A 144,179-nucleotide genomic window follows, 5' to 3' on the forward strand; every position below is an offset into this window, starting at 1 on the left:
TTCCCACGAAAAATATTACGTCGAAAATTTTGAATTTTCCCACGGAATTTACCGAAGGAAAACTTTCCATCGGAAATTTTTGAAAAATGGATGGATTTTACCCACGGCCAATCATTCCGTCGGAAAGTTGACATTTCTTATGGATTTTATCGATAGAATAGAAATCCGTGGGAAATTAAAATTTCCCAATTTATATCTCGTTCAGTAGATTTTTTCACCCATCTCCATCTTCTCCCCCATTTGTGCCCTTCAAAGCACGTTGTCTTCCTCCCTCACTCCCATCCAAATCCTCTCCCTCCATCGCCGCCACCACCGCCACCGCCTCTACTTCCTCAGCTCACCATCCTCCCCTTCTTTCAACACTCTCGCTCCCTCTCCTCTATCGCAGGTTCGTATCTCTCTCTCACATTCTGGGTTTGTAATTTATTTTTGTTGGACCCAGGAGAAAGTTTGAGGGTTCATATATGAGTGATGCTAGAGATAGGCCATCAAAGTTTTTGATTAGCAAGAATCAGATCATGGGAGGGAAGGATTTTGAGTATGACGAGGCGAGGGAGTGAAAAGTTTGGATTTTTATGCTTTTGATCATGTGATTTTTTGTGGTTAGGCAGTTTTTGAGCATGTTGTAGCTACCTTAATCGTCCTTTCTCATCGCATGAGAAATATTTAGTTGCTTTAATAAGGAAAAAAATTATTGGGAGACATCTGGGTATGTTAAACTATACTATGTATTATTGTGTAAACTAAATTTGTAGGCAACTTATATATGTTAATAGAGAAAGGCAATTATTATAGTTTTCAGTTTCTGATTTCTCTGCACATCCTTGCCAACCTTTGCATCATGACTATAATCACCTTAGAAATGCTCTATGTTTTTACTTTTGTTAATGTTTTTCTTCTAGCAGCAGTACTTGAGAAATAAAAGAGAAATTACGCTATTTCAAACCTCAAGCACCTTAGAACATATTTGTATATGGATTGTTGTCTGTGAGATGTTAAATTCTAGGGAATTGTCCAAGCTAAGAAAAGGGTTGTTTGGACAAAATCCAACCAATGTGCTCCAATAGTAATATATGTGAAGCTAAAAAATAGACTGGAGCTAAATTTGGTGTAAATTGAAAACCTAAGGAAAGACTTTTTTCTTATTATTATTACCGAGTTTGTATTTTTTTCCTCCTTCATTCATCATTCATGTTTGAATTACTGTATGGAATGTAATTTTTTTCATTATTGAAGCAACTGAATATTTCTCATGCGAGTTTATGGCAGAAATCATACAACAAAAGTAAATTTTCATTATTGTATAACCCACGTGCGTGTTGTTGCTGACTTTTCTTTTCTGATTAATTTTTTTTAATAGATTACTTGTTGCACACCATCCTCTATTTAACTGCGGCTGGGTGTGGACCTTGTAAGTTTCTGTGGTTGGCTTTTCTTAAAGGTTAGATGCTTAACTTCATGTGGCTTTCTTTCAACTTGAAGTTGTAGATTCTTTTTTTGCTGGCTCAAACTTTCAACCTCTTTTGTTAGTGAAGTTCATTTTCTGTCAAACTTTGTTGGTTCAACTTAGAAACTGCATTTGTACAATCACCTGTAACAAATTCCAGCTTGAGGGTGGCAAGATCTGTGATATTTTTTTACTTTATCTTAATACCATGTACTTACTGCAACCTTCAAGTCATAAGGGAAAATTATTTACACTTCGAGTCATAGGAAGACATTGCAGCTTCTTAGTTCTTACTTTAGAGCTATGTAAAAGGATAGGTGAATAGGAATTAGGATCGACTTGCAGCAACAAATTAAGAAGCTAATTCAAGGGGGAGTTTAGGTGTGGTTTTATAGGCTTTTGGCTCCAAGGAGAGGGAGGGGACAGAACACACAGAGAGAAGAGAGGGAGACCCTATATTTTCTTCTAGATGCAAGTTGATGAGACAAAGAGTGACTGCTGGTTCTCTCTTTTTCCTCTCCCTATCCGAATTGGTGAGGTTTTTTAGTGTTGCTTCTATATTTGCATCAATGATATAACTATTTAAAAGACATTAACTATGGGTAACCTTCAGGTTGGGTGGTAGTGTATACTAAAGTATGAGTAAGGCAAGACAAGATGTGATCTCTTATTCCTTTTTTAGAATAACAGAACATATTTTCAATAAGGAAGCTTGCTATGAGATTTTAATCTAAGGTCTCATATTGTTAAGATCTATTATCAGAGAAGGTTGTTAGATCTCCACCTAGATATTTAGTTATTTTGTAATATCTATCAAGTTCTTCTAAACTCGATTCCTTGTGGGACTTGCAAAAATGGTTTAAAATTTAGAGATGAGATCTACTGCAAGTTATTAGAATGGAGAAAATCTTGAGAGTGATACAATACCGAGGAATCTATAAAAAAAATAGTTAAGATATCAAAGTAAGATTGATATTCCTTTTTTGGAGAATGTTAATAAATTCCAAAACCTGTAACAACCACAATCTTTTTTATTGGTAGTGTAGTTGCCCTTTGGTTAGCTATTGGAGCAACATTACCTACTGAGACATCCCTAACTTGTGTTTTTTAAACTTATAAATTTGATTCAATTTTAAAATAAAATAAAACAGAATGTCATGTGTACTGTGTAGCCAGGGAGAATTCATTTTGAAAAATCCTAAAGTGTAGATGCATTTTATATAATATAGATAAAATTAATAACTATGCATGTGACAATGGAATCAAGTTGATTGTTATTATTATCAGAATCTACTTACCTTAACAAGTATGCATTTCATCCTTGTAAAAATCTTGGAATGTTACAGCCTCTCATCTTTCTAAACTCTGTTCCTGACTGTAATATAAAAAATTGTATAGGACATGATTTTTTTCAAACCAGCTGATAATTGCATCCAATGGTAGTTTAAGTATGTGTCCAAAAGTTTATGCATACATCTGATCATCAATGATTAACATAATTTGACATATATATATATATATATATATATATATATATATATATAATAGTTCTTTTTTCAACACTTAATAATTATTCAATAGTTTTAATTTTACTAGTTTTGTGAAAACCACCACTTAATTTAGAAATACAGTAATTAACATTTGGATAACTAGTCAATACCATCAAGAAAAATAGTATGTTATGCTCCATCAGTAAAAATTGTATGTTATGCTCCATCAGCAGTAAAAATTGTATGTTATGCTCCATCAATAAAAACTTTTATAGGTCATGTTTGGATAAATTTATCCATAAGTACTTATAGGAAACGAAAATAACAAGACAAAAATAAAATGAGTTTCTCTTTAAGTTAAAATTAGTTTATACATAAGTTAAAAATATTCTTTTAGAGAAACTATATAAAATTTATCCAAACATACCCATATTTATTATTTGCATGACATGTAAAGAACGACTCAAGTAAGAATCCAAAAAAGATGATAAAGCAAAAGAGACAAGAGATTTTAGAGTTTGTCCCATCAGAAAAGCGAAAGGGGATTTCTTGAAGATATAACGAAGAGCCACATCAGTTATTGATTAAGTAAAAGGAAACTACTTAAAACGCTTCTCCCTGCAGCTACACTCATCAGTAATTGATTAACAAAAAGTGTCCACCAATGTTATCAGTGTTTGACAAGCAAGGTCGTTCTTCTGGGAAGGAGTTGATTCACTAGTTAACTGATGATGAGAAAGACTCAGCTCATTTCATGTGTTGATTAATTGTGTCGAAGTTAAATCATACCTTGAGTAAGTTTCACAGTGTATGCCCTTTGATTTTCAATAATTATGGTTGTCAATTGCATTATACTCCAAATATTGACTCATGATACATTAAATTTGAACAATTCATTCTTGCAATCCCAACAAATGACTCCACTCGTAATCTACATGTAGATTTTCCTACTTGGTTCCAGGAAAAAGTATGTATGTTATTGTATATTTTATTTTGCTACTTTATGGTAAATAAAATATAATTGTTCATACTTTTTTATTCATAGGTTATAAATGAGCCTACAAATGTGAGAAACCAACACTTAAAGGATTTATCGTATGGTCCGATGAGTTACACTAAAGAATGGCACACATACTTTGTCAATGGGTACAAATTCCATACCCGAGCATGGACTTCTGGGAACAAAACAATAAATAGTGGGGTTTACGTAAAAGGCCTTATAGAAGGAGTCGCAGATGATTTTTATGGGGTCATTCAACATATATATGAGCTAGAGTATAATACTACAAGCTATCCTAAGGGAGTAGTATTATTTTATTGTCACTCGTTTGATCCAACAAGTAGAGGAACAAGAGTTGATCATAAATATGGCACGGTAGAAATTCGAATGGATAGAAGTTATAATCTATTTGACCCATTCATCGGTGCACATAATGTACGGCAAGTGTATTATGTGCCATATCCAACAACAAAAAGGGACAAGCGTGGTTGGTGTGTTGCAATTAAAATGAAGCCAAGGGGTTACATTGAATTCGATCATGTACAAGATGATGTGCCTTACCAAGTTGACGAAATGTCACATGTCAACGAGGTCATTGAAGTTGAAAGTATTTCTGGATTGCAAGATTTAAGAGGTAGTGTTGAAGAAGTAGACCCTGCTAATATGTTGACAAATGAAGAAGAATCAAATAATTTAAATGAAGAATCAAACAATATTGAACAAGACAATGAAGGGGAATTAGAAGATGAATTTGAAGTTTACAATTCTGAAGAGGATTAGACATTGATGTTTGTTAGTTAGTTATAATGTTTGTTTTCTTCTAATACTTCAAAACTTTGTTGGTGTATTTTATTTTTGTTGTGATATGGAAGTTTTTTAGTTATCTAATTTTCATTTATCCCAATATTCTGTTTGAGTATTTATGTTATAATATTATTTTTGTATATATAGATATGTCATCAAGTGGTTCTGACCCTCCCCGACCCCCATCACATCACTCCAATGGGAAAGGGACCACTGTGAAGAAAAGACGATATGTTGTTAGACTATTATCGCCTCAAGATAGTCTGCCATCATCTACCTCATCCCCGTCTTTTGTGTCTATGCCAGTTAGGCCTCCGATGTTGCACCTACACCATCTCCACCTTCGACTGAAGCTAGACCATCTCCATCTGATGTTAATGCACGTGGACCATCCTCGGTACTTGCATTTACACCATCTCCATGATCGGTTGATGCACGTGGACCGTCCCCGGTACCTACATCCACACCTTCCTCATCCATAGTTGTAGTCAACATGCCTACAGATGAAGATACTACAAATTTGGCAATGGAAGACCCCCCCCCCCCTAATGATCGTCCTACGGTTACGCTATTCAATGAAGCGTAAGTATTACAAAATTTATATAATTATCATTATATATGATACATCATATGATCTTTTTCTATTTTGATTAATTATATTTTATATTTAGGTTCCATCCATCTAAGGTTGCGACAAAGGCTGTCACTTTGTCCATTAGGCAACAATTTGGTCAGCCTTGGCCTACATGGGGAGCGATTCCAAAAGATCATCAGGAACTTTCTTTCCAACGTTTTAAGGTAAATTATTCTTGTGTTAATGAATTAGTTGAAAGGTTGAAATGTATAGTAATACTGATTTTTATTTTATTTTATCTAAAATTGTGAAATTCATAATTTTCTAATTGTGTACCATTTTTTAACTTTGTTATACTTTAGAGAAAATTAATCTGGAGACCTGAGGAAGAGAATGTAATCAAAAAAGATTTTAACTCGAAAGCCTCTCATAGACTTTCTGAGATGTTTAGGGATGCCCGAAATGAAAATAAAAGGCTATATTGGATTGAAGATCATGTTTGGAATGATCTATTATCACATTGGAATGCACCTGAGTATCGTTCCAAGTGTGCACAAGCAAAAAAAAAATTTGGGCATCAGAAAAAGGTGGGTGTATGCACACAGGTGGTTCTATCAGCTTGCAGGATCACGCCATTCGCTTGGTATACACATTAAAATTACAATACATTGTTGTTTATACTTGTTTAATTTACCACTTAATGTTTATTTTATAATGTTTGTCAATAGTCAGAGGAGCTTGGTCGATCTATATATGTAGATGAGGTCTTTCAACAAACTCATTTACAAAAGGATACTGGTCAATTTGTCGATGATAGATCTAGACAAACACATGTGAGACCATTATCTTGCATCTTTTTTTATTCTTTAAAATGTTTATTATATTTATGAAATAATAACTCTTTATGAATTATAGGAAGAAATAATAATTGTTTATGAATTACAGGAAGAATTTGAGGCTAGACTATCTGAAGCTAGGTTTGATGTTGCATCAAGCGTTGGTGAATCACAACTCACTCCTTTAGACCCTCCTGAAGAACAAAGACTTAGGAGTCGATGTTGGGTTGCGGCTGCAGGACCAAAGCGTAAAGGACGCCTTTATGGTACTGGAGACCTTGCTCGTACTTACAAATGTGGAAATGACATCTTCATACAGCATACGCAAGGATCTTCCAGTCGCACTGAAGATGTTGCAGAGATTAACCGACTGAGGGAGGAGCTACATCAATCAAAGGAGGAGATGTGTGTTTTTCAGTCAGTTGTCCTTTAGTTCTTACCTCCTGAAGCGAGGAACATTATTCATCAACAACAACCTCACCAATAGCACCAGCACCAGGACCAACAACAAGACCAGTACCAACACCATGCAGATGACCAGTAGGAACATGATGACTAACAAAGACACTCTCCTGATAACTACTTTGATTACTGACTAAGCAACACAGACAATCAACATTGAAGTCTTGCATTGTTTATCTTTTATATTTGTTTTCAATTTAACTTGATGATTTATTTGTCTATATTTTGGATTTATCAATTTTACTATTTCTTAATTATAATTATGTTTTGGAATTTTGCCAATCATAAATGATAAAATATAAAAACAATTGAAATAAGGCAAAATTGCAAATTTGGTCCCTCAGTTTGTCTCCAATTTCATATTTGGTCCCCCAGTAAATTAATTCACAAATTTTGTCCTCCTATTTTCTAAAATCATGTAATGTTGGTCCCCTAGGCCATAATTAGACGTTGACCGTTAGCAAGTGATGTTGACTGCCACGTGTCATATTCTTATTAGATGATGACTGTCACGTATCATGTTCTGATTGGATGTCAACTCCATGAAAGATGAAATGCATTGTTGCTTTCATTGATCAATCAGAACATGACACGTGACAGTCGTCATCCAATAAGAATGTGACATGTGGCAGTTAACATCACTTGCTAACAATCAACATCCAATTGTGGCCTAGGAATCAACATTGCATGATTTTAGAAAATAGGAGGACAAAATTTGTGAATTAATTTACTGGGGGACCAAATTCGAAATTGGAGACAAAATGGGGGACCAAAAATGTAATTTTTCCTTGAAATAATAAATTATTTATAAAATTAAATTTTCCAATGAAAAAATCCGTAAGAAATAATGCATGGGAAATTTTCGACGAAAAATCAGTCAAAAAAAATCCGTGGCAGAATTCCGATGGACATTTCCCACGGAAAATTTTCGACGAATTACAAAAAATCCGTCAGTTAAAATTTCCTACGACCATTTTTCCGACGGATTTTTATTCGACGGAAATTTACAGTTAGCGACGGAAATTTAACGTTTCCGACGGATTTTGGTCGTCGGAATTTTTTTTTTGTAGTGTTAATTAAATATTTTAATCTCAACCTTTATTATTTTAATCTTGATCCGATGATTATTATTAATTGTTCTCATATTCTCACGTTCTTACATAAAATAGTGTTCTCATAGTATTCACATAAGATAATATTCTCACAAAAGTATTTGAAATTTTAAATATTTTAATGTCAACCTTTATGATATGAAAAGAACACCTGGGTCTTGGTTTAAGATTTAGAATGTGCCTTATTCATTCTATCCTCCATCAGGTTGTGGGTATGAAATTATCAAAAACTAAACAAAGTAGAATATAAATTTTTATGTCTTAGAAGGTAAAATAATATGACAATTAATTACTTTTGATGTGTAGAAGGTTTCCAAGGTTCAGGCGATCCATGTGATACAGGCCATACTAACCACAGTTTAATGATTGATTGTTATCAATTTATGAGATGATGGGGACAAGACATTTTTAATTTATCATTATAATAATTTCCAATGCTGGAAACAATTAAGAACATGTTTCTATTTATGTTTTCCTTATATACATACAATAGGTAACGTAAAAGAAAGGAAATTATAGTAAACAAAACATATTTTCCAAAAGGTTAATTGTTCTGCTATTGCATTTACTAGTAAATTTGGGTTTAAAGACAATGAAAAATAGTGTTGTTAAACCTTATACTTTTATATCACTATAGAAAAAATCCTTGATTTGTAGCAGCTAAAAAGTAATTTGCGGCGGTTAGGAATCGACACAAAATATATTTCTAACGGTTGATGAACCGTTAGAGTAACAACGTTAGAAACAATCTGTGGCGATTTTAGTTAAGTGCTGATAAATTTGACAGAAACTTTGTGGCAAATTTTACCCTCCACAAAGTAAATTTCTGCATTTTTGCTCTTTTTTTATTTTTTGAGGGTTCGCCACATGATATTTTTATTTTTATTTTTGCTCTTTTGGTATTTTTTTTTCCACCATAAAAAAAAATATTTATTTATTTAATGGATAATTTTATTAGAAAGGTATTCCTATTCTCTAATTAGTTTTAATCACCACCAAAAAGGAAGAAAAAGACTACGTTCAACAACACAAGATTTCGATTCAATAAATTTCAGAATCAACTCAACTTAAATCAAGGAATCAGCAGTTAGAAATAGAACCTTATAAACAAAGAAATAAGGTCACTTCAATCTAACTGATTGATCGATACAACACTACACTTTGAATAAGATGATGTCAGGGGAGTTTTCTATTCTAACATGTTCATTGGTGAATCACTTAATGGGCTTGATCACACGTCACAATATTATGTGATCTAGGCTAGTCAATGAATCACTGTTTTGCATCTAAGATCATGCAAATAAATGGCTGTCTACAATAGTGTAATTCAACCTAGTAGAGGGGGTGAATGGAAATGACACTAAGAAATGGGATAAATTGGGGAAGGAGTTTTGTCTAGTTATTTGAGTAAAACTCAAATGAACATTAATAAAAATTGCAAGATAGTAAATAGGAAACAAAAGGACTAAAATGCAATATTGTTACAGAAGCAACTCTCCAGATATATAGGCTTATTTTCCAATACAGAATGTTGGTGTTATTACTTAGAAACAGAAAAAATCAGGAAATTACAAAGACATTATCAGGGTGGGTTTGTAAATATGCAAGTGAAGGTATCTTATGACATCGATAATAGCCACAAAAAAGTGAGGTTCATGAATTCTTCCTACTATCATCAATCAAATTTTACACATTCAGGGTGTCTATCCCACATACCCTTCAAAAGTTTGCGTTACCTGATCAAACTTCATGGAGATAGAAAAAGCAAAAGCTTTCATTTCACTCCACAGTTTTGTTACCTCTTGATAATTCCCTCCAACGGCAGCATACCCGGTTACCAGAAAGTTTGCGCATTTGGCGACTGGCCTAAGCTTCTCATATTCTTTAAAGCTTTTTCTGCATCTTGCATCAGTCTCTTCTTGCAAAAGAAGTGGATTACATTATTCCAGTCATGAACTCCACATTCCACTCTCTGCCATTCCTTCATTTCCTGCAACAGCTTGGTCACCAACCCAGCTTCATCTGTCTCTGCACCACTTTTAGCCATTATTCCAAAGTTTTGTTGAGTGACTTCTGGAATTCTAGCCTCTTTTCTCCCTTTAAATAGTTGCAGTGCTCCCTGTGTGTCTTGCTGGAAAACCTGGATTGGATCATTGACAATGGAACTTTCAAACCAAATGTGGGAGCATGCAACTTGTCTAACCAAACAGAAAGCATATATAATGTGGAAGGAAGAGCTTACCATCCCTTCTAAGATGACAAAATCTACATCATTGGCAAGGTATGCAAGTTCCTGTGACACCCTTGCAAGATCAATAAAGGAGTGGAAAGAGAAAAGTTTGAAATTTAGTTTCTAGAAGTTACCAATTATTGTTTTTCTTTTACTTTTTCTTCTACCAAATAAAGAAAAATACATTGTTATCTATGTTTTTTTATCTCTATTTTCTTTTCTTTCACTTTCATCCCTTTCAATTGAACCATAAGTCTCAAATCACATATTTAGCTGCTTTAGTTATTATATTTATACACTTTTTATAACATTTTCTTTAATATTTTTACGATCTCCTTGCTACCTCAATTTTGTTATTCCACACTTAGCGTTGATTTCAATATGCTGGCAAATTTGTAATAAATTACTTAATCCCAAATACTCAATATGCTTCTCATATAAACCATCAATCACTTCTCTACTATTCTCTTTTCAACCAACCAAAAAGCACCACCACAAACTCATGTTAGATCTTTGCCTAGAAACACCCTTATTAAATTGATATCAAATTAAGCCTCGGTCACGATTCCACATAATTATGTTTGTTGATGTTATTATTCTTTTCATTTCTTTTTAAGCAAATTTGTTTTTGCAACTTTTCATTCAAACAAGTTTTTTTTCTTTATTTAATTTACAGAAAATTCTTCTAAAATAAGTTTTAAGAATAATTTAAAAACATGCGTTAAAAAATAGAAACAAATATAAATTTCAAATAAGCCCATAAACTTCAAGGTAAGTACATGTTAGCAGAGTTCAGTTTATCAATATTATAGTAAGACTACATTTTTATTAGTATTTTTTTATCGATGGAAAATAAATACAAATAACAGAAAAGAAAACTAAGCTATAATAGTGAATGGAGTTCCAACAGCATCCTCCAAGAACACAGTTGAACGGTAGTATTTTCAGAAAGGATAAATCTTCTTTTTTTTACCTGAAAGATGAAAATTTTAAATTTAGTCTTCGAATGTGTAAAAAAAAATACGACAGATTAATTCTGCACATAATTTAATGACAAATTTGTCTTAAATTTTGTAGCTTAATGTCAAATTTGGTTATCCAAAAATATAACTTATTATCAAATTGATCCTTAAACCTTATAACAAATTTAACGATAGAATTAATTTGTCACAATTTTTTATATTCAATGATTAAATTTAAATTTTTCATCTTTCAAAGCAGTCGAATTATTATTGCCTCACACTTTCAAGAACCAAAATGAATATTTACTCTTAAAAAAAAACTTAATATGAATTTTTCTCTTTCTTTTATTTTATATAGGATGTGAGTTGTGGTGTGTGTTTTACACCGTGAGTGACAAATGAATTATGATGGTAATAAAACATTAATAAAAAATGTGTACACAATTATTAATATTAATTAACAATTCAAACGGGTTGATGCTAACCTCAAAAGGCTAATAGGACCCGACCCGACCCTGTAGAATAAAAAGCATTTGGTTTTAGAAAAGTAATATTTGAATGGCAACTGTATTTGGCGGGTGAAGAGAAAAGATCCACCATTTTTCTCTTTGCCCGTTATCCCTCACCATATTCTTTTACTCTTGTTCTTCTTGGAAGCAATTTTAGTAATAATAAAAAAAATGTGGAATCTGGAACATGATTGGTACTCTCCCAAGAGTCTCCTCAGCACTCCCACCCATTACGATTTTCCAGTACATACATTATGATTCTTCATTACTCTATCTTATTTCAATTTTGCATTTTTTTTTGTTTTATCTATTTGTTTATTTGTTACTTTTTGTGAAGGGTGATAGGTTCATTCCGAATAGGAGTTTGATGGATCTTGATCAAGCCCATAGTTTGCTCACAAACAGAACCAGGAAAATTCAGAATAAAGAATTCAATGTATTTTCAGTATTCATTCCTTAATGCTTTCACTCATTTTATGTATCTGTATCTTCTTTTCTTTTCTTCTATTTTTTATGTTCAAGAAACATAACTTTTGAACCTTTTGATTTTGATGGTTCTTTGGATTGAAAAGTTCTTCATTGTTTCTAAAGTTGTCAACTTTATTCTCAAGACTCAAGGAAAGCCATTCTTGTTGAAATTCTTGAACGTGTGTATTTTACTTTTTCTATGGTTGGTTGTTTCTTTTTTACCACTTTTACAAAATAGTACATTTTCGTCTGGCCTCTGGAATATTTGGTGCATCAGATTTTGAATTTTTTTCATTTATTTATATATTTTCATTCTTGAAGTGGTGTTATCAGAGAAGTTATGTGTACTGAGGCTTTAACTTTTGTGTGTGCTTTTCGCTATATTTCGTTAACAGGATCTGTACAGACAGATAGTGGATGAGAAACTAAATTTGGATTCAGAAGGAAATCCATTTAAGATGTTGGTTTTTAGGGGAAGTCCAAAATCAAGCCGAAAATCCATTCTTCATATCGATGAGATGCGAGAGGAAGAAGCAGCGGCATTGCAAAACACTAGCAATCAACATTACTATCGTAGAAGACTGCCTAAGGTTCTGTTCATATCAATGCGTTTTAGTCCAATTTCTTTCATTTTTTATATAATCATTTTATATTCTGCTTTGTAGATACAGCGATCAATTTTATCCATTTGTTAAAACCTGTTGTGATCTGTCTATACAAAATGCAACTTCAATATTTGTCTTTGGTGTGACTTTGTTCAAAGTGTTATCAGTAGCAACCATTTCAACAGCAGGAGAATTTCAAAATGCTTACATTTGCCATTGTTGGCTAAAAGGTTCTTAAGTTGCTCTTAACAAAGGCAGGACAATAGATAGATATATACAATACTATATACTAATTGGAGCCAACAATAGGTAACCAAGTTTAGTAAATATGAGGTTAAATGTGATGTTTTTTTAATTTATCTGATTGAAGAAGAAGAACTGTATTTAATCAAATTAATTAATATTATAATAAAATGACTGCCAGCCTTTGCAAAACTATTAAATTCATCATCACTATATGAACAATTCATGTTTGGATAGGGGTAGAGAAATCATAACAGTTTAATATGTCACAGTATTACGTCATAAATGAAGATGAAGACATTATAGCATTGGGTAAGGAGTTGATGTTAAAGAAGGCTGAATTTTTGGTGCCTTGTGATTCTAGTTTTCTTGTTTTTTGTTTGAGATAACTTAATGTTTCTGATAGACCCTATTAGTATTATCATGTTACAAGTAAATCTTAATATGACTTAGGTTTTATAAACTTGTAATAAGTGATAACAGGAATAATTGCGGATAGTGATAGTATACTACATATATAAAAGGGAGAAAAATGGCTAACTAGTGTATTTTCCTCAAATTAGCTACAATATCCGATATACTTATATTCAAATCCATGATCTCATGCTGTACTCTGATTAACAAAGTGAATAACTACACTTGCAGAAAGAATCAAGGATATTGGATGCACCAAATATTAGAAATGATTTCTACTCAAACATCATGGATTGGGGGAACAACAACATTCTCGCTATTGCTTTGGACTCAGACATGTACCTTTGGAACTCAGAGAATAAGAATGTATTTAAGTTGTTTAAGGCCACTAACAACGATTTTCCTACTAGTGTTTCCTGGTCAGAGGATACCAAATACTTGGCAATAGGATTTATGAACTCAAAACTTCAACTCTGGGATGCAGAAACTTCCAAACCAGTATGCATCTTTCTATTTATCTGGCTTCTCTTACGATCAGCAAGTAGTTCGTTATACACCATAACCAGGTGCACTTAATTCATTGTTTTTAACTTTCAGATAAGGATCCTGCAAGGTCATGGTCATAGGATAGCAACCATTGCATGGAATGGTCAAATTTTAACTTCTGGAAGCCATGACAAATATATAATCAATCATGATGGTAATTACTTGTTCCTTTTAACCCTTTAGATGTATTGAGAGTAAAGAAAGATACTGATGTTGAAATGTAATAGTATAACATCTTGATGTTTCGTGTTCTTGTAAGCAGTTAGAGCGAGAAATAATGTGATTTCTCAGGTAAAAGCACACAAAGCAGAAGTTTGTGGTTTGAAATGGACAAGAAGGAGCAACATGTTGGCAAGTGGTGGAAATGAAAATCATATTTATGTATGGGACTTGGTTAAAATGAGTTCATCCAATTTCTTGCACTGTTTTAAGGACCATTGTGCCGCAGTCAAGGCCCTTGCCTGGTGCCCTTATGATTCAAGTGTACTTGCTTCTGGAGGTGGCACTGAAGATAGTTGTATCAAGTTATGGAATGTAAAAAAGGGATCCAGCATTTGCAGCATAGATACTAATGCTCAGGCAAGATAGATATTTTGTTTCAGTAACTCTCTTATCTGTTACATTAGTTTGTTAAGAACTAAGCATTGTCATTATCCAAAATGAATTAATCAACATTTTCATTATTGCTTAATATTTAGTCCTTTCTTAAGATATGAAATGTTAAAAAGGGAACTTGCATTTGCAGCATAGACACCAAAGCTCAGGCAAGATATATATTTTGTTTCAGTAACTCTCTTATCTGTTACATTAGTTTGTTAAGAATTAATCATTTTCATTATCCAAAATATAATCATTTTCATTATTGCTTAATGTTTAGTCCTTTATTAAGATATGAAATGTAAAAAAGGGAACTTGCATTTGCAGCATAGACACCAAACCTCAGGCAAGATAGTTATTTTCTTTCCTTGTTTCAGTAACTCTCTTATCTGTTACATTAGTTTGTTAAGAATTAAGCATTGTCATTATCCAAAAGAATTCATCACCATTTTCTTAATTGCATAGTCTTTATTATTTAGTCCTTCGGACTGATGCATCATTTTTTTTCCTAGCTGAATGATAAATCCACCTAATTATCTGCAGTAAGTAATCTGGTATTCTATGCAGGTTTGTGGATTAGAATGGAATAGACATCACAAGGAGCTTTTAAGTGGTCATGGATTTAGTACAAGTGCACATCACAACCAACTTTGTATGTGGAAGTATCCATCCTTGACTAAAGTGGGAGGTTTGGACCGTCACGCTTCCAGAGTCCTCCATCTATGCCAGGTATGCTGCAAGTCATAATTTGAAATCTAGCACCAATAATGTATCATGGTCCAATGTGAACTTCTTTAGCTTGTAATGTAAGGCATGCAATTAGCAGCAGCATTTGATGCTAGTGTTTGGATTTTGTTTCTACACAATTAGCAATAGCAATGTAAGGCATGAAATTAGCAATATCAATAACATTATGTTGATGGCTCCTCCAACTTTGGTCAACATATAAACATGGATGAAACAATTTAAACTTTGATCTGGTAATTATTTCTTCAAAATTACACAATTTTTCTTATGTTTTGCAGAGTCCAGATGGGTTAACAGTGGTGTCAGCTGGGGCAGATGAAAGTCTTCGCTTTTGGGATGTGTTTGGGCCACCTGTCAATAATACTTCTGAGATCTCAGACCTTGATAACCTTTTGTCTCTCAAGGTGTCCCCAATAAGATGATGGAAACAAGACAATTTTGTTCACTCATGATTATATTCTTTTGTGTGAATAGTGTAATTTTGACATAGTCACATTGATCTTAATATAGCAGTGGTTATTTAACATTGTATGAGATTTACTAAGAGAAAGAAAAGTACATACTATGTTGGTGAAGAAAGATTTCTGAATTTGTCACTTGACAAAAGAATAGTGAAGTGGTGAAATTGAAACAGTTCACTCCAACTAGCTCACAATATTGTTTGATGGATGAGAGAGGAATATTGTGGTTGAATATCTAGGTAGGTGTTGATTAATTAGGACAAAATTTGACATGAAAATTAGATGTTACAACCTGAAGTCAAACTCTTGTGTGTGTGTAATGGTTGCATGAGGCAATGATTCTTCTTTTTCGACTTTCCAAAATGTTTCAGAGTATAAAAATATTTATATTGATGATATCCATTTTAAACTTTATTTATAAATGCCTCAAACTTACATTGGGCATTATGGGCCAAAAAAAATTCATAAAAAGTTAAATTTATATTTTTTAGTAGTGAAATTAAGTATTTTTAAAATTTATTTAAAAACTTTTTTATTTAAAATTAACTCATTTGAATAATTATGCTTAAAAATAATTTATTAATTGAAAAATATTGAAATCCTTAAAACAAAAATTACTTGAAGAAACGCTAATAGCCTAAAACACTATTTTAAACACAAATTAACAGTTACTATTTTAAACACAAATTAGCAGTTACCTGTGTGTATGCATGGGTCGTTCCGCTTCGTTCCATTAAAATTAAAAAGTAAAATACTCCAAAAAAAATATAAAAATTGTAAGAAAAACTATAAAAAGTCATTTCTATTTTTTTTTGTCAAACATGAACAAAAGGAGTTGGATCATCTCCATTACTAAAATAAAAAATAGACATCCCATTTCTACTCTCTTTCACATAACACATGACACTACAAATGAAAGACTAAGATCCTTCTGTCACCTCCGGGTTGCTATGCGTCCATTTTGATATATAAAAAATAATCGATTTAAAAATGTCGTAAAAAATGAAATTTCAGAAAAAAAAATTTCATACATGTCAAAGTGATGGAAAAGAAAGAATATATTTTATTTATCCACCAAATTTATCAACTTTTTATAAAATGGTGGAAACCCAATTTTATCTCTTTACAAAAGATAAAATTTTTTATGATGAATTGTCTAATTATTAGAGTTATACTAATGAAGAAAAAAGAAACAAATTGAGCAATGAATTTGTAAATAGGACAAAAGTAATAGATAAAGAATTAAGTTCTGTGAATATATTAGAAAATCAAATTCGATTGTCTAGTGATAAAACTAAAACAAAACATGCAGTATGTCCAATCTCATGTATTTCTTTTTTTTTTCTTTCCAGTTTTTATATTTTTTTTTCAAAATTCCCATTTTACCTTTATGTAAATGATGTGTCAAAAATAGAAAATGTCTATTTAAGACTTTTCACCAGCCTCTCTCTCTCTCTCTCTCTCTCTCTCTCTCTCTCTCTCTCTCTCTCTCTCTCTCTCTCTCTCTCTCTCTCTCTCTCTCTCTCTCTCTCTCTCTCTCTCTCTCTCTCTCTCTCTCTCTCTCTCTCTCTCTCTCTCTCTCTCTCTCTCTCTCTCTCTCTCTCTCTCTCTCTCTCTATATATATATATATAACATATAACATGTGTTTGATTTCCACTCCATGTAAAATTCTCTCTTCACCTAGTACATTGCGGGACACGTGATCTTTGGTCTTGTAAAAAAAGATAATGTTGGATTTGGACATTGTTACAAGCCAGCCAATAGGCCTCTTACACCCATGAAGGTTGCTCCTCTGTTTACTGTGCCTTTATTGATAATTCAATTAATAAAATAAGAATTATTTTTGTTTTAAATATTTTTTGAAAAATAAATCTTTTCTATTTTATTAATTGAAAAAATATATTTTAAACACAATCATTCAAAACTCTTACTTTATGGATATACTAGATTTTTTATCCCATGCTGGAATATCTTTATTTAGATTTTTTAATTTAAATATGAAAATAGATATAAACGTCTGTGAAAAAATATGACAATTTTAATTTGATTATTTAATATTTAACTGATGTCAAAATTTTATTTTAATGTATTTACTTTTTTATAATAAAATTGAACAATTAAATAATATTTACTAAAAAAATATTTAAAATATGAAAAATCATAATAAAATCAATATATTAAATATAATATTTAACCTGTATATAAATATACACAGACAATAAAATTGAACTGCATATTTAACTTGTGTTGTTTTCTCACGGTGATTAGCTCACGTGTGAAAACAAGCAACACTCAAATTCAATCCTTGACCAAGACTTAATAATAATTAAGAGATTCTATTATACTATTTTGAGAGTGTGGGGTCGAGTTCTGAGACACATCTATTATTAGTAATTGGTTATTTGGCATAATTACTATTGACTATTGTCATCTTCATCTTTTCTCACTTTCAAACGTTAACTCTTAATAATTATGATATCATTTTAAATTACTCAGTTTCCTGGTTATGAATATTTTTGTTCAATCATTAATTATGAAAATCATGATAATTATAATAAATTAATAATAATTTATAGTAATTATGATATCATTAATAATAATTTTTCAAATCAATCATTAATCTTGAAAATAATTATGATAATAATTGATTCCTATATTCTGTTTATCTCTAAAATTATTATTAATTAAAACTTATTTTTTATTTAATTATAAATTGGAAATATAAAATATAAAATTTTACACATAATTTTTATTTAGTTAATATTTATAAAATAATGTTATTATAGGATTAATAAAATTATAAGATAATCTATACAATATCATGTGAGTAATTTTTTATTTTTACAATTAAACGTTAAAATTTAGTTAAAAAAATATTTTTTAAATATAAAATTATTATTTATTTAACTATATAACAGAAATTTAAAATATAAAAATATAACGTTTTATATAATATATTTAATTAATTAATTATAAATTGGAAATGCAAAATATAAAAGTATAACATTTTCTATAAATAATTTTGGTATCAAAAGACTTTTACAATTAATCATTTATCCTGAAAAATAGCAAGAAAGTTAAAAGTACTTTTAGCCCTAAAAGTACTTTTACTTTTATATATGTAATGATCAAGATTGCAAATAAAGTTATACTAGAGTTTTGCCTGTGCGGACGCCCGGGCTGATACTTCTATTTGAATATCACCAACATGTGTTCATTATCAAATTTGAGGTTTCTTAATTGTTAAATATTAATAATCTATAAAAAAATGTATAAAAAATTAATTTTAATATTCAAACAGATAATACAGGCTGAAAAGGCTGCTAATGTAAAAAGATGTAACATTGTCTGAAAAGACTGCTAATGTAATTACAATTCAAAGTACAATGTCAAACACACATAACATATGAGGTTCCATCTTCAATTAGCGTCTCTGATTCCAAATAATAAGCCTCGACAACTTTAATCAGTAGAGAGGAAAGCACTTCGAAGTGTTAGTGTTGGATCAATGGTCTGCAACAGTAAATGTATACAATAAGTAAATAAAAATCAATCACAAAGTAGACAAAGAAAGATAACTTACATGTACTTCAAGCATATGAAGCTCTTCATTTAATTGTCCCTTGGTTCTGCAAAGGTGAACAACCACCTTCACTAAAGTGCAGGCTTTTTTCGAAAGCCCAAGTGATATTATTTGGAAACAACCAACATTGAATATAACTAAATAATAAATATAGCATAGAAAAATTAAACCCACAAACATAGAATATAACAGAATAATATTTGTAGTGTTGCTAGCAATGTTTAAATAGAAACAAAAGTAAAAAAAAAATTATTCGTTACCCGAGGGTAATTAAGTTACAGACATAATATATCAAAATAAAACAAAGATAAGTAATTAAATAGTTCTTCAAGGGGATTCAGCTTCATCCTCTTCGTCATCCCATTTAACTTGCTTCCTATAGAGGACCTCCCATAAATGTTGGTCAATGTTGTAGAAGAAGATGACCTCATCTCCAGGCTTCAAATGACAGTCACCTAAATAATGGATCCACGCGTCAGCAACACATGATAGGCCATTATTCATGGTGATCATCCATTTGTGATGCCTACCACTACCACGATCTACAATCATATATTTTTTTTATGCAGTTAAATAAATTGAAGCCTCTGGTGGCAGAACCTAGGTTAGAAGGAACACGGTGATTAAAGATAAGAAGTCAACAATAAATAATATAAAGGATTATGATTATATTAACAAAGACCTACCAATTGATAATTGTGTTGTATCATATCTTTAGAGACATCAATGGTAAAAACATGGTGCCTTATGGTTGTGGCTGCCCTTTGGTGTAGAGGTCCCACAACTTCCACACTGAAAGTAGTATTTTTGTCCCTTCCAACAAAAGGCATGAGAACACTTTCGTGAATGTCATGGGTTCTCCTAAGTTCCTTCAGTCCATCGCCAAAAAAGAATCGGTTACCATATTTATGAAGCTTTATAAAGCTTTTGTCTCCTTCGTAGTCGAATAACACATAACTTGGATAATTTGGGGACCATTGTCTATGATAAGCAAAAGGAACCTCAATGACATTCTGCACATTAACATTTGAAGCATATTATTTATTTGATATTAACATAAATAAGCAAATGTTTAGGGGTGAAAGTCGTGACCTGCTCAAGATGGAATGACTCGTCAAATCGGTGCACAATTCTCGGTACATGTAAATTTGATGGGCCCTAGATGAGAAACGTTTATGTAATGAGTAAGTGAACAAAGATGTACCCATTGAAAGGAGAAGATAAATATGCGCAATATCAAACATGTACTATGAACAAAAAGAGCAAGCATAGAAGGATAAAGGATGCATGATGAAGCAAACTTGAGCATATACTTATAAGAAGGTAAACATAAAGGATGGAAAAGTTAAACTTACAGCATCAGACACATTCGATGATGATGTATTCATATTGTTTTGTGTTTGGAGAATTTCTTCGACAAATGGGTGAAGATTTGGTGATACTGAGTGGTTATAGATATATATAATATTGCGTTTTAATTATGGGAGGAGGAGGGTGAACAGTTATCAAGAACAGTTAACAATGTACAAAGTAACCGATAACCTTTTACACTTCCTGTGCTAGTTTATTATGGTTACTGTTGTTGTGTTTTTATTGCGAGATTATTACACTTCTCGTGCTACTTTATCATGACTACTGGTGTATAATTAAATAGTAATAAATAATTACATACAAAGGTTAAATTTTAAAAAATAATAACAGTAACTCTTTATCAAAAACAGTAATTATGTGTATATGGAAAAGATGATGTTTTTTACTTTTCGGTGTATGAATAGACACGTAGTGTTTTGGCATTGGGAAATTGTACCTCAGCAAACATCTAGTAGTGTATTAATTACACGGGAAATTACACGTCAGGACATCTGGTAGTGTACTCTAATAATTATGATGGATGTGACATCCCATTTCAAAGATTGAAATCAGAATATTGACGGTCACTACACAAAGACTATTAATATGATACATGTTGATATCCACAGGATAAAGTGTTAGTAGTCATTAGTACCTGTATAAACACAAATTCCAAAAAATCTACTGACGAGATTTTGTAGGCGTCTATATGTTACCTTGATAAGACAAAAGAAAGAAAAACAAAAAGTCAATATTCAACAAACCTGTACTTGAAATGTCAAACATTATTATTCGTGTAGTTTGTTGGTCTCGGTCAAAATTAAAAACCAATGTCAGTTAGGATATACCAAACTATAAACAAAATTAACTAAACAATAGAATACAAATGGTGCAAATGGTGCAACTTAATTTTTCAAATACAAAAGTTGCAATTTAATTTTTCAAAATGAATACAAATTCAAGCCAGTGGCATCAATCATTATAAAGTGTTGATGAACATAAATAGAACTCATGGAATGACATAGAAAGGTTAGGTAAAATCAAACGAATAAGGGGGAAAACTACAATAGAAACAATCTAATATAATACACAGGATCACAAATCACAACAACAAACCAATTCATAACACTACAGCTATGACAACAACATTAACAAATTCACAAAGGCATACAATAGAATGAAAGAAAGAAGGTACCAGTAAAGGCTATGCAGAGGATGCAAGAACACAGGTTTGGATGACAGTGTTGTCTTGCCTTATGAAGGGTTGCCTCAACATGTTAGATTTCTCCATATATTGCAACATGTTAGATTTCTCCAAATACCCTCCCAAATATAACACACAGGAAAGGTAAAGTCTAAAGAAAAAAGAATCATAGACATGCACCAAAGAATGTATAAATTAATTTTGCAAATACAAAAGGTGCAACTTAATTTTTCAACTACAAAAGGTGGAATTTTATTTTCCAATATTAATACAAATTGAACCCAATGCCATGAATCATTTTAAAGTAGTGTTGAACATTGGGAAACATCTACAGGAAAAAATCATAACCAACATATGCTAAAGATAACAAAGTAACCAAAGATTAGAGCTGACATAGACAACTTAGGTAAAAAACCTGAATGATATTGTTAAGGCTAAGTTAATATATACTTTAAGTTGCGAAGGCCAACATGTTTCAGAGCATAACCCACCAATCAATTAATAATCATAGACATGCACGAAAAAAGTCATTCACAGCAAAGGCAGAACACAAATAAGCAATCTACTCAGCAGTAATGGATACAAAAGGTGCAATTTAATATTTGAAACAACAGAATACACACACAAATAATAAGTAGGTGTTTCAAAATGTACCACTACTACAAAAGCAAACAAATTATTATCTACAAATGACATTGGTAAACACCCATAGAAAAAAATCATAACCAACAAATGCTAAAGACACTAAAGCAACCACATATTAGGGCTGACACTATAAATTGCAAACAAAGACCAAACTCAATTCATGACAATAAAGATTGCAAACAATATTAAAATTTCAACAAACCTGTACTTGAAATGTCAGACACTATTATTCGTGTAGTTTGTTGGTCTCGGTCAAAATTAAAATTCAATGTCAGTTAGGATATATGAAAATATAAACAAAATTAACTAAACAACAGAATACAAATGGTGCAAATGGTTGCAATTTAATTTTTCAAAATGAATACAAATTCAAGCCAGTGGCATCAATCATTATAAAGTGTTGATGAACATAGAAAGCTTAGGTAAAATCAAACGAATAAGGGGAAAAACAACAATGGAAACAACCTAATATAATACACAGGAAAGGTAGAAGCAAAAAATGGAAAAAAAGTGAATCATAGACATGCACGAAAAAAAGTCATTGACAACTAAGGTAGAACACAAATAAGCAATTTACACAACAACATTGGATACAAAAGGTCCAACCAAATATAATACACACGAACTATCACATTGTAGAATCTGAAACAAAACAAAAAAAAAAAAGGATGACAAATCACAAAAACTAACCAATTCATAACACTACAGCTATGACAACAACATTAACAAATTCACAAAGGCATACAATAGAATGAAAGAAAGAAGGTACCGCTAAAGGCTATGCAGAGGATGCAAGAAGACAGGTTTGAATGAAAGGGTTCTCTTGCCTTGTGAAGGGTTGCCTCAACATGTTAGATTTCTCCAAATACCGTCCCAATATTTTAAGGTAACCATCCTGATAAAAGAATCACATGCCAAAGCACAGGAAAAACAAAAGACCGAAATACAAAAGAATGACAATACCCTCACAGCTTTAGAAGAAACATGAATATGCAGTGAAAAACAAAAAACCGAAATAAAAGAATCACATGCCAAAGCACAGGAACCACAAAAAACCGAAATACAAAAGAATCACAATACCCTCACAGCTTTAGAAGAAACATGAACATGCAGTGAAAAACAAAAAATTGAAATAAAAGAACCACATGCCAAAGCATAGGAAAAACAAAAAACCGAAATACAAAAGAATCACAATACCCTCACAGCTTTAGAAGAAACATGAACATGCAGTGAAAAACAATAAATCGAAATTTCAAAATCATATGCCAAAGCACAGGAAAAACAAAAAACCCAAATACAAAAGAATCACAGTACCCTCACACGTTTAGAAGAAACAATGAAGATGTAGTGAAAAACAAAAAAATCGAAATAAAAAATGCATACAAATGAAAAAAGAGGTAAAAAGAAAACGCAGATCTGAACCCAACATGCAAGAAAACCAAGAGAAAGCAACGGCGGAGAAGGCTGAGGAACACAAAAAAAAATTGAAACTTTGAGAGAGAAAACAACAAAATGAACCTATGTTGAGGCAAAAATCGAAGCTTTTTCAGAAAACGAAGCACATGAAAACCACATCAACAGGGATAGAGGCAAAAATCGAAGCTTTTTTTAGAAAAAAAAACGAAAATGGGGGGGAACCACGACAGAGAAAGCACAGGAACACAAAAAAAATTATGCTTTGATAGAGAAAACAAGAAAACGAACCTGTGTACATGGAGTTTGGAGATAAAAATAAAAAATGGCGGGGGAAGCACGTCGGAGAAGGCTCAGGAACACAAAAAAAATTGAAGCTTGGACAGACAAAGCAAGAAAACCAACCTATGTACATAGAGTTTGGAGATAAAAATTAAAGCTTTCTGACATAAAAATCGGAGCTTTAGAAGAAACAATGAACATGCAGTGAAAAAACAAAAAACTGAAATAAAAAAACGCATGCAAATGCAAATAGAGGTAAAAAAAGAAAAAATAGAAGACGGGGAGGGAAAACGAAGCAAGAAAACAAACCTGTATTCACTTTGACAGACAAAGCAAGAAAACGAACCTGTGTACATGGAGTTTGGAGATAAAAATCGAAGCTTTCTGAGATAAAAATCGCAACTTTAGAAGAAATAACAAATATGCATTAAAAAAACAAAAAACCGAAATAGAAAAACGTATGCAAATGCAAATAGAGGTAAAAAAAGAAAACATAGAAGAATCGGATGAGGGAAAACGAACCTGTATCCATGGAGTTTGGAGATAAAAATAAAAAATGGCGGGGGAAGCACGTCGGAGAAGGTTCAGGAACACAACAAAAATTGAAGCTTTGACAGACAAAGCAAGAAAACCAACCGGCCTTCATGGAGTTTGGAAACGAACCACATCGGAGAAGGTTCGGGAACACAACGGGGAGAGAGAACAGGGGAGAGGAATGCGAAAAAGGGACAAAAATAAAAGCGTAAAATTAAAAAACGTGAAAAAAGAGGAGAGAGAAAAACATTTTTTATTCACGGGGCCACTGTAGTAAGATGTGACGTTTTTAGGCGGAAAACAAGGCCACGAACGCTTGACACGTGGCCACTCAAGGTCTTGTTTGTATAATGATAGATGGTATAATGATAGATGATGAATATGGAAAGCTGTGACGAATGGCAAATGTAGTGTTGCATTAATAGTTAACAAATTTAAAAACAATGTATATGGGTGTGTATAAAGAATTTTATAGTTTGGTATACAACAATGGCAATTAAGATGGAACCTACTTAATTAATATTTGAGAGACTACTTATAAGGTTTTTCTTCTTTTTCAGTAATGTCAACAATAAAAATCAAATCTAAATCTCCATGCATATATCTCAACTCCCACTACTATATCGACCCTTATTTTTATTTTCATCTTTATTAGTTTGAGACTCACTTAAGAAAGATGCTCCTTGAAACTTAAAAAGACGAAAGTGATAGTTTATTCTCAAAATTCATTTTTGTTAAATGTCTAGTTTGTCCTTAGAGAATATAAATGACATAACATAGTATGAAGTTTTTCGTAAAAGACTAATTACTTCTACAATAAGAGTCTGTCAACAAATGATCATATCATTTGACTACAAGGAAAGAGGGGCAATGAAATACAATAGGCTTGAGAGATACCGCTATCAATGCCCAACTAAGATTTTCTTTTTCAGACATCAAAATCGAACTGTTTTTTGCAAAACAATCCATAAAATCAGACTTTATGCAATCAATATGAACTTTTTTTTTTTTTTGAATAACCCATCAATATGAACTATGAAGCACTAAATTACAACATTTATCATAGAACAAAATTTGCAGCTTGAAGTGATTAAGCCTCTATACCACACCTAGCTAGTGCAAAGGATACATAATTCTAATTACATCTTATGAATATATTTTTACTCATTCCGCATCCAAGTCGGCGTCACTATCAGAAAATATCTCAGGAGTGGCTTCACTGCTTGTCGGTTTCTCTTCATCTCTACTTTTCCTCTCAGCCTCTCTCTCCCTCTCCTCGATTAGAGCCTTGGCTTGCTCAAGTCTTGAGCTGACTGCATCCCAAGACACAAGCTTATCCATGAACACCGATATATAATCACGGCGCTGATTCTACAAAGATAACAAAACAGTCATAGATATATTTATCTATTGAACAGAACTGTCAAAAATACTAGTCACTATATAATGATCTGAACTACATCTCACCTGAAAGTCAATGAAGTAAGCATGCTGTATAAAAGTGAAACATAATTACAAAGTCAGCGAATTTATTATCAATGAAATGAAATAATAGTTTTAACAGTCTCAAATCCACTATAACACAAAGTAAACTTGATTAGTACCTCCCAGACATCAATGGTAAGGAGTGGCTGCAAGAGATAAAAATGAAATCTCGTCAGACATTTTAACCATGATGCTTCAGCCTTATCCTAGCATTCATGTTTCAAAACATAAAATGAATTATGGATATTATGTAATCCTTACTACTTACATAATAGTAGTTCCAAACAAGGGGGTTCACAGCATTGGGAGTCTTCACCACAACTAGCTTCTTGTCCTCACCAGATTGAAGAGGATTCAGAACATTTCCCACGTCAAGTCTGCTTTCTTTATCTATATATGAAAAAGGAAAAACAAGGGTAAAGGCCACTTGTTAGGTTAGGTATACCAAGAAAAATAAAAAATGAATGCAAGAAAATTAGAGTATGGTCAAAAGGGTATTTACTCACATGCAAGCCATGCCCATCCTGAACCAAATTGTGCTGAAGCAGCAGTCTTAAACTCATCAAGGAATTTTTTTAATGAACCAAAGTCTCTTTCAATCAGCTTTAGAAGCTCCCCAGATGGCCTTCCACCACCACCAGGTTTCATGGACTCCCAGAAGAAGTCATGGTTCCATGCCTGCAATAAGTTGAACAAGATTGCTAAGCATTGGTTTAGAAACCTCAATAAGACTTTATGATTACAAGCATGCATGCCTGCGCTGCATTGTTGAAGGCTGGAAGAATGTCACCCTTATTGTACAAAATAACCATAGTGTCCTCAAGTGAATTCCCATCTAGATCTGTTCCATCAATTTGCCTGTTCAGATTATCTACATAAGTCCTGTGATGCTTCCCCCAATGGTATTCGATTGTCTCCTCACTCATAATTGGCTCCAAAGAATTCTGAGAATTTTCATTATGACAGTATTGATAAAATATATATTATTAGTCCAGCATAAACATAAAATCTCCACAAGTACAAGACAGATAGCAGGTCATTACAAAAACTACATGAAATTTGGTAGCATTGTTTAATCAGTTCGATGTAATTGATATGCTGCACGGAAAGAAATTAAATGGCCAGTTGTAATAAACTGAAATCTGCCCAAGAAATTAAGGTAAACCAGGGAAAGCTTAATTAGCTAGTCATCTGGCTCAAGCAATGGAAATCCAAGTCTTCCTAATCCTGTCATACAGTTCACTGATTCAATGCAATATTAACTTAAAGAAAGAACCAAAGTACATAAGAAGAAATGGCAGCAGCAGCATATGAAAAAAGTTAAAAAAAATGAAAAAAAAAGGAAGAAAAAACACTAATCACTATTGAACAACACCAGTAAACATTCTAGCAGGGAATTATACTGAAAAAATATTAGAGAAAGAAAAGAAATGGAAATAAATAACTAACATATCATAGTGGCAAAAGCAAAACCTCCAATGAGGCATTTAAGTTCGTAATAATTATAAACCTCTGCATAGCTACTCAGACCAAGATGTACGGTACTAGTGTAAAATAAAAAATGGGGAAGCAATTACATTTAACACGGGATCAGAAAAATCCTAGAGGTATAAACATATAAAAATAATATAGATGTATAAAACTCATATTTGCCTGATTTACATTCAAACAATGACACATGTTTGTTGAGTTATAAACTTATAGGGCCTTGTGCACTCCAATAAATCAAACAGATATGCTTGAGTTCTTCAATTGAAGAGTTCTTAATTTTTTCATTCTTGATGAAAGAATACATAACAATAGTATGCTAAAATATAAATTTGAAAATGATAAAGCCAAGCCAAATCTAATTCTATGGCAATTGGCATGTTTCATTGAAGCAGAGGTCCCATTAAAAATTAGAAGGACAATTTGGTAAGAAGAATGGGAGAACCACACCACCAAAGGTAGCCATTATAGTTGGAGAGCCCAAAGCCTTATAAACCCCACACCAAAATCTCATTATCAATATGGACCTCAAATCCTATATCTTGCAATTGGATCCTTACACAATTAATTCTAATAGGTAATAAAAGGAGTAATGGACAAACTTTAGATCTTACCAGTGGATATGGTGGTGGCTTCAACTCGAACTTTGCAGTGATACTTCCAGCTTTCCTTATACATCTACTCTGCAGTATTGAACATATTTTCTTATAATAATAACATGAAAGGGTAGGAGAGGAGTGATTTAAATATGAAATTTTTGAAACAGGACATGCTTTTCTAGCCAGTAAAATAAAGACAAAGGTCCAATATTATCTTACAAATACCATAAACAACAGACATTGTTAGTATCTTATAATCAGAAAATGTAGTAGTAATCCATAAAAAGGTTATATTGACAGTAAGACTTGAGCAGAATTCTGCCATATATTGTTGAATCATGGAAGGTTATTTTTGTTTACCTTCTGAGGTTTATGTTGTACTATTGAGAAATAAACCATCATTCTGAACCATTCATTCAAATATCAATTTTTTAACATCTCTTCCAAAACTCATTTTTCTAATAGGTCAGTTTCCACATTATGAAAGAAACTGGATCAGAATTATAGAGACAGTGCAGAGCTTCAAGATCACCCAATACCCAAAGGTCCTAACTCTTCTCAATTAACAAGATACCCCCTCTCTCGATCCTTCAAGATATGCCTTATTATCCAGCCCCTTAATTACAATAAACTACTGAATCTAACAATTAACTAACCGAGGTTCTCAACTAACATGTACCTATCACATTACTGCCGATTTTGCATCCATAGGTTTGGAAGTTTCCCTTTCAGTTAAAGACTCCTTCTGGTTTCTAGATTTGAAATGTTTTTCTTGCTATACATAATAACTATATGACACAAAAGGATACTAGTCCAACAAGTTCTAACAGATTTGAGTTTCACATGAATAGATGTAAGCAAGTAATTGAAAACCACCTCAGTGGGAAAGATACAAACATCTAGCATCACATATTTCACATTTGCCTATGTCAGGAGACAGAAATGAGTATGTATTTTGAAGAGTGTTTGAAAGCCCTCAAAATTTAAAATACATTCTGGAAGACAACAATTGACCAATGGTAATACCAGTAGGAAAAAAAGATCAATATCCTCTTTCAAATGCACTTCCCACATTATTATATTTAAAATATCATTATCAAACCAATTGGAAATCTTTTAAGCATTTTGTTCATGACTAAAAAGCCCAAAACAATAACAAATATCCTATTCCTAAGCCTTCTCTTGTGCACAGAAATAAAGGGTTCAAGTTTCTACTTATTTGCAAGAGCTCAACCAAAAAGGGCACACTATATGAAAAAGTGTGTTTGTTATTAGATTTTAATTTCAACATGGGTTCTGATTCTTACAAACACACCATTGGTAAAAACAGCAACAGCAAAAGGAACATCAGCACATGACATGATACAATAAAAATCAATTAACTTTAATCTTTTTCTATTTAATAAAGAAAAGGAAAAATTTTCTTAAAATGCTATAGAATTGTGTGTTGGGAGTGGAAATGGGGGTGAGGGTGAGGTATAATAGTTGAAAAGCAAACCTCTTTCTTGGAGAATTTGAAGGTACCAGAAGAGAACCCTGCTAACCAAACCAGAAACCCATGTCAGAGAGAGAGAGAGAGAGAGAGAGAAGTGAAACCATGATGAGGGTAGCAAGGAAGAAAACAGGAAGGTGATAGAGAAGTAGAAGCGGCACTGGAAGGCGATGATAACAAATTCATCTCTTCTGCCTCTGCTTTCCACTCTGCTCTTTCAAAAACTTTTGGCTCTCCTAATGTACTGGGGTGTAACACGTAATGTTTATTTTATCCGTAGAAATGGGTTTTACATGTTACAACTCTCATACATTAGTTTTAGTTGCAGAATTACTTTTGGAACAAAAATTTTACCAAAAAATATCTTTGTTTTTGCGTTAATTTTACTTTTATTAGTTAAATTTGCATTCCAACGTGTTTTGCAACATTTGTAGCCGTAAACCAAACCTGCCCCAAGTACTCTCATGGAATACCTTGTACAATGGTGATTTTGGTTTCTACTTGTCCTCTTACTTCATTTTTATCTTTGTTTCTCATTTCTACTTATCTATCGCATTTTAGGAATAAAAAAGAGAAGAGAAACAATAAAGCTAAAAAAAATAATGAAAAAAATATATTGTTTAGATTGATAGGAAAAAAAAAATAAGTTTTCTTTACTTATTTGGGCAAGTGAAAAGAGAATAAAGAGAAATAAATAAATCATATAATTTTTTATACTTATTTATTATTATTTTTAAAATATTAAAAATATTTATTTTTAAATTAAAACAAAAAAAAGAAAAAGAAAAGATTATTCTCTTCTCATTTCATACCAATTTTTTGGAAAATAAATTTTTAGTTAGCAAAAAATAATTCATTTTCTATTTCTCTAAACAATTGAAAAAAAATGAGATTTTTATCCTATCTTTTTTCTTCTTATTTCTTTCCACTCTATTTCTATTCAAATAAATATGAGATAATTATCTAAGGAAAAGATACATAGAAAAATAAATAAAATAAAATAAGAGATAAAACTAATGCACAAAAATATAGATATCATTCTAATATATATATATATATATATATATATATATATATATATATATATATACTACATTGGACCGAATAGGTGTGGGCCATTTAAAGATTTAATGATCTCAATAAAGATTAAGGAATCCATCTTATCTTAATTTCACCATTATATGATCTCAGATTAACATTCTCCTAATTTAAGATAAGGTTCATGGATCTGTTGACTTATGTATATGTATATAAAGGGTTAGATTTTTGAAGTAATTAGTGCATGCATATAAAGGGGTTCTTGTCGGAATGTTTTTACATGTATTCATTTCCGTCAATCACTCTACTACATCAAAAGCACAGAGATAGACATATTAAGCATACCAGAAGAAAATTACCTTAATATCCTCGTACATTTTTTTAGGAGAATACCCTCATACATGATACTATGGAAAGTAACTATCTTGTTTAATGACTCGTATTTTTTAACTTCTACGACTGATCTCGGATGAGTTAATTGGTATTGGCTTAAAATAATAATTAGTTTAGTGCAAATATTGTTTTGGTCCAATATTTACGTGATTATTCTCTTCACTATGGGGATGATTGTGAAGTCCTGAATATTTTGGCATTGTCATGTTAGATTGTCATTTACTACTTAATTTTAGTTTTTGTTATTTCCCAACCGAATAATATGATTAAATTTTTGAATTAGTTGAATAATGTTTTTCTAGTGCTTTGAATTTATTTATGTAATCTGATCTGATGTTGCTTGCATTTTTTGGACATCAGTAGTAATTTCTTCTTAGAGTTGATTATTTGATAGTTTACATTTGATAAAGAAAATAGAACCGCACAATTAATATTATTTGCTATACTTCATTAATAGATCATTTGTAATTATAAAAAGTAATATAACTTTAAATAGAGCTTAAACTAATAGCAAACTGTGTTACAAAGTAATAATATATTAAAGATTTACAAAATTCATAAATTGTGCCTATAATTCTTTAATTAGAGATTATATTAATAGCAAATTTAATCGTTAATTACAAATGAGTGTAATAATAATTCTTAGAATTACCTTAAAAAAAGCTTAGAATTTGTAAATTTTAAAACACCATAATTATAAAATTATTTCATAAAATTTTAAAAATCTTGTGCTAATAAGAGATATTTAGAATTGGGTAAAATACTATCTATTAATTATTTGTTAAAAAGAAAGTATAATTATAATTCTTAGAATTGGGTCTAAATATATTATAAATATATATATATATATATATATATATATTCAATTACAAAATTCATATTGTGTCTATAATTATTTAAATAGAAATTATATTAATAGAAAATTTAATTACTAATTATAAGTATAAGTTTAACAATAATTTTTAGAATTTGTAAATTTTCGAATTAATAACTAATTATAATGCACATTAAATTTACATTTGAAAATATATATTGTCATTGATTTACAACCGAATCATGTATACATTTAGTTGATAAAATAATTAAATTTATGATTGATTATATATTTAACTATTGTAATTGGTTTACCAGAATCATTTATACAATAAAAGTATCTATTATATCTATTTTTATAAATTTAACGAATCAATTATATATTTTTAAAAGATAATTAAATATATAATTGAATTTCATTTAATATTTTTTAGAGAAAATTGAGACTGTCACGTGACATAAGTATAAATACTTCCACAAGAAATTGTAGGTCTTTTTCACACAAATGAGTCATAAATCAGAATGTTCAATTCTTAGTAGAACCCTCCAAGTTTATGCATGCATGTGAGGTATAAATATGGGTGGTTTAGACTTTTTTTTTTTTTTTGTGGGGGGTGGTTTAGACTTAAGAATATAGTTTTTGGATGCTGAAAGTTGAATACACTAACCAAACAAGAATAGACATGACACATGTACCCAGGCTTGTGGAGTGAACACTAAAAAATGAAAGTAAAGAATAATAGATTTAATCAAATAACACAAATTAGTGGTAATTCAATATTGAAGAAAATCAAGCGGCAAAATGTTTTATGAAGTTCATTAAGGCATTACGCCCAAACCCTTTTCCTTGGGACAAGATCTGATGTCTTTATCTGATCTATCTTTGCAGCAACAATAAAATCATTCATACTTAAACCTCCTGCAAAATTTTGAACCATTTCAAATGAAATGTTAATAAGATGAGAATATATATACACGGGGCACATATAATAAAAACAGTTCTCATCTTAAGAATGTTAGTACAACTCTTGATAATATTTATTTGTCATTTTTCACAACAAATGTTCTCATTCAACTCCTATATATGATGTATATATAATGAATAACTCTTATACACACACATTGGTACTAGAACCTACTATGGCCTAGGTGATGTTTCATTAGGGGATGTTGAAACCCCTCTACCAGGAGCTTGTAACCAATAACTGAAATAAATGCTAAACAAAATAAAATCAAAGAAATTGAGTATATTGATATCTTTATGGGATGCAACTAAAATGAAAATATTCTATGAAATTGAATGTGGAAACACAAGAAGGGTGCAAATTTATTGCTTACCAATGGAAGCTGTCCATAGTTCTGCTCTCACTTGATTTGGTTGCTCCAAGTAGATATTTGGGAAATGGCCCTCAGCCTCTACAACCTTAGAGATCCTGTTAATGAGTTCAACCCCACATTTAAAATCTCTCAATTTCCACAAGCATTGAATTTTAAGTCCATTTTCCTCATTCACAAGTCTCCAACCCACAACCTGCAGAAATGAAGAGAAATTTAAGAAGGTGGAAAAAGTAAAATGGACAATCAGGTAGTTATTCCAAACTTCCTTTTTCTTTAAATAAATATAATAAAAGGACATGTAAATTAGTATTGACCACTGAAAATGCTAATTTTAACTGAAAGCTATCCAGAACAATTATACATCAACTCACTTTCCAAATAAAAAATTGCATGTTCAACCATTGTAAACAACTCGAAAGAAATATCTTGGTAATTTGTGTTTCTAGTAAATAAACATAACCACATGTGCTGCAAAAACAGGATCAGATTTTAAAACTTGAAGAGGCAAAAATTAACATACACTGTGACTATAAAAGCCCAACTAAATACTTTTTCAATATTATCCATAATTTTTTTCAGAACAGAGCACCATAAAATTGGTTGGCTTGTCGATTTTGATCACAAATATTATATTCATCATATATGGAGTAGCATTGCATTCAAACACCGTATTCACAAATTAAGAGCCCGTATTTCTTCATATAACCTTTCACATGCAGTCTGTATAATGTATATATACTCTAATGAATGGCAAAAAATGACTTGTACTTTTTCATGGTATCAAAATCTTTTGATCAATTGGTTAAGTGTTCAATCCTCATCAACTCAAGTTTAGGAGATATGCTTTGTATAAAATTTTAAGCTAACCTTCATTTTAATTTATTATATATATATATATATATATATATATATATATATATGTGTGTGTGTGTGTGTGTGTGTGTGTGTGTGTGTGTGTGTGTGTGTGTGTGTGTGTGTGTGTGTGTTTATATATTTGATCAAATAAAGTTTAGAAGGAAAGGGGGCTACTCCATTACAACTCCAAGTTCATGGTTTCAACAAGGGCTCACAACGGTACTTGTAAATCACTTACTAAAGGGGATTGCTGGCAGCAAGAACTGAACAGAAGCATTATAAGCTATATAAGACAAGTGCTTTGGTCCTTACAAGAAAGAATCACCTGCTGCATATTTATTTATGTATGCACAGTGCTATGAGTAAATCAAAACCTGATTTACACATCATCCCAAAATACACGACATTATACCAGATTTACACTTCTGAGTTTAATATTATCGACTTATATGGATAAGTAGTGTGCCAAGAATAATCCATGTTTGGTTTATCAACGAGTTTTAAGTTGGCTGCCAAAGACCTAACACAACCTTCATAACACAGGCTTGGGACTGTTTCGGTAGCATCCTAGTGGGATAAGACTGGTGTTGTCATTGTACGGATAAGTAGTGTCCGGAACTATCAATTATATAATAATTTTTCTGAAGAAAAATGTTAATAACATACTGTTTAACACATGTTTGCTAACATAAGCATTGATGTTTTTTTTTTCGGGAATCCTTTTCTGCACAAGATCAATCTAGTGGGTTGATGTATCATGGGAGGAGAGCATATCAAATTTTAAATATCAGTGCGGTTAAATGTTCTCTCTGGGGATAACACATTGGGTGCTTCAAATCAGGGTACTCTGAACTCATTTTCTGAATTTTATTTACTCTTTGTTTTATTGTTTGTTATTCGGTGCATGTATTTATTTTCATAAATAATATTATTGTTGCTGTGTTCTAATTATCTCTTTTTTGCCACTATTAAATTTATTTTATTTCTCACAGTACGATGATTGTAAAAAATTAAAAGAAAAAGCAGGTGGTAAACAGGATGAGGCTTCGTACAAATAAATATAAGATAAGATATATTTAACTAAGTTACTCTTATTAAAAAAATTGATTAATTTAGTTAATTATATTAAATTAAATTTTGGTTAATTATAATTTTGGTCATCTAATTTCATTTCTAAGTTTAATTTAGTTCTCCTATTATTAGAAAGATTTAATTACATCCTATAGTTTTTAAAAATAATTCAATTACATCCTTTTATTTTTAAAAGTTTTAATTAGATTTCTTTTTTTTTAAGATGGTTCAATTTTGTGTATTATAAATCAAATTCAATTTTATTTTTCAAAATTTTTGGAGCAAAATAAAAGAAAAAATAGGATTAAATTAAACTAATTTTAGAAAATAGAAGATCTACTCGAATCTTTTTAAAAGTAAGAGATAAAATAGAATATTTTTAAAAATTTAAGGACTTAATTAAACTTTTTAATAATAATAAACTAAATTCAACTTAAAAAATTAAATTAGAGAAATAAAATAAACCTTAAATTTATGCAGGTATGCTACTCTTGCTATGAAGAATATGGGTAAGGAAATGTTGTCTGACCTTTCTAATGAGAGTCTGGGCGTCATCCAGCGAGATGGGGGGCTGCGCAGAAGAAACGGGAGCACACTCCTGCTGCGAGAGACCGAGAGCAGTAATGGTGGGAATAAGAATCTTGTGCTCAGTGTTGCCGTATCCCAGCACTTTGTCCCCGAACGAGCTTTCAAGCTCGGCGGGGAAAGGGTCCCGCGCCCCGAAATCCCCCAGAAACTCGTTAGCGTCGATGGCGCGCGTGACCAGAAGCGAGGGGGACCACGCGCCTCGACCGCGAGTGAAGAGAAACGACGGGACGCGTGGAGGGCACGCCATATGGCGTGCCACAGGAAGTACTAGGTTGAGGTTGAAGTTAAGGTTGCCTGTGATGGCCATTTTTACAAACACACAGTGTGTTGTGGTTGATTGGGTTGGAAAGTTGGAATGGATGAAATGGAACTGGTTTGTGGCTAGCGAGTGGAATGGAACGAAGGGTGTTTGTGTTGTGTTGTGTGGTGTGGTGGTCAACAACAATATATTATTATTATTATTATTATTATTATTATTATTATTATTATGTTATCTAGTGGTGGAGGGAACTCTAGTATAATGCAATTCTTTCTCTGTTTGTTGAATTTCTTGTTGGCTTGAATCAGTGGTTGGGATGAATTTCCATTTCATCCTTTATTATACTTAAAAAAAAAAACACTATTGTATTTCCTCTGCCACAACTATATTTTTCAGTTTTTAAACCTTTGATTAGATGCTGTAAATTAGAAAGGAAAAAATTGGGAACAAATAGAATGTTTTTATTGTTTTTATTTTTGTGCATAGCAAAAAAATGTCTTTTTTTTTGTTTGAATGGGTTGATAAAAGAGAGAAAAAGTAGAAATGTATTAATTCTTTTATAATATTAAAAATGTTTTTTAAAATAAATTAAAAGGGATAAAAACTTTTAATTCTTTTGGGGGATAAATCTATTTTTTATTTATATAAATATTTGTACTGTTACTTTTTTTAATTACCTCAAAAAGAAATATTTGTGACAAAATAAGAATAATTTTATAAAATGTTGTTATTTTTTAATTCTAAAATATACTAAAACAATAAATACACCGTATTTTAAAGATATATTGTTAATGTAAAATATCACGGTAAGATTTACGGGTAAGTACAATTTTATTATCAAATTCAAATTGGGTTAGAGGTTGATTCTAATTGGATCAACAAAGTCTGAATATTTAAAAACTATTTTTTACTTTGGTAAGAATTAAAATATTTCAGAACAGCAATTTGCTTTGTAATAGAGCTTCCCAAATTATTTTTTCATTTTTCTAAAAGTTAAAATATTTTTAGTTTCGCTTTTAAATTTTAATAATTCACTTAACCCTAGCTTAACCACTAAAGAGTCCAATTTAAAAAAAAAAAAAAAAAAAGTGGGTTAGATCGAAACAAAGAAGCCACGCAAGGCAAGGGTTTTCATCTTTTCCACAACAGTCGAACGGCGAACGTTCGCAAGAGACGCAACACAAAGTTGAACGAGGAATAGGCGTGTAGGGAAACCGTTTCATTTTCAAGCGCGTGACTTTCAAATCCAATCTTCCATACCAATGGCCTTCAGCAACGCTCTCAGATCTGCCGCGAAGCTTGTCGCTTCTTCCGAATCCTCCCTCTCTAACTCAGGTCAAATCCCCCCTTTCCTTCATTTTTTTTATCGTGATGTGTAACAATTCGCGAAATTTGATGCAATCTTTTGTCTGTACGATGGTGTTCCTTTTGGTTGTTTTAAGATGAATCTGGTTAAGGATGTAGCAGATTTTGCTTTTTTTATTGGGTGAGGTTTTTCTTACTTTTATTTTTTTAGTTTTTAGGGTGTGCTGGTTTCAGAAACAAAATCAAATTAGTTTGTTGCTGTTTGTACTGTATTGAATGTTATTGTTGGTGCCAAGGTTTTAAATATCGGTCACGGTTGCGTCGCATTTGTTAATATCGCAGCAAATCGCGGACAAATGCGGCCGATACCGTCCCAATTGTCATCGCGTTGCAGTCGCAGACAGTTAAAAAACCTTGATGCTGTGACCCAAATCACGGTCACGGACCGATATTTAAAACCTTGGTTGGTTCTTTTTTTTAATTGGATTCAATTCAATAATTTCAATAAATTTTATATACCTACGCTGGAAATGAAATGCAATCAGTGAGAGACATAAACTGTGTGGTTTGATTAGATGTGTGATTCGTGCTGATTTCAATTTTGGAGATTGTAGAGTTTGGTGTGGGAGAGGTGTTGGGGGTGACTTGAGTTGAGGGATGTTTTCTAGTTGAATGTAGAAAACTGGACCAAAAGGGGGGCAAGGTCTTGGTTTGAGAGTGCCACTTTGTGGGTCACGGGTTGTGTGTTTCTGTAGATTAGAGGAGGTTGAGCTTGGTGAATTTCAAGAGGAAATGTAGTGGGGTTGGGGTTGGGGTTGGTCATGACTCGTGAGCGATGGCGAAGGTAGTTCAAACAAGGGAGCTGGAGAGTTGAGACCATGTAACCTTTAACTTTGGGGAATTTCTTGTGTTTGATTATGTGTCCCTTTTACAGCATGAAAGTGGTATAATTGTTGGGGTAGAAGGAGTCTTATTTCCTGTTGCGTGTTTGCTGATTTTTTGCTCTCCTGAATGTGGGGGTTATAACTGCATAGTTAGTGCATACATCTACCCTTCAATCCGTATAACTGCATAGTTGGTGCATACATCTACCCTTCAATATATAGACCCCTCTAAGTGGGAGCTTCGTGCACTGAATTGCCCTTTTTATAGCTGCAAAATGTAGAATATTGGAAAAGTTCAGCTATGGGTTTAATTTATATATTAGTTGGTGGTAATGTTGATGGTACAGAGGTGTTGGCTTTTGGAAGAGCTTTGTTTTATTAAATGGAGGCATAGTTAAATTAAATCTTTGTTTGTGGAGTTTTCTATGCAAGAAAGAGTGTTGGGAGGGCTTTAATTTGTTTCTTGTGAATTACTTAGTTTTCTTTACGTATCTGAGATTTTAGTATAAATGCTTTTATGTTGTTAAACTCACATTTTTATAATGAGGTTTCAAGTTCCAAATCCAGTATCCACTACCAAATTTATAGGGCATTTAGTTTATTTTATGTTTGAGAGTTGGTATGAGAAGGAATCAAAAGAAAATAAAAGGGAAGAGAAGAGAAGGGGATGGGGAATTAACAGTAACTTTCCTTTGCTGTGTTAAATTGTTTGTGATTACTTTCAATCTTCCAAGTTGATGTTCAAAAAGTATCCATGAAAATGCATAAGGCAGAAGTCTTGGATAATTACATGATAATCCTTCACTTTCTACCCCTTTTCTCTAAGCACTCCCAAACAAGGGCCCTTCTCTATCAAAATATACCCTTAAAATATATCTTGGGTCTTTAATGCCTATCATTTCTTGGTCCAGTTGCTGCCTAAATATTTACTATATTTATAAGGTTGCGATTTGAATTCTGTCTAGAGCTTTCATTTTTTACATGATTGAAAATCTGGCTGTATTTCTCACATTTGTTATAGAAAATTGTTATAAATGTAGAGATAAATTAAGCCTGTCAACCCACCTAGGGTGATAAGACATAGTTATTGTGGACATAGACTAAGCTTGGACTTTGGGCTTAATTAGCAGTATCTGATATTATACAGGAGCAAAATATTGAATAATTAGTTATCATGCCAATGCAGTTAATGCATATAACATTTTAATATTATAGTATTAGTCATTAGGTTATACTATATATCAATAAGGGATTTGTTGTAAGCGCATCTTGCAGCTATAATGGTTTGCTCAACTTCATTCCAGTGCAGTTAATGCAGGTTTTGCGACAGTACTCCTTCTAAACCCCTAGAAATATTTTTAAAAGATTTATGGCATGGAGTAGCTGGCCCCATAAAAGCTATACCAGGGATGGCTGCTATATCAAAATGATATATATATATATATATATATATATATATATATATATATATATATATTCTTCAACCTCAACTATGTAATTTATACTAATCTAAATGCTCAAAATTTTAAAAAATACCCAACTAAAGTAATGGTCTAGATACATAATTACCATCAATCTAAAGCATAATTTGACTAGTCAATAATAATGAGAGGCTGAAGCTGAGGTTGAGTGCTCTGTTGGCTGCACCAAAGAGGAGCCACACCAGAAAATGTATGGCCTGCCAGAGATGGGTGATGCAAAGGGACTGAGCAGTATTGGGTCAATCTTTGAAGTGAAAGGTTGTGAAATGTGAACATGGGTGAAAGGTATGAAATCTAAAAGTCACCGTAAACTTCTGTGGGGTAGTCAAAGTTGAACAAAAGGGCAAAAATGGTGATGAGTTGTCTGCTTTCTCCCAGTGATTCAGACTGTTATTGCCGAATCACAAAATTGGCGTCTTTTAAATTTACATATACTTGGAGACATTTGATTTAGTAAAAATATTATTAATTTTTATATAATCATCAACATTTATTGATATCTGAGTGTGTATGTGTTTGCATATCAATACCCATTTTAGATCCTTGGAAATTCACTGTTTTCATCAGAATTCACCTTCTTACTAGAAAACACTATTATGTTGACAGTGAGCAGAGGTTTTCATTCAACTGGCATGAAGAGGATGGGAGGTGGACATGGCCATGATGAGCCCTATTATCTTCATGCAAAGCACATGTACAACTTGGACAGGATGAAGCACCAGGGGTTGAAAATGTCCCTTGCTGTATTCACTGCTTTCAGCATTGGGGTTGCAGTTCCAGTGTATGCTGTCATTTTCCAGCAAAAGAAGACAGCTTCTAGCTAGGCTCGTCTTTTTACTTCCATTTGCAACAATAAGGTGGATTTGGGGATCCTAGACTAGCCTATGGATTTTGCTGTTCATTATTGCTTTGGACTTTATGTTCAACCTTCTATATGGATTTTCCAAATATATCTGATAATAATCAATTTCTCTGCACGATCAAATACTCGTGCTTGGACACTCTCTTGTTTTGCATTTTTGCAATCGGTTCTCATTTGTAGCTTTCTAAGTTTCTATATTAAGGTAGACCGCGGCTAATATTCGTGAGTGGAATAGGTCTTGCATGGTGGGGAAAATTAATTTGTGCCGTATGATTAAAATAAAGGGTCTATGATGTGAGGGTGCACCATAGTGAAAAAGTAGCATATAACTATTTTTTTCTTGCAAACAAAATTGCAAATAAAAACTTCAAAATACAGTCACTACCTTCTCATCCTAGACACCACCTTCTACCTCAGCAACTACCTTCTATCCCAGCCACCACGCGTCATCCACACATTTTCACATGCGTCATCCACACAGTTTTAAGTCATGACTTTCAATATTTGCTTCAAAATTCAACTCCAAATGGCCCAAATAATATCTTGGCGAAAGGAATCAAATAATATATTCAGATTGCCAATTGCAACATCAAATTTCATCACAGAAATAATTAAATCCCTTGAAACAATCATTAATTTTTAAAAAGGCAGTTTCACTGAAGTGTTGTATTTGTTTTCTTATTTTTCTTTTGAAATAAATTACTTAAATTATACTTTTTTTTGTGTGTGAATAAAGTTGTTGAAGGAAATGATAATTGCAGAGAAATTGTTTGATTTAAGGCTTGTTTATTGTTAATTTACATAGTAATTTTCCTCATCCTTTTATTTATAATAAATGAGAAAAAAATTAATGTATTTTATCATGTTATCATCCAATTTCTAGCCTTTCATTTTTCGTAGAAAATGAGCTTTTGACACCCCCCTAATAGGATGTTTACAAAACAGAACAAGTAATAATACCCAACCGGCAGTAGTCTTAATATTGTAATATTTGTTAAGATAAATTAAGATTTTAGTTCTTCAACTTTTTTAAATTTTGGATTTTAGTTTCTAAATAAAATTTTGACTGATCAAAATATCTAAACTTTTTTCAATATGATTTTAGTTTCCATCATTTATTTATATCGTTAAATGATGGTATGCCAATATTTTTATTATTATTTTATTGTGATTTATGGTAATTTGCTTTGTTGTGGTTAAAAAAGAAACGCCTTTAAATGTTTGTTGAAACTTTTAAAAGATATTAGACTAAATGATTAAGATTGTCCTTTTTTTTTCTTTTTCACTTTCTCCCTCCCTTTACCAATTTGCCTTTTCCAATTCCAACAAACTTCTGATTTGGTGTTGTTGCCAATCTTTCTTCTTCCTCCTAGACCCTTGACTCCAAACTCAACCCCAACCCCTTATGAGACCCCAATTCCGACGACAAAATCAGTTTGCTTATTTTTTTTTTCTTTTTTCTGCAGATCTGATAAAAGTGATTGTGTTTTTTTTTTTTTTTTCTGATTTGAGAAAGGGACCCAACTGTGGTTTCTAGATCATTTTATTGTTACTTTTGTCCAATAATGATACATTAAATTTGTATCTACCAAGTTTTATTTTTCATGTGTATAATTAAGAATTGAATCCTAATTAAGATGATTAAAATAAATGACTTAATTATTTTAGGGGAAAATATGCTTTTAGTTTATGCACTTTGTAAAATTTTTTGTTTTAGTGCATGTACTTCTCCATTAAATATTTTGGTATATGAACTTTAAAAAGATAAGTGTTTTTACTCCCTCATAACAAGCATTATTAACACTATTTAGGTTTAATTACAAATTTTATCACATAACTTTTATCATTTCACAAATTTTACCACTAAAGATTCTTTCACAAGTTTTATCATTAACTTTCAATATTTCACAAATATTGTCACCCAAAATTTTTCATTTCTATGCATTTTATCATCACATTAGTAACAAATAAATTAACATCATTTTACTTTTCTTTAACATTTTTTGTGTCCCATAATGATGGTAAAATGCGTAAAAGTTTAAAAATTTAGTGGCAAAAGAATGAAACTTAAGTAATAAATTTATAATCCTATTTTATATACATAAAATCACAATGTTACATGAAAGACTAAACCACAGAAATCACAAAAAAAAAACTTATGATTGTCTCAGTTATTAGCCAAAATAAATAAGATCATCAATATTATTATACAGGTACTATCTTTTTTTTTCTTTTTTTATAATTAATGGTAATCATTTTTTCTTTTATGATGAAAAACATATTTTTTTAAAAAAAATTATAAATAAAAAATGTAATGTAATATTTATTAATAATAATATTAGGATTTTTAATCGGATTTTTAGAAAATGTTTGTTTCTTATTTTTATCATTTAATTAAATTGTATTATTTTTTTTTACGAAAATTTAAATTGTATAATTTAATTCATATTTAAGGTTCAATAATGTAAATAATATTTCAGAAAAATTAATCATTTAATTCATATTTAAATATATTATTAGTTGCAAAATTTAATCTAAAAAGAAAATAATTTGGAATCTGATACGTTAGGTTGTATTTGCAAATTCTATTTTATAAATCATTTTACTGATGTTTAATATTATACATGAAGATTGTTATTAGGCAATCATATATTTAATATGTCTTCATTAATATTTATGATTAAGCAATATAATTTTATTTACGTTTAGTAATCAGTAAATTATTTAAATATTTTAAGAAAAGCTATATGAAATGTGGTTTCTAATTATCACTAGTGAAGAAACATACGGTATAACGACATTTGCATTTGGATCAGTTCTGAATGCTAATTCAGGTTGCACCCAGTCTACCAAATAGGAAAAAAAAAAGTAGTTTGAATTTTATTATGTCCTATCAAATCCAATATTAAAATTCCAGGTATTTACATTTATAAAATATTATAAATATATCTTTTTAGGTGTTAATTTTGTTGTGAAACTCCAAAACCAACACATGCATTTCTAAAAAAGGTCATCTTAGAAAATATTAACACACACAATTGATAATAAAGACAAATAATCTTTAAAAAATGCATAAAAATTATAAAAACCTTATATACCTGGCGGTAACAATGCGGAAGAATAATAATAATAAAGAGATAAAGAATAAGTAAATCATCTTCTATCATCTTATTTATGAAAGGAAAAAGTTGTAACTCCAAGAAATTAATTTAATCATGATTAATTAAAATTTTAACAGTTATGAAAACATGATTTAAATAATTAAATTTTCTTGTTTATTATTTAATCATTGTTTATAAAAAATTATACTTTTTGTTCCTCATTGTCCATCACAACCGAAAATCCTCATGCTTGTTATCAACAAATTAATGTCAGTCAAGTAAAAGGGTTCAAAAGTATTACTCATCAAAATACGTAACGCAAGAAAGCATAAGGCTTCAATCCTCTATATCTTTGTAAAAAATAATAGGTGATTTTGTAAGGTGCAATGAGAGGGTATGGTTGCAATTAATTAAAAGATAAATAAAGAAAAAAAGAACAGAAACTAAATAAATAATAATAATAATTTAATAATATTTTCAAATCATAATTAAAATAACCACTGCGTGGGGATTTAAGCAAAATCATTATTTCAATATTAGTTCCAATCTTTTCTTTGGAAATAACTTTGGTGGAAAAGTTACTTTAATAAAGGTGCTCATGGAGTTCAACATATTTCAAAAAATTATTATAAAAAATACTTGCAGAAGATACGCGAGTAAAATTTTGTATAATTTTTTTATTCAAAAGATGATCTTGCATTTCTCGTTATATCGTAACATATTCCAAATTGATTAGATAAAAAAAGTATAATAACACCGATTACATGAATTGATTTTTTATTTGTAATGATAACTTTGGAGACACATTTATTTTTACTTTCATATTTTGGTGAAGGATCCAACACAATTTTTTTTAAACCCATTCATTTACCTCATTATGATCCAAAAGCAAAATTTTTAATTATTTAATGTAAAATAACGTTTAATATTTATTAAGATTAATTTGTTAATTTTATTCTATTTGTTTATTTTCTGAATTTGTATAATCTTTAACATTAATTTGTGGTGTTAAATTGACACAGAAATAACATGAGATTGAAACCTACGGTTTATAAAATAATGTTATTGAATTATTTTTATGTTTATTTTCTTTTATGAGATGCTTGGAATATGTAAAAAATAATTGAAGAATTACATATCTATTTTAACAATTTAAATACATTTTGCAACTAAATTATTATTTTACTAACAGTAACACATGCTATATTACTTCTATTAATTTGAATAAGTACAGATATACCAATATAGGAGTTAATTTTATTGTAAAACTTTTAAATCAATCAGTGAATTTTTGTCTGAAGAAAATGTCATCCTAGAAATATTAGAGCACACAGTTGATGGTAAATACAAAGAAATTCTAAAAATAAATATTATAAAATCTACATATCAGGTTAATAAGGCGTCATCCTAATCGATATTCAATCTATTTGTATTGTCTTCCTTCAAATGATTTACAACACACAATCCATTGCTTAGTGAGTGTCGCCTCTCCGCTCGCCCTTTCCCAAAAAAACCACTAAAAAAAAACTTGATAATTTGATCTTACCATTACCATTCTATCACAGGGTTCAAAACCAGGTAAATAAAAAAAAAATTGTTGAATGGCAACGGATTAAAAAAGAAACGTAAAGCTTAATTTTTTTTATTGCCGATAAACGTTTTTTTAATTTTTAGCCAGCACACGTTAATTAGCAGTTGCCATTAATTGCAAATTAATTTTTTAGATTCCAGCCCACACACAATTCGCAATTGCCATTGCTATATTCCAAATGAATATAACGTCCACACCTTCTGGCTTTTCATCCATCACATTTTTTTTAACATCATTAATGAAAAATTATTTTTTCAAGACTATCCCACGTTAATTTTCAAAGGAATATACATGTTTTGCCTTTTCATCCCCCGCACACATTTTTTAAAAAACAGCGTAAAATTATTTTTTTTTCAAAACTATCTCCACTCTTTTCATTTTATATATAAAAAGATTAATGTAGCAAGTATAATCTTTTATTAACCTAATGGAAAAAAAGTTAATAAATAGATAAATTTGTCACACTTTTTCATTTTTGGGAAATAAAATTTGAATTTTTATTTTTTGAGATAAACTTATCAACACCTTACACTTTAAAAGTAAAAATGACTATTTACCTTAATTTTAATTGATTCACTCCCCCTATGCCAAATTTTATTTCAATTTTCAATTTAGTGCTTTTAGTAAAGACAATGTTGTGAATAATGAAGACATTAATTTTAAAGAAATTATATTTTAGAACATTTGTTAACTGATGACTAATGCAAAACTTGGGTCTAGTAGTTGCTAAAATAGTTAATTCAATTATATAATTTTAAAAAATGTAATTACCATTGTCCCAAAAAAAATATATGGCCATAACTAAAATATTTATTGGTAATAATAATGTTAATTAATCCAAGTCATAATATACGTACATACAAACATATTATGTAATCTAAATTAAATCATTTAATTATTATAACAGTTAATTGTGAATTAATAACTAATAAAATATTTTAACAGTTAATTTAATAAAAAGATTGGATTTAATCTAAAATAAATTATAAGAGTTATAATATACGTTATATTATAACAGGGAATTTAATCTAAATTAAATTATAAAATCAAATTATTTAATAAATATTAAGGATATACATTATATTATAATCTAAAATCAAACAAATTATATACATTATATTATAATCTAAATCAGATTATTTAATTATTATAACAATGAATTTAATAATTTTTTGATTTTATAATTTAATTTAGATTAAATTCACTGTTATAATATACGTTATTACAAACACATTATATAATTTTTTTAACAAAAATGCACAAAATATTATACGTAAATTAATACCAACACAGGATTGCGAGCTTATTGCAATTATTTAAGCAATCAACATAATTTATAATGAAATCAATTTAAATGGAAGAATAATTATTTTTTAATGCAGATTTTGATGCACGTCGCAGGTGTAGTTTTTATAACCGGTCCTTTGTTGTGAATATAATTATTTTTAATGCTGATTGAGAATAATTATTTGACAGAATAATTATTTAAATTTAAACAGTTTAATGTAGTTAATGTTAATATAATAATTGAAATGATAATTAATTTTTGTATTAGTGACATATATTTAAATAATATATATGATTCGTAATTCAACGTAATGTATATGAAGCATAATACAACAACATGAACCATGTTTAGTCGACACTTGTTGTCTAAATCGTGAGAGTTGCTCTTTGATCGCACCCATGGTCATTTATTGGTCACATTCTTCATATGTAATTATTATTTCTGAAACAGTTATTGAAAGTTTGAAACTTGGTCTTTCAAGATTTTCAGTACATATGATAAAATATATAATGTCAGTTTGTGTACTGAATTTATGTTCAGATTACATCATTGTTTGTCAATCCCACAATGTAGTGTTTGTAGGAGAAGGAATGAGACAGTATGGATCTTACAGATAAATTCAGAGGTGTTCTATTGTGCAGATTTTTTTGTTTTTCAGGATTGGGCCAGTGCCAAGGAGGTATGGGGAGAATATAGAGAGGAAATGGAGGGAACACATACAGTTGATAGATGGAAGCCTCCTTTATTGGGCAATCTTAAGTAAATCGTCAATGCTAGTTTTCACACGAATCTGAACCTGAACTAACAGGAGCTGATCTGTGTATCCGAGATCACCAAGACAAAGTTGTTGCTATAACAAGATAAAGAACAATGTATTTGATAAATGTGAGTTAGGCCATCTTACAATTGTAGGAGGGTCTTAGTTGATAATCCATCTTTATGCCATTGGATCTGATAGGAAACAAGTCAATGGTACTCTCATGAGCTAAATAGGCTGACATCATATTTTTCATGTCTCCATGTAGCAGTAAAAAAAAAAAAAGCTTTTCCGTACATCTTGATATGTTTTTTGTGTACCAAAAATACATCTTGATATATCAATTACGACCTCCTGTTTCTTAGCTTGAGATCTGAATTTCAAGAGGATTCATGATGCTCATTTGGAGCTAACACGCTGAAATTGTGCAGGAGCATATATACCAATAAAATGACAAATAAGAAGAGTACTAAACATTTTTTCGTTACATTAGGATTTCCTCCATGACCTATGTAAACCAAGGTATCACTAGATTTCCTAGCATTATCACAGCGATTGGTTACAACAATGCTCGAGGCCAATCAGTTCCCACCCGTTTGCATATAATCAACGTCACTAAAAAATTGTCGATGAAGGCCAATAACATTGAGTTCAGCCCTGTATTGAAAACGATCACCAACTCCAATTCGTAACACATGTCCAACGCACTTTTGAGTGTTCTCCCATTGATGGTTTCTATTCATCACCATTGCTGCTTCTGTTAGAACTCTTGTTTTTCTTATCATCATCTCAGCTAGGTCTTCTTTATAGTGATACATTAGTTTGCAAAATAAGTGTTGGTTAATTTGAAAATCGAGATGATACTGGATAAATCTGAAGTCGTGTATAACACTTTCAGATTGAATCAAATTTCGGGGTTCAACCAAAATTGTTCAATCGGATAAAATTAGAAGATTATAATTCAAGAATTTTGTTTTGGTCTTGTATGTTTTGTCACCCGTTATGCTTTCTGAACCAGAATGATTATTTATGATCAAAGAAAAGGTGGTTTTTGGCGGTTGATGGAAGTTATTTCTTTTTAAAAATTGTCGTTGATGGAAGTTTTAGTAACTTCCATGTAACTTCCAATCGTTGATGGAAGTTTTAGTAACTTCCATATAACTTCCAAAATTTGCCTAAACCGAACATCTCGTTATTACATTAAAACAAGCGTGCACTCTTATTTTAACATAATAAAGAGATCAATTACACTAAAATGTCCAACAAACCTCCCCCATTTTAGTGTAATTACCAATCAAATCACCAAAGTCATAACATACCACAAACTACTACATAGATGAAATATCGTGACGATTGAATTTCATCTTAGCAAATTACACGTTTCAAATATTCGAATATCAGGGTGTCACTAAGGATTGAACCCTTTCTATTCATAATGAATACATGAAGATAATATGCACAATAGTTTATAACATTACTCTTGCTCGACACTAGTTTACTAGCCTGTGTCCCTATCCTTCATAAGCATATCAAAGCCAAGTCCCAGCTTCTTGAAGCGGCTAAACTTCATGCTTATATAGGTAGTTCTTTTCTTTCTTGTACCTGCAAATGCAATTTTTCAAAAGAACCATTGAGGAGTTATACTCCAACCTCCTTAACTTACAGAACTGAACACATACCTTTTGGGATACTTTCGATGATGTGTTCCAATCTCTACATGTTAAGCTTTCCACATTGAATTCAGCACCTAATGTCATATTAGATGGGAATTGGGTATCTTAACATAAGAGATTTCAGATGGACTTTAATCCTAATCCCATAGCCGACCTTTTCACGAGATCTCTACTTAACCCTTTGGTTAAATGATCGGCCAAATTATGCTGAGTTCTCACAAACTCCACTGATATCACACCATGCATGATTAACTCCCGAACCATGTTGTGTCTAACACCCAAGTGTCTAGACTTCCCATTATACACTTGACTATATGCCTTAGCCAAAGTTGCCTGACTATCACACCTGATAGACATGGGAGGTATAGGTTTGGGCCACAATGAAATCTCATAGATCAGATTTCTTAGCCACTCAGCTTCTTTACCAGCTGCTGCTAAAGCTACAAATTCATATTCCATTGTTGAATTTGTAATGCAGGTCTGTTTCTTGGATGCCCAAGAGATAGCACCTCCTCCAAGGAGGAATACCCAACCACTTGTGGATGAATAATCCTCCATATTGGTTATCCAACTTGCATCAGAGTAACCTTCAATAACCGAAGGAAATCCAGTATATGTCAAACCATAGTCAATGGTTCCCTTTAAGTACTTGAATACTCTATTCATAGCTTGCCAATGATGAGAACTAGGATTACTTGTAAACCTACTGAGTTTAGCAACAACATAAGCTATATCAGGCCTAGTACTAATCATTGCATACATGAGTGATCCTATCGCCCTTGAGTATTCAAGTTGAGACACTGCTACACCTTTATTAGGTAATAGCTTCAGGTTAGGATCAATGGGAGTACTTATCGGAGAACAATCTTTAAAATTAAATTTCTCCAATATCTTCTCAATATAATGTGATTGAGAGATGGAAATACCATTGTTTCCACGTTTGATCTTTATTCCTAAGATCACATCCGCCTCCCCCATATCTTTCATATCAAACTTAGAAGACAAAAATGCCTTAGTTTCATCAACTTGATCTTGGTCGGTACCAAAGATCAACATGTCGTCTACATACAGACAAATGATAACTCCTTTGCCATGAGTATCAAACTTGCTGTATAGACATTTATCTGCTTGGTTTATAACAAAACCACTAGACAACACAACCTCATCAAATTTTTGATGCCATTGCTTAGGCGCTTGTTTCAAGCCATAAAGAGATTTCATCAGTTTACACACCTTATTTTCATTTCCTGGCATAACAAACCCTTCAGGTTGTTTCATGTATATCTCTTCATCCAATTCACCATTTAAGAATGCAGTTTTCACATCCATTTGGTGAATCATCAGATTGTGGATAGCAACAAGTGCTAACAACAGTCTAATAGTGGATATCCTAGCAACAGGAGCATATGTATCGAAAAAATCAATACCCTCCTTTTGCCTAAAGCCTTGGATAACCAATCTGGCTTTGTACTTGTCAACAGTACCATCCACTTTCATCTTTCTCCTAAAGATCATCTTACATCCTAATGGCTTACATCCAGGAGGTAAGTCAACCAATTTCCAAGTATTATTTTGCATGATGGAATCCATCTCACTTTGGATTGCTTCTTTCCAGAATACAGCATCCCTTGAAGCCATTGCTTCACTAAAAGTCTTTGGGTCTTCCTCAACATTAAGGCAATATTGATATTGAAATTTAATATCATTCCTTGACCCTTCAACCAAATAGAGTTGAAAGTCATCACCAAATGACTTAGCCTTTCTTACTCTCGTACTCTTTCTAGTTTCAGTACTAGTTGAAGGTATATCCTCAATATTAACTGAGACTTTCGACATGGAATTCATGTCCTTTGGCCTAGGTATAGATGTAAACCTTTGTTCATCAAAGATAGCATCCCGTGACTCTATAACCGAGTTCACAGCAACAGAATCATTAGATTCTAGCACATAGAATCTATATGCTTTAGAATGTTCAGCATATCCAATAAATATGCAATCTATACCTCTTTCACCTATGGTTTTCCTTTTAGGTTCTGTAAGCCTGACTACAGCCCTACATCCCCAAATTTTGAGATAACTCAAATTTGGTGTCTTTTTGTGCCAAAGTTCATATGGGGTAACCTTATTCCTTTTGTTAGGAATTCGGTTCAACAAGTAACAGGCTGTCAACATAGCCTCACCCCAAAATCCTTCACTTAAACCCGAATAGGATAACATGGAATTCACCATTTCTTTCAAGGTTCTATTCTTCCTTTCGGCTACACCATTCTGTTGTGGTGTATAGGGAGCTGTAGTTTGATGTATTATTCCAGTAGATTGAAAATAAACCGGATCATAATACTTACCTCCCCTATCCGTACGAAGAGTTTTGATTAGCCCATTTTGATGAAGTTCTACCTCTTTCTTATAAATTTTAAATTTATCAAGAGCTTCATCTTTTGTATTTAATAAATATACATAACAATACCTTGATGCATCATCAATAAAAGTAACAAGATATTTTTTATGACCTAATGATGGAGTAGCATGCAAATCACACAAATCACTATGAATAAGGTCTAAGACTTTAGTCTCACTTTTAACATCCTTAAAAGGTTTCCTAGTGATCTTGGTCAACATGCAAGTTTTGCATTTTTCAATGTTCATATCAAAAGGAGGAATCATACTTGTTTTTGACATATCTTTTAATCTTTTGTAATGAACATGTCCTAATCTAGCATGCCAAATTTCTGATTTTGTCATATTAGTTATAGAACTACATGAGGCCATACAAACAGATTCATGAACAAAAGGAACATCAATGTTTAATTTAAACATTCCATTACAACGATAACCAAATCCAACAAACGAACCATGTCTTGACAAGATGTACTTGTCACTTTCAAGTACTTGCTTGAAACCACAATTATTTAAAACCATACCAGACAATAAGTTCTTACGAATACCAGGTACAAATAAGACATTATCCAAATACAAACTTTTTCCGGAAGTAAAAACTAAATTCACACAACCTAATCCTAGGATTGGTTCAGTTGCAACATTGCCCATCTTCACAATAGAGCCATCATCGATTGGTCTAAATTCCTTGAACCAACGACGATCTTTGCACACATGGCTTGTTGCTCCCGAATCAAACCACCAAGCAACGTCATCATCCTGCACATAGAATGCATCAGATATTAGTGATACATAATTTGAATTCGTATTCGAATTAAAATTATTCACTACAATCTGACCTTGTTGCTTTTCAGGATCATTAGACCCACTTGGACCAGCCTTGTTCTTTCCTTTGAACACCCGGCAATCCCTCTTTAAATGACTAGTTTTCCCACACTTCCAACATGACAATTTTGTCTGTTTGTTTGGACCTTTGTTCTTATTTCCTTGAAATTTTCGTTTGTTACCTTTAGCATTGTAATTTTGCTTAACTGTTCCACTTTCATCTACCATATTAACGGAAGAGGAACCTGCTACGTTTTTATCATTGACTTTGTCAATTTCCTGAGCCCTCAGCGACTCCTCAATCATGAAATGACTACCGAGTTGAACCAGAGTCAACTCTTCCTTCTTATGTTTCAAGGTATGCTTGAAGTCTTTCCAAGAAGAAGGCAGTTTCTCAATTATAGATGAAACTGCAATGGATTCATCCATTTTCAAATCATGTTGAGTAAACTGACCCAAAATCCGCAGCAGTTCATTATATTGTTCCATAACAGGCCTCGAATCAATCATTTTGTAATTAAAGAAATTACTAACTAAGAATTTGTTACTTGAGGCATCTTCTGCCATATACTTGGATTCAAGAGAGTCCCATAATTCCTTAGCAGACTCAACATTTTGATAAATATCAAAGAGAGAGTCAGACATACCGTTCAGAATGTGTCCACGACAAATGTAATCGTCGTTCTCCCATTTCAAACGCTTCCTTGTTTGATCCAGAGTTTCGTCTTCCATATACATCGGCATCGGTGTACTCAGCACATACACCACATTCAATGTTGTCAAGAGAAAGTGCATCTTCTTCTGCCATCTTCTGAAATCCTGCCCTTCAAACTTGTCCAACTTCGCAAACTTGTTTGTCATCTTCGAACTATCGTTCGTCATCTTGAAAGATTTGATTCAATCTTTTGTTGGTTAATTTGAAAATCGAGATGATACTGGATAAATCTAAAGTCGTGTATAACACTTTCAGATTGAATCAAATTTCGGGGTTCAACCAAAATTGTTCAATCGGATAAAATCAGAAGATTATAATTCAAGAGTTTTGTTTTGGTCTTGTATGTTTTGTCATCCGTTATGCTTTCTGAACCAGAATGATTATTTATGATCAAAGAAAAGGTGGTTTTTGGCGGTTGATGGAAGTTATTTCTTTTAAAAAATTGTCGTTGATGGAAGTTTTAATAACTTCCATGTAACTTCCAACCGTTGATGGAAGTTTTAGTAACTTTCATGTAACTTCCAAAATTTGCCTAAATCGAACATCTCGTTATTACATTAAAGCAAGCATACACTCTTATTTTAACATAATAAAGAGATCAATTACACTAAAATGTCCAACAATAAGTTCCTATATGTCACCAATGTTTGTTTCACCTTCTTGTGTTTCAAAAAAGTTGCTTCCATTTCGTGTTAGACGAAGGGGACGAACTAAAATGCTCGTCATCACTGCAAATAATGGATGATGGGACAGGGGACCATTCTTCATGAAGCATCCATTCCTAAACACCCAATTTACACAAAAATTAGGAGTATGTATCAGCCATATCCATCAATGGTACCACCACTAATGAAACAATAAGAGTTTACAACGTGGAAAGCAAGAGGGGGGCTTTTTTTTACCAAGGGCATTTTTGCGTGCCATTTTCTAATTGGGGATGACTTTCAAAAAAATTATAACTACTTTTAAGTTAAAAGTTCTAACACAATTTTCAATTTTTAATTTTAAAAAATTATAAAAAATATTTAAATGTTAAATAAATAATTTTAATTTTATTTATTAATAATTTTTATTTAATTTAATGTATATCTTTTATGATTATATTTTACATGTTATTAATTTATTTTAATGTTTTATAATTTAAAATATATTATATATTTTTTATATTATTTTATTTAAATATTTTTATTTATTTAAAATTTAAATAATCTATTAATAAAAATAAATAATAAAATTTAGTATCTCCTTTTAATTTTATTATATATTTTTATTAATAGATTATCTAAATTTTAAATAAATAAAAACATTTAAATAAAATAATATTAAAAATATATAATATATTTTAAATAATAAAAAATTAAAATAAATTAATAACATACAAAATATACACCATATTCAGTAAAAAATATTAATAAGTAAACTTTTAATAATTTTTTTTTACAATTTTAAATAATTTTGACATTTAAATAATTTTTTTACAATTTTAAAAAATTAGAAAAATATAAACTTTTATATTTTTCAAAAAAGAAAAAACTTAAAGAATTAAAAAAAAAAGATTTTAAAAATTTAAAATCATAAAATAAAAAAAATTATTTACGATTTAAAGTCATAAAAAATTAAAAATAGTAACAAGTATTACTACTTGTAATTCGTGTTAGAAGCTAAGAGATATTATTCCTAAAGAAGAGTACAAAATGTAGAAACTAAGGGTCTAAATAATTGGGGGGAAAAACTGCACAATAGTAACAATAACACGAAGAAGCTAAGTAGTATAACAAAAATAAGAACAAGAACAAAAATGTTGAAGTCATGAAAAACGAAAAATTTCATACGGGCAAGCCTTTGTGGGGACTGGAAGAGATGTTACTCAGAAAGTGACAAAAAAGTGTCAAAAAAGAAGAAGAATAGAGAAACTTGCATGCCTGGTAAGCTTTCAAGCGATGAAGAACTCTTCGGAAGATGACAAGTAAGGAACTTTGAAAAGAGAGGGAAAAAACAAAAACACTTCACAAAAAAAATTATTAATATGGTTATTAAATCTGTAAGGCTAAAAGTAAAAGCTAGTAGCCTGCAACAGTTGAACCTACTACTCAGTAGTCCCATCACACGTGCCCCTACTCTTTTTTGTTGAGGTGGAAAAAAAAAATAAATATCGGAAAAAGTAAAATGTAAATAATAATAGAAGAAAAATAAATAAAGATTAAAATATTTTTTTTCTCCAATAAAAATATTTGAAATTTATTTCTTTAAAATTTTCAGTATATTTTTTGCATTCACAAGATTTAAATGCAGTATATTTTTTGCTCGTATTAAGGTTTAAATAGTCAAATGTACGTATATGATTTCTTACGTATGTTATATACATAAACAATATAAAAATCATTACATTTTATATATGTTATATGCATAATTGATTTAAAAAAATGTTACATTTACATCAGTTATATCAGTTATATGTATAATATATATAACCCATGTAAAAAGTCATCATAGATTCGAATTTATCCAAACTTATATCTAGCAAAAAAAATAATATATTTTAATTTTGTAAGAACGGGAAATGTATTGAAAATTTTGTAGGAACGAATTTCAAATATTTTTATATTTATGAGAACAAAAAATATATGTTAGGCATAAATAAAATATATAAATAATTTACACGCATTAATATAGTGAGGGTGAAAAATTGGTGAAAAGATTATTGAGTTATGTGGATGATGAAATTAAAGGTGAAAGTCATGAAAACATAACATCGAGAAAGTATAAAAAGAATATGTTAGTCTTAACACATAAGACAAACATTAATTTAATTTTAAAAACAAAGAAAAAAGTATAAGGAAAGAAATATATTTGAAATTTTTTTTATTTCAAAAGAATATGAGAAATATATTGATAGACACATCTTAAAGAATACGAGAAAAGAGTATGAGTGATGAAAGAAAAAAAAAGATTTGGTAACCAATAAAAAAAAATCTAGTAAAATCTCAAGGATTTAGATGAGATTGTTTAATAAATATTAGATACGTAAAAGTTTGATAAAATCCATTAGAGTCCAAAAAAAATAATTTATTGAAATTTATATATTTTTTAATATCTTAATTAAATATCATCAGATTTTTTTATAAATTATAAAAAATCTTAATTAAATATCATCAGATTTTGTTATCTTCCTTAAAAAAATCTTAAAAGTTTTAATTTAATACCATAAGATTTTTTTATAAATTTTTTTCATAAAAAAATCTTTTAAAATTCGTGTCCAATACACCACTTAGTGTGAATTGGTATATCCATTAAAATGCATCGACGGATGATGGAAATAAGAATTTTGAACATTTTTTTATATTTATGATTAATCTTGAGCAAAGTTTCATATATTTTTGGTTCTATAAAGTTTAAATTACAAGCTTTTGTCGTCCGGATTAAGCTATCATTTCGTATTGTGGGGCTACAATGTTATTGAATCATATATCAGCAATAAATATAATTGGCTTGCGCTTCAAACAGGTTGTTGAGGATTAGAGTATTACTACTTCAAATGGTGTTGCGGTGTCATCATTCAAGAGGCGTGTCCTTTATCTCTTTCCTATGACATTTAAGTTCGCATAATAGTTCTGACTACTTAGTTTGTCCATGTCATCTATCATCTATCATGATACAAACAAGGCCCTGACAATGCCTACGTGGCATTGTCAGGGCTTACGTGTCGCACTGTGAGCCTTCCTCATTCCCGCCCAAAAAGGTCTTATCACACTGCATTTATTGTTTCTGTCGTTTTGTGTGTACGGTGCACTGGCCTCCCTTATTTTTTCGTTTCCACCAACACTACACTTATTCGAGTTGGCCTTGGCTTTGCAGTGTTCATGCCTTTGCATTTTTCCGATTTCCATTTCCATTGTGACCTCTGAATTCTCTCCCATTTGGATTTCCTCTCCATAGTTTTCATTTTTCATTGTCTTTCTTCCTCATTTTTGTTTTTTGTTTACGGCTTGGCTCGGCCTGTACGATGGTATTTCAAACCAAAAGGTCCGACCTTTTTGTATTTTATCATGAGTTTCTGGTTTTGTGTACGGAGCTTTTCGATTTTTCAAGCCAAAAGGTTCGACCTTTTTGTATTTTATCATGAGTTTGTTGTTTTGTATACGAAGCTAATGGATTTTTCTTGGGTGGTTGGTTGTTATATAGCAGCACAAAAAGAAAGCAAAAGCTTCTACCTTTTTGTTCATAAACGTTGTTTGATTTTCGTTTTCGGCTTGGTTCGGCATGTATGATGGTATTTCAAGCCAAAAGGTTCGATTTTTTTTCACCACATTATCATGAGTTTGTTGTGTTGTATACGAAAATTTTCGATTTTCTTGGGTGGTTTGTTGTTATGTACCATTTTGCTCGGGCTTTGTTGGGTTTTGATGTTGCATATGCGTTATTTACTACCTTTTGTGGTTTTTTGATTCATCGCAACAAGAAAGCTTCAACCTTTGTTCATTTTTTATGATTAGTACAAAAGGTTCGACCTTTTTTTGTTCGGTTTTGATGTTGCATGTGCATCATTTACTACCTTTTTGTGGTTTTTTGTTTCATCGCAACAAGAAAGCTTCAACCTTTGTTCATTTTTTATGATTAGTACAAAAGGTTCGACCTTTTTTTGTTCGGTTTTGATGTTGCATGTGCATCATTTACTACCTTTCTGTGGTTTTTTGTTTCATCGCAACAAGAAAGCTTCAACCTTTGTTCATGTTGGTCGAGAATGACAAAGAAGCCGACAAAGATGATTACTGAAGAACGACAGTGAACGGTATGTTTTCGTTTACCCAGCTTTTCTATCTTTCTCTTTGGATTGTTGTCATGATCAATTTTTGTGGGCTTTTGTTGTGTTTTGATCTTGCGTGGTTTGCAATGTTTTTTTTCTGAATGAGTTGCGTTTAAAAAAAATGTACATAACTTCTTTTTGATTTCCCTGATGTCCATTGGTTTCATGTGTTTCATTTGGTTATATATGTTTATATATTTATATGTTTATATATTTATATATCATCATCTATCATCTTCATCTATCATGATACAAACAAGGCCCTCACAATTCTATCGTGGTTCGAGCTTTTTGTTCACAAACGTTGTTTGTTGTTCATTTTGCATCTGCATCATTTACTACTTTTTTGTGGTTTTATCAGTTATCTGAACAACAAATGGATTTTTAGGGTTGTTCATTTTTTTTTCCTTTACTAGCCAACCATGTTTTCTTTGTTCAGATCTGTGTCAAAGAAACCATTTTTTGTTATGGTATTTGTCTTTCTGCAAGCCAAGAAGAAATGTCTTTTCACTTGCCATTAATTGTTTTCGTCATTTTCTGCGTACCCCTTCAGTTACCAATGCACGCTTTCTAATTTTTCACTCTTTTCGATGTTTCACGCTTTCCATTGCTACACGCCTTTCCAGTTTTCCATTTTCCATTCCGTTGTGCCTTTTGGATTGTGGGGTTTTGAATTGTCTCCTGTTTCGATTTGCTCTCACGCTTTTATTAAGCCTGGAATTCGTTTTTTGGTGGGTTAATTTTCTCTGTCACCCATTGTTGCCGCTGTATGTGCATTTGCATCATGAACAACCTTCTTAGCAACTCATTACATACACGTTTTTATTTGGTTGCATGATGGTCGAGAACAACAAAAAAGGCAAAAACAATAAGTGAAGCACAATAAAGGTCGTTAACACTGTCCCACAAACCTAACTACAGGTTTGTTTTTTAATTCTCTTTTAATTGCTTAAATGTTCATGTTTGTTCTGCAAAGATGTCCTAGAAAGAAGGCCTTCACCATGCTTTGTTGATGTCCGTTCTGCAAGTTTCCCAACATGTTTTGTTCATTTTATTGTTATATGGTGACCACATTATTGTTTTCTTCATGTTTTAGCAAATTGTTACCTTTTTTTCATGTTTTGATGTATTTCAAGTCAAACGGTTTCAATTGTATTCCATCTTGTTTTTCTAATGTATTGCAAGACACGAGCTTACATTTTGAAAGACCTTCGATCTCCATGTTTGCAATGTTTGCGTTTTGAGCGACTTGCGAGGAAAACCTTCATAACTTTATTTTCATTTCCATGTTGGCGATTGTGCAGATCTGTTTGACTGGATACATCACACAACCTTAGACCTTAGCATATTTTATTCTTATTTTATCTTTTGGTACACCATGTATATCATGTACTTACTTTTTTTGGTCTTCTGATTTGCCGCTCACATAGGCTTACATTTTTATTGTCAATCCTGTGTTGTAGATGAATTTGGTTAAATTATTATTTGAAGTCTCAGTTATATTTTTGTTTAAATTTTGTTGTCTATATTAGTGTTCATGTCAGTTCTTCATCATAATGCCACGTGTGCATCAATTCGAACTCATATCTTGCAAAGAAATCCCCATTTGGAGACTGTCATAATTCTAATTTCATTTTCTGATGTATATCGGTGTATGCATTTTTGTTAGGGTATATGAGTTTTCGTTAATTTACATTTTCATGTTGCATCTGCATCATGAACAACCTTCTTAGCAACTCATTACATACATGTTTTATATTTGGTTGCATGATGGTCGAGAACAACAAAGAAGGCAAAAACGATAAGTGAAGCACAATAAAGGTCGTTAACGCTGTCCCACAAACCTAACTACAGGTTTGTTTTTTAATTCTCTTTTAATTGCTTAAATGTTCATGTTTGTTCTTCACAGATGTCCTAGAAAGAAGGCCTTCACCATGCTTTGTTGATGTCCGTTCTGCAAGTTTCCCAACATGTTTTGTTCATTTTATTGTTATATGGTGTCCACATTATTGTTTTCTTCATGTTTTAGCAAATTGTTACCTTTTTTCATGTTTTGATGTATTTCAACTCAAACGGTTTCAATTGTATTCCATCTTGGTTTTCTGATGTATTGCAAGACACAAGCTTACATTTTTAAAGACCTTCGAACTCCATGTTTGCAATGTTTGCGTTCTGAGCGACTTGCGAGGCAAACCTTCATAACTTTATTTTCATTTCCATGTTGGCGATTGTACAGATCTGTTTGACTGGATACATCACACAACCTTAGACCTTAGCATATTTTATTCTTATTTTATCTTTTGGTACACCATGTATATCACGTATTTACTTTTTTTGGTCTTCTGCTTTGCCGCTCACATAGGCTTACATTTTTATTGTCAATCCTGTGTTGTAGATGGATTTGGTTAAATTATTATTTGAAGTCTCAGTTATATTTTTGCTTAAATTTTGTTGTCCATCTTAGTGTTCATGTCAGTTCTTCATCATAATTCACGTGTGCATCAATTTGTACTCATATCTTGCAAAGAAATCCCCATTTGGAGTCTGTCATAATTCACTTCTGAATGACTTGCTAAGAGGGTCAACTTTGTTATTTTTATTATTATTACTTTGTCATTTCTTATACCCATATTTCTTGCGTTTTGATTTTCAATTTTGCTCCTATACCTGACGACTTTGCTATCACTTTTTTTTGTAATTACTATTAAATTCATTTTCATTTTATTGTATTATCATTCAATTTCGTCACAACATTTATGTGTTTTATTTTCGATAACAGTCATTAAGTATTATTTTAATAACGAATTTGAATTTTGAATTTTTGAATATGGAAGGTCATACTTTGATGTGGTTGCAGGTTGCGAAGTAGGACAGTCACATCCAATTTAAAGCTTCATATCAATGTGACTTAGTTTTCAAGGTAGCGTGTAAAATCTTCAATATCCCCACAATAGATCCTATTGGAATTCGTGTTGTACACGTCTAATCATATTTCACATGGCAGAAAGGTAATAATTGTTTTCACCATTAAAGCCTCCCAATTAATTAATATATTAATATATTAATATTTTCACCATTACCAAAGCTAATAATTATTTTCACCATTATAAAGGAAAACCAGTACGAGAATTGTTAAAGCCTCACAATTAATTAATATTTTTTAGTATTTTCACCGTTATCAAAGCTAATAATTGTTTTTACCATTATGAAGGAAAACCAGTACGGGAATTGTTAAAGCCTCCCAATTAATTAATATTTATTAGTATTTTCACCGTTATCAATGCTAATAATTGTTTTTACCATTATGAAGGAAAACCAGTACGGGAATTGTTAAAGCCTCCTAATTATTAATTAGGATTTTCAAAATTAAAAAACGGGTACGAGAATTGTAAAAGACTCCCGAATTAAAAGCGGTTCCCAAATTAAAGTTCATTCAATACAAAATACAAAAACTCAGGCATATCAAATCATAACCAATAATTCTCCTCATTTGTTCTCCTCATTTCTTTTCTCATTTCTCCAACAACATCACTCAACCCTTAACAATATGAGTACCCAATCATCATTCTTCTCTGATGCGGTAAGTTCTTTAACATTTTATTCCTTCTTCTTTTCTTTCTTATTTATGTTTAACTTCTTTTCTTTCTTTTAACATTCCAATCATCAATCTTTATGTATATTTATGTATTACTTCATTATACGTTGTTTGCATTTTGGAATCGATTTTTGTCCTTTCGTATATGTTGCTTTCCTATTTTGTTTTGAAACTAATTACATTCAATGTTGTGCTATAGGGCCCATCAAATATGATGGCAAGAACACGATTTACAGCAGCATTTCGTGTTCAGAAGGTCAACATTAACAAACCCAACCACTTTTCCTTTTCTCTTATTCCAAATAAAAAAATTTGTGATTGCCTAATGTTTTCATGTTTCCGTGTAGAACATCATTGAAGTTCCATTGAGTTACCATAGTCAATGGAGGCCATATTACCCAACTTATGTTTTATTTGACTACAATGGAACCAAGTATTTTATTAGGGTGCGAAAATGTGGCACTCGATGCTTTTTTGCTGATGGGCTGAAAGAGTTTAGAAGAACACACGACATTAATGACAGTGTCATTATCTGATTTTTTGCAGCCTCTAAAGATACTTCTTTGGAAGTCGACATCATGAGACCTATCCTTAGACAGACATGTCGAAGGTCGGTTGTTACAACCAGAAGGCACATCTTTACCGCTGATGTCACCCAAGACATGATCGAACATACCAACCCTTTGGTAGGAGTTTGTTACCCACTCAATGATGTTTTTATTTTTTGGTTCCCATCTTCTCTTACTTCAAATAACATTTTCAAATTACATTCACTGTTGATCACTTTGAATGGTTGTATAATCACTGTTTTGGTTTCAATGTAGGTTCTTCCAGCAGCAGCTTTAAATTTTTTGTTTGGATAAAAAAAAATTGTTCCTGTTCAGCGTCCAAATGGCACACGAAACCAATGGCAGATCACCGTGCACAATGGTCTGCCATCTGTTGCAGATCCATGGTTTCAATACCTCTGTGAAAATAATTTAATGGCAAGAGATGAAGTCATGTTCTTCTTTAGGTTTGATAAACATGTCTGGGAGGTCATATTTAGGAAACAAGTTATGTGGGATGAAGACCTCCCGGTTTGAATCACCATGCCTAAAGTTCATGACTTTTTTTTTGTTTTAATTTTATTTTATATATATTTTCATTAATGTTGTTAATCCAATACCTTAGGGTATTAAACAATTTCTTTAATTTTCTGCTTCACAATTAATCACTATCAATTTATTATGTTCAATGTATATATTATTATCTTTGTTTTTTCTTAAGTAATTATCTTTGTTTTTTCTTCAGTAATTATCTTTGTTTTTTCATTTATGTTGTCAATAGAATTATAATTATGTTTGTTGCTCATTCTGACTGGAACTATCACGTTATTTTTACCGATGTATCATGAGGTTTGAATATCGGTGTATGTGTTTTTGTTATGGTATCTGAGTTCTTGCAGCCCAACAAGACAAAAGGTTGGACCTTTCTTCATTTTATCATTAGCTTATCTTTTTCTATACCTTGCTTTTCGATGGTTGGTGGGTTAATTTTATCTGTTACCCATTTTTGCCACTGTATGTGCATCCTTTATAAATTCCATTTTCCAGTTTGAATGATAAATTTAGTTTTCTGAATCAAAAATTTAGTAATGATCGCCAAAATTAGAGTATGAGCCCGTGCATCGGCACGGGCTTCTCGCTAGTTACTCTTACGTGCAAACTTGTGAATTGAAGCTAGTGAACTATTTCATTAATGATTACTTTTGTGTATGTTATTTCCAGTAATGTCTATAGGTTGAGAATCTGGCTATTTTATTTTGGTGATTAGTGTATACTAATTTTTAGTTTATTTCTTTTTCAAATTCTTTTTTCTATTCATTTGAGCATATATATATATATATATATATATATATATATATATATATATATATATATATATATATATATATATATATATATTTGCGCGCGCAACAATTATAGAGTTGGCAGAAACTGTCCCAACTTATGCAGGAACTCTTGTGAGCTCACTAGCAGGTGGTTTGGTTGTGTACTTTTATTTATTGTTTCCATTAAAAATTTGATACTTACCCTTCTGTCAATGTCAATGCAGATTGAATGTTATAGCCAGGAACTTATATAACTTGCTACCATTTTAGAGAAAGTACTTTTGATACAGCTTGATGACATTGTTTTATTCATGTATCTAACTCTTTGTAATGATGTTGGTTTGATTGTTGTTATAAAAATGTTAATTGGAAGTTATTCTAAATGATTAATACTACTGGAAAAAAACATATTCAATGACGATTTTTTAACACATTTAATAACGATTTTAAATCGTCTTTGAAGTTAATGTCGTGAAAAGTCAAAGTCAAGACTTGTTATGATGATTCTTAAAAAATTGTTTTAAAAAAATTATAATTTTAAGACGGCATGCAAACAAATAATCATCTTTCTAAGACAGTCGTCTTAGAATATCTTTTTTTAAAAAAATTAAAAATTGAGAATTTTAAAATAATTTTTCCAAAAATCGTCGTAAGATGTAGACATCTTAAGACGATTTTCAAAAAAAATTCTTAGAATATATTTTTTTATAAATAAAAAAATTGATGATTTTAAAACATTTGTAGTGTAATGTACCTATTCACCATTCAGTTATGAAGTAACATAACTTTTGGATCCACTTTTGCAGGAAAAGGTGAAGGAAATAAAGAATTAGAAGAATGAAAATTAATAACACATATCATTAGACACTTCTTATTCTAATTTTAACATTTACATTCATTTTAGTATTCAATAAGACACTATCAAAAGAAAAAATGATCTGAAGTTACTTTTTTTTGGCTAAATGATTGACATCCCAATGAATATATTCATACCAACAAAAGAAAGAAAAACATATCTCCCGGAGGCCATTCCCAAACTCCAAGCATGTTGCAAACTAAATAATGGGAGTGTTAAACTGCACAAAGATGGGGATAATACAACAACAATGACATAATTACAAAATGTTGGATTTCAAAGTATTAACAAAGAATGAATAACCGGTCCTATTATTTAGGTGAAACAAGTGAAATTAAAAATAAATAAATTGATCATTCAACTTCATCTAATTTGAACATTTAACCTGCTGATTTAAAATTCATTGAGAAAGTACTAACTAGACTTAAATTTAAATTCATGTTTTGGCATTTGTCTATACTAAGCTAGGAGAAAAAAGTGTTAACACTGACCTTGCAAGTACCGTTTATGGCTATGTAAGGATAATGTATTAGAATTTTTTAATTTTTAATTAATTAATATGGGTTACATATTATATTATAACATTTATGAGTTATTTACATTTAGATGAGTTCAATATAAAGTGATCTAATTCAATGAGCCCATTAGACTACCAACAGAAAATTGATATGAGCTTAATGAGTGGAAACCAGTTTGGCCCATTAGGGGATAATGAGAACCCTAATAGGTTAAAACCTAAGGCATGATTATGGTCCCCAAGATACTAAATCAAGGAACAGTTTCTCATTTCCCCATCTGAAGGGAAAACGAAGGTCCCATAAGGAAAAAAGTGATTTGGTTGAGGAAGGTCATTAAACCAATTGTTCGTGACCGTGTGAGATTCCGCTGCGTGTTGATCAAACTCTATGGATCCAAATATTCCTTAAAACCTCTTAATAATATGACGTAATGTGTTTTGGTGCTCATTTGATATTTCATAAGGTTTATTAAAAATTCCAACAAGTGGTATCAGAACCACCATTACAGTTAGATTATTGGGATTTAAAGTTTTTTGTTATGTTACTATATCTGAATCATTTTAGTTATATGAACCCTAATTTTATTTTGCGGACAAACTATTTCGATCAATAAAATTGTAAAATCAGTAAATTTCTGTGTTATGGTCGTAAAGTTTTTCCTTTTTTTCTAATGAATAAAAGGCCTTTGCATTTGATTTAGGGGTTTGTACACATTTTTTGTTAGCGTCGTGTGTGCTCACTTATTATTTTATTTGGGATAAAGGTTCTATGTATCCAGGTTGGTTTTCTTGAACAATATATATTTCGTGAGCAAGAAAGTTTTTTTTTTGTTTTATACATATAAGGTTTTCGAAAACTCTTTACGTTGAATACAAAGTTGGTATTTTGTACGTGTCCGACGTTGGTATTTCGTTTTATACATATAAGGTTTTTGAAAACTCTTCTACGTATCTGGCGTTGGTATTTTGTACGTGGCACAATTTCATATATATATATATATATATATATATATATATATATATATATATTGTTTGTATGAATCAGTAATAAGACAATGATCTTTTGTCTTATATGAATAATTTATTTATTTTTCAACTGTTTTTCTTTCATGAATTGGTGATAGACTGATAGTTTATGATACCCTTGTGGTTAGTATTGATGTGCTATTATTTTCTCTTATTTCTTAACCCATTTTGCACCATTTTAATTACTGATTAGTCTTAATTGTCAAATGAATTAGACAATTCTATTATTTAGGCTCATTCAACTATTTTTATGTTTTTGATATAATTTTAGGAATTAATGAAACATTGAGCTTAATCCGGATTTTGGTTGTGGACTTAAAGAGGGAAAATAAAGCAACGTTTACGATAGTTAATTTCTAATTAGGAAATTGCAATTTTATTTTATGTTGTTCAATGTTTATTTCATTTTGGGTCAGAATAATGTAATAGGACCTAGTGACTTTGAGTGACCCTTATAAATAGTAGCCTTGGGATTCGTGTAAAGGAGGCTATTATTCAGAGCATAGAGTTTTAGGGTTTTACGTTTTGAGCTTTATGTTACTGTTCACGTGAATGCATTTTTTCCATTTTTCTGCCTTCAATTGCAATTTCGTTTTTGTTCCTTTTTATGCTTTTAGCTTCATTTACGTTTCTGCTTTTAGTTTCATTTACGTTTTCTGCTTTTGTTGAAATTATGGAAGGCTAAATTTCTGATGTTGTTTCCTTCTGATGATGAAGCTAAACTCTCTTCGAGGTTCTGTTTATAATGTAGCTTCCTGACAGTTTTCCCTTCACCAATTAACCCACATTCGTTACTGTTAATCTATGCACGCTTCGTGTTCGATTAATTGCTTCTGTGCTTAACTTACGTTCGTGCTTAATGAACGAAGGGTTAATTGGTGTATGTGTTGCTTAATCACATATTGATAACCCTAAATTGATTTTCACTTAGTAAATTAAAATAGGGTTGGATTAAGTGGTTAACTGTTAGAGACGAATTCTTCATAACCTAGGACAAGAGAATGGCTTCTGAATCAGAGGAAACAACACGTTTTTAATATTATTAATTTCGTATTCCAGTTCGCTTGTTCTTTAATTCACAAAACAAACAACCCCCCAATTGTTACCGTTATTACGAAGCATATTATGAACATTTGGTTAGTCATTGCTCGTTGGGAAACGACCTAGGATCACTTCCTAGTTACTTTCTAATGTTTATTTGATTCGGGTACGGCCTCGATCAAGTATAAATTTGTGATAGTACCGTGGTATGTTTGTTTCGGATGCGTAATTAGTTTACCATGATGTTGCTTTCACATATTTATTGTTATCATAATTGGGTGCAAATTTAACCATTACGGATCCTTTCCATTTATTTGTGTGTCCTGTAATTTTAATTAAATTGATTGAACCATTATGTTGCTAAAGCAACCTCTATTGTTTAAATTGATTTAATCAAATTGCATGGATGTTAGTATGAAATTATTTATGCGAATTGTGCTCGGCCCAAAGGAAGACACAATTTGGCCAATTAATAACATACCAGCGATGGTAAATATGTGACAATTATAAAGTTTTTTTTTTCATGAGAATAATAGTCGGTCCAAAGAAAGGCTATTATTTGTCAGAACTAATTGTCAATATTTGATCATTGCGTTGAGAGTACCAATTACAAATTAATTTATCTGTCCAAAGACTAGAATTAATGTTGTATTGGGTATCTTATAATGGATCTGTTATGGGAAATATTTGTATGTCTTGTTATATATACTTTATATGACTTGCTTGATTATTTGTGAACATGTTATTAATTTTTGTTCTCTGTTTAGTTAATATTGCCAGTGCTGCAAATGTTACTGCCTAAGTGAATTTTATCCCAATGCTGAATGGGACAAAATTTAAGGTCTGGAAGGAAGCTGTAGAAATTGTTCTTGGCTATATGGATTTGGACTTTGCACTGAGAACGGAACGATCCATTTCTACTCCGTAAACCTCTAATGAGGTAAAAAATTGAGAAGTAGAATCGGTCCAACCGAATGTACCTTATGATCATGAAGCGTTCTATTCCAGAGGCATTTCAGGGCTCTATTTCTGAGGGTCAAAGTGCAAAGAAATTCGTTGAGAAAATTGAACAGTATTTTGCCAAAAATGAAAAAGTGGAGACGAGTAACCTTTTGGCTAAACTCATCTCCATGAAGTATAAAGGCAAGGGAAACATAAGGGAGTACATTATGGAGATGTCCAATCTCGCATCAAAACTCAAATCACTTAAGTTAGAGCTTGGTGAAGACCTGCTCGAGCACTTGGTTTTGATCCCGCTTCCTGCACACTTTGGGCAATTAAAAGTGAGCTATAATACTCAGAAGGACAAATGGTCCCTCAATGAGCTTATATCTCACTGTGTGCAAGAGGAGGAGAGTCTGTAGAGAGATAGGACAGAAAGTGCTCACTTGACTTTGACCTCTCAGAATAAGAAAAGGAAGAAGACTAAGGGTGTTGCGGAAGGAACTTCTCAGCAAAAGAAACAAAAGAAGGATGAGGAATTTACATGTTACTTCTGTAAGAAGTTGGGACACATGAAGAAAGAGTGTCCCAAGTATGCCACATGGCGTATGAAGAAAGGTAAATTTCTTACTCTAGTTTGTTCTGAAGTTAATTTGGCTTTTGTACCTAAAGATACTTGGTGGGTATATTCTAGTGCTACTACTCACATAAGTATGACTATGCAGGGTTGCCTGTGGAGCCGACCGCTAAGTGATGATGAAAGGTTCATCTTTGTGGGTGATGGCAAGAAGGTTGCAATGGAAGCCATTGGAACTTTTAGATTACAGTTAAAAACTGGATTTTAGTTGGATTTATTTGAAACTTTTGTTGTACCATCTTTTAGACGGAATTTGATTTCTATTTATAGTTTAGACAAATTTGGATTTTGTTGTTCATTTGGAAATAATAAAGTTAGTCTCTACCAAAATTCAAATATGGTTGGTTCTGGTTCTTTAATTGATAATCTTTACATGCTTGATGTTGTTAGTTTCTATAATGAAATACTACAAATATGTTCACGTGGTACAAAATGAAAGTTGAATGAGAATTCAATCACCTTATGGCATAAGCGTTTAGGCCATATCTCTAAACAGAGAATTCAGAGACTTGTGTTGGATGAAATTCTTGACCATTTGGATTTATCGAACTTTGAGGTCTGTGTTGAATGCATAAAGGGAAAACGAACAAACATAAGGAAATTAGGTGCCGAAAGAGCTAAATACGTCTTAGAACTAGTGCATATAGACATTTGTGGTCCTTTTCCTACAACTTCTTGGAATGGACAACAATATTTCATTACGTTCATAGATGACTACTGATGTGCCATCATTTTCTTCTATATTCTAAACCCTTTTTGCACCATTTTAATTATTGATTGGTCTTAATTGTCAATTAATTAGGCAGTTTTATTATTTGGGCTCATTTAGCTAATTTGATGTTTTTAATCTAATTTCAGGAATTAATGAAACATTGGGCTTAATCCGGATTTTAGTTGTGGACTTGAAGTGGGCAAATAAAGCAGCGCTTACCTTAGTTAATTTCTAATTAGGAAATTTCGCAGTTTTATTTTATGTTGTTCAGTGTTTATTTTGTTTTGGGCCAGAGTATTGTAATAGGGCCCAGTGACTTTGAGTGACTCTTTTTAAATAGCTGCATTGGGATTCGTGCAAGGCATTCTGTTATGCTATTTTCATTATTCAGAGCTTTGGTTTTAGGTTTTCACGTTTTTCTGTTCCCTTGTTACAATTTTCGTTCTTAATGCAAATTTCCGTTTTCTGCTTCTAATTACGAGTTCATTCGTGCTTCTTCTTCTACTTTCATTTACGTTTCTGTTTCATGTTTCATTTGCGTTTTCTGTTTGAATCCATGGAAGGCTAGATTTTCTGGTGTTGTTTCCTTTTGAGGACGAAGCCCAACTCTCTTTGAGGTTTCGCTTGTAATGTGGTTTCCTGGCAGTTTTCCCTTCACCAGTTATCCCAATTTCGTGAATATTAATCAGTGCACGCTTCGTGTTCGATTAATTGCCTCTGAGCCTAACTTGCGTTCATGCTTAATGGACGAAGGGCTAACTGGTGTATGTGGTGCCTAATCACGTATTGAAAACCCTAAGTTGATTTTCGCTTAGTAAATTGAAATAGGGTTGGATTAAGTGGTTGACTGTTAGGGACGAATTCTGCATAACCCAGGATAAGAGAGTGACTTCTGAATCAGAGGAAACAACCCATTTTTAATATTAGTAGTTTCGTATTCCAGTTTACTTGTTCTGCTCTTTAATTACCAAACAACCAAACCCCCCCCCAATCGTTACTGTTACTGCAAGTATATTATGAACATTTGGTTTGTCACTGCTCGTTGGGAAACGACCTAGGATCACTTCCTAGTTACTGCATTTTCATGTTTATTTGATTCGGGTATGGCCTCGATCAATGTGCCATCATTTTCTTCTATTTTCTAAACCCTTTTTGCACCATTTTAATTATTGATTGGTCTTAATTGTCAATTAATTAGGCAGTTTTATTATTTGGGCTCATTTAGCTAATTTGATGTTTTTAATCTAATTTCAGGAATTAATGAAACATTGGGCTTAATCCGGATTTTAGTTGTGGACTTGAAGTGGGCAAATAAAGCAGCGCTTACCTTAGTTAATTTCTAATTAGGAAATTTTGCATTTTTATTTTATGTTGTTCAGTGTTTATTTCGTTTTGGGCCAGAGTATTGTAATAGGGCCCAGTGACTTTGAGTGACTCTTTTTAAATAGCTGCCTTGGGATTCGTGCAAGGCATTCTGTTATGCTATTTTCATTATTCAGAGCTTTGGTTTTAGGTTTTCACGTTTTTCTGTTCCCTTGTTACAATTTTCGTTCTTAATGCAAATTTCTGTTTTCTGCTTCTAATTACGAGTTCATTCGTGCTTCTACTTCTACTTTCATTTACGTTTCTGTTTCATGTTTCATTTGCATTTTCTGTTTGAATCCATGGAAGGCTAGATTTTCTGGTGTTGTTTCCTTTTGAGGACGAAGCCCAACTCTCTTTGAGGTTTCGCTTGTAATGTGGTTTCCTGACAGTTTTCCCTTCACCAGTTATCCCAATTTCGTGAATATTAATCAGTGCACGCTTCGTGTTCGATTAATTGCCTCTGAGCCTAACTTGCATTCATGCTTAATGGACGAAGGGCTAACTGGTGTATGTGGTGCCTAATCACGTATTGAAAACCCTAAGTTGATTTTCGCTTAGTAAATTGAAATAGGGTTGAATTAAGTGGTTGACTGTTAGGGATGAATTCTCCATAACCCAGGATAATAGAATGGCTTCTGAATCAGAGGAAACAACCTGTTTTTAATATTAGTAGTTTCGTATTCCAGTTTACTTGTTCTGCTCTTTAATTACCAAACAACCAAACCCCCCCCAATCGTTACTGTTACTGCAAGTATATTATGAACATTTGGTTTTTCACTGCTCGTTGGGAAACGACCTAGGATCACTTCCTAGTTACTGCATTTTCATGTTTATTTGATTCGGGTATGGCCTCGATCAACTACTCTAGATACGGTTACCTATATTTGATAGATGAGAAGTCCCAATCCCTAGATGTTTTTAAGACTTTCAAGGCTGAGGTTGAACTTTAACTTGGAAAGAAAATTAAGGCTGTCAAATCTGACCGTGGTGGTGAGTACTATGGTAGATATGATGGATCAGGAGAACAACGTCCAAGAACTTTTGTACTTTTCCTCAAAGAGTGTGGAATTGTTCCGCAATACATTATGCCGGACAAACCTAGCATGAATGGTGTAGCAGGACGAAGAACCCAAACTCTTAAGGATATGGTGAGAAGTATGATTAGTCATTCTTCTTTGCCAGAGTCACTTTGGGGAGAAGCCTTAAAGACCACAGTTTACATCCTTAATAGGGTGCCAAGTAAAGCAGTTAATAAAAACCCTTATGAACTTTGGACTGGTAAAAGGCCAAGCATTAAACATTTGCACATTTGGGGTTGTCCGGTTGAGGCACGACCTTATAGGCCACATGAAAGCAAGCTGGACTTAAGAACAATTAGTTGTTATTTTGTTGGCTATGCTGAACGCTCTCGGGGCTATAAATTTTACAATCCCACCTTAAGATCCTTTTTCGAGATGGGAAATGTGAGATTTCTTGAGGAAGTTGAGTTTGGGAAGGAAGAGAACATAAGGAATGTTGTTTTTGAGAAAGAACCTGTTATTTACAGTGATCATGTCCTTGTACCTATTATTGTTCAAGACACAACTCCAGTAATAGAAGACAATGTTCAAACTATTGACATTGTTTCAGAACAAGACAACAATGAGGTTCTCCCTCAAATACCTTTAGAGAAACCTCAACAACCTCAAGAAGTGCCATTAAGGAGATCCATTAGAGAGAGGAGAAGTGCAATCTCAAATGATTATATTATATTTCTCCAAGAACATGAGGATGACGTTGGTTTAACAGAGGATGATCCAATCAACTTCTGTCAAGCTATGCATAGTTCTAACTCTAAAAAATGGATTGATGCCATGAAGGATGAGATGAAGTCTATGAGAGACAATGAAGTTTGGGATCTATTTGAATTTCCTGAAGGTGTGAAACCTATTGGTTATAAATGGATATTTAAAATCAAGAAGGATTCAAAGGGTAATATCGAGAGATATAAGGCTCGTCTAGTTGTTGAAGGCTTTACTCAGAAGGAAGACATTGACTATAAAGAAACCTTTTCTCTAGTATTTTCAAAGGATTCTTTTAGAACTATAATGGCACTGGTAGCTCATTTTAACTTAGAGCTACATCAGATGGATGTCAAGACTGTGTTTCTAAATGGTGACATTGAAGAAATGATTTATATGGTGCAACCAGAAAACTTTGTGTTAGGTGACTCAAAGTCCATGGTATGCAAACTAAAGAAATCCATCTATGGTCTCAAACAGGATTTCCGTCAATAAAATTACAAATTTCATCAAGTCATTACCTCATATGGTTTCGAGGCAAATGTAGTTGATGATTGTGTATATCATAAGTTCAGTGGTAGTAAATACATATTCTCGGTATTATATGTCGATGATATACTGCTTGCTAGCAGAGATATAGGCTTCTTACAGGAGACCAAGAAATTTCTAACGAAAAATTTTGAAATGAAAGATCTTGGGGAAGCTTCTTTTGTGTTAGGTATTAAGATACTACGAGATCGCTCTCAAGGTATCCTAAGGTTTTCACAAGAGAGCTATATCGATAAAGTACTTGATAGATTCGACATGAAAGATAGTAAACCAGAAGATACCCCAATAGCTAAAGGAGACAAATTCACTCTCAAACAATTCCCCAATAATGACCTCGAAAGAACTGAGATGCAGAAGATTCCCTATGCGTCAGCAGTAGGAAGTCTGATGTATGCTTAAGTTTGTACTCGTTCCGACATAGCATTTGTCGTAGGAGTTCTGGGCAGATACTTGAGTAATCCTGGATTGCAACATTGGAAGGCAGTGAAACGCGTAATGTGTTACTCATACTCTGATTTTGGGGCAGTAATACGCATAATGCGTTACCTGAAGAGAACAAAAGGCTACATGCTCACTGATCATAAGTCTGACAATTTGTAGATCAACGAGTACTCAGACTCTGATTTTGCTGGATGTCAAGACAATAAACGCTCCACTTCTGGATACATATATATGTTGGCTGGAGGAGCTATCTCTTGGAAGTTTTCTAAATAGACTCTTATAGCTTCTTCAACCATGGCTGCAGAGTTTATTGCTTATTTTGAGGCATCTAATCACGGGATACGGCTGCAAAACTTTGTCACTAGTTTGCGTGTGGTCGATGATATTGAAAGACCATTGAAAATTTATTGTGACAATAACTCTGCAGTTCTTTACTCCAACAACAATAGGAGTACAACCAAGTCAAAATTCATTGACATCAAGTTTCTGGTTGTAAAGGAAAGAGTTCAAAATAGGCAGATTTCCATAGAACATATAGGGACTGATTCCATGCTAGCTAACCCACTTACTAAAGGTTTGGTATCTAGAGTTTTTCATGAGCACATTGCTCATATGGGTGTAGTTCCTAACAGTACCTTAGTTTAGTAGGAGTCCCATTTATGTTTTATATCTTATGTTTTCCAGATATTTGTATTGTTTGAATTTTCTGCAGAAATAAAGTTGATGTATATTATTCTATTACGAGCTTATTTTGTGTGGAATATTTGTATTGCACTTCGGATTGATCTCTATAAAGAATAAAGTTTGGACTAGTTGGAAATAAACATGATTAAGATCACATTGTATGTAATTTTCATGTCGCTTATCCATATTTGATCTATGTCATTGAGTATGAGTAATAGTGGTGATCATTGTGGCTTAGTCACGCTGAATTGTGATGAAAACTGCAATGGTTTCCTGTTGCTATACAAGATGGACTAGATTGTATAAAAGGAGTCTAAAAGTAAATAACATATGGTTGCGCACCTAAAGAATTTTGTGATATAAATGTCTAAGGTTAATATGAAGCCCAAGTAGGAGATTGTTAGGAATTTTATAATTCCTAATTAATTAATATGGGCTACATATTATATTGTAACATTTATATTAGTTATTTACATTTAGATGGGTTCAATATAAAGTGATCTAATTCAATGAACCCATTAGATTGCCAATAGAAAATTGAGATGAGCTTAATGAGCGGAAACCAGTTTGACCCATTAGGGGATAATGAGAATCCTAATAGGTTAAAATCTAAGGCATGGTTATGGTCCCCAAGACACCTAATCAAGAAACAATTTCTCCTCTCCCCATCTGAAGAGAAAACGAAGGTCCCATAAGGAAGAAGGTGATTTGGTTGAGGAAGGTTATTAAACCAATTGTTCGTAACCGCTGTGAGATTCCGCTACGTGTTGATCAAACTCTATGGATCCAGGTATTCCTTAAAACCTCTTGATAATCTCACGTAATGTGTTTTGATGCTCATTTGATATTTCATAAGGTTTATTAAAAATTCCAACATAATGAACTTCTGTGTCAATGCTACCATTGTCTATAACGCAACCAAATGCATTGAAGTAAAAGCCTCCAGCACAACCATTGCCAGCGGGGTCACAATTCACGACTTATTGTATAGATAGGGAAACAAGATTCCTAGTAACTATTTTGTTTATTCCTTCAATGGCCCCGGTGACACTAATATTTAATAGAATTATATTGTTAATGTCATAATGTTAATTATGGCAATCACTACTAGAAAAATGGCTTTTTACGACGGTTGTTAAGTGCTTTTAACGACGGTTGTAAACCGTCATTTTATATAACGTTGTTGAATCGAAAGTACTTTTTACAACGGTTATTATAATAACCTTCTTTGAAAGGTAAAAAAACTCAAAGACGATTATTATCGAAAAACCGTCTTTGAATGGTATGTCTGCTTGGACATTCAAAGACGGTTATTACCGAAAAACCTCCTTTGAATGGTATGTCTGCTTGGACATTCAAAGATGGTTATTACCAAAAAACCGCCTTTGAATGTAATGTCTGCTTGGACATTCAAAGACGGTCATTACATAATAACCTTCTTTGAATGTTGTGTATACTTTGACATTCAAAGACCGTTATTATCTAATAACCGTCTTTGAATGCTGCATCTGCTTGGACATTCAAAGACGGTTATTACATAATAACCGTCTTTGAATGTTGTGTATACTTTGACATTCAAAGACGGTTTTTATTTAATAACCGTCTTTGAATGCTGCATCTGCTTGGACATTCAAAGATGGTCATTAGATAATAACCGTCTTTGAATGCTGCGTCTGCATCGACATTCAAAGACGGTCATTATATAATAACCGTCTTTGAATGTTGTGTGAGACAACATTCAAAGACGGTCGCTAGATAATAACCGTCTTTAAATTCTTTGTCTGCTTCAACATTCAAAGACGATTGTTATGTAATAACCGACTTTGAATGCAGTGTCTTCAATGATATAATTGCGATTTTTAGATAATTCGGTATATGAATTCCCCACGGAATCACTCCATGACTTGGAAAACAATAAAATAAATGACACCTAACTAACACTATTAAAGCCATGGCACGAAATTGAAGTCAATTTTGGGGGAAATTGATTTAATATGTTCTTGAATGATATAATTTAATTTTGATGTCAACTAAAGAATAAAAAATCATAAGTCATCCAAACTAAATAAATAATTTAGATCATCAATGATTAATAAACTTAGGAAAGAATCCCAAACAAATACATGAAACAATGCTTACAATTAGTCATAACGACCAAACAACAATGTTTCCAAATGAAAAACAAGGTGATAAATAGCACTCAAAACAGAGCCATTGTTGGGAGCAATTAATTTATCTTGCACTGCAGAACAATAATTAATTAAACACCAACTCAATCATTGGAAACCAAGAATCATGAGTGTTAAACATGCAAACCAAAAACCAACACGATCAAATGGTGAACAAATCTCCATAAGCACTTATGCGGGAAATAAATAAGAAGAAAAACCGAGTTTATGCACAAGTTAAAAATCAGCTTCTGGAGAAACTAAAATGAGAAAAGTTTTACAAATTCACTTATGCATATTCTTCTTATGATAACACATGATCATATGATTCATACCCCAAAAGAGCAAGAAAGGAAACAAAAAAAAGTATATATTAAGTCGTAAAATTATAATTTAGGAAAACGTACAATAATGGCATTTAGAATTATGTAAGTTACTAGTCAAATTCAAATCTTATAAAATGTAACCAAACATAACTGAAGAAAATACAAGATTGAAAATGTCTTCCGCCCTCAGAGACTGCTTTTAATTTTTTATCGAAAAGAAGTTTTTTTTAGGACAAAGTATCTTTTTTATACTGTCTTTAAATTATACTAGATCCGGATAAGAAAAACTTAATTGAATATTTCTAAGGAGATATGATTTGTCAAGTTATTGGTATTCAATATAATCATGTGCATTCATATTCCTAATAAATGTAGCAAAGACCAAGAAACATGCCAAAACTTTGCATCCTCACCACAACAGCCAATAGGACAGCAACAAAAGTAAAATACCTCCCGCAGCTGACTCTCAGTCATGTTGAAGTGAAGATTCCCCACATACAATTTTCGGTCCACAGCTCCATAGGGGCTAGTTACACCGGCTGTTCCACCAGAAGCATTAGATTGAACAAGGTTCTTTTCAGCTTCAGAAGGTTTCACTATTACAAGTTGTCCAAGAAGAAGTTGGCAACATAAGTCAATAAATTTCCAATGGAGAAAAAATAGTTCAATAGGCAAGTCATCACAGTTCCAATGGCAAAAGTATATCAAATTTAAAAGCAACTGACCTTGCCAGCTTTTGAAAAAAACTCATACACATCTGTCTCTGTTGCTTTTAGCGGCATCTGAGATCATCACCGAACAAATAGCCAATCATCAGAACAAGACACCAAATATCCAAATATGTAGAACTTATGAATTCATATAATTTAAAACAAACAAAAATAGGAACTTCCAATAAACCTGGTAGGCAAAAACAGTTCTCTGGTCCCTTTCTGGGTCTGCCTCAGGTTCTGCAACCTCTTTTTTATCCCTAAATCTCCTGCAACTCAAATTAAAATAAAGTTATTAAAAAAATAATAAAAGAAGTTCATATTAATTAATTTTGATGATCAAAAGGTATAATTTATAGCATAATTCCAAATATACACCATTAACATTTGCAAATTATAATTTGATCACCCTAGCATGCTATGAAAAAAAATGGTATAAATATGCAGCAAACATTGACTGATAGGATCAAGTTGAGTCATAGCTACAGGTATAAATTTGCAGCAAACATTGAACACAAATCAGTACCATAGAATTTGGAAGACAAAGTTTACCTAAGAGCCAACTTAGGCACCTTTTTGTATGTATTAGGAAGTTATGGCAGGAAACATGGGGTGGGGTGTGATAGAAGAGGAGGGATGGAGGAAGGGACCTTGGACTTCTGAGGAGGACAAATTGCTCATTCTGTATGTCAAGTTCCATGGTGAGGGCAGATGGAACTCTGTTGCTAGGCTTGCAAGTCCCTACCAAACTTTATACACTATATATGTCTTGCTCCTTAATTCCTAACATAGTTTACACCTAAGTCTAATATCAATTGACTTTCACAATACAAGTGACACAACAATTAAATTGCTTCCAACTTCAACTCAGTAAATTGACTACCTGTCATACCCTAATTTCGTCCGGGGACCTTTGCTTGATGACATGCGACCATTCTTTGGTCCTTGTGAGGTGCTTGGCACGCATCATTAGGCAATTTATGAAATTCCAGGACATGCCGAAAAACCAAAAAAATATTGATGCACAATTCGTAAGTTTCCGTGACACACCGGAAATCAAACGGAAGCATCGTTGCATAATTAAGTGAGGTTCCGTAACATTCCGTAAGTCAAAAAGGGGATGATTATGTAATCCGCAAGGTTCCGTAACATTACGGAAAGAAAACAAGTATCGTTACGAAATTCGTAAGTTTCCGTAACTTTACGAAAAAAGAATCACCAAAAAAAACAGCAGAGGGGGGTGTACTTAGTAAAAATGGGGGTGCAAATAGCACCCAGGCCCACTTGGGCCCTCTAGAATATTCCTCCAGAAGGCTGTTGCTTCTGGAGGAAGCAACCTGGCTCACCTGGGCGAGCTGAGCTCGCCTGGGCGAGCTGGGCGGCAACCACCTCCCCTATTTTGCTATAAATAGGGGAGGAAGTGAAGAAGAAAAGGGTTCAGCCCCTTTGGCACTTCTCTCTCTTTCGAATTTGCTTGGAAAAATTGTTTCCGTGAAGAAAATCTAAGCCGAGGCGCTTCCGAAACGTTTCCGTAACGTTTTCCGTGAAGAATTTCGCGAAGGTTTCAACCGTTCTTCGACGTTCTTCATTCGTTCTTCATCGTTCTTCGATCTTCAACGGGTAAGTACCTCGAACCAAGCTTTTCGATTCATTCTATGTACCCGTAGTGGTCCACATTGTGTTTCGTGCATTTTTATTCTCGTTTTGTTTACTTTTTATACCCCCTGTTGACGTGCTTAAGCCATTTTACTTAAGTCATTTCTCGTTTAACTTAAAAATAAAATAAACTTCCACCGAACGTTTGAATTGTATTATCCGTTAACTTCGGTTAAAATAAATTCCGACCGTTCAGTCGTGCCGTAACCACGTTGGAAATCAAAAAGAGGTAAAAAATAATATAATAATCAAAAAGACATCTTTTAGTAAAATAAAGCGGAAAATCAATCGGACGTTTTCTCTTTGGGATTTCTCATTCTTAATCGAATTGATTAATAACTAAAGTGAAACTAAGGCTAAAATCAACTCGCTTAGTCAAGCTCGTCCATAAAAATAGGTTTTTGAAGTTTGTCATTTCAATTTCTCACTAAGTAAAATGGATCATTTTTAAGGTCCAACGCCTTAAAATGATCACCACTTGAGTAAAAAAGAATCACTTGATAAAAAAGAACTACGTAGGTCTGATTTTCTCATCCCAAATTGAGGAATACGTAGGAGCAAAGGGAAACACCCTTGTCGACCACAAAAAGAGAAAATATAAAAAGGGTATAAAGGATATAGAGACATAAAAAGGGAACATAAAAAATCAAAGTCATGTTTGCACATTCGATTAAAGGCTGCCGTCCCTTGGGGCGGACGTGTGGGGTGCTAATACCTTCCCCGTGCGTAAATACAACTCCCGAACCTTTCACTTAAAAGTTCGTAGATCGCGTCTTTTCCGGTTTTTCCGACGTTTTCCTCAAATAAACGTTGGTGGCGACTCCGCGCGTATTCCTTTCGTGGAACACGCATCCCGCGAGTCACGCGTCGCCCTCCCGCCGAAGGGTAGGTTGCGACAGTTGGCGACTCCACTGGGGACTATTTTTAGAGAGTTAGGCCATTTAATATTGTGCAAATTTTGCCATGACTTACTCCTTTGTTGGCTTCCCCTTATTATGTTCTTGTATATATAACTCTTTGATGCTTTTAGTGCATTTTTTTTGTATGCATGAGGTAAATATTTATTCATTTGATGCACATAAACACTAACACTATTTGCACACACGGTGAGTTGAAAAAGGGCCCTATACCCGGGTTCGTGGGAACATAAGGAGTGGAGGTGAATCCGTGATCATGCTAGGTCTCCGACTTGCTTGATTACAGTGAACCCTCGTCTAGAGTTTTTCTCTTTGAAAACATATTGTTGCTAGTAGTCCCTACTGCTGCAGTATGTTCTTCGAAGGGGATGATACCTCTAGAAACCATCAAGAGAGATATGACTACCTTGGGGGTTATCACTAAAAGCCTAGTTAGCTCTCTCCCTTATAGGTCCCTTAAATAGGGGCACGGAGCAAACACGCTGCGTGCCATTTTTCACACTGCCATGCATAAGTGTCATATACCCTTTTACTTATATTCAGTGAGTATTGTCATACTATGTACATTCCCGTGTTGCGCCTTTCGCATATGCATCGCACATGGGTTCTGTCTTGATCCCCTCTGTAAACAAACCAACGAAGGGTCCGTGTCACCATTTTAAATACATACGTTGGGGCACTTTGCTACCCCTAGACGTTGTATCTAAGAAGGAGACAGTTTCTCGGGCTCCCGTATTCGTAAATTGCATCTGTGTCATATGCATTTCTTCATGCATTCATCCATTCCACCCATGATAGATGTCAGAGTTTTGATTCGCACTAGATTTTATTTCACTTTAGTAAAACATGGGATCAAGTCAAAAGCCTTCGCTTAAAAAGAGGTTCTATCAAGTCAAAATCAAGAGCTTAGAGGTCACTAGTTTAGGAGAGTTGGGGCAATTAATGGGTCAACTTCAACGGTAAGCCTTCCGCAAAGCCTATGGTAAGATTTGGGACCTAACTAGGGTAGAAGTCTCCATGGAACCGATTGCATCCCTTTCCCAGTATTATGACTAGCCCCTAAGGTGCTTCACATTTGAGGACTTCCAGCTAGTGCCGACTGTGAAAGAGTTGGAAGAAATCCTGGGATGCCAACTGGGAGGAAGGAAGCCATATCTTTTCTTAGGGTTCTATCCCTCCACGACAAGAGTTGCCAAGGTAGTGAAAATCTCAGCACAAGAGTTGGAACGTCTAAAGCAAAACAGAAATGGAGTAGTCGGAGTACCAAGGAAGTGTTTGGAGGAAAGGGCAAAGGCCTTGGAAAATCAAGGAGAATGGGCTTTCTTTTATTGACATCTTGGCGTTTTTTATCTTTGGAGTTGTCCTCTTTCCGAATATGGAAGGGTTAGTGGACCTAGCAGCGATTGACGCTTTCCTCGCCTTTCATCATGGCAAGGAAAGCCCGGTCGTCGCCATTTTGGCCATGTATGACACGTTCGACCGGGGATGTGAAAAGAGCAGCGCAAGAATTGTTTGTTGTGCACTGGCTCTCTATGTGTGGCTGGTTTCACACCTTTTTTCTCCAAGAAGGTAGGCCCGTCTATCCGCTACAAGGTCACCGCTCGTGCGTCGAAAAGGGAAAGGGTAATTGATTCATTGCACCAAGAGGCAACAATGTGGACGGACTGATTTGCTCTTACTTTGAACAGGAGTCAAGAACTTCCCCGATTGCTAGCCAAGGCCAAAGCAGTGGCGGACACCTACTCCGCCCCCGAGGAGATCCACGGACTTCTCAGCTATTGTCAGCATATGATAGACTTAATGGACCATATGATTAGAAACCGCTAGGAAGTTTGTATTGTCGCTCAGATCTTGACTAGTTATAACTTTTTGAAAAAAATGAGTTTATCCCACGTTTTTACTCCAAAAATCAGTGTGAATCAAGTCACTCCCACATTTTATCTCTAGCATGCATTGTATGTTGGTCTCGTCCTTTGTCACGGGAAGCCGGAAGGTCCATATCACCTTCTTAATTGTACATATGGGGCACTGCGCCCCCAAATGCGCGAGTAAGAAGAGATAATTTTCCGGGCTCTCGTGTCCGTAAAATGCATTCATATCATGCACCGCATAAACATCTCTTCAGCATCATAATGAACATATCGTTCCTGCATTTGTCCGTTATCACATTCCCATTTTGCATGAGTCATTGCATCATCATATGCGTTCAACATACTTTTTGTTTGCTCATACATGATCCTTGTATTTTCCTCTACAAAACAAAAACAAAAAAAAGGGAAGTACGAAAATTCACGCTGCATTCTTAGTTGCATATATTCGGTACCATGAGCCAACCATGTTGGGATCATAAACCCATTTCACTTAAAAACAAAATGATTGAACATGGTACCTGATGCATGTTTAACTAAGAAAGGGTGTTTCTTCGGGCATCTCAATCTCATAATTACATTTTCCATGCATAGCATGCATATTCTCGAGTCTTTCATCCCTATGAAACGTTGTTGAAGTATTGGCGATCAAAATTGCCATTCCCTGGGATACGGGGTTGAACCAAGCTCATGCTTTTACAAAAAGGTTCATCAAGTCAAGTTGAAATATGGAAGTAACCGTCTTGCAAAATTGGGGCAAAAGATGAATCGAGTCACATCACTGCTTCGTCTACTGCCAAACATATTTAGGATTGTTGATGTCCTTGTTACTTCCAGTTTCACCTTGACAAAGATGTCATGGACCATGTTGAAAATCTAAATTGATTCAACCCCATATCCTGCGTAAAAATTCGCAATACTTCAACTGTACATCATTCGCATACATCCATGCTTTTCATTGGTTGCATTGCTCATTGCATTCTTTCCTTGAAAAATAAAATAAAATAAAATAAAATGAACTTAATCATTGTTATCAAAAAAAAAAAAAAAAACATGCTTTACGGCGTCCTCACCGAACTTGTGCTAGAGCTAGAGTAATGGGTGAAGTAGAGGAGATACAAGAGAAGATGAAGGCCGACATGGAGGCCATGAAAGAGCAAATGGCCACAATGATGGAGGCCATGATGAGCATGAAGAAGATAATGGAAGCCAATGCGGTTATAGTTGCCGCTACTAGCGCTGTCGCTAAGGTGAACCCGATGCTCCCATCTGGCCTCAAGCAAATGAATCATCCAACCTCAAATATGGTAGGCAAAGATTTGGGAAGTACGGATGACCCCATGATGTGCAAATTCAAAACAAGCACGCCTTCCCGCCATATGGTTTGCCTCCCAAACTATACACCACCCAATGTGGTGTACATTCCCAATGAGGATGTCAATAACTCCACTCCCATACTCATTAAGAGCCAACAACCTCAATCTGATCATGCACATGTCTCTCGACCCATGGAGGAGACACATGAAATTCCCCACCACGATCTAGCCAACTTCGAGCCTTGCCTCGGATATGCTGCTGAAGGGCAAGCAGTTGGTGGTATACCCCTGCAAAACACTTTGGAGGGCCCTCAATATCATCCACAACCACAACCCTCACGTTCCACAGCGGTTAAAAACCCTCATGACTATGGCAGGAATGGGAAAGTTGGATCATCTAGAGGAAAGGCTCAGGGCCATTGAAGGAGGTGAAGATTATGCCTTTGCTAACCTAAAAGAGTTGTTCCTAGTACCCAATATCATCACCCTTCCCAAGTTCAAGGTGCTGGACTTTGACAAGTACAAGGGGACTACTTGTCCCAAGAACCATCTAAAGATGTATTGTCAGAAGATGGGGGAATACGCAAAAGATGAGGAATTGCTAATACATTCCTTCCAAGAAAGTCTTACTGGGGTAGCTGTTACCTGGTACACTAACTTGGAATCTTCCCGAGTCCATTCTTGGAAGGACCTAATGGTTGCCTTTGTTAGGCAGTATCAGTACAATTTTGATATGGTTCCGGATAGGATGCAACTACAGAACATTTGCAAAAAGGGGGACGGATCTTTCAAAGAACATGCCCAAATGGTGGAGGGATCTGGCGGCCCAGGTGGTACCCCCAATGATGGAAAGGGAGACGATGATCGTGATGGTAGACACATTATCGATACTCTACTATGAAAAGACGGTGGGCTACGCACCTTCAAAGCTTTGAGAATTTGGTCTTTGCCAGTGAAAGGATCAATGTGGGTCTGAAAAAAGGCAAATTTAGTCATCCTGCTTGGACGAATGAGAAAACTGGGGCAAATAAAGAGGGTGAGGATGAGGGAGAAACCCATGCTGTGACTGCCATTCCTATACGGCCAAGTTTCCCACCAAACCCAACAATGTCATTACTCAGTCAATAACAAACCACCTCCTTACCCACCACCCAGTTATCCACAAAGGCCATCCCTAAATCAACCACAAAGCCTGTCTACCGCACTTCCAATGACGAAGACCACCTTTAGCACAAACCAAAAAAACACCAACAAAAAGGAATTTTGTAGCAAAAAGCCTGTAGGGTTCACCCCAAATTCCGTTGTCATATGCTAAACTTGATCCCATATCCACTCAATAATTCAATGGTAGCCATAACCCCAACCAAGGTTCCTCAACCTCCATTTTTCTGAGGATACGACTCGAACGCAACGTGTGCTTATCGTGGAGGAGCCCTGGGACATTCCATTGAGCATTGTATGACCCCGAAGCATAAAGTGTGAAGTCTAATTGATACGGGCTGGCTGAAATTTGAGGAGAATAGCTTGTTGAATCATAACATTGACAAGCAACACCATACATGGGGCAATTTTGGAAGCTGTTGTTATGACTCATCAGGATTTTCAAGTTTATGCCATTATTATAAACCACAGTTACAATGCTAAATGATATGGATAAAATGGACATCCTTGTCTCTCTCATCCTCTCAAAAACACATCTTTGCTTATTCAACTTCCACCGGAATGTGAGTGTAAGCCATTGGTCTGTTTGCTCAAGCAACCTGCGCTCCTGAGTGTTGACTTCCAAGACCGTTCAATCAGAGATTACTCATCTTGCACATTGGTGGGGGTGTCGTAAAACGACGAGTAAAGTAAAAAAAAAAAAGAAGAAAAAAGAGGGGGCATTTGATTGACTGTGTTTTCAAGTAAAAATATAGACGTTCATGTGACTTCATTTTATCATTCCGAAAAGTTTGTCTTCTTGGAGAAGCGAGTTGTCAAGAATAGGATGTTGGACAAATTGCCTCAGTTATCTTAAGAAAGGGGGGGTTGAATTAAGATGCAAAGACTATTCCCCAATTGAACTATCACACTTTCTTTTTGGATTAACAATGCACCCTTAAACATGAATTACTCAAAAGACAATTCAAAATAAACTTCTTTAAAGCAAAAGATAAATAGCAATAAATAAAAGAAGTTTAAAGGAAGAGAGGAATGCAAACTTGATTTATACTGGTTCGGCCACTTCCCGCACCTACGTCCAGTCCTCAAGCAACCCACTTGAGATTTTCCACTCTCTTTGTAAAACTCCTTTTACAAAGTCTGAACCACACAGGGACAACCCTTCCCTTGTGTTCAGGAATCCTCTACAACAAGAGACCCACGATCTCTTAATCCCTTTTCAGAAATAAGAAGAAGAAATCTCTCTTAAAAGAGATAGATTGTACAATGAAGATCAATCAAAATTCCTTATTGAATATGCCAGTGGTTGACCAAGGAATCTTTTTGAGAGGATAAAACTTTTGGGCAATGAAAACTCTCTTTAAATTCGTGTTTCCAAGTCACCTTTGATGGCCATTCATAAACCATTTGAATAGATGTGACTCTTGGAAATTATTTTCTGAAAATCTCCTCTGGTAATCGATTACAAGACTTGTGTAATCGATCACAGGCTTTAAAATTTGAATAAACTGCTGGTAATCAATTACCATCCATGTGTAATCGATTACACATTATAAATTTTGAATTCAATTTCTAGTGACTATTATAAACATTTTCAGCTGCTGGTAATTGATTACCAGAGAGTAAATCTCAATTTAAAATGATTTAGATAGAATTCTTTGGCCAAACCTTTTGCTTTTTCAATTTGGAAACTTCTTCCTAAGATTCTAGAAATCAACTTGATCATATATCTTGATTTTCTTGGATTCTTGGATTCTTGTCTTGAATAAAACTTGGAAGCACTTGATCCTTTGGCATCATCAAAGCATCTTGCTTCTACATAGGAGTCATTTGACTTAATCCATCAAAAAATCCTTCAACTATTTCTCGTCCTTGGAAAAATTCTTTTTGCAAGAATCAACTGCTTCTTTCATTCTTCCTCACTACGAGGCTATGAAAACAAGACAACGATGGTTACCTGATAGCCCTACACTGGGGCAATGAAAGGCACCATGCATAAACCTCAAGCGAACCTAAGGGCAGAGTAGAAGTTCTCACCCAATAGGTTCCCTCCTACAAGGTCATGACGAAAGACAACGATTGGTACCTCAAAGCCTTACACTGGGGCAATGAGGGGCATCGTGCATGAGCCTCAAGTGAACCTAGGGGCAGATTAGAAGTTTTCACCCAATAGGTTCCCTCCTACAAGGTCATGATGAAAGACAACGAATTGTACCTCAAAGCCTTACATTGGGGCAATGAGGGGCACCGTGCATAAGCCTCAAGTGAACATAGGGGCCGATCAAAAGTTCTCACCCATCGATGTTTTTAACAAAAAAAAAGGGGGGACAAACCCTAGGATTTCAATGGATTGATCAAACATCAAACGACTCCATTGCCGTCACTCCAAAATGGTCAAGTGACTAAATCAAACAGAACACACACTCTGAGGGAGTTCCCGGAGAGATTTGCAAAAAAAGATAGGATGAGGTTGCATGAATTATCACCTCTTTCAAAAGGACAGTCAATCTGTGTTTTCCAAAAAAAATTAAATCAAAATCAAACTCACAAAATAGGGAAAGAATGTCATGAACATTGTACAACTTTCCATTACATTGCATTGTTTCAAATGAAGTCCGCATTTACCAAATTTCACGACAAAGGTTGCATGCATCTGCATCCCTAAAAATCATGTTAACTGCATAGATTTCCTACATCTAATGTCCAAATCTTGTGGATTTGGGATGACCGGCCCTCTCGATGAGTCGATCTCTTGCTTTCTCATAAGGGTGGACCTTGGGTACTAGTTACCCTCACCGTTGAGAGGACTACATGTCCTCGCCTTGAGAGGACTACGCGTCCTCACCATCAGAGGGCTGCACGCCCTCGCCATCAGAGGACTACGCGTCCTCGCCTTGAGAGGGCTACACGCCCTCATCTTGGGTACTAGTTACCCTCACCGTTGAGAGGACTACACGTCCTCACCATCAGAGGGCTACACGCCCTCACCTCTAGAGGACTACATGTCCTCGCCTTGAGAGGGCTACACGCCCTCACCTTGGGTACTAGTTACCCTCACCGTTGAGAGGACTACACGTCCTCGCCTTGAGAGGACTACACGTCCTCACCATCAGAAGGCTGCACGCCCTCACCTCTAGAGGACTACATGTCCTCGCCTTGAGAGGGCTACACGCCCTCACCTTGGGTACTAGTTACCCTCACCGTTGAGAGGACTACACGTCCTCGCTTGAGAGGACTACACGTCCTCACCATCAGAGGGTTGCACGCCCTCACCTCCAGAGGACTACATGTCCTCGCCTTGAGAGGGCTACACGTCCTCACCTTGGGTACTAGTTACCCTCACCGTCAGAGGGCTACACGCCCTCACCTTGAAAGGACTACACGTCCTCGCCAGCAGAGGGCTGCATGCCCTCTCCTCCAGAGGACTACACCTCCTCGCCTTGAGAGGGCTGCACGCCCTCACCTTTAGAGGGCTACGTGTCCTCATTTTCAGTGTGCTCGACATCCACACCTTAAAAGAATTTAAGGTCCTCTGCCCTTAAATGCTTAACCGAGACTTGCACTTCCGGTTAAGGGGCCAGTAGTTTCCTTTTAAACGGTTCCTGGGCCACCCCCTGATATTGGAGGAGGGCCAACTGTGCGAGCACAACCAGAGAGGGAGGCTATCACACAGCCACTATGCATACCGGGGCAAGATTTCACCCGTGCCGCTGCAAAGAGACGAGTGCGGATCATGCGCACCAACATGACCACTCTTACACAGATATAGATGACATTGCTACTTAGCAACATTCTGCCCAGCGACCGCAATGCCAATCTCCCCCTGCAAAAGTATCAGTTGGTCTGTGTCGTCCCAACATGGGTAAGTATGCATATAGTTCAACTGATTTCTGATACCATCTATTGTTTGCAGGGATCGCACCCAAGAGACACCCAGTGGACCCGGAAAAGTCCAACAGGGCCCTGGGGTTTCCAGCTCTGGTTACGGGCCTCTATCAGTCCTACAGGGTGCTCGTACCCCCCCGACAAGGTCACATCATCATAGGTAAGTATGCACATCGCTCAATTGATTTCTGATTTCATCTATTGTTTGCAGGGATCGCGCCTGCAAGACACCCAGTGGACCCGAAGAAGTCCAACAGGGTCTTGGAGTAGTCAAGCTCTAATTACGGGTCTCTGTCAGTTCTACAGAGTACCTGTCACCTCCAGCAAGGGCATCAGGCCCCCTACTAATCGAGCTTTCATCAAGAAGTACTGCGTCTCCAGGCAGGCGCAGGGCGAAACACCACAGCAGCCTGGGGATGGCCGGCAGCGGGCAACAGACGCACCGCCATCACCTCTAGAGTTCACCTCAGCTCATCCACAAAAAGGTTAGAGCGTTGCTTACGACCCATGGCCGACCAATAAGCGACCAAGTCCAAAGCCAAAGGTAAGCAAAGTACTAGGTCAGTGACCGACAAGTCATAAGGCGTCCAGCTAAAGACGTTAAAGAAGCGCTACTAGGAGGCAACCTAGTACCTTTTGAATCTATGCTTGTTATTTGATCACTTTTCATAGTAGGACGCACCTAGTTGCTCATGATCCTGGGAATTTAAATAAAACAAGCACAAGCTCGGAAGGTAGTCATACCTTACAAAACATATATATGTATGTTTAGGTAGTGAAAATACCTTAGATATGCATGTATGTAAACAAAAAAACACTTCACAAAATATATATATGTATGTTTAGGTAGAAAAATACCTTAGATATGCATGTATGTAAACAAAAAACACTTCACAAAATATATATATGTATGTTTAGGTAGAAAGATACCTTAGATATGCATGTATGTAAACAAAAAATACTTCACAAAATATATATGTATGTTTAGGTAGAAAGATACCTTGGATATGCATGTATATAGCAAAAATACCTTACAAAACATATATATGTATGTTTAGGTAGCAAGATACCTTGGATATGCATGTATATAGCAAAATACCTCATGAAAAAAAAAGAGAAGAAAAAAAAGCAAACAAGAAAAAGAAATAAACAAATAAAAAAAAAGAAGAAAAAAAAGAGAGAAAAAAGAAAAATAAGTTGTCTAGCTGAAAAACCAACATGCTTTTGAAAAGAGATGACTTCCAACTTTTCTTTAAAGAAAATTCGCTGATCATAGCTAGTTTTTGAAAAAATGTGTGTACACCTGAAGGGTGAATGCTGTGAAAATTTTCCGGACGCCCAAAATGGACTCGGATGAATGCACAAATGGATAAAAGAACATATTTTGGAAACATTGGGTTGATTTAAAATAGAGGAAATGAATCCTGAGCCCTAGCATCACATGACCATAAAAATTTGACACTTGAGTGTCCGCATAGGTGCATGCACGACCAGTTTTGCATAAAGTTTCCAAATCATCATTTTTGCATTTTGTGTCATGGAAATAATGTGGGGCATCCCTTTTTATCCTTGAACCAAACCAAACCCTGACATGTATCATGTCTAGCCATTCTACAAGCCTTGAGCCAAAATCCTGACTCACCATAAACCTTACCCTCGGAAGCAAAAAAAAAAAAAAGGGAAGGAAAGGAAATTCCCAATCAAAGAATGGGAGAAAGAAAAAAGAGAAGAAGAAAGGGAAGAAAGTTCCCGATCAAAAAAAAAATAATATGCAGAAAGGTCTTTGGACCGGACAATATCTGAACAATACAGAATTGTCACCAAATGAATAAAAAGAAGGAAAGGAAACCACGACCTAAAATGGTCTTCTCCCTTTGATTACCAACCAAAATCCCGTGCGCTAGCGACCTTTTTTTCGCCCCGCACTAAACAAAAAAAAACAGAAAAAGAAAAAGCCAGAAAAATCAAAAGCCAAAAACACACAAAAGCCAAAAAAAAACCACCAAAAGAACCCATTCCCAAGGGAAGCCCTATTGATCCATGATCACGCATGTAACTTTTGATTTGATAGGAAATAATTTGCAAAGTCAAGTCATGACATATCTATGGTCCGGAATTAGGATGAAAGACTTACCTGTGTGAGATTGATACACTTTGAGTGATTTCTTCTATTTTTGTTGAACCCGGTGTTTCCTCTAAATGGTCATTTAGAAACGAAATGCTAACATCCAAAATCTCATTTATGGTTATGGGGAATTTCATCAGCAGACTCTCCTTCCCCGGTAGACGCATTGTTTTTCACTCAAAAAAAAGCATATGCTGCTCTAAATCAGTTGGAATATTTGTCTCTTTGCTAAAGCATGTTTGCATTTTAGTGGAGAAAATACCGAGACTTTTTCAAGTCTCACAAGTTATCCAGAACTACGTAGGTCTGAGTTCCTCATTGGAGGATACGTAGGAGCAAGAGCCTCGCTTTTGTCGACCACACCGCCTTTTGTTGCCATGACCAAAGAGCTGGTAGCCCGCGGAGACACCTTACGGTTATCCGCACCTCGTCTTTCAGTGACCCCAAGTGTGATTGACGAGCAGAGGCCAATATGGTCATCTGCGCCCTTTCCGGAGATGTCAGCATTTTCCGATGGAGACTTTTCAAGTCTCACAAGTTATCCAGAACTACGTAGGTCTGAGTTCCTCATTGGAGGATACGTAGGAGCAAGAGCCTTGCTTTTGTCGGCCGCCCCATAATCTTTGTCATACTGACCCTGCGGTCATGTGACATGCACCCTTATATCATCCAGAGGCGGCGGGCCCGATGATACGCGGAGATACCTTACGGTTATCCGCACCCTTTTTGTCATCCAGAGGCGGCGGGCCCGATGACAAGCAGAGACCAAGTTTGGTCATTCTGCACCCTTGTATCATCCAGAGGCGGCGGGCCCGATGATACGCGGAGATACCTTACGGTTATCCGCACCCTTTTGTCATCCAGAGGCGGCGGGCCCGATGACAAGCAGAGACCAAGTTTGGTCATTCTGCACCCTTGTATCATCCAGAGGCGGCAGGCCCGATGATACGCGGAGATACCTTACGGTTATTCGCACCCTTTTGTCATCCAGAGGCGGCGGGCCCGATGACAAGCAGAGACCAAGTTTGGTCATTCTGCACCCTTGTATCATCCAGAGGCGGCGGGCCCGATGATACGCGGAGATACCTTACGGTTATCCGCACCCTTTTGTCATCCAGAGGCGGCGGGCCCGATGACAAGCAGAGACCAAGTTTGGTCATTCTGCACCCTTGTATCATCCAGAGGCGGCGGGCCCGATGATACGCGGAGATACCTTACGGTTATCCGCACCCTTTTGTCATCCAGAGGCGGCGGGCCCGATGACAAGCAGAGACCAAGTTTGGTCATTCTGCACCCTTGTATCATCCAGAGGCGGTGGGCCCGATGATACGCGGAGATACCTTACGGTTATCCGCACCCTTTTGTCATCCAGAGGCGGCGGGCCCGATGACAAGCAGAGACCAAGTTTGGTCATTCTGCACCCTTGTATCATCCAGAGGCGGCGGGCCCGATGATACGCGGAGATACCTTACGGTTATCCGCACCCTTTTGTCATCCAGAGGCGGCGGGCCCGATGACAAGCAGAGACCAAGTTTGGTCATTCTGCACCCTTGTATCATCCAGAGGCGGCGGGCCCGATGATACGCGGAGATACCTTACGGTTATCCGCACCCTTTTGTCATCCAGAGGCGGCGGGCCCGATGACAAGCAGAGACCAAGTTTGGTCATTCTGCACCCTTGTATCATCCAGAGGCGGCGGGCCCGATGATACGCGGAGATACCTTACGGTTATTCGCACCCTTTTGTCATCCAGAGGCGGCGGGTCCGATGACAAGCAGAGACCAAGTTTGGTCATTCTGCACCCTTGTATCATCCAGAGGCGGCGGGCCCGATGATACGCGGAGATACCTTACGGTTATCCGCACCCTTTTGTCATCCAGAGGCGGCGGGCCCGATGACAAGCAGAGACCAAGTTTGGTCATTCTGCACCCTTGTATCATCCAGAGGCGGCGGGCCCGATGATACGCGGAGATACCTTACGGTTATTCGCACCCTTTTTGTCATCCAGAGGCGGCGGGCCCGATGACAAGCAGAGACCAAGTTTGGTCATTCTGCACCCTTGTATCATCCAGAGGCGGCGGGCCCGATGATACGCGGAAATACCTGAGTGGTTATCCGTATAAACATTCTTTTGCTATCTGTAAGACAGAACGCTTGATAGCATGCAGAGACTGACATAGTCTTCTGCACCTTTTGTTCCTCCGGGAACAACAAGTCATTTACATGCGGAAATTTCATGGTCACCCGCGACTCTCGTCAACCGAGAGGAGCGAAATTAGTGTCATACACTGATTTTCGTCCGGGGACCTTTGCTTGATGACATGCGACCATTCTTTGGTCCTTGTGAGGTGCTTGGCATCCATCATTAGGCAATTTGTGAAATTCTAGGAACGACAAGTCATGGTCACCCGCGACTCTCGTCAACCGAGAGGAGCGAAATTAGTGTCATACATTGATTTTCGTCCGGGGACCTTTGCTTGATGACATGCGACCATTCTTTGGTCCTTGTGAGGTGCTTGGCATCCATCATTAGGCAATTTGTGAAATTCTAGGAACGACAAGTCATGGTCACCCGCGACTCTCGTCAACCGAGAGGAGCGAAATTAGTGTCATACACTGATTTTCGTCCGGGGACCTTTGCTTGATGACATGCGACCATTCTTTGGTCCTTGTGAGGTGCTTGGCATCCATCATTAGGCAATTTGTGATATTCTGGGAACAACAAGTCATTTGCATGTGGAGATTTTATGGTCACCCACGACTCTCGTCAAATCGAGAGGAACGAAATTAGTGTCTTATCTTTACTTTCCTTTTATCTCCAATAAAAGACAAGTAAAGAGGGGCAACTGTCATACCCTAATTTCGTCCGGGGACCTTTGCTTGATGACATGCGACCATTCTTTGGTCCTTGTGAGGTGCTTGGCACGCATCATTAGGCAATTTATGAAATTCCAGGACATGCCGAAAAACCAAAAAAATATTGATGCACAATTCGTAAGTTTCCGTGACACACCGGAAATCAAACGGAAGCATCGTTGCATAATTAAGTGAGGTTCCGTAACATTCCGTAAGTCAAAAAGGGGATGATTATGTAATCCGCAAGGTTCCGTAACATTACGGAAAGAAAACAAGTATCGTTACGAAATTCGTAAGTTTCCGTAACTTTACGAAAAAAGAATCACAAAAAAAAACAGCAGAGGGGGGTGTACTTAGTAAAAATGGGGGTGCAAATAGAACCCAGGCCCACTTGGGCCCTCTAGAATATTCCTCCAGAAGGCTGTTGCTTCTGGAGGAAGCAACCTGGCTCGCCTGGGTGAGCTGAGCTCGCCTGGGCGAGCTGGGCGGCAACCACCTCCCCTATTTTGCTATAAATAGGGGAGGAAGTGAAGAAGAAAAGGGTTCAGCCCCTTTGGCACTTCTCTCTCTTTCGAATTTGCTTGGAAAAATTGTTTCCGTGAAGAAAATCTAAGCCGAGGCGCTTCCGAAACGTTTCCGTAACGTTTTCCGTGAAGAATTTCGCGAAGGTTTCAACCGTTCTTCGACGTTCTTCATTCGTTCTTCATCGTTCTTCGATCTTCAACGGGTAAGTACCTCGAACCAAGCTTTTCGATTCATTCTATGTACCCGTAGTGGTCCACATTGTGTTTCGTGCATTTTTATTCTCGTTTTGTTTACTTTTTATACCCCCTGTTGACGTGCTTAAGCCATTTTACTTAAGTCATTTCTCGTTTAACTTAAAAATAAAATAAACTTCCACCGAACGTTTGAATTGTATTATCCGTTAACTTCGGTTAAAATAAATTCCGACCGTTCGGTCGTGCCGTAACCACGTTGGAAATCGAAAAGAGGTAAAAAATAATATAATAATCAAAAAGACATCTTTTAGTAAAATAAAGCGGAAAATCAATCGGACGTTTTCTCTTTGGGATTTCTCATTCTTAATCGAATTGATTAATAACTAAAGTGAAACTAAGGCTAAAATCAACTCGCTTAGTCAAGCTCGTCCATAAAAATAGGTTTTTGAAGTTGTCATTTCAACTTCTCACTAAGTAAAATGGATCATTTTTAAGGTCCAACGCCTTAAAATGATCACCACTTGAGTAAAAAAGAATCACTTGATAAAAAAGAACTACGTAGGTCTGATTTTCTCATCCCAAATTGAGGAATACGTAGGAGCAAAGGGAAACACCCTTGTCGACCACAAAAAGAGAAAATATAAAAAGGGTATAAAGGATATAGAGACATAAAAAGGGAACATAAAAAATCAAAGTCATGTTTGCACATTCGATTAAAGGCTGCCGTCCCTTGGGGCGGACGTGTGGGGTGCTAATACCTTCCCCGTGCGTAAATACAACTCCCGAACCTTTCACTTAAAAGTTCGTAGATCGCGTCTTTTCCGGTTTTTCCGACGTTTTCCTCAAATAAACGTTGGTGGCGACTCCGCGCGTATTCCTTTCGTGGAACACGCATCCCGCGAGTCACGCGTCGCCCTCCCGCCGAAGGGTAGGTTGCGACACTACCCTTTACCATAAGTTTTTCTTTTTGCCTTTTGGGATCATGTTTTTTATTATTCTTAACTCTTGACTCTTGAGTATCATTCTTCATAATTGTTTTTATCATCTTTTTTTTTGTCCAAATGATTGATCATTTATTATTCTCTTAACAGGACTAAAAGAAATGGGAAGAGCTGCAGATTGAGATGGGTGAATTACCTGAGGCCAGACCACAAGAAGGGTCAAATAACACCACAAGAAGAAAGCATAATTCTAGAGTTGCATGCTAGGTGGGGAAACAGGTAAAAAAAAAATGAATTCCAAATCTCTTTGAACTTGAATGTTTTTATAATAAATCTGCGAAGCTAAATCAAAATTAATCACTTCAGGTGGTCAACAATTGCAAGAAGCTTGCCAGGAAGAACTGACAATGAGATAAAGAATTATTGGAGGACTCACTTCAAGAAAAAGATAAGGGCTCACTTCAGCTAAAGATATGAAGAAGACTCCAGAAAACAAGTGGACTATGATGTAGTTATTTCTGGTAATAAGTAGACAACTGTCATTGCCTTGTGTACCCCTATAAACTGTCTACATTATATAGAATCATGATATAGAGTTTGGGACATCTAATCTCCCCTGCCAATTAATCCAATCCTATGATTAGGAAACATGACAAAATTAATTAAAATCTATTCATCTAACCTACTCTAAATTGAGATGCAAAATTTTACTATAAAGGGCTAAATTTCAGGTATCTTCACAATTCATCCATAAAAATTGAGTATTTCTGTCCACTTGAACAAAATTTCAGAACATTCATCGATCCATAAAAGATTTGATTAAAGGTCTATGCCAGCACAGAACAAACTGAAGAGGTTGTGGAACTCTGAAATTCTGGAAATGAATTGCTTAGAAAGAATCAATTATGAAAGGAAATAAGGAATGTAAATATTGTAGAGGGTGCTGTAGTGGAATGTGTTAAATTTATTCTTATTTTTTTCCTGTTTTTTCCCATTTCATAATAGCAAGTTAATTTATTAACAGCAACAGTGAAGCCTAATCCAAAAAATCTACATGAAGGCAAACCATACAGAATTTACAGACACAACAAAGAACATATATTAAAGGCATATGATTCAAATGAAAAGGAAAATATGACCCAATATCATGAATTGCTGAAGAGAAACATCTCAAAATAAGGGGAAAATACAAGACAAGACTGGCCACATTTGTACTCATTCCCTTGATAAGAAGTATATATGAATCAGTTTCATAACTTATAATGCTTTCCCATAGATAATATATGTATGTATTGTCAGCATCCCGACCCAAAAATATGATATGGATTAGTTCTATCAGTGTACGAAAACACAAATTTGCAGACAACAATGAGATAATATGCCAAGGAGAGAAATTTGTTTTACTTAAAACAATCGAGAATGTATCATTAAATTAATTAATAAATTTTAACATTAGCTCTCCAAAGATATTAAGACAAATATATCATCATCTACCTAAAATATAATAACCATTCAATAGCTTTCTGAAATATCATCCAACAACAGCATCTAGTCATTCACAAAATATGCCAATATTGATGCTGACATGGTATTCACTTGGATTTTATATGGAGTACACATATGAACTAAAGAAACTAAAAACAATGCCTACTGTTAACTCTGTAGAAACACTAAGTGATTGAAACTAGGGAGAGCCATAACAAGGAAGGAGCATGAAATTTTTCCAATTACTGTAGCATACAAAATAACAACTACAAAAAGCCTTTTCCCATTGACATAGGTGTTCGGATCAGCTTCATGGACTAGACAACATTATTGAGTTCTGTCAAACGCATCTCTAACAAGGGACTATATATGATTTGAAAATAAGTGTGCAGTGAGGTAATAGCTCCTAGATATAGCTCACAAATCTAGGTAGAAAGATAAGGGCTTAAAATTAACCCTTGGTGTTGGTATACTCCTATGGATATAAGGAAATCCTCTGTGACCTTAGCATGTGCAATCAGGATTCATTAAATTCCTCTATGGTAGAAGTTGTACATTAGCTGAGGTTGCTAATGAGCAAAAATCATTTTGTAAAACCATATTCTCTACACTAATCACCATTAACTAGGCTGCTTGAAATCTATATGAAATGCTCCATCTGACCTTGTCTAGAGCCATGCAATGCATTAAAATATCTGAAATCCATGCCTTTATTCTCATATTTGCTTTATTTGTTTGTAGTTCTATTAATTGTACCATCCTGCTTTATTTTTCCTATACTTGATCTTCTCACTTGCAAACAACTAAACTAACTTAACTTGAACTAAAGGCAAGCTATCCCTACAAAAAGAAAATATCAACTCTTAGTGTAACTTTTCTAATGTTCTGAAACATTAGCGCCAAGATGATTTCAGGTAAGCAGATTCTACTGTCCATCGAAAAAAGGAGGTTGGAATCAATGGGTTGTTTGCAAGATTCCTCCTAAAATAAACCAAGGCAGAGTTTATCCTTCTTCAATGTTCTGTTCTGGGTCATGAAACATTGTCTTTAATTTATCCATGGTATATTAATTTTTTATGATAGCATTAAGCATGCTAGGAGACAAAACAGTTGAACCATAAAGGAAATGGTACAATAATGTTATCATTTTAGGTTATTCTTAATGAAAACATGCCAAATCTTCGAGTGACTAGTACAATGCACAATGTATCTGAATGATATGGTGGTTTAAACACAAAATAACAAAATTTATCCAGATTACAAAAGCATTAAATTGTTCATGTAAAACAGAACTGGTTGCAGAACATACACATATATTCCAATCTTACAACATTTATTTAATATACAAACTTCATTTGCTATGCTAAAATTAGCAAATATGTTTTGGGAATTACCTTAGTATGAGCTGGTCCCATTCCTTAAACCCAGCATTGATCAAATTATCAACAGTAACACTCCTGTGCCTTTCACTCCGTCCTGTCAGTAGAATAACCTTGAATCCCAGATTCAAAACATCTTCATAGAGCTTTAAATTGGGTTCAATGGCTGGAGCTACACCCTTCTCCACCCAATTGTTAAACTTCTCGTGGTCAAAGACCTCAAGCCTACAAGCAAATGCAAACAAAGGTTCATGTTAGGAAGAAAGAAAAATAAGTCAAGTTAGCATGATAGATACAGAAGAATACTGTCTAAAGTCATTCATTCCTAGAGGAATATTCACAGGAAGGAATAAGAAAACATCAAAACCTGATTAACCCCTCCAAATGGTCACACTACAGAACTTTTGGCCTAAAAGCTATTTCGGTGTAAAAGTAAACTCCAATTCAAGCTCCAACATTATCCAAACAAAACTAGGGGAAATTAAGCATGAATTTGGGGTTATTTAACTCTTTTTTTTAACCAAAGAGTACAAAACAAAGTTCTTAAATCCCACAAAAGCATAAAATTCCCAACTCCAAATAGGATTACAGTATCTTCAATCTCTCTTGATTGTTAAACAATAATTTATAACACTTCTTATGTCCTTTCCGAATTACCCTATTTTTCAGCTTTCAGATGAAAGCAAACTAAATTTCAGCCAAAAAACTATCTTTACAACACCATTACAACACCATTAAAAGAAATTACATGGAACCTGCGACCTTTCTTCAACAGTACACGGACCAGTTAACCTAAAACAGGGTTAAATAAGCTTAACCTAACAAAGTTAGTAACTGACTAACCAATCTCTGTCTTCACGAAACTTCGAGCGGAGAAGTTGGAGGGATGAAGTCGAAGAGGTGAAGGAGCTTCAATGGAAGAAGGGGTAGGAACTTCAATGGAAGAACAAGTGAAGGAGCTTCAATGGAAGAAGGGGTAGGGCTTCAATGTCAAAGAAAGCGAGGGTTCAAACGAAGGAGCAAGCAGAAAGCGAAAATTAGTAGGGTTCATGCAAGCAGAAAGCGAAAATCAGTAGGGTTCAAACACAAAGGTCTAAGGTTCAAAGCAGACAACGAAGGAGCAAGCACAAAGGTCTAGGGTTCAAAGCAGCGCAATCTCGAAAGCTAGCCAAAAGGTACACACCCGTGAGGTCTAGGAGCAATTTCCCTTTTTTGTTTTTACAATTATGACGGTTTTTTTCTAAAAACCGGCATAAATTTTATAAAACATAACATTCTAAGGCGGTTTTCAATAACCGCCTTAGAAAGTGCGTCGTAAAATGAAATTTGTTACACAATAATTACAAAAATGTCACCGCACCACTTTCTAAAGCGGTTCCTCAAATAATCGTCGTAAACCACGTGTCTTAAAAAGCCATTTTTCTTGTAGTGAATGTAGATGTGTTAATTTTAATTTTTATTATAAATAAATGTTAATTGTTAATAATTGTTAGCAGAGACAAATTTGAGGAAGAACAAGGAAGGATCTTGTCCTCCCTAAGGATCCTTTATATACATGTGAAAAAAGATAAAAAAATAATAGAAGAAAATGAATTAAAAAAATAAGTTGTTGCATTTATGTTTGTTCAATATTTTTTTGATAGTAAGTGGATTTGAACCCATTATTTTCTTTTCTTTCTTTATTACTAAGTTAATCTTATAAGTCTTACCTAACTTGAATGTGAAATAGACAAATAGAGTATTATGTGAATATTTTTTATAAAATATTAATTATCAAGGCAATGGATGTAGAAAATAGATTAATTAAAAAAATGACGATAATTATTGTCAATTGGGCTTAGAGCGCTTTATGCATTAAGCCCACCTTTAAATATTTTTATTTTTTATTTTAGTCCTTTAAATATTTTTTATTTTTTATTTCAATCCCTTTAAATAACATTTTGTAGTTGTAATTGTAATTTATAGGCACTTTTTCTTTTGTTGTTTGCATCGTCATCACAACATTGATTGTTATTATTAGTGACCATCTTCGCATGTTTGAATGTCTTTCATAAACTTTTGATGCTCTTTTTTGTTACAATTATTTTTATAACTTGTTTTATTGGACTATTGTTTTATATACAATTAATGTTCATCATGAGTGAACCTTAGATTCCCCTCTGAGATTTAACACAATTATTCTTTCGGACAGTTTGGATTAATCATTGTATTAAATTTTGAATTGTCTGTTTGGACCATTCAGGAATAGTCATTTTTTTTATAGTAAATTCATACGTATATGTTAACTTTCTTTTCTTAAATTTGATGAAATTTCGGTATAGTGCATTTCAATTTGTTCTCTGAGTGCATATTGATTGTGGTGGAATTCATGTCATTGCTTTCATGTTGTCTACTTGGAGATCAATGTGAAATGCTGTCCAAATTTCGTCAAATTTAAGAAAAGGAAATTAACCTTTAACTATGAATGTATTACAAAAAAATATCTTCTTGAATGAGATAGGACCACACTTTTAATGAAAAAAGTGAGGTTTTCATACATGAAATAACTTTGTGAGTATCATGGAATTATTAATTAGATGGATTGAACTTGAATGAATGCAAGTTGCATGAGCCCTGTGTATGAGGAAGATGTCGAACAGTTCTTAGAATTTGTTTCCGAAAAAAGTCGACCAGATGAGAATAAAAAATATTCTTGTCTCATACAACATGTGTTATATCACTCGTGTATTCACCTGTGCAACACATGTCTGCCTTGAATTTTTATCTTTACAATAATAATTTTTAGGTGAAAAAACTACTTTGTTTTTTAAATTTATTTATTTTTATTATAATTCGATTCTTTACTAATCTTTTTTTTTAATATTTTTTTGTTTACATTTATATCAATTGTGATAGTTTTTGTTAACGGTGAAAGTTTTGTACTGTCACTAAAATTGATAACTAGACAAAAAGGGTAAAATTGAAATCACAATTTGCTTTCATTAAAAGTAAGTAAATTCAAATAGCTTACATGAAGAATAAAAACTCAAAATGTGGAACATGAGCCCAGAAGGCCGAGAACAATAAAAAAAAAAGTTGCTCCCTCAACCAGTAGTAAAATGCAACAAATGAGGGCCTTAATTATTTTGATTTAATAAATAAGTAATAAGTTTTTATAAGTTAATAAAAGCAACATGTTTTTATCACTAAGCTCTCATTTGTAAGAGCTTATAAACAACTTATTTAAATATATTGTATTATAAGTACTCATATAAGAGTATTTGAGAAAGTTTATATTATTTTATAGCTAATCCATAAGATGTAACAAGTTTATTTTCATAAGTTATTCAATATAGTTTATCATAAGTATCTTGTACCGAGAAGCACGGGTTCGAATGCAAGTGAAAGTGAGGATTGGATGTCGAAAATAGAGAGAGTGAGAGTAAGGATTTGAGCGAGAGTGAAGCATCACGAAAAGAGAGAGTCAGAGTGAGTGCAAGAAGGGGAAAAACAGATTATAAATAGGATAAACACAACGTCATTTTTTTATGAAAATTCATTAATATCAGTTTTTAAAACAATCGATGTTAACAATTGTCACATTAACATTGGTTTTTCAAAAAATCAAAGTTAAAAAACTCACGTTAACATCAATTTTTTGAAAAATTGATGTTAACAAACTCACGTTATTTACGATTATACCACCATGTTTTTGTTAACATCGATTTTATTGAAAATTGATGTTACTGTAACGATATTAAAACCATTCTTTCTAGTAGTGGTTGGGGTTACTGATTTTCGAGATTCAAAACTTTTTTTGTTTTGAATCTTTTGTTGAGATTTAAGGTTAGTTACATTTTTTATGTCTGTTTGTTAGTTCTAGGTCCAAGAAGTGACTCCAATGAACTAATTATTTTTTTTTTCAGATTCTTGCAATTTTTTGTGGCTTTTAGCCACCTGAAGTTGTTAATCTTGTCAAAACACTTTATCAAACAAATTTCTAATGTTTTAAAACCGTAAGAAAATGTAATCAAAGTAAGATAATAATAAAAGTATTGACACATCATCACTTAACTATTGAACTGAACGAAAGGACTAAAATGTTAGATGAAAAAAAAGTTAAAGAACCAATCAAGGTCAACAAAAAGTACAGGGACCAATATTATAAATGTCCAAAAGTTGGAGGTCCAAAAACATAATTAACCCTTATTATTATTATTATTACTAAGAATAAAAGTTGCATGTGAAACATCAATGTTTAGTACACTTATTTTTTTGTTATGATGCTTTGGAGACTTTGGTGGAGGCAGAATAGCAAAATTTAGGAAGGCATTAACCGTAATCATGTTGCTGTTAGCCAAAGAGCCATGAACAATATTCAAGATTGGGAGAGAGCTCGTGTTAGGCGACTTCCTGTTGCTCATCATCCTTGTTTGGGTTCCTGGCAGAAACCGTGTGTAGGTATGCTGAAATGCAACATTGATGCTGTTGTTTTTAGTTTGCAGAAGCATTTTGGGATTGGTTTGTGTTATGAAAGATGGAGGTTTTTTTGTGATAGCCAAGATTGTTCTTTTTGATGGTTCTATACCAGTAGTAGAAACTGAAGCATTGGCTCTTTACCATGCTAATAAGCTGGAAGGCTGGCCTAGGTTTTGATAAAATTATTTTTGAATTGGATTGCAAATCAGTAGTAGATGGCATGAAAGGGACTTATTCAGTGCGGTCTCAACTTGGTGCAATCTTTCACTCTTGCAAATACAAACTTTTCAGCACTTTGAGATAAGTCATGTTAGGAGATTAGCCAATTTCGTTGCTCACTCTTTGGCTCAAGCAGCAAAATCTTATGCTAGCTCTATAGTCTTTGATTACATACCTTCTGGCATCCATGACACTGTTATTAATGAAATGAGGTGATTTTCTTGTGTAAAAAAAAAGTACACATATTTTGTCCTCTACATATAAAAGGATTTACCCTTGTGCGTCTAACAAAAGCAAAAGCATCCATGAGGAAGATTATGGATCGGTATTAATGAGTTGAGTTTTTTTTTTTAATTTTTTTTATAAAGAATGATTTGAGCTTTTATTTTACCTAAATAGACAATGAAAAATTTCAAAAAAAAAATCTATAAGTTGAATCATGAATCATACTTTCTTAATAAATGTAAATTAGTTAGCTATATTATTGTATAATTAGGGACGGAAGAAGAAATTTAAATCAGCCTTTTGTATTGTCACTTATAAAATACACCATCAACCAAGAATCAAGCATGGAATTAGATGTTCTCATGTTACATTGGTTTCTAATTTCGGAGCTCCCACAGAGCACTAGCCAACTACACTAGTAATAGAGGACTGAACTAAACTGTAATATTTAGTATCTTAAGCACTACGCAATTGAAAGTTAAAAATTCTAAAGCCCACATATCAATCTTTACTATGAGGTTGGGTCTACTAATCAAGCTCACAAGTTATTTAATGAAACCCGGGAAAGAATCATATATGTTTGGATTGTTGAATTGCAAAATTAAACAGAGAACAAATTAACTTCAAAACCAAATCAAATTCAAAAAAATTATCAACCAAAGGATCCAATTCTTGTAGTAAATTATCATACTCCATGATAGAAATACGAATCCATGAACATTCATACCAATACAAATTCATAAGATGATATCCAACATGTATTCGCGATAACAGAAAACACAATCACATTCCTAAATTTACACGAACTCAGACACAAATATATATTGACTTAAGCAATCAATCGACCGCCCAAAAACTGAATTGGATTAATCAATCATATTCCTAGTCCTAATTAAATTCCAAAAACCTAATCATAATCATGAATTAAATTCCAGAAATAAAATAGAAATGGAAGAGCACACAAATCCAGAGATTAAGAAAAAAGAACTTCAATTCTAGCACAATCCTTGGCATTCTTGAATTGATTTTGAAATTCACCCTCCATGGATGGCTCCATTGAAGACTCGAGCAAGACCACCAAGAACAGAAAAGGGAAAGAATAAAGAAGAAATAAGAAGAGAGAGTAGAGACAAAGCTTTTAAAATAAAAAAATAGAAAAATTGTAAAGTTTATCAAACAAGTGTACCCAAAACTAGTTAATTACAAAACCCAACACCTAAATTTGTGGGCAACCCTAAAAAACTCTAAGGCCACCAAATTAAGTCTCTAGAAAGCTATTAAAACTATATTTGGGCCCTTAATATAGAGTTAGGCCCAAAAAATTACTAAAAAGTTCTGAAATCGAAAAATGTTAAGTGCAGGGAGAACAACTTGAAGCTCGATTTTGAGCCCCAAAACACCAACATTGGCTTGAGCTTGTGAGAGACAAAAATGTAGAGTTGTCTCAGATTTCTAACAAGTTCTAGATCACCCAAATCCAAGCTTGGTAGCAAAAGTTATGACCTGCCAAGAAAATACTGTTAATATGAGTAAAAATGTGAAAATTAACATATCTTAACACTTTAGCTCAATTAGTCTCACTATCACAACTTAACCATGAGGTAAAAAAAAAATGTAAATTATGTCTAAAAATGAATCACTAATTAATGCCTAACGATGCTCTATCAAAGGGTCATAATTTTATAATGTCATTTCTCAGCATCCTTAAGATGCGGTGAGATTTGGATGGGACGGGACAAAGAGCACTTGATATTTATATTTCACTTATATCAAGAAAACCAAATATTAAAAAATAAGTTTTCTAACTATTAGAATATACCTATAAATTGTGGAACTATCAGATTCTATCTAATGGATATTGAGCATGTAGCTAAATAAATCAAGACAAAGGAATTGAACCACTACTAACCAGTAGGATCGGCATAGTGGTAGGAGGTTTGGAGTAATATACATTGTATACCAAAAAAATTGAACCACCACTGTCAAACCTCATCTTTGCAGGCAATCTCATGTATCATTTAATTTAAAAAATAAAACAAGTATTATAAACATGGATGGGGAGAGTAAAAAATAGGCAAAACAAGGTTTTTCACATTCCACGCATTCTGCATATCACTTTCATTTGTCATAATGCAAGATGAAGAAGAATATAATGTTGAAATGGATTGAAGAATAGTGCATACCATGATTTTTCTTGTCTGTTACTGTTGATCATCTTCACTAGCTTCCCCAAGGTCATTGTACGTCCCTTGTTTGCCGACAAACACTAGGGAGTGACAGTAGACTCTCTCTGTAAATAGAAGATTGTAGATTTGTAGTGTAAAACCCTTGACTCCTACCATATATGAGTTTCTCAAGCAGCTCTCCTTTGTCATTAAATTTCTCTAATTTTCCACAGTAATTTGATCCAAAGATTCCTCCATCTTTGGTGATGCATATCGGAGAAAAGAAATCCTGAGGTTTGCCATAAGTAGGGATAACAACAGACTTGGTCCAAGATGATTGCACTTTATATATTTTCATCACCCATATCTCAATCATTCCACAACCTCGGACCGAGTAACACACGCTGAGACATCCATCCATTACGCTCAAACTATAAGCTTCATATTTTTTCATAGTTAAATGATCAAGGAGAGGAATCTCTAATAAACTCCTTTGTATTAGATCAAATGCAATAATCACAGGAACCTTTCTATCCTTATAACAAACCATCCAATGAAGAGCCCCATTCAAGAGTGATCCGACTCTCAAGTCATCATAATAGAAATTCTTATATGAAACATGAATCTCCGCAAATAGAACCCAATTACCCGTTTTAAATGAAAAAATCGCAATTTCAAGTTTGCAGTCATCATCTTCAGACTCTTCATTTTTAGACTCACATAAATCAATAAGAATTAGTAAGTAGTCATCTACTGATGTGTCATACCCAAAACCACAAAGAAGATAGGTTAATTCATTTGCAAAGTTTAGGAATCGTTTGTGAAAACCTGTGGATGGATTCCATAGAATGAGATCATTGTTTCTCTTATAGTATAAAACTATGAACCCTTTGCATGATCCCAAAATCTCATGGTTATCAATGCAAGCAGAATGATAGTTATGTTCGCCAAGTTGCAAGGGACGTGGGGGTGATGAAGGGGGGAGAAGCAAATGCACCGCACTGAAATAATTTTTAAGCGGTGCCTCTATATCAATAGATTCAACATAAAAACGATAAGTTCTGAGAAGGAGTCGATGGGAGGGTGCAGCGGCTAGGTCATGATGGGAAATAGCAAATTGGGGATCAGAAATCAAAGAAAGCCAGGACTTACACACACACTTGAAACGCAAAACAGATCTGACGGGCAATCTGAGAAGAATTTCTCTTATCAACTCCAAAGGGAGAGTCTTAGTGAGATTCGGCATGTTGCTGCTTCCCCGCTCTTTGGCTTTTGCTAACACCCAAACAGGTAGAAAACTCAACATCTTAGAAGTGTTGCGTCAGTCTTAAATTGTGATTTGCGAAATCTTTTTATTCTAACCTCTTCTCGTTGTCAATAGTATTAATAGAACTGTCCAACAACCTTTTACCTTTTGCAAATACGTAAACAAAAACAACTTTTTTCTATCACTTTCCAACTAGATTTGGTGCAACTTTTTTTTTTTTTTTTTTTTTTTTTAAGAAAACATAAAATTAATCAACATTTTTTTGTTACTTCTCTCCATTGCTCTCTCACTTTCTATTTTTTATATTTTAAAAATCCCTGAAACTCCAGGGTCTCATTCTAGTTTAACTAAAGATGGAAAGTAAGAAGAAAAAAGAGAGATAATTTTTAAATTTTGGACGGAGGCTAGGGGATCTAATAGGATAGGTGATTTATGTCGACTAAAAGGAAAAAATCATTTTTAATATTTGAGAAATGAGTTTGGCTCTTCTAAAATAAGAAAAATGTACTTCAAATATAAAGTGTAATAATACCATTAATTAGAAAATCAATAATTAAAATTATAATAAATTCAAGTTGCATTAAATATGTATTTGATTTATCATATTTTTTATTGTTAATTTTGTTTTTTAATCAACAATTGTAAGTATATTTTATTCTCTAAAGTGCATACGTTGCTTTTATAGGACTCAAATTCAGGAGAAATTATTTATATAGTTTTTCTATTTTCTTTTACTTTAGATACCATTTAGAAGGAAGGGTATTATTTTAGAGATAAAATTAATATATTTTTTTCCAATTTAATGTTACAATTCTGTAAGAACTTGAAAGATCACATTTGTACGTTTTTTTAATTTATATTTAAATGAAAAACTTGAAATTTTCAATTTAACTTATTAGAAAATATCAAACTTAAGTTTAATTTATTTCTCATTCATTATTTTTCATCTAAAAGAAATTTACATCACTTTTTAAGTTTATTAATTAAATATTTAATAAAAAATTTATATTTACGACAAGGATAACTAGTCTTTCTTTAATATGCCTAAAATTGTGGTTACTAAATTGATTAATATACATAGAAATTTCTTGTGAGTTGGAGGGGAGGGACATAGGTGAGTAGCAAGGGTTAATTGGGATAAGATTTGTCGACCAAAGAAATATGGTGGGCTTGGGATAAAACATTTGAGCTTATTTAATGAGGCACTCCTTGGTAAATGTAGGTGGGGTCTTTTACACGAGAAAGATGCTTTGTGGAGGAGGATATTAAGTTCTAGATATGATGGGGCGGAGAGGGTTAGTAAAAGAAGAAAGGTGCAACAATGTTTCGCTGTGGTGGATCTCTAGAGGCTCAAAATACCATTGAACACACATATGGTATGGAGACTCTTCCAAGATAAGATGCCAACAAAGGTCAATTTGTGTAAAAGAAATATTTTACTGTCAGAGGAGGAACTATTGGTCCATTTTGTAAGCAGAGGAGACTTTGGATCATGGTTTTTTAGGTGTGGACTCCCTAAGGGCATTTGATAGAAGACTCCAAGAAGATTGGACTAGAGATACAAGAGAAGATCCTAGGGTTTTGATAACTGCTAAATAATTGTATTGTTAATAATGGAAAATAAAGTAAAATTATCTTTAAAAATAATTATTTAGTAGCTATTTGGTCTAAATGGTTAAGAATTGATATTTTTTTCTAAATATTGGATGCAGATATAACAACTGAAGGGACTAAGAGCAAAAAAAAGTATAGCAATTACGAAGAAAAAATAAAGAATACAACATTCAGGCCCAGCCCAGCAGCACGCTTAGCGAGCGGCACGCGCTAAGCGCGAGATGGAGCACGTACGCTAAGCGTGCAGAGCGCGAGAAGAGCACGCGCGCTAAACGAGGGACGCTCGCTAAGCGAGCTTACGAAGGCTCAGTCCACTTCAACAGCTATAAATAGAGAGTCCAACCAAAGGAAAAGGACACACCGAATCTCAGAGCATTCTCACTAATACCCAAAGCCTGAAAACTCTTCCTTAGGGAATTCTGTTCTCTCTTTCACCATTTTCTCTATTCCCTTCTTCCATCCCTTCTCTTCCATCCCTTTAGATCCAATTTTTCTTCCAAAATATTGATTAAAAAAACACAAAAATCTAAGTGTAAATCACTTAATCCATGTTGTTTTAGAATCATATTTAGTCATAATAATTGTCACATTATGTTATAAGTTTGTGTTGAATTTTTATTTTGTTGATTGAATTCTAGATACATTTGTTCATATATTATTGTCATTCTTAGCCTATATTTTGAATTTTGAGTCTAATTCATGCATGTTATTTAGTTCATAACATGTTCTAAATCAATTCCTAGAAGTAGTCTTGTTGTTGAACTTTTTTTTTTTGTTTTCTAAGTTTCTTGCATGATGCCTATGAAGAAGTTGAGTTGTGGTGATGAGTTGTGGATGAATTTGTGACTCAAAATAAGTCTTAAGCTCTCTTGAATTGTGTTATTCAAGATAATTGAGCATAAGCAAACACAAATTGTAAGTATTCAAGCCATAAGCAACATAAACATTACTCTTGATTTCTAGGTTGAAATCGCTGGTGCTGACAACTTGAACATACGAGCTTGTAAAAATTACTTGGAATTGGTCACTACAAATTTTGAGCTGAAATTTTTACTGAATTTTCTAGACATCTGGAATAAAATTAGAAAAAAATAACCAAGTGATTTGGATAAATGAAAAAAATAAGAAAAATCATACACATTGGCAAGAAAATCAGTGTCCAGAAAAAAAAAAGTGAAAGGAAAGTGTGCGTATTGTTTGAATAAAAATTTGTTCTATAATTGGTGCCTATTTTATACCAATCTTAGTTATGAAATTTAAATTGAAAAAGAGTGTGAAAACAAGTGCCAAAACTAGAGGTTTCTTGAGTTTTTTTTTTTTTTTTATAGTTTTTCTACTCTACTCTAGAGTCATTCTAGGTTTCTCTGAGTCCTAGCTTGCTTTTGTGTGTTTTTCATTGCTTTAATTGTTGAATAATCCTTTAAAATTTGTATTGTTAAAACTCTATTGGTTTAGCTTTCATTTCATATTTTTTGGGTCTTTGGTTATTGCTTGTCTCTTTGTTTCCTTATTTGTGAGTTGCCATATAGGGAATTGGAAAGGAGGATTGGTGTCATCCCTTGAAGAATTTGAGTCAAGAAGCAAGGGGCCAATGTTCGATCACGACAAGTGCATCGGATCGCGCAAGTAGTATAAAATGGTAAGAACCGAGTATCGAACTCTCGGGGAACTTGTGTTACTTAGTAAAGCTATATTCAGTGAATAGGTATCTAGTATGAAAAGAAATATGTTGACTATGAATAGGTATGTAGACTAACTATTAAAAGGAAAATCACGTGAGTAATGATGCGTAAAGACAAGTAGACAACACGTTGGTCTTCCTAATAGGTGTCTGATGTTAAAAGGATATTCTCTACTTAACAATGCTCATGTGTTCTATGGTGTCTCCTGAAATGCTAAACCCCAATTCCTCATGATAGTCTAGCCTAATCCTGATCAAACATCATCCTTAGATTCCTCTTGTTGGACTAAACTCGACCAAAACCGCATTAAGACAAACATACAAACAACTAGGTTATCGTACCCCGATCTCTCGTGATAATACGATAAACTAGCCCCGTCCAATCAAGTTCTAAGAATCAGACCAGTTTCTACTGTTGAATGATTCTAACAACACATGCATCTATGTGATCAAGGAAAAAGCATGGTAGAATGAAGTTCTGATAGCACACAAAACATCATTAAATAAATATACAGGTATTTACATCAAGTACTTACAAGGAAGAACCAACAAAGGATTTAACTCTCTATAACTAGGAAGCTTCCTTTACAACAAAGAGAAAATAAAAATGAAGGATTGAAGAAATACAAGCGGTGAGGATGTCTCCTCCACCTCTAGAACCTCACAATCACTCACAAACTCATCTCATGCTCTCAGGACGACTTCTTCTTCAAGCTCGGTTCTCTGCAGGTCTTTGCACAGCAAAATCTCAAAACTCTTTGGAACTTGGACCTTTCTCTCTCTAGAAATATCTAGACATGCAGAAGCTTCAAGAAAAGGCGAAACTCCTCTCCAAAATATGATTTTAGGCTTAAATAGGGGGCTTTGTTTGTGCTTGCGCGCTTAGCGCAACTCTAAACCGCTTAGCGCGCATTAGTGAATTTCGGCCTAGCATGTGTTTTTCTCGCTCAGCGAATGGAATGAAGCGGTACGCTTAGCGGGATGACCCTTCGCTCAGCGAACATGCATAGCTCATCCTTCTTCCAGATTCTTCCTCGCGCTCAGCCGAGGAGTGTTGCGCTTAGCGGATGGCTTGCTAAGCCAGAAGATTGGCTTAGCGAGAGGGTGAAAATCAGCATTTCACAAACTTGCCTAATTAACTTGAAATTGAGAGAAAATGATTATTAAACACACAAAATGGGAGTACTAAGTATTTATTACCTATCTTTAACAAAATGTAATTACAACACTACAAAATAACCATAAATTGGAGAAGTTTGATACAATTTACACTGATTTTATATACAAAAGTTAGTCGTATTCATCAACTAACAACCAACCACCTTAAGAGCTATTGGACTAAGAAGCACTCCAAATTGAGTGAATCACCAAAGAGAGAATAACCACCAAAATTGAGGACCGTTTTGTAATTGGCAATTTACTTACCTTCATTGCTTTCAAGTTTTGTAACAAAAAGGCCCTTCATTGGAAGTGTGTTGGGAGCCTCCAATTGGTTACCAAAATTCCATTTGTGTGTAACAATTTTAGGAAATTTTCCCTTAGGATAGTGAGTGTTTTGTTGGGGACCTTAAATGTGATCATCCAAACACTCCTAGGATCCGCCTAGTTTACATTTGTTGCACTTTAATTTCTTGCTTACTTTCATAGCCTATTCTCTTTACTAGTCACGCCTAGTTTATCTTGTAATTACATAATACTTTCTTCTTGCTTATCACACTTATCTTGAGTTCTTTTGAACCCTAGCTTTTACCTTTTACAAACCCTCAACAAGAAAGAACCACAACTTAGGAACCAACATGAGTCATCATTCATCTAGTGTTAATGGTGAGGGTACTAGTCATAAGGATCCTCTATCAAGAATCTTAGATGAGTTAAGTTCCCTCAAGTTATGGAAAGAAAAACTAGAAAGAAAAGAAAAAGGAAAAGAGAGGGTAGAAATAGATCAAGATGAGAGAGAACAAATAAGAGAGGAAGAAAGAAGAAAAATGATGAAAGAGTTAAGAAAAGAAAAATATGCCTCCTATAGTAGTCATGACTCTTCCAAGAGCCTAAGTGAAGAACTTAGTGACTATTATGGAGGAAGGCATAGGTCACATCCTAGACCTCACTCCTATAGGAGTGAAAAGGAAAGAAAGCCTTAAGAGGCTAACATTAACCTCCCATACTTCCACGGAAAGGATAATGTAGAGGCTTATTTAGATTGGGAAATGAAGGTTGAGAAACTCTTTGTTTGCCATCATACAAGTGAGGAAAAGAAGGTTCCTTTGACTGCCCTTAGCTTCCAAGGGTATGCCCTCTATTGGTGGACTTCCCTAGCTAGGGAAAGAAGGATTCATAGGGATCCTCCAGTAGAGTATTGGAATGACTTGAAAAGTGCCCTTAGGAAGAGGCACATCCCCTCCTACTATGAAAGGGAATTTATGGACAAGCTCCAAAGGCTTAGACAAGGGAGTATGAATGTTGAAGAGTATAGGCAACAAATGGAGCTACTCCTTTTGAGAGCTGGGCTTAGGGAGGAGGAAAGAACAAGCATTGCTAGGTTCCTTAGTGGACTTAATATGGAAGTGAGGGACAAGGTTAAGTTGCTTCCTTATAGGGACTTAAATGACCTAGTCCAAATTTGCAAAAGGGTAGAGCAACAACTTAAAAGGAAACCAACTTCAAAATCTTATGGCTCTCATTCTTATCCAAAGAAAGACCAAGTTCAAGGCATCTTAGGGGCTGCACCTTCTAAGACCAAAATTGATAAGGGAAAGGCAATAGATAAGCAACCCCCTAAGGCTAGTATGCAAGAGAAGAGTAGCTCTATAAAGTGCTTTAAATGTCTTGGAAGAAGACACATTGCTTCTCAATGCCCCACCAAGAAAACCATGATTATGAGGGGCCGAGACATTTATAGTAGCCAAGATAGGGTTACTACTTCACCTTCCTCTAGTTAAAGTGAAGAAACAAAAGGGGAAGAATCTAGTGAAGAAATATACCCCCAAGAAAAAGGGACCTTCTAATGGTCAGAAGGCTTCTAGGAGGTCAATCTTGTGACTTGACCCAATCTTAAAGAGAGAATATTTTTCACACAAGGTGTAAATTTTTTTATAACACATGCTTTCTCATTGTAGATAGTGGTTCATGTTGCAATTGTTGCAGCACAAGATTAGTCTCTAAGTTGAGCCTTGCTATCACTTCCCATCCAAAACCTTACAAACTTCAATGGCTCAATGAGCAAGGGGAGATGATAGTCAATCAACAAGTGAAAGTGCCCTTTTCCATTGAAACATATAAGGATGAAATGATTTGTGATGTAGTTCCTATGGAGGCAGGACACCTTCCCTTAGGTAGGCCATGGCAATATGATAGGAAAATAATCTATAATGGCCTAACTAATGAGATAACCCTCACCCACCTTGGAACAAAGTTTGTGTTGCATCCTTAAACACCTTCACAAGTGGCCAAAGATCAACTAACTATGAAAAATAAGAGGGATGAGGAAGAAAAACTAGAAAAACAAAAGAAAAAGAAGGATAGTAAGGCCTTGTCTTCAAATGCCAAGGGGAAGGAAAAAGGGGAAAAGGATTCCTCCAAGAAGATTGTTAAGAAGGAAATTCATTTTGCAACAAAAGGTGATATCAAAAGAGCACTCCTTATTAAACAATCCTTTTACCTTCTCCTATCAAGGGAAACCTCCCTTAGCACTGCCACAATTCCTACATTTGAGACCTTACCCCCAAAGATCCAAGAACTCTTACTTGAATTTGGTGATATATTTCCCAAAGAGATACCCCTTGGGCTAACTCCTCTTAGGGGAATAGAACACCAAATAGACTTAGTCCCAGGAGCTAGCCTTCCTAATAGGCCAGCCTATAGGACTAACCCTCAGGAGACTAAGGAGATAGAGTCTCAGGTTAAAGAATTGTTAGAGAAGGGTTGGCTCCAAGAGAGCCTAAGCCTTTGTGTTGTGCTAGTGTTGTTGGTGCCCAAAAAGGATGATAAGTGGAGAATGTGTACAGATTGCAGGACCATCAACAACATTACCGTAAAGTATAGGCACCCCATTCCTAGACTTGATGATTTGCTTAATGAGTTGCATGGTGCCAACATCTTTTCAAAAATTGATCTTAAAAATGGTTATCACCAAATCAGGATGAAAGAGGGCGATGAGTGGAAAATTGCTTTCAAGACCAAGTTTGGTTTGTATGAATGGCTAGCGATGCCTTTTGGGCACACTAATGCACCAAACACCTTTATGAGACTTATGCATCACGTCTTAAGGGATTTCATAGGTAGATTTGTAGTTTTTTATTTTGATGATATTTTAATGTACAATAGGAGCCTAAATGATCACTTAGGACATCTCAGACAAGTTCTTTCAGTCCTTAGGAAAAACACCCTCTATGAAAATATAGAGAAATGTACCTTTTGTGTAGATAATATAGTTTTCTTAGGGTTTGTAGTTGGTAGAAATGGGGTCCACTTAATCAAGGCCATCCAAGAATGGCCCACCCCAAATAGTGTGGGAGATATTAGGAGCTTCCATGGGTTAGCAAGCTTCTATAGAAGGTTCGTTACTAATTTCTCTAAAATTGCCTCATCTCTCAATGAGCTAGTGAAGAAGAATGTGGCATTTACTTGGGGTGAAAGATAAGAGCAAGCCTTTGCTTTGCTCAAAGAAAAGCCCACCAAGGAACTTGTTCTAGCTCTTCCCGACTTTTCTAAAACTTTTGAAATGTGATGCCTCTGGAGTGGGAGTTGCAGTTGTATTGTTACAAGGTGGGCACGCTATTGCTTATTTTAGTGCAAAACTTCATGGTGCCACCCTCAACTACCCCACCTATGATAAAAAGCTTTATGTCTTAATAAGATACCTCAAAACTTGGGATCATTACCTTGTTTCCAAGGAATTTTTCATTCATAGTGATCATAAATCACTTAAGTACATTAGAAGGCAAAGCAAGTTAAACAAAAGGCATGCAAAATGGGTAGAGTACCTAGAGCAATTTCCACATGTTATCAAATACAAAAAGGGAAAAACAAGTGTGGAAGTTGATGCCCTTTCTAGGAGGCACACATTGTTTTGCTCCCTAAGAGCTCAAATTTTACGATTTGGTAACATTAGGGACTTGTATGCTTTAGATGAACATTTCTCTCCTATTTATGAAAGTTATGGGCAAAAGGCACAAGATGGATTCTATTTGGCTGACGGGAATTTGTTCAAAGAGGGAAAGCTTTGCATACCCCATGGATCCATCAGGAAATTACTTGTGAAAGAGAGCCATGAGGGTGGGCTCATGGGCCACTTTGGGATAGACAAGACCCTTGTCTTACTCAAAGAAAAGTTCTATTGGCCCCATATGAAGAAAGATGTTCATAAGCATTGCACTAGGTGTGTGGCTTGTTTACAAGCCAAGTCTATGGTGATGCCTCATGGGCTATACACACCCTTACCCATCTCATCTGCACCTTGGGTAGACATTAGTATGGACTTTGTCCTTGGGCTTCCCAGAACCTAGAGAGGTGTAGACTCTATCTTTGTGGTGGTGGATAGGTTTAGCAAGATGGCACACTTTATACCATGCCACAAGGTGGATGATGCTTCCCACATCTCAAAACTCTTTTTTAGGAAAGTTATGAGACTCCATGGTTTACCTAGGACTATTGTGTCAGATAAAGATGCTAAGTTTCTTAGCCACTTCTGGAAAACCTTATGGGCTAAGCTATGAACTAAGCTTCTTTTCTCTACCACTTGTCATCCACAAACTGATGGGCAAACAGAGGTAGTGAATAGGTCTTTATCCACCCTTTTAAGGGCTCTTCTGAAAGGCAACCATAAGTCTTGGGATGAGTATCTTCCTCATGTAGAATTTTCCTACAACAGAGGAGTTCATAGAACCACCAAACAATCCCCTTTTGAAGTTGTCTATGGGTTCAATCCCTTAACACCCTTAGACCTTATTCCCCTCCCACTTTACACTTCTTTTATACATAAAGAAGGGGAATCTAGGTCAGAGTTTGTAAAGAAGTTGCATGAAAGGGTTAAGAACCAAATAGAGAACCAAACAAAGGTTTATTCAACTAAATGCAATAGAGGAAGAAAGGAGCTAGTTCTTAATTAGGGGGAAGGGGTTTGGATCCATCTTAGGAAGGATAGATTCCCTACTAAAAGGAAATCCAAGCTTAGCCCTAGAAGGGATGGACCTTTTCAGGTCTCGGAGAGGATCAATAACAATGCTTATAGGTTGAACTTCCCAGAAGAGTATGGAGTCAACACCACTTTTAACATTTCTGATTTAATTCCTTTTGTAGGTGTCATACCCTAATTTTATATGGGGACTATTGTTCATTGATCTTTTGATCCTTGCTAGTTGACTTACGGTGTCGAACGCTAGTTATAGTGCGAAACAAATGATCATTAAGTGTTTTGATCAAGAATGCAAAAAATACCAAAAAATGGGGCAAAAGGGTCTTTTCCTTGGTTTTCCTGGACCCTAGCTCACCTAGGCTAGCCTCTGTCTCGCCTGGGCCACCAAATAGCTTCATGATAAAGAAACCAGTTCGCCTGGGCAAGCTTTTTGCTTCAACACTAAGTTTTAGCTCGCTTGGGTGAGCTGCAACTACCCCAAAGTGACCCTTTGCCTATAAATGGGCGTCCTAAGGGGGGGTTTTAAGGGGTTCTAAAATTCAACATTGAGAGAAATTAAGAGAAATAAGGGAGAAGAAGAAGAAAGAAGATGAAACAAAGTCGAGGCGCTGCCGAATCACCACTGTGTTCAATCTTTACATCATTCTTTGTTCGGTGTTCTTCGTGCGACCATCGGTTAGTTTTGTTTTTAAGATTTGAATGTGATTTATGCACCCTTAGGGTTCCCCTTTATTTTTGTGTGCATATTCATCTCCTCCTTCTATCATCAGTAATCTCTTTTCTTTTGTAAATTTTTATCTTAACCGATCATTAGCGTCGTAAAGTTGTCTTTTAGAGGAATTGAAAGTTAAAAAATAAAACCAAGATAAAATAAATGCATAACTGAATTTCTCTCCGCCAAAGTCACTTGAGATCGTTCAAGGTCCAACGCCGTAACGCCCCCTTTTTGTTCTTGTTAATTAAAAATAATCTTTCAAAAGCATAAAAACAATTTGACACACAAACTTTTTCACTTTAAAGAACTACATAGGGCTAAATTCCTCACCGCACTTGAGGATACGTAGGAGCAAGGGCATCCCCTCATCGACCCCAAAAAAAAAAAAGATATAAAAAAGGGAAAGATAAATAACTTTTGAAGTCATGTTGCACACTTGATTTGAGGCCGCATCCCTTGTGACGGGCGCGTGGGGTGCTAATACCTTTCTTATGCGTAAACAACTCCTAAACCCTTCTTTTCAAAATTCGCAGACCTCTTTTTGGTTTTTCTAATGTTTTTCTTGAATAAACGTTGGTGGCGACTCTGCTCATTTTCTCCCTTTGAGACGAACGCTTTGGCTTATCTATTTTGCCTTCGCCGTCCCGTCGTAGGGTAGGTTGCAATAGATGGTGACTCCACTAGAGACTGTTAGAGAGTTAAGCCATTCGACCAGTGTGGAATGTTTTATTGTGACTTCTTCTTTATTTATGTTCCCTCTTCTCTTTCATCTTTTGTTTTGTCCATATTTATGTATAAAATTTGCTATGTTATTGTGTTTGATGTGTGTTTGTCTATCTATTACATTCATAGTTAGAAATATTTTTGTTCTATGCACACATGGCACCTACACCTTTGCACACACATTGAGATATTAGGCCCTATACTCGAGTCTATGTGAGCCATAAGGAGTGGAGGTCGATCTATGGTCATGTTGGGTCTCCGACTCGCTTGATAACAGTGAAGCCTTATCTAGAGTTTTCTTCTATTAGTGATGCATTGTCGCTGATAGTCCCTATTGCCACAATGTATTACCTAAGAGGATGATATCTCTAGAAGCCAGTAAAGTTTCATGAAACCACCCTTGGGAGTTGTCACTAGAAAGAGACTTTTGGGTCCTTTCCATTAGGTTCCTAAATTAGGGGGGCACATAGAAAACTCACTCTGGCTTGTTCCTTGATCGCATCATGCATGATGGAAGCTTGCTTGTGGGGCTTCTATGGAGGCTGGATCTTTGAGCTTCAATGAGGTCCTTTAATTGTGATTTTCCACCATGGAGATGTAGCGGAAGACAAAGGAGAAGAGGTGAGAGGAGGCGCCATCCACTAGGGAATAAGCCATGGAAGAAGGAGCTTCACCACCAAGATGAGCCTTGGATAAGAAGCTTGGAAGGATGCTTCAATGGAGGAAAAGAAAGAGGGAGAGAAAGAGAGAGGGGGGAGCACGAAATTGAAGGAATAAAAGAGGTAGAGAAGTGGAACTTTGAAGTATGTCTCACAAGACTCTCATTCATCAAAGTTACAATAAGTGTTACACATGCTTCTATTTATAGACTAGGTAGCTTCCTTGAGAAGCTTTCTTGAGAAAAATTCCTTGAGAAGCTTCTTTGAGGAAACTTCCTTGAGAAGCTAGAGCTTAGCTACACACACCCCTCTAATAACTGAGCTCACCTCCTTGAGAAGATTCCTAAAGAAGCTAGAGCTTAGCTACACACACCCCCTATAATAGCTAAGCTCACCCCCATGCCAAAATACATGAAAATATAAAAAGTCCCTATTACAAAGACTACTCAAAATACCCTGAAATACAAGGCTAAAACCCTATAATACTAGAATGACCAAAATACAAGGCCCAAAAGAAGGAAAAACCAATTCTAACATTTACAAAGAAAAGTGAATCCAACCTTGACCCATGGGCTCAAAAATCTACCCTAAGGTTAATGAGAACCCTAGGGCCTTCTTTAGTAGCTCTAGCCCAATCCTCTTTGAGTCTTTTATTCAATACCCTTGGGGGGTAGGATTGCATCATCTCCTCCACCTTGGAAAGGATTTGAGCTCAAATCCCGAGGTTCTACATACTCTGGGCTCCTTCCCTCGACACCTATAAAAAGAATAAAAACATATGTATTAGTGGTGTTGGGTATGTTAGAGTAGGGTAAGGTTTGAAAACCCGTTTTATGGAGATCTTCCCATGAGGGAACATGGTTCTTCACCAACTCAATGAGTGGTGCTACAAGTATAGAAAAATATGGGACAAACCTTTTGTAAAAGTTTGTTAAGTCATGGTAGCCTCAGATTTCCCTTATACTTGGTGGAGTAGGCCATTCAGGAATGGCCTTTATTCTCTTAGGGTCTGTGGGAACCCCTTGATCACTATTTGAAAAATTAAGAAAAGTAACGCAATAAAACATACTTTTTTTTTGTATTTTCATATTGATTATTCCTACCAAAAAGTATGACAAACCTAAGGTGTCCCATATGAGTACCTAAGTTTGTATTGAAACTAAAAATAAGAACAAACCTACCTAATGGGTCCCTATGTACACACACCATGAAGATGTTAGTTGTACGAGTGATTTTACAAAAGAGGGTTGCACCACTCAAAACATTCATCATACCACCTATATTAGGGACTTGGGGCCTAATAATACCTATTTTGGGCACCAACAAAGCACAACGATTTAAGCTCTTGCGAACCAAACCCTCATCCAACAACTTCTTTACTTGAGGAATAAACTCAAGCCCAAGAGGTGTGGCAATGCTAGCAAGTGCCTTTTTACAAAAGAGAAAATGTGGAGGTTTTCTAAGAGGGAGAGTTTCTTTAATGTTTGTCTTTATTGTAAAATGAGTTTCCTTCTTAGCTAACCTCTTGGAGGAGACACTTACCTCTTTACACTTCTCTTTAACCACTAATGGTTGTCCATCTTCTTGGGGGTAGATTTCTTCACTAGATTCTTCCCCTTTTGCTTCTTCACTTTCACTAGAGGAAGGTGAAGTAGTAGCCTTATCTTGGCTACTATAAATGTCTTGGCCCCTCATAATCATGGTTTTTGTGGTGGGGCATTGAGAAGTAATGTGTCCTCTTCCAAGACATTTAAAGCACTTTATAGAGCTAGTTTTCTCTTGCATACTAGCCTTAGGGGCTTGCTTTTCTATTGCCTTCCCCTTATCATCTTTGGGCTTAGAAGGTGTCACCCCTAAGATGCCTTGACCTTGGTCTTTCTTTGGATAAGAGTGAGAGCCATAAGATTTTGAAGTAGACTTCTTTTTAAGTTGTTGCTCTACCCTTATTTCCCAATCTAAGTTAGCCTCTTCATTGTCCTTCCCATGGAAGTATGAGAGGTTAATGTTAGCCTCTTGAGGCTTTCTTTCCTTTTCTCTTCTATGGGAGTGAGGTCTAAGATGTGACCTATGCCTTCCTTCGTAATAGTCACGAAGTTCTTCACTTAGGCTCTTGCAAGAGTTATGACTACTATAGGAGGCATGTTTTTCTCTTTTCATTTCTTTCATTATTTTTCTTCTTTCTTCCTCTCTTATTTTCTTTCTTTCATCTTGACTTATTTCTTCCACTCTTTTTTTTCCTTTTTCTTTTCTCTCTTGTTTTTCTTTCCATAACTTGAGGGAACTCAACTCATCTAAGATTCTAGATAAAGGGTCTTTATGACTAGTACCCTCGCCATTAACACTAGATGAATGATGACTCATGTTGGTTCCTAAGTTGTGGTTCTTTCTTGTTGGAGGTTTGAAAACAAAAGGTAAAATAAACTATGGTTGAAACTAGCCAAAATAAACACTAAAAGAGGTGTGAAAGATAAGGTAAACAACTAATTGGTAAAAGGAAAGCTATCTAGGCGGTTTGGCAAGAAATGTAAACTAGGCGAATCCTAAGAGTGTTTGGATGACCACATTCAAGGTTCCCAACAAAACACTCACTATCCTAAGGAAAAATTGCCTAAAATTATTACACACAAATGGAAGTTTGGTAATCTATTGGAGGCTCCCAACACACTTCCAATGAAAGACCTTTTTGTTACAAAACTTGAAAGCAATGAAGGTAAGTAAATTGCAAATTACAAAATTACAAAATGGTCCTCAATTTTGGTGGTTGTTCTCTCTTTGGTGATTCACTCAATTTGGAATTCTTCTTAGTCCAATAGCTCTTAAGGTGGTTGGCCCTTTTTTCTTGACTCAAATTCTTCAAGGGATGGCACCAATCCTCCTTCCAATTCCCTATATGGCAACCCACAAACAAGGAAACAAAGAGACAAGCAATAACCAAAGACCAAAAAAAATGAAATGAAATCTAAACCAATGGAGTTTTAACAAGACAATTTTTCAAGGATTATTCAACAATTAAAGCAATGAAAAGGACATAGAAGCAAGCTAGGACTCAAAGAGAAACTTAGAATGACTCTAGAGTAGAGTAAAAAAACTGAAAAAAAAGACTCAAAAAACCACTAGCTTTGGCACTTGTCTTCACACTAATTTTCAATTGAAATTTTGGAACTAAGATTGGTATAACATAGGCACCAATTATAGACTAAATTTTGAGCCAAAAGAACAAGCACACTTCCCTTTCACTTTTTTTTTTCCTGGATACTGATTTTCCTGCCAACTTGTGTGATTTTTCGTATTTTTTCCTTTTATCCAAATCACTTTTTTCTTTTTTTCTAACTTTTTTCTAGATGTCTAGAAAATTCAGTAAAATTTCAGCTCAAAATTCGAAGTAACCAATTCTCAGTAATTTTTACAAGTTTGTATGTCCAAGTTGCTAGCACCAGCGGTTTTTTTTTTTAAGCATGGTATATTGATTGCCTTGGGCTTACTTTCAACCTTCCTATGTATGTTGAACTCACTAGGATTGTTTACCACAGTTTTAGGAGTTCAATATTCACCTAGGATCAACATTTCAGCCAGCAATTCAATCACCAAAACTCAAATTCACAATAGACACAATCATAAGGAAACCTAAAAGTTCAAGAAAAGGTTCACAATCAAAGACTCTCTAAGAATTTTGCATGAACATGTTAAGGACTAATTAACATGAAAGATTTGACTCAAATCAAATAATAGGCTAAAAGAATTTCATACACTCATGAGCAAATGAGTTAGACAAAGAAACAAGAAAATAAAATTCAGCACAACATAAGAAATCTTATGTGACAAGTTTCATGACTAGACATGACTTCTATGACAAAACTACAATAGGTGAACAAGTCACTCTAGATTTTTGAGGTTTTCTTCTACTTTAATATTTTTGTAAGAATTTTATGGTTTAGGTTTCAGCCAAAAAAAATAACAAACCAAAACTCAAAGGAACCTAAACTCAACACAATTCATGGTTCAAGAACAAGAACAAGAAATTTGAACCATAGAAAATAAAATCTAACTTATATAGCAAGTTTAATCAGTGAAAACTCTAAAGAATCATGTTAACAACATTTAGCACAAGACATTTGAGGAGATACATGGAAAAAAATGAAGAAAAACAATGGAAGAGAAGGTAAAGCAAAAAATTAATGGAGGTTTAAGGAGCACCTACTTGAAGCTCTTGTGCTCTGATTACCACTTGATGGAAGCTTGCTTGTGGGGCTTCTATGGAGGCTGGATCTTTGAGCTTCAATGAGGTCCTTTAATGGTGATTTTCCACCATGGAGATGCAGCGGAAGACAAAGGAGAAGAGGTGAGAGGAGGCACCATCCACTAGGGAATAAGCCATGGAAGAAGGAGCTTCACCACCAAGATGAGCCTTGGATAAGAAGCTTGGAAGGATGCTTCAATGGAGGAAAAGAAAGAGGGAGAGAAAGAGAGAGGGGGGAGCACGAAATTGAAGGAATAAAAGAGGTAGAGAAGTGGAACTTTGAAGTATGTCTCACAAGACTCTCATTCATCAAAGTTACAATAAGTGTTACACATGCTTCTATTAATAGACTAGGTAGCTTCCTTGAGAAGCTTTCTTGAGAAAACTTCCTTGAGAAGCTTCTTTGAGAAAACTTCCTTGAGAAGTTAGAGCTTAGCTACACACACCCCTCTAATAACTAAGCTCACCTCCTTGAGAAGATTCCTAAAGAAGCTAGAGCTTAACTACACACACCCCCTATAATAGCTAAGCTCACCCCCATGCCAAAATACATGAAAATATAAAAAAAGTCCCTATTACAAAGACTACTCAAAATGCCCTGAAATACAAGGCTAAAACCCTATACTACTAGAATGGCCAAAATACAAGGCCTAAAAGAAGGAAAAACCAATTCTAGCATTTACAAAGAAGAGTGAATCCAACCTTGACCCATGGGCTAAAAAATCTACCCTAAGGTTAATGAGAACCCTAGGGCCTTCTTTAGTAGCGCTAGCCCAATCCTCTTTGAGTCTTCTATCCAATACCCTTCGGGGGTAGGATTGCATCAATGCATCTCTTCATGGCATCGTAATGGACATATCATTCCTGCATTTATCGTTTATCATATTCATGCATTGCAGTTGCATGAGTCATTGCATTATCATACATCTTCATTTAGCATGCTTTTGTTCTGCCAACCGCATACATTCTATTTCCATCGTTCGCATGTTATGTTCACTCATGCCTGATCCTTGCATTTTCCTCTGCAAAAAAAAAAAAGAAAACAAAAACAAAGAGAAAGAACACAAAGAAAGTCACAATGAAGAATGAAGTTTACACCACATTCTTAGTTACATGTGTTGGGTACCATGATGATAGCTATAAACAAACCATGTTGGGATTGTACACTCATTCCTCTTAAAAGTGATTGAAAATCATGTGAGCATGGTACCTAATGCATTGTTAACAAGGAAATGATGGTTCTTCGAGGGTCTCATGTCGATCTCATAATTACATTTGTCATGCATAGCATAAGTATGCCCTAGTCATTCATCTCTATGATATGTTGGCGAAGTATTGACAATCAAAATTTCTATTCCTTGGATTATGGGATCGAACCAAGCACATGCTTTTAAGAAAAGGGTTTCATCAAGTCAAGGTCAAGTAGGGAAGTAACCAGCTTGCAAAAGTTAGGGCAGAAGATGGATAGAGTTTACATAGCTTCTTTGGCTACTGCCAACACATGATTGAGCTAAAATAATTTACAAAAAAACTAGGGACTGTTGATATCCATGTTTTATTTCCAGTTGCACTTTGACTCCGACAAGATGTAATGAACAATGTTGTTTTAATGAAAATCTGAATATATTCGACCCTATGTTCTACTGAATGTCCTGTGTAAAATTTGCAATACTTCAACAATGTATCATTCACATACATCCATGCTTATTTTTCTTTTCAAATTGGTTGCATTGCTCATTGCATTCTTTCCTTGAAATTAGAATTGTAATCATTATAATCAAAAGGAAAGAAGGCACTTTATGGTGCCCTTACCAAATGCATGCTAAAGATAGAGTGATGAGTGAAATAGAGGAGGTACAAGAACAAATGAAGGCCTACATGAAGGTCATGAAAGAGAAAATAACCACAATGATGGAAGCCATGATGAGTATGAGAAAAATAATGGAGGTCAACATGGCTACAGTCGTTGCTGCAAGTACCGCTAGTGAGGTGGGCCCGACTCACCCATTTGGCATCAATCAAGCAATTCATCCTGTAGAAGCAAGCTTCATGATGAATCAAGATTGATTCAAGGAGTTTTGATGATAACAAAGATAATGACAAAAAGCTCAAAAGTCAAGATCACTTCATGATAACAAAGATGATGACATTCAAGAATGAGTTCAAGATTGAGTTCAAGATTGAGTCAAGAACACTTCAAGGATCAAGAGGAAATTTGATTTCAAGAATCAAGAATCAAGATTCAAGATTCAAGATTCAAGATTCAAGATTCAAGATTCACGAATAATCAAGATCAAGATTCAAGACTCAAAGATTCAAGAATCAAGAGAAGACTTAATCAAGATAAGAATTAAAAAAGTTTTTCAAAACATTGAGTAGCACAAGAAGTTTTCACAAAATCATTACCAAAGAGTTTTACTCTCTGGTAATCGATTACCAGATTATAGTAATCGATTACCAGTGGTTTTAAAACATTAAGATTTTCAAAATTCAAAATGAAGAGTCACATCTGTTGATGTGTAATCGATTACACCTTTATGGTAATCGATTACTAGTGACTGTTTTCAAAAAATTCATTTCCAAAAGTCACATTTCTTCAAGTGACTTGTTTCTGAAGATTCTTTCAAAAGTCATATCTTTTTTAAGTGATTAGTTTTAAAGGAATTGCCAAGAGTTACAAGTTTTGACTTGAGTCATCAAGAAACTATAAATATGTGACCTTGGCATGAAACATTTATTCATCTCAATCATCTCTTTCAAATCAATCTTTCAATATTTTATTTCATCTCTTTCAACAGATTTTTTCTGATTCATCTTCTCTTCATCTTTCTAAAAGTTTTTTGTTCAAAAATTTCTCTTTCAAGAAAAGTTCTTTGTTCAAAAACTTGTGCCATTCATCTTTTTCATTATCTTCTCCCTTTGCCAAAAAGAATTCGCCAAGGACTAACCACCTGAATTCTTTTTGTGTCTCTCTTCTCCCTTTTCCAAAAGAACGAAGGACTAACCGCCTGAATTCTTTTGTGTCTCTCTTCTCCATTTGCCAACATGAATTCGACAAGGACTAACCGCTTGAATTCTTTTTGTGTCTCTCTTCTCCCTTTTCCAAAAGAACGAAGGACTAACCGCCTGAATTCTTTTGTATCTCCCTTCTCCCTTGTCAAAGAATTCAAAACAACACAGTCTGAGAATTCTTTTGATTCTTCCCTTTCCCATAAACAAAAGATTTCAAAGGACTAACCGCCTGAGAATTCTTTTGTTTCCCCCTTGACAAAGTTTCAAAGGACTAACCGCCTGAGAACTTTGTCTTAACACATTGGAGGGTACATCCTTTGTGGTACAAGTAGAGGGTACATCTACTTGGGTTGTTGACTGAGAACAAGAGAGAGTACATCTCTTGTGGATCAGTTCTAGTGGAGGGTACATCCACTAGGTTGTTTAAAGAGAACAAGGGAGGATACATCCCTTGTGGATCTTTGCTTGTAAAAGGATTTTTACAAGGTTGAAAAGAAATCTCAAGGACCGCAGGTCGCTTGGGGACTGGATGTAGGCACGGGTTGTTGCCGAACCAGTATAAAACTCTTGTGTGTTTGTCTCCTTCTTCCCTACTCTTTTAATTTCCGTTGTGCACTTTAATTCCCGCTTTTACTTTTGGTTAAGTTTCTTTTCTATTATTTATTTTCTTAACAACATAGTAAAAGCCTAAGAAGGGTAATTTTTAATTAGTAAAGGTCTAGTAATAATTAATTCAACCCCCCCCTTCTTAATTATTTCGAGGCCACTTGATCCAACACATCCAGTCCTGGATATGGTAGGTCAGGGAGGTGAAGAATTGGGAAGTACGGGCAGCCCCCATTTTGTGTAGGTCCAGAGTAAGCTTTCCTTCCCACCATATGGCTTGCTTCCCAACTATACACCACCCAATGTTGCACACACTCCTGATGAGAATGTCGACAACTTCGTACCCATACCCATTGAGAGCCAACAACCCTAATCTAATCATGTACATGTCTCTCAACCCATGGAGGAGACACATGAAGCACCCCGAGACCACAATCTAGCTGACTTTGAGCCTCACCTCAGATATGCTGCTAAAGGGCAGGCGTGTTGCAGCGTACCCTTGCCAAACACTTTGGGGGGGCCTCAATATCGCCCAAAACCATAACCCTTGCATTTTGCGGTGGGAAAAGTCCCTCCTGCTGTGCTGGAAAGGGAGAAATTTGATCATATAGAGGAAAGGCTAATGGTCATTGAAGGAGGTAGAAATTATGCCTTTGCTGACATGACAGAGTTGTGCCTAGTGCCCGACATGGTCATTCCTCCAAAGTTCAAGGTGCCGGATTTTGATAAGTACAAGGGGACTACTTGCCCCAAGAATCACCTGAAGATGTACTATAGGAAAATGGGGGAATACACAAAAGATGAAAAATTGTTGATGCATTTCATCCAGGAAAGTCTTACTGGGGCAACCATCACCTAGTATACTAATTTGGAACCTTCCCGGGTCCATTCCTAGAAGGACCTAATGGTTGCCTTCATTAGGCAATATCGGTACAATTCTGATATGGCTTCGGAAAGAATGCAACTACAAAACATGTGTAAGAAAGAGCAAGAATCTTTCAAAGAATATGCCCAAAGGTGGAGGGATTTGGTAGCTCAAGTAGCGCCCCCAATGATGGAGAGGGAGATGATAACAATGATAGTAGACACGTTACCAGTGTTTTACAATGAGAAGATGGTGGGTTACATGCCTTCAAGCTTTGGCAATTTAGTTTTTGTCGACGAAAGGATTGAAGTGGGTCTGAGAAGAGGCAAATTTGATTATCTTGCTTTGATGAATAGGAAGCTTGGGGCAATTGGAGGGAATAAGAAGGAGGGAGGAACCCATGCTATGACTGCCATTCCTACATGGCCAAATTTCCCACCAGCTCAACAATATCAATACTTAGCCAATATCAACCTTTCTTATTACCCACCACCCTATCAGCCAAGAACACCTAATCATCCATAAAGGCCACCCCTAAATCAGCCACAAAACCCGTCTGCTGCACATTTGATACCAAACACCACCCTTAACACGAACCAAAACACCAACCAGGGAAGGAGTTTTCCAGAAAAGAAGCCTGTAGAATTCACCCCAATTCTGGTGTTGTATGCTAACTTACTCCCATATCTACTAAATAATGCAATGGTAGTCATAATCCCAGCAAAGGTTCCTCAACCTCCATTTTCCCGAGGATACAACTCGAATGCGACATGTGCTTATCATGGAGGAGTTCCAGGGCATTCCATTGGGCATTGTATGACCCTGAAACATAAGGTGCAAAGTCTAATTGATGCGGGCTGGCTAAAATTCGAGGATGACAATCGCTTGTGAATTCTGACATTGTCAAGCGCCATTATGCATGAGGCAATTTGGAGGTTGTTTTTAGATGTCTCCAATGACTCATTAGGATTTCCAAGTTTATGCCATTACTATAAACAACAGTCACAATGCTAATAATATGAATAAATTTGATGTCCTTGCCTCTCATTCTCTCATAATTACATCTTTGCATATTTATTTAACATTCACTAGACTGTGAATGTACGTCGTTGGTTTGTTTTCTCAAGTGACTTACGCTCTTGAGTTGATCTCTAAGTCTGTTCAATCAGAAATCGCTCGTTCTACACGTTTGGTGGGGGTGCCGTAAATGACGAGTAAAGTAAAAAAAACATTTGATTGACTGTGTTTCAAATCAAAAATAAGAAGTACAAACATTCATGTGACCTCATTTTATCGTTCTTAAAAGTTGTCTTTTTGAGAAAAGTGAGTTATTAAGAACATGAATCATTTGACTTAATCTATCAATTGAAAATCCTTTAAATATTTTTCATCCTTGAAAGTTTATTTTCGATAACCTACACAGTTTCTTTCATTTTTCCTTGCTACAAGGTCATGACAAAAGACAACAATAAATACCTTAGAGCCCTACACTGGGGCAATGAAAGGCACCATGCACGAGCCTCAAGCGAACCTAGGGGCAGATCAGAAGTTCCCACCTGGTAGGTTGAAAACCCGAAAGGGCGGCCTAAGAAAATATTAGGATTAATAAAAAATAAAAAGAAGAAAGAATCAGGAGCGTATTTATTAGGGGTTTGGTCCCAAAATCCAAACTACAAAAGTATCTAGTCAAGATTTGAAATGACACATGGTCGTGTTTCAACATCCCAAACACTAATTTATCCCTTGCTATGCCCTCCGAGCCAAAGCATATTTGTTTTCTAAAAACAACACAAAAAAGAGAAAAAAAATAACAACAAAAACAAAATAGGAACCTTGAGTAGGAACCACCGCTAAACCGACGAGAAGAGCAATGCAAACAACACATGCATGAAGTTGGGTGACAATGAAAGGAAGAAGAAAATAAAATCCGCCAAAGGAGAGTGAAGAAAAAAGAAAGACAAAAGATCTCCTGATTTTACAAGGAAGGCATAAAAGTGCAATAAGGATTAATGTATAAGACAAAAGGAGTAGAGCCAGACCCAAGAGTTGAAAGGAACAAAAGTACAAGAAGGGATCTCAAGGTTCTTACTCAATATAGCCCTTAAACACTCTTTGAGCCTCTCTAATCCTTTCTTTCATAGCCCTCTTACCCCTGACCACGTTACAAGCCCAATAAAGCCCATGTGGATCAAGGAATGACTGATTTTGCTTTTAAGTTGGGATTCTAGAATGAAACCCGCACACACTTGTGATAGTTGAATATATATATATATATATATATATATATATATATATATATATATATATATATATATATATATATATATGAAAGAAAATCCTTGAGGTTTCACACTTGTACATTTGAGAAGAAAAATCATTCGACCAGGAGCTCGTGGAAAATGCCCAAAGACAATTGTGATAGTAGGGTACATTTGATGTTAGTCGCCCATGCAAACTCCTTAGGATTCCTTTTGAATCCAAGGGTGGCCTTTGTTGTATAAATTCTTTCGAGATCAGCCCATGTCATCAAGTTTCAGCGGGATCGACAAACCCTTGGCATCACTCTACGATCTTAAATCGGGAAAGTTTCACTTGGTCACATACCAAAGTGTGACAATACATTGCCATCCATCAATGAGGCGCACGATCGATCCCAAAGCCTTATGTTTTATTGTTGTGCAGAATAATCAAAGTTTTTAAAAAGAAAGGGGAAACCCTAGGATCAATATTTTGGTTGATTGATTAAATGTCAAATGGCTCCATTGTCGTCACTCCAAAATTGTCAAGTGACTAAATCAAACAAAACATACACTCTGAGGGAGTCCCCGAAGAGATTTGCAAAAAGATAGCATTAGGTCTTATGAATTATCACGTCTTTCAGAAAGAGACAGTCAATTTGCGTTTTCCACAAAAAGAAAAAAAAATCAAATCAAAATCACAAAAATAGGAAAGAATGTCATGAGCATTACACAATTTTCATGATTCAAAACCTTTTGCATTACTAGCATTTCAAGATGAAGGTTGCATGCATTTGCATCCCTAAAATCATGTTCATATTAGGCTATAAGTGGGTAGATTTCTCTTTGTATACCAATTTCCCAAATCTAATGTCCTATCTTTTAATTTTAGGATGAGAGGCACTCTCAAAGAGTCAATCTCTTACTTTCTCATAAGGTTGAGCCCTTTGGTACTAGTTTCATAGGACTCAACATCCTTTGCTTTATGATTTCATGGGACTCAAAGTCCTCGCCTTTATCTTTCATAGGACTCAAAGTACTCGCCTTTATCTTTCATAGGACTCAAAGTCCTCACCTTTATGCTTTCATTGGATTCAAAGTCCTCTGTCTTTGTGCTTTCATAGGACTCAAAGTCCTTTGTCATTTACATTTCAAAGAATTCAATGTCTTCAGCCATTTACGCTTTCAAAAGACTACAATGTCTTCATTTACATTTCAAAGACTTCAATGTCTTCAGTCATTTATGCTTTCAAAAGACTACAATATCTTCATTTACATTTCAAAGATTTCAATGTCTTCAGTCATTTACGCTTTCAAAAGACTACAATGTCTTCATTTACATTTCAAAGACTTCAATTTCTTCAGTCATTTATGCTTTCAAAGACTACAATGTCTTCATTTATGTTTCAAAGACTTCAATGTCTTCAGTCATTTACGCTTTCAAAAGACTACAATGTCTTCATTTACATTTCAAAGACTTCAATGTCTTCAGTCATTTATGCTTTCAAAAGACTACTGTGTCTTCATTTACATTTCAAAGACTTCAATGTCTTCAGTCATTTACGCTTTCAAAGACTACAATGTCTTCATTTACATTTACAAGACTTCAATGTCTTCTGTCTTTTACATTTTACAAGACTTCAATGTCTTTTGTCTTTTACACTTTATAAGACTTCAAAGTCTTCTGTCTTTTATAGGACTCAATGTCCTTGTCTTTGGCTTCTTAGGACTCAACGTCCTCTGTTTCTATGCTTTGAAAAAAAAAATAAAAAAACCTCAAAAGTCTTCTACTCTATAGGACTTCAATGTCCTCCATTTTGCCTTTTATAAGACTTCAATTTCCTCTTGTTTTTTCGGTTTCACTTCCTTGGTTTTCACCAGTTGCCCTATCGAATAGAAAAGTCGCTCAAATGAAATTAGTTCCTTATCTTTACTTCCCTTTTATTTCCAATAAAAGATAAGTAAAGAGGGGCAACTGTCATACCCTAATTTCATCTGGAGACTATCGTTCATTGATCTTTTGATCCTTGCTAGTTGACTTACGGTGTTGAATGCCAGTTACAGTGCGAAACAGATGATCTTTCAATGTGTTGATCAAGAATGCGAAAAATACCAAAAAAAGGGGGCAAAAGGGTCTTTTCCTTGGTTTCCTGGACCCTAGCCTGCCCAGGCTAGCCTCTGGCTCACTTGGGCCACCAAATAGCTTCATGGTGAAGAAACCAGCTCGCCTGGGTGAGCTCATTGCTTCAGCACTAAGTTTCAGCTCGCCTAGGCGAGCTACTGTTGGACAAGTGGCCTCAGATATCTTAAGAAGGGGGGGGGGGTTGAATTAAGATATTACAACTTATTTGCCCAATTAAAAATTCTATCTCACTTTCTATTCAAGTTATAAATTCCCTTAATAATGACTTTCTTAAATATTGATTCAAATAGAACAATTTGAATATGAATATAAAACAATAATAAATAAAGGAGTTTAAGGGAAGAGAAAATGCAAACTCAGATTTATACTGGTTCGGCCACACCCTTGTGCCTACGTCCAGTCCCCAAGCAACCCGCTTGAGAGTTCCACTATCTTGTAAATTCCTTTTACAAGTTCTAAACACACAAGGACAACCCTTCCTTTGTGTTTAGAATTCTTTCACAACAAGAGACCCTCGATCTCTTAATCCCTTTTCAGAATGAAGAAGAAGAAAAGAAGAAATCTCTCTTGAAAGAGATAGATTGAACAATTTGAGCACTCAAATAATTCCTTATTGAATCACAAGTAATTTGGCCAAGGAATTTGTAAGAGGATAAAACGATTTTGCTTTATAAGAGGATAAGACCTTTTTGTTCTAAAAAACTCTCTTTAAAATCGTGTCTCAAGTCACATATATATAGGCCTATGATAGCCATTCAAGAACCACACAAAAAGATGTGACTGTTGAGAATGTTTTCTGAAAAACTCCTCTGGTAATCGATTACAATATGTGTGTAATCGATTACACGCTTTAAAATTTGAATTAAAATGTTCAGAAACTACTGGTAATCGATTACCATATATGTGTAAGCGATTACATAGTGCAAATTTTGAATTCAAATTTTAATAGCTGTTGTAAATCAGTTTTGGCCACTGGTAATCGATTACATCCTCTGGTAATCGATTACCAGAGAGTAAATTTGTTGAAAAAGACTTTTTAACTTAAAATTCTTGGCCAAACCTTTTGCTACTTCAATTGGAACTCCCTTCCTATTTAATATACCCTTTTCTAAGACTCTATAGACTGTCTTGATCATTTATCTTATATATCTTTCATTGCTTTGTCTTGAATAAATCTTTGAGACACGTGATCTTTTGGCATCATCAAAACATCGGCGCGGCTTGATTCTTTGTCTACAGCTACAACTACCCCAAAGTGACCCTTTGCCTATAAATAGGCGTCCTAAGGGGGTTTTAAGGGGTTCCAACATTCAACATTGAGAGAAATAAAGGAGAAGAAGAAAAAATAAGAGGAAATGAAGTCGAGGTGCTGCCGAATCGCGACTATGTTCAATCTCAACATTGTTCTTTGTTCGTTGTTCTTTGTGCGACTGTCGGTTAGTGTTGTTTTTAAGATTTGAATGTGATCTATGCACCCTTAGGGGTCCCTTTTTTTGTTTTGTGCATATTCATCTCCTCCTTCTATCATTAGTAATCTTTTTTCATTTGTGAAGTTTAATCTTAACCGATCATTAGCGTCGTAAAGTTGTCTTTTAGAGGAATTGAAAGTTAAAAAATAAAACCAAGATAAAATCAACGCATAACTGAATTTCTCTCTGCCAAAGTCACTTGAGATCGTTCAAGATCCAACACCTTAATAGCCCTTTTTGTTCTTGTTAATTAAAAAGAATCTTTCAAAAGCATAAAAGCAATTTGACACACAAAGTTTCTCACTTTAAAGAACTAGGTAGGTATGAATTCCTCATTGCACTTGAGGATACGTAGGAGCAAGGGCATCCCCTCATCGACCCTAAAAAATAAAAAAGATATAAAAAAGGGAAAAATAAATAACTTTTGAAGTCACGTTGCACACTTGATTTGAGGCCATCGTCCCTTGTGACGGGCGCCTGAGGTGCTAATACCTTCCCTATGCGTAAACAACTCTCGAACCCTTCTTTTTAAAATTTGCAAACCTCTTTTTTTTTTTCCGTTTTCCTCGAATAAAAATTGGTGGCGACTCTATTCGTTTTCTCCCTTGGAGATGGACACTTTGGCTTATCTATTTTGCCTTTGTCGTCCCGTCGTAGGGTAGGTTGTGACAACAAGTGGAGCTAATATTGAGGAGGAGGAAGCAATAGATTTGAAGTCAAATCCTCTTCAAGTGGGAGGGGATGATGCAATCCTCCCTAGGAAGGGACCAGTCACCAGAGCCATGAGCAAGAGGCTCCAAGAAGATTAGGCTAGAGCTACTGAAGAAGGCCCTAGGGTTCTCATGAACCTCAAGGTAGATTTTTTAGCTCATGGGCCAAGGTTGGGTCCAGTTATCTTTGTACATATTAGATTAGGATTTCATTATTTTTGGTCCTTGTATTTAGGGATCCATAATGTAGGTAGGGTACCCTAAAGATGTAAGATTTTTTAGCCCTTGTATTTTAGGGAACCTAGACTAGTTTTGTATTAGGGGTAGTTTTGTATTTTTACATGAATTAAGTGAATATTTGATGTGTATGTTGGGAAATAAATTTAATTGAATTGGGAGAAGCCCAATGCAATTAAATTTTAGAGGGGGAGGTGAGCATTTGCTTGCTACACCCTATTGCCACATCATATAGTTACACTTTGTGCATGTCCTTCATGTTTTACATGCTTCATGACACCTAAGCACACTTAGTGGAGAATTTTGAACTTGATCTTGGATTAGTGGGCTGAACCATAGCTAAAATTCACTAATCATCCATAAATTCAATTTCAAATTCAAGTGAAATTTGAATAGAAATTCAAAATTCCCTCCAATTTTGTGTGACACTTAGGCTATAAATAGAGGCCATGTGTATGCATTTTTTCAACTTTGATCATTTGAGAATTACACTTCAAAGTTCAAACCTCATTTGAGGCATAAAATTTCGTGCTCTTTCTCTCCTTCTCCCTCCACTCATCTTCTCCTATCTTCAAGCTCTTATCCATGGCTTCCTATGGTGGTGAGCTTGTTCTTGACTCATCTTCTCCTTGAAGTGGTGTTTCCAATCATCTTTCTTCTTTCTCCATTCCACTGCCATTGAACTTCAAGAAGCAAAGGACTCCATTGTCGAAGAAGATCCAAAGCCTACAAGCTCCACATGGAGCTACATCTGCATAAGGCTCTTAATATTTGAAAAGTATCCTGGTGGGACTTTGACCTGGCGCAGACACTGACAAAAACTGATCTTCTTCTTTCTAGACAAAGTATGACAAGCTGGAGGCAAATATATTTTTTTACCATCAGACCTTGGATGCAACTGCAATCGTATACCCATCTCAGCTAGATCTTGACGAGTATTCAAACCATCTTTCATCTTGCCTTGAATGTTAAGGAGCGTCCCAATGACACTATCACATACATTTTTCTCCACACGCATAACATCAATACAATGTCTAACATCTAGATCATACCAATACGAAAGATCAAATAAAATCGATCTCTTCTTCCATATGCAAGTCTTACTTTTTTTCTTTCTTTTGAGTCTTTCCAAATATAGTATTCAGGTGTTGAACCCGCTGGAAGACCTAGTCACCAGTTAATGGTATCGGTGTAGTTTCATGCTTTTGACTTCCATTAAATTCTTTTTTCAATTGCCTGTAAGGGTGATGCAGTTTTAGTAAACGTCGATGCTAAGTGTACACTATTTTTCTAAGTTGTATGTAGCTTATGTCTTCTTCATAGATGAGGCATGCACAATGACCCTTAACACTATAACCGCTCAAATGAAAGTCTCATTTCAAAACCCATTAAACACTAAAACCCCCTCATCCCACAACTTTGTCAAGTCTTCAATCAATGGACAGAGATAAACATCAATGTCATTTCTTGGTTGTCTTAGGCTCGATATCATCACAGACAACATCATGTATTTTCACTTCATGCACAACTAAGGAGACAAATTGTAAATTACTAGCAAAACTGGTCAAGAATTGTGTTGAGTGCTTAAACTGCCATATGGATTTATTCCATCAATGGCTAGTCCAGGCCTAAGATTTCTTGTCTTTTTGCCGAAATTCGGATACAAACGATCAATCTTCTTCCACTGGGAGGAATCAATCGGATGACAGAGCATTCCATCACAGTTTCTCCCATTTGCATCCCATGTAAGGTCTTTTGCATCATCTGCATTAGCAAACAGACGCTTAAACCTTGGAATGATGGGAAGATACCACAACACCTTCGCTGGGGGGCCCTTCTTTAAGTTTTCATCACTATTACACTCGTCATCATCCTTCACTTTGTAGCGTGACACCCCAAACCTAGGGCATTTGGGCATTTCTTGAAATTTATGTCTGTACAGTATAAAATCATTCGGGCAAGCATGAATCTTCTGATACTCCATACCCATCGGATACAGTATCTTCTTGGCCTGATAGTAACTTTTAGGCAACATGTTTTCCTCTGGAAGTATTGTGAACAATTTGAAGCAGTGAACTAAAGCTTTTGTCACTCCACCCATATTTGGCCTTCACATTAAGTAGGCTTAACACCACCGAAAATAACGTCAAGGAATTCTTGCACCCTGGATACAAAGGCTTCTTTGAATCAGTTTGCAATGTATCATACATAGGGCATGTGCTTGCTGAAAAGACTCTTTTCCAAGGTCACGAATCATATCCTCCAAGCGATCTCTCTTTTCTACATCAAATGGTTTAGATTGGGACCCACTCCGCATGTCCGTCAATTCACCATGCCATATCCATATTGTATAATTCTTCTTAATCCCATCACACAATAGATGCTCTTGTATATCATCGAGTTTTTATCGTCTCCCATTCAAACAATCTATGCACGGACGAAAACATTTCTCGTTTTCATCTGGTCGACTTCTTTCCGAAGCGAATTACAAGAACTATTTCATGCCTTCCACATATGCAGGGCTCATGTGACTTTGATTCATCCAACTTCGATCCATCTAAATAATAACTTTGTGATACTCTGAAAGTTATTCGATGCATGAAAATCTCACTTTTTCACTGAAGGTGTGGCCCTATCCCATTCAGAAAGACATTTTCTATGGTATATTAATACATCAAGGTTAAGCTTATTTTGTTAAATTTGACGAAATTTCGGCAGCATTTTGCATTGATCTCTAAGTACACCACATGAAAGCGGTGACATTAATTCCCTGACAATCAAGTATGCACTCATAGAACAACTAGAAATGCATTGTTTCAAAATTTCATCAAATTCAACAAAATAATCTTAACCTTAACGCATGAATCTACCAAAAAAATATGACTCTTCCCAAACTGTTCAAACGGACAATTCAAGATTCAATACAATGGTTAATGCAAATTGTCTGCAAGAATCAATGTATTCAATCTCAAACGGGAATCTAAGGTTCACTCATGATGAACAAAAGTTGTATATAAAGCAAAGTACATTAATGACACACAACAACATACAAAACCATTCGTAACAAAAATAACCATAAAAATTTTATGAAAAACTTCCATACCTGTAATGATGATCAATATAGTGTCTAGCAACAAATATGGTGATCACGATGCAAACAAGACAAATAGTGCCTACAAATTAAATATTTCAATGCTGAGTGAGATATAACACAAAATTCGATATATCAATAAAATTTGATCATATGAGCTGCTTGTATTGCTGTCAGGACTCTTACCAAATCCACAACTTGAAACTTCAGTTCTGTTAGTTTAGTATGTATGTTACATTATTTTTGTTTTCTCTAAACTGCAACTAATGATCTACAATTTCATTTTGTACCAATCTATTTCAGAGATTTTATAAATTATTGTGATTGAACTAATTTTTTTTGTCATTTTTCTACAGCCTCAACACCATTGCAACTCTCTATACGATACCCTTTGGATTGGTGTTGCAACAAGGTTGCATCATAGACATACTCATTGTTCATAGTTTAAATGTTACACTAGTACCCAGCTGTCTTGAGCATGCATCTAAACTAATTATCTTTTCTTCTCTTTGATTACAGCACAAGGGTTTCAAATGGATTAGGAGCTGGGAATTCACATGTTGCACATGTTGTCGTGTTAGTAGCAATGTCTCTTGCAGTAATTGAGACAAGTATAGTAAGTACAACACTCTTCACCTGTCGCAATGTTTATGGTTATATTTTCAGCAATGCGAAGGAAGTTGTTGATTATTGTCGCAACCTACCCTTCGACAGGAAGGCGAGGCGAAAAAAAAGCCCGTTCATCTCCTAGGGAGAAAGTGAGTGGAGTCGCCACCAATGTTTATTCAAGGAAAACATTAGAAAAACCAAAAAAGGGGTCTGCGAATTTTGAAGATAAGGGTTCGAGAGTTGTTTATGCATGGGGGAGGTATTAGCACCCCATGTGCCTGTTACAAGGGACGACAACCTTTAATTGAGTGTGCGCAACGTGACTTCAGAATTATTTACTTTATCCTTTTTATATTTTTTTATTATTTTATTTTTTTGGGGGGTCGACAAGGGGGCTGCCCTTGCTCCTATGTATCCTCAGGTGCGATGAGGAATTCAGACCTACGTAGTTCTTTAAGTCTGAATGTTTGTGTGTTAAATTGATTTTTATATTTTTGAAAGATTCATTTTAATTGCGAACAAAAATTCGTTTAAGGTGTTGGACCTCAAAATGATGTTTAAAATTTTGAAAAGCGGAGAGAATCGTTAAGGTAGATAAAAAGAAGTTAGTTATGAGTTGGTTTTATCTTGGTTTTGTTTATTAACTTTTAATCTTTTTAAAGACACTTTACAACACTAGTGATCGGTTAATATTGAACTTTACAAATAAAAACAAGATCGTCGATGATAGATGGAGGAAATGAATATGCACAAAACAACAAGGGGCACCCTTAAGGATGCAGAGAACACATTCGAATCTTAAAAACAAAACTAACTAACGGTCACATGAAAAGCACCGAACAAGGAACCACATAGAGGTTCATCACAGTCGCAATTTGGCAGTGCCTCAACTTCGTTTCCTCTTCTTTCTTCTTCTTCTCCTTCTCTCTCAATTCTCTCAATTCCCTCAAGCACTGAACCTTGGAACTTCTCCTTGGCCTCCCTAGCATACCTATTTATAGGAAAATGGGCACTTAGGGCAATGGCAGCTCACCCAGGCGAGCTGATGCTTACTCCTGAAGTAACTGGCTTGCCCAGGCGAGCTGGTTCCTTCACCCTGAAGTAATTTGGGGGCCCATGCGAGCCAGAGGCTAGCCTGGGCGAGCTAGGGTCCATGAGACTCAATGAAAAAACCTTTTTGCCCCTTTTAATGGTATTTTTTGTATTCCTGATCAAAACACTGAATGGTTCCTTGCTTTGCACTGTAACTGGCGTTCAACATCGTAAGTCGACTAGCAAGGATCAAAAGATCAACAAACAATAGTCTCCGGATGAAATTAGGGTATGACAATTATGTCACTGTCATGGCTCCTCTTGTATGTATATCTGTTATATTAGACAACATACAGGGTGTTCCAATCTAACACCCTTCACTTAACCTTCCTAAAATGATTCTTAGCTCAAACACAAATTAATATAGCAGCAAAGATCTTTGAGTTCCAGTCAGCTAATGGTATATGAAACAAATACTTGAATGTGGTAAAAAAAACTCTTAATTTTTGTTTTTGTTTTTTGGTGTTTAGTTAATCCTAAAATTTAGGTCCAAAAGTGGAATGCAATAGCAAGCAAAGTGAAATATTTAAAATTTAGCCAAAAATATGTTGTCAACACTCAACACCATATAATACAGATTTTAGGATTTGTCATACTTCTAGAATCCTAAGAAAGAAAATTCAATGTTCTCATATGATACCCTAAATAAATGTATGCATTTAAAGACCCAAATAGGAGTTCCCGATTGTGATTGATGCAATCCATTGGAGCCTCCAAGGTGTGTCATTGCAGTCTAGGAATATCAGGAACCTGTTCAACGATCCATCCTCATCAAGAAGCAACTCTGCCTTGTGATGACAAGTATGGAATTTATTTTGTTTAAGGAGGTCAACACAAGGTACATAATTTGTGAATTCACATAAGGCCATGATGTAACCTTAATTAACCTTAAAGGAAAACTTAGTACACCTTATTTGCCCCACAAATGTATCTATGTAGAAGGTTTTAATGGCCACTAGACACATGGCTGATTACATGTGTCTTGACTCAAGTATGAATCTGATAACTACTAGTTCGATGATCAGAGAAAGAATGAATGAAAAGATAGGACTTTAGTGATGAAATCTCCCTTAGCATTGGATGAGTGACAAACCCAAGTTATGAAGAGAAAGAATGAATACAAGTAGTTACTGTAAGGATTTTGAAACACTGACATCTTTCCCTCCAAAACTTGATCACAAACTAAATAGAATACCTCCAATCTTCTCTCATTATTTAAACCTATCCACTCAACAATAACAGAATACCTTAGATCTTCTCTCATTAACAATAACTAACTCTAACCCCTTCAACTAACAGTAACAGAAACCAACTCATAGGGCTTGCCTAACACAATCCTAGTTCTTCACATTAACAAGGAAAATAGATATACATAAATTTAACCAATAAGAATGTAAAACCCAAAACACAGTAGATAAGCATATGTTACTTTAAGGGCATAAAAAACTAACTTGAAGATAGATATAAAGATGATTGTTAAGTAATATGCAATTTTGGCTATCCGAAATTTCTTGTCAGCGTTAAGTAACCTAAACACTTCAATAACATCAATGAGATGCGTCTATTTGATGTACCTGAATCATTGAAATGGAGCAATAATGAATTGAAAAGCAAACATAAACTATGACAAATACAACTTAGTTGGGTGCACTTAACTTATCAAATATAGGAAGATTGTTGGGGCTAGACATTTTGCAGCTTCTGCTATAAAACTAAATTTAACTTATCAAACTTCTTTTCTTATATGAACAAGGACTTTAGGCATTTTATCATCATTATTGATCTCAAACACCTAAAAACACCTAATAAAAGATGCATGTTCAGACATACATTAGTCCAATTCTAGGCCTGTAGTTCACAATGTTAATTACTTACATTGTTTGGAACCATTATTAGGCATTCGTTTAGCTATTATTTTTCACATGTTTATTATCTATAAAACATTATCCTACTATAAATAGCTAGTAGCTACTAGAATATCTATGCTAGACTTTAGGACAAATTTCCTGCATTTGTATAGGAAATTTTTTGTAAATAAACAAGGCCACAAGCATACATTTTTAAATAAAAAGAGTTGAACTTTCAATTGGATGGGTGGGCATATATAAAAGCCTTGTTGGTGAGGTCACTATTCATTTCAGGGTCGTTTCCTATGATTAATGAAAAGAAAGGTTCCTGTCTTATGGCCCACATCCAATATAGAGGGAGATCAATTCACTATGGTGTTGTGAATTTGTGACACAGCCATATCTAATTTAATGGTCTTTGGTGCACTGGTTTCCAACCTAGGTTGATCCAATGAAAAAGTTGATTACATTCTTCTCTAACATCTTTTCTTTCATTGTTTGTTTTTTTGTCTAGCATATAATAATAGGAGCTGGTGGTAATCAAGGGAGACTGATGGAAGCTTGCTTGTGGGGCTTCTATGGAGGCTGGATCTTTGAGCTTCAATGGGGTCCTTTAATGGTGATTTTCCACCATGGAGATGCAGCGGAAGACAAAGGAAAATAGGTGAGAGAAGGCGCCATCCATTAAGGAATAAGCCATGGAAGAAGGAGCTTCACCACCAAGATGAGCCTTGGATAAGAAGCTTGGAGAGGATGCTTCAATGGAGGAAAAGAAAGAGGGAGAGAAAGAGAGAGGGGGGAGCACGAAATTGAAGGAATAAAAGAGGTAGAGAAGTGGAACTTTGAAGTATGTCTCACAAGACCCTCATTCATCAAAGTTACAACAAGTGTTACACATGCTTCTATTTATAGACTAGGTAGCTTCCTTGAGAAGCTTTCTTGAGAAAAATTCCTTGAGAAGCTTCTTTGAGAAAACTTCCTTGAGAAGCTAGAGCTTAGCTACACACACCCCTCTCATAACTAAGCTCACCTCCTTGAGAAGCTTCCTTAAGAAGATTCCTAAAAAAGCTAGAGCTTAGCTACACATACCTCTCTAATAGCTAAGCTCACCTCCTTGAGATGAGAAGCTAGAGCTTAGCTACACACCCCCTATAATAGCTAAGCTCACCCCCATGACAAAAAACATGAAAATAACAAAAAAAGTCCTTATTACAAAGACAACTCAAAATGCCCCGAAATACAAGGCTAAAACCCTATACTACTAGAATGGCCAAAATACAAGGCCTAGACGAAGGAAAAACCTATTCTAATATTTACAAAGATTAGCGGGCTCATACTTAGCCCATGGGCTCGAAATCTACCCTAAGGCTCATGAGAACCCTAGGGCCTTTCCTTGGATCTCTAGCCCAATCTACTTGGAGTCTTCTAGCCAATGCCCTTGCGGGGTAGGATTGCATCAAAGACCTACATAAGACATTAGTTGGGGGCATTACTCATCACAGAAACTGAAAGCTTACTGTGAAAATAAAGTACTTACTGGGAGCACAACTTAACAAAGCATCTTATTTTAAATGTGTTTGAATCCCCATATTACTTTAGTGTAGGTCAAACATTTTGAAAGGAGAAAAAGGATAACTAATAATAGAAATACATAGCTACACTAATTCTTAATATCATCATAGATCAGTTATCAACTTATTATTATTAGGTTTTCTTTGGCTAGCCTCTATTTCTCTATTTAGGCAATTGATACCAGTCCAAAGAAGCAATTAGTGGGATATATATAGCTTAACTTAAGTTAAAACAAGATAGATACGCGATGTAATTGTGCAAATAAAGAAAGCCTCACTCTTGAAAAGCATGTCTTTCAAGAAGCTATAATTGAAAAAAGATTCATCATTTGAGAATGTGGCTTATCCCTTGAGTTGTTAGACCAACTTTGCATTCGTACACAAAACAAGGTAATGGATACATGCATAAATGAGCAGCTTTAGTTTGACCACTCCACAACATGGAACAAAATTAGATACACAATGATGAAAGAAACAGATGAAAGGAGCCAAGACATTAAACACGATGTGTGTATCTTAGCATAACAAAGGTAGAGCCTTAACTTAGATGGCTTTGATGGTATTCTCTGCAACAAATATTTCCAAGCAAATAACTTTACTTTCAACCGCACACACTTGTTCCAAAAAAATTTTTCAAAAACAATTTCATACAAACTAGATTAACAATGTTTATACTCCCTAGCGTGCTTTCGTGCTATAAAGACAAGAGACGGAGTTTCGAAAAGTACCTAAGACACCCTATGTATGCACAAAATCTGCAGGCTCAGCAACACAACCCTATCTAGCTAGCGGTAGCCCCTCTCATTGGGGAATTATTTGCTACATTCATAATCAGAAATACAAGAGACAAGAGACGCAGTTTCAAAAAGTACCTGAGACAGAGTCACGAAAGGTGGCGAGTTGTCAACGTCTCAATAAGGTTGCAAAGACAAAGAGATATAGTCGCGAAGAAGAAGGTTAGATAGAGAAGAAGAAAGCGCGAGCAAAATAGGGCTCGCGTTCTAATATTTTTAAATGTAAGCCCAACATCGGTTTTCAATAAAAAAAACCAATGTTAATCAAATGATGTTAACATTAACATCGTTTTTGGAAGAAATCGATGTTAACTTATCATACGCTAACATTGGTCTTCTGAAAACCCGATGTTAACTAACCGATGTTAACATCGGTCTTCTAAAAAACTGATGTTAACTAACTGACATTAACATCGGTTCTTGAAAAACCAATGTTAACGAAGTAATATTAACATCAGTTTTTCAAGAACTAATGTTAACGAATACACATTATTTACAATTATGCCACCGCGTTTATGTTCACATTGGTTTTGTCAAAAACCGATGTTAAGCTGACGATGTTAAATCTGCATTTTCTAGTAGTGTTGTTATAATAGCGTAACAACCTTATAGATAATTCACCAGTACTAGATAAACGAGTACCTGCAATTTGATAAGAGGATAATAACATTATTATTAAAATTCAAATCTATTGTCAGCGCTTACTGGCCTAATAGCCTAGCTATTAAGAGAGTTGCATTCGTGCTTCTATACTAAGGTTAATAAGGAGGGCTGACGTGTATATCTTATCTCCACGTCACCTGCTGTTAGTCGTCTTTTACGACTAATTTTTGTATAGAAAAGTTTCCAAAATGTAAATAAATCTCCTAATTTATGGTTATTTTTTGGTAGGATTGTAAATATTTCTAGCTTAGTTTTCATTTGTGCTCAGTAGAAGCCTTCCTATTGAATTTAATGTAAATTTCACTTTAACTTCAGGTAAAAAGGAGAAAATTATGAAGGTTCAAAAAGTGATGTCTCGCTAAGCCTGAACCATGCGCTTAGCAAGACCAAACCGCTAAGCGAGACAGCAGTGGCTTAGCGCATGAGGATAAGCCTGAAGAGAGTTCTTCCACACCAACACTCGCTTAGCACGTATGCAGCTCGCTAAGCGAGGCGGTTGTCTCTTCTGTGCTAAGTGCAGGATTGGCGCTAAGCCAAATATCACTTACTCGTGCTAAGCGCCAGAATGGCGCTAAGCATGCCTTCGAGGTCAGAAAGCCCTTTTTAAGCCTGATTTGCACAGAGAAAAAAAGGAGAGAGCGTGATGACGTGAAAGAGGTCTGAATTGACTGCGAATTGTGTGCAGAGAACAGAGGAAAAGTTGAGCAAGGAAGCAAAGGTACTAACTTTTAGGTAGATGCTAGGTTTTAGAGTGTAGGGAAAAGTAAAGAGTGTAGGGAAAAAGAAGACAAACACAAGATTTATACTGATTCGGCCACAACCCGTGCCTACGTCCAGTCCCCAAGCAACCACCGGTTCTTGAGATTTCCTTTAACCTTGTAAAATCCTTTACAAGCAAAGATCCACAAGGAATGTACCCTCCCTTGTTCTCTTTAAACAACCAAGTGGATGTACCCTCCACTTGAACTGATCCACAAGAGATGTACCCTCTCTTGTTCTCAGTATTACAACCCAAGTAGATGTACGCTCTACTTGTACCACAAAGGATGTACCCTCCAATGTGTTAAGACAAAGAATTCTTAGGTGGTTAGTCCCTTGAATCTTTGTAAGGGGAAACAAAAGATATCTCAGGCGGTTAGTCCTTTGAAATCTTTTGTTTAAAGGGAAGAGAAAGAATTAAAAGAATTCTCGGGTGGTTATTCCTTTGAATCTTTTGGCAAGAGGGAGAAGGAAGAATCAAAATAATTCTCAGGCGGTTAGTCCTTTGAATCTTTTGGCAAGAGGGAGAAGGAAGAATCAAAAGAATTCTCAGGCAGTTAGTCCTTTGAATTCTTCTTGCAAGAGAGAGAAGGAATGAAGAAAAAGAATAGCACAAGTTATTGGCCAATGAACATTTCTTGAATAAAGAAAGTATTGAACAAAAACTTTTAGAAGAATGCTTTGAATGAATGAAAGAAATCTGAAAGTTGTCTCTTTAAAATCCGTGCCATGGTCACATATTTATAGTCATTTGATGACTCAAGTTAAAAGTTTATGACTCTTGGCAATTTCTTCAAAACTAGTCACTTTTTAAAAGTTGTGACTCTTTTGAAAACTAGTCACTTTAAAAGTTGTGACTCTTTTGAAAACTAGTCACTTAAAGGTTGTGACTTTTGAAAAAATCTTCAGAAACAAGTCACTTTAAGAATTGTGACTTTTGGTAATTTATTTTTTCAAAATAAGTCACTGGTAATCGATTACCATTGTAGTGTAATCAATTACACATCAACAGATGTGACTCTTCATGTTTAAATTTGAAAACCAACGTTTAGAAACACTGGTAATCGATTACAAGTATTGTGTAATCGATTACACAAGTTTGAAATGATTTGAAAATGTTTTATCACAAGTTGTGACTCTTGAAATTTGAAATCTAACGTTTTAAAACATTGGTAATCGATTATATGCTCATGGTAATCGATTAAAGCTTTGTAAATCAGTTTGAA

General features: G+C 34.7%; 6 protein-coding genes, 3 long non-coding RNA genes and 2 pseudogenes across 11 annotated transcripts; 6 read left to right on the forward strand and 5 right to left on the reverse strand.

The window, feature by feature from the left end:
• The first annotated feature begins 245 nt into the window (after positions 1-245).
• On the forward strand, positions 246-4,765 carry LOC114370033. The gene is made up of 3 exons (XR_003657751.1): positions 246-388; positions 1,361-1,441; positions 3,983-4,765. It is a non-coding gene; the product is annotated as an uncharacterized LOC114370033 (long non-coding RNA).
• A 469-nt stretch (positions 4,766-5,234) lies between these two features.
• LOC114371612 lies at positions 5,235-6,775 on the forward strand. The gene is made up of 4 exons (XM_028328993.1): positions 5,235-5,323; positions 5,413-5,539; positions 6,044-6,148; positions 6,261-6,775. The coding sequence occupies exons 1-4, from the start codon at positions 5,235-5,237 to the stop codon at positions 6,582-6,584; spliced, it is 645 nt and encodes a 214-aa protein (XP_028184794.1). The 3' UTR covers positions 6,585-6,775.
• Positions 6,776-11,597: 4,822 nt separating this feature from the next.
• On the forward strand, positions 11,598-15,468 carry LOC114371058 (cell division cycle 20.2, cofactor of APC complex-like). The gene is made up of 8 exons (XM_028328463.1): positions 11,598-11,669; positions 11,764-11,862; positions 12,290-12,484; positions 13,388-13,654; positions 13,754-13,856; positions 13,965-14,281; positions 14,867-15,028; positions 15,325-15,468. Exons 1-8 carry the CDS (start codon positions 11,598-11,600, stop codon positions 15,466-15,468), a joined length of 1,359 nt encoding a protein of 452 aa, XP_028184264.1.
• Positions 15,469-19,290: 3,822 nt separating this feature from the next.
• LOC114371024 lies at positions 19,291-24,423 on the reverse strand. Of its 2 annotated transcripts, none has more exons than XR_003657987.1 (6): positions 24,295-24,423; positions 21,637-24,108; positions 21,097-21,157; positions 20,184-20,249; positions 19,778-20,104; positions 19,291-19,691 (listed from the first exon to the last, which is right to left on the reverse strand). It is a non-coding gene; the product is annotated as an uncharacterized LOC114371024 (long non-coding RNA). The 2 variants fall into 2 exon arrangements; XR_003657986.1 differs by having other exon boundaries at positions 19,291-19,546; positions 24,295-24,421.
• Positions 24,424-25,341: 918 nt separating this feature from the next.
• Positions 25,342-29,841, reverse strand: LOC114370312 (superoxide dismutase [Fe], chloroplastic-like). Of its 2 annotated transcripts, none has more exons than XM_028327621.1 (9): positions 29,688-29,841; positions 29,590-29,630; positions 28,107-28,175; positions 26,760-26,948; positions 26,511-26,682; positions 26,273-26,394; positions 26,124-26,150; positions 25,987-26,010; positions 25,342-25,890 (listed from the first exon to the last, which is right to left on the reverse strand). In XM_028327621.1, exons 1-9 carry the CDS (start codon positions 29,767-29,769, stop codon positions 25,684-25,686), a joined length of 933 nt encoding a protein of 310 aa, XP_028183422.1. In that variant the 5' UTR covers positions 29,770-29,841; the 3' UTR covers positions 25,342-25,683. The 2 variants fall into 2 exon arrangements, with proteins under 2 accessions (XP_028183422.1, XP_028183423.1); XM_028327622.1 differs by having other exon boundaries at positions 29,590-29,627; positions 29,688-29,840.
• A 2,696-nt stretch (positions 29,842-32,537) lies between these two features.
• Positions 32,538-36,111, reverse strand: LOC114369413 (probable pterin-4-alpha-carbinolamine dehydratase, chloroplastic). Its single transcript, XM_028326644.1, has 3 exons — positions 35,621-36,111; positions 33,166-33,358; positions 32,538-32,746 (listed from the first exon to the last, which is right to left on the reverse strand). Exons 1-3 carry the CDS (start codon positions 35,984-35,986, stop codon positions 32,655-32,657), a joined length of 651 nt encoding a protein of 216 aa, XP_028182445.1. The 5' UTR covers positions 35,987-36,111; the 3' UTR covers positions 32,538-32,654.
• Positions 36,112-37,028: 917 nt separating this feature from the next.
• Positions 37,029-40,612, forward strand: LOC114369161. The gene is made up of 2 exons (XM_028326348.1): positions 37,029-37,273; positions 40,215-40,612. The coding sequence occupies exons 1-2, from the start codon at positions 37,201-37,203 to the stop codon at positions 40,430-40,432; spliced, it is 291 nt and encodes a 96-aa protein (XP_028182149.1). The 5' UTR covers positions 37,029-37,200; the 3' UTR covers positions 40,433-40,612.
• Positions 40,613-56,671: 16,059 nt separating this feature from the next.
• LOC114371021 lies at positions 56,672-62,457 on the forward strand. The gene is made up of 4 exons (XR_003657985.1): positions 56,672-59,475; positions 60,479-61,472; positions 61,564-61,902; positions 62,041-62,457. It is a non-coding gene; the product is annotated as an uncharacterized LOC114371021 (long non-coding RNA).
• A 5,061-nt stretch (positions 62,458-67,518) lies between these two features.
• LOC114371613 lies at positions 67,519-67,893 on the forward strand. The gene has a single exon (XM_028328994.1). It carries the CDS (start codon positions 67,519-67,521, stop codon positions 67,891-67,893), a length of 375 nt encoding a protein of 124 aa, XP_028184795.1.
• Positions 67,894-76,478: 8,585 nt separating this feature from the next.
• Positions 76,479-102,018, reverse strand: LOC114371614 (annotated as a pseudogene).
• Positions 102,019-102,749: 731 nt separating this feature from the next.
• On the reverse strand, positions 102,750-105,577 carry LOC114370693 (annotated as a pseudogene).
• Between the last annotated feature and the right edge of the window lie 38,602 nt (positions 105,578-144,179).

This window comes from Glycine soja, chromosome 10, assembly GCF_004193775.1.
Source record: "Glycine soja cultivar W05 chromosome 10, ASM419377v2, whole genome shotgun sequence".
Taxonomy (NCBI): Eukaryota; Viridiplantae; Streptophyta; class Magnoliopsida; order Fabales; family Fabaceae; genus Glycine; species Glycine soja.

Excerpts from the sequence above, each read along its gene's own strand:
- LOC114371612 (XM_028328993.1), top strand. The coding sequence starts at position 5,235 with ATGCCTACAGATGAAGATACTACAAATTTGGCAATGGAAGACCCCCCC. Across the intron at positions 5,324-5,412 it reads GTTACGCTATTCAATGAAGC|GTTCCATCCATCTAAGGTTG; the intron begins GTAAGTATTACA and ends TTTTATATTTAG. Across the intron at positions 6,149-6,260 it reads ATAGATCTAGACAAACACAT|GAAGAATTTGAGGCTAGACT; the intron begins GTGAGACCATTA and ends TATGAATTACAG.
- LOC114371058 (XM_028328463.1), top strand. The coding sequence starts at position 11,598 with ATGTGGAATCTGGAACATGATTGGTACTCTCCCAAGAGTCTCCTCAGC. Across the intron at positions 13,857-13,964 it reads ATATATAATCAATCATGATG|TTAGAGCGAGAAATAATGTG; the intron begins GTAATTACTTGT and ends TCTTGTAAGCAG. Across the intron at positions 14,282-14,866 it reads GCATAGATACTAATGCTCAG|GTTTGTGGATTAGAATGGAA; the intron begins GCAAGATAGATA and ends TATTCTATGCAG.
- LOC114370312 (XM_028327621.1), bottom strand. The coding sequence starts at position 29,769 with ATGAATTTGTTATCATCGCCTTCCAGTGCCGCTTCTACTTCTCTATCA. Across the intron at positions 29,631-29,687 it reads TCCTTGCTACCCTCATCATG|CAGGGTTCTCTTCTGGTACC; the intron begins GTTTCACTTCTC and ends TGGTTTGGTTAG. Across the intron at positions 26,395-26,510 it reads AGGATGGGCATGGCTTGCAT|ATAAAGAAAGCAGACTTGAC; the intron begins GTGAGTAAATAC and ends TTTCATATATAG.
- LOC114369413 (XM_028326644.1), bottom strand. The coding sequence starts at position 35,986 with ATGGCCATCACAGGCAACCTTAACTTCAACCTCAACCTAGTACTTCCT. Across the intron at positions 33,359-35,620 it reads CCCAGACTCTCATTAGAAAG|GTTGTGGGTTGGAGACTTGT; the intron begins GTCAGACAACAT and ends TCATTTCTGCAG. Across the intron at positions 32,747-33,165 it reads ACTATGGACAGCTTCCATTG|GAGGTTTAAGTATGAATGAT; the intron begins GTAAGCAATAAA and ends AAAATTTTGCAG.
- LOC114369161 (XM_028326348.1), top strand. The coding sequence starts at position 37,201 with ATGGCCTTCAGCAACGCTCTCAGATCTGCCGCGAAGCTTGTCGCTTCT. Across the intron at positions 37,274-40,214 it reads ATCCTCCCTCTCTAACTCAG|TGAGCAGAGGTTTTCATTCA; the intron begins GTCAAATCCCCC and ends TTATGTTGACAG.
- LOC114371613 (XM_028328994.1), top strand. The coding sequence starts at position 67,519 with ATGAAGCGTTCTATTCCAGAGGCATTTCAGGGCTCTATTTCTGAGGGT.